This window comes from Poecile atricapillus, chromosome 3 (genome assembly GCF_030490865.1).
Source record: "Poecile atricapillus isolate bPoeAtr1 chromosome 3, bPoeAtr1.hap1, whole genome shotgun sequence".
Lineage (NCBI taxonomy): Eukaryota > Metazoa > Chordata > Aves > Passeriformes > Paridae > Poecile > Poecile atricapillus.
This window is the reverse complement of record NC_081251.1, coordinates 55,779,062-55,917,640: the sequence shown is the minus strand read 5'-3', so window position 1 is coordinate 55,917,640 and position 138,579 is coordinate 55,779,062. Positions and strand designations below refer to the sequence as shown.

General features: G+C 38.9%; 1 protein-coding gene across 1 annotated transcript; it reads left to right on the top strand.

The window, feature by feature from the left end:
* The first annotated feature begins 67,673 nt into the window (after nt 1-67,673).
* Nucleotides 67,674-128,130, top strand: LOC131577667 (uncharacterized). The gene is made up of 4 exons (XM_058835708.1): nt 67,674-67,831; nt 74,961-75,024; nt 82,926-83,091; nt 127,814-128,130. Exons 1-4 carry the CDS (start codon nt 67,731-67,733, stop codon nt 128,128-128,130), a joined length of 648 nt encoding a protein of 215 aa, XP_058691691.1. The 5' UTR covers nt 67,674-67,730.
* Nucleotides 128,131-138,579: the final 10,449 nt, after the last annotated feature.

The following is a 138,579-nucleotide window of genomic DNA, read 5'->3' as shown; positions in this document are numbered from 1 at the left end:
GGGCATTGCATCAAGAGTAAAATTGAGCTCATGACATCAGAGGATCCGAGGAACAAAATCCCTATTCAGGGTGAAAAACAGGGGCAATGTGTAGCGTTGACTTCCACACAGAGCCCAGCTGAGAACTATTTTAACCAAATACAATAAAGCTAGTAGAGATTCATGCTACAGCTGTCAGTGGTGAAAACACTCCTTTCTCCTTCCCACAGCAGACCTCTGGTAGTATTTGGGGATCACCAGTCAGCACTTATCTAACTCACTCTCCTCTTGTAGGACTTTTTCAGCAGAGTTTTAATAGTCCTGCTCAGAGCATTAGAATGAAAAATTCAAACCAGAAAATGCAAGTAATTTGGTGCAGTGGCAGAGGATTAGACAGCAGACAGACTAAGCAGGCAATCATTTTACTCACTGTTTAGCTCTCTGCTGCTCAAGATTTTGGTAAGTGTGAGCGACCCAGAGTCACTGCAGATGAGAAGCATCATTAGGGCAGGAAGGGGCTGCCAGGATGCTCAATTCCCTGCAACAACTCCCCCAGGTACCTGTATCAGTGACTGACATTCATCCTTTCTGTAGCTGTGGCTTCGATGCAAGACATCCTTGCATCTTTAAAATAAAAGCAAAACTGACATGTGTGGCAAAAATTATGTTCAAAGGAATTTATTGAACTGGCTTTGGATGCTTACTGAATATTTATACATGAGCTCTCAGACCATGTATTTCCCAGGCAATTAATCACCATCCCTGAAGATAACTATGCCCTTTTAGCTGTAATATTTTCCCTTCTTTAAATTCACTTTCTTTCCTTTCTTTGGGCAAGACGTGAAATGTCATTTTCCCTTGGAAGCAGTGAATTAATTAAGCTTGTGTCTGTTAATTCACGCTTTTGTCGGTCAACCTGGAAAAGGTTGTTTCCTCGGAGCTGTAATGGTGCACGGGGCTTGTTTTGGAGCCTTGTGTTTTAACTCCTCACACTTTCTGACTGCATCCTTCTCCAGAGCCCTGTGAAGATAGTCACTCTCCAAATCAACAGCACCTCACGAGTACAGAGTTTGTCAGGAAAAGTAGCTGAGTAAGGGACACTGGCTGCTGCTGATCCGCTGTGTTTATCTAGAATGAGTTAATAAATGGGACTGAGTCAAGATGGTGAGCCTACTGTCTGTGGCAGCTGGCCAGGAGTTCCTGGGCAAAGAGGGGAGCTCAGTGACACAGGAAGGCAACAGGCAAATGTTTGCTGTTGGTACACAACTGTTAAAACAACTTACGCAGATCGCAGTGGGCTGAACAATCACCAAGGTTGATATGTTGACCTAAGAAAAGGCTGGCATCCTGGTATGATATCTGGACAAACAGATGGTTTCTTTCTTCCTGTTTTCTTCAGGCTACAGTTTGGGAAAAAACCCCAAAGCAGTCTGATGGGGAAAATATTTTCTCACTACAGAGGCCATCCTCATAGCAAATATTAATCAATAGCAAACATTTTCTTTCCTTTATGTTTCTTTTTGTCTTTTTCTCTCTTTTCATATCACCTACAGTCCATTTTTCTCTTTGTACACACACATACATACATTGTTGAAGAACCAATAATGTTCATTATCTGCAGGATGCAGTTTGTCTCACCACATACATTGTGATAATATTACAATAATAATACATTGTGATGTATTAGTGGGTGGCTGCAGGCAGGACAGCAGCATACAGGTTGAGTTGCCAGCTGAGGATCTGGGCTGGAAGCTGAGAGATGGAGAAAAGAGAGGACTGGATATCTGACAGCCTGAATCACTCATTACCTCCTTGACGTTTCTTGGCCCTGTGAACAAGGATGCAGACTGAGCCAAGATGTTCTCTCTGCATCTGAGCTTACCCAGATGGTCTGTAATCTTCAAGTTGGTTTACACCTATTTTAAATTAGAGCTTTAGCCACTCTTCATCTAAATGAGTTTCGCTTTTAATAACAAGTGTTGAAGGACAATTTATTTTAAAGCGTGTAAAATTGCACTTCATTTAATCTCACTTTAATTAATTTATGACCACATAAATAGAAGACTGCAGACTGTAGAAGTCATAGAAGAAAAGTGCAATCTTAAATCAATACAAGAAACATCTTATACTACATCTCAGGGGGGCATTTTAAAAGTGAATTTTGATCCTCTTCAAGACTCTGCATCTTCATGACCTGCTGAATCCACAATTAATGACAGTAATAAAAAAAACAACAAACCAACAATTAAAAACGACAGGGATGTCATCTCAAAGTTTTAGCTTCCTGAAGTTTCACAAGACGGTTTCAGGTGATCTTTCTATTGATTGTTTGATGAAATGAGTCACTGATCATTTATTAATTTAATTAATTTGAAGGGAATTTTGATGCTCTGGACTCCTGACAGGCACCCAAACTGGGTGCTCAAAAGCACTGGCAAGGAGAACCTAAAACAATTTTTGAAAGATTCCACATACCTTCCCATATATTCATAAGCAACAATTCTGATTCAGCCTCATGATGACTACTGACTCATGCAACCTTTAAAAATCAGCCTACAGACTCTAAATATAATTTCTTATTCAAATGCATTGCACTGTTCATGATTTCTAAATCTCTATCCTTTTCTCACTCCACCTATCTAAGGAGTGACACATACTTTTAGGATACTATTGGTGATAATCTCATGACAGAGGGGTATAACTGCTGGGATGAGCCAAAGCTGTGTACTTAGATTTAGCATCTCTGCAGGTCTAAAAGGGTTATAATACCAAGAGAGAAGTGCCGGCTTTTCACAACAGAAGATGTCATCCATTGTGTTCCGCAAGAATCTGCGCTCAGAGTCTCCAGAAATGCTCTAGAAAGTGTCTGGGAAGCAAAGTGCCATAATTTGCCAATAATAAGTTAATTAAAGTGGGAAAGTTGAGAGTGAACACTGAAGGGCTGCAGCAGCCTATCAGGTTAACTCTATACTCAAAGGGAAAAGGTATCCAAAAAGTTACTCACATCTCAGATAATGTTGGATATTTTCATAAGATTACTGCTTCCCTTAATCTCTGAGAGGCTTAAGGAGCCAGTTCCTGACTCATCCTTATATTAATGGGTATTAATCCAAGTTTCAGTACTGGTACCTCATAAAAGATTTCATCTCATCATGCCATTTCTCTCATCAAGGAACAACATGGGATTATTTTTATTCTCTTAATTTTCAGGGTCCTTGGAGCATAAGAAATCAGTAGGAGTTTCATTAGTTCCTTCTTTGGGCTTTCAGCACAATCAGGGGCATAGAGAAACAGGTTCTGGTCCTCAGTGATGTGTCTCTTAGCATGCATGCATAAACACCAACAGCCTTCAATTTCCCCCAAATATTACCTTGGGGTATTTCTCACATGCATTATAAAGTTAGCACAATTGGTCTTTTAGTGCCTTACTCTAACTCTCCTGAGGTCCAAGACATGCAAGTGAAAAAGGGTGGCTTGTTCCTGGACAATTCTAGGTAATAGAAAGGTCTAGTATCATGGATGGGAGACTGCACATTAGAGCAGCTCATGAATCTGCCCTAATTTGTGCTGTGGGTACCACAACTGCAGCCAAGAATCAAAATGGTTGACAAATAGGACTGAACCAGAGATAGAGAGCTGGTGAGCTGGGGCAGACTGAAAAACTACAACATTTATTCATGTCTGGTTCAGAAAAGGTGAGAGGAACTTGGTCTGTAGGAAACAAAATCACAAACAGTTCCTCTGTTATGTTGTATCATAATACAAAGAGAGATTTGTAGCTATCCCTGTGCAATCAGTTGAGAACAAAAATTGCAAATTTTTTGAAGTCGGTTTATGCAATTCATGTCACACATTTTTGAAGATTCCAATGCGCCCATGGGTTTAAAGTCAGTTGGATAACATTTTTCTAATACTGAGGGATATTTTGTTTCAACTCATAAAATAGATACTTCTTGTGGTCAGAGCGAATATTCTTCAGTTATCTGATACATAGTCATATTCTTAGAATATTACTTCATATAGAATATTACTTCGGTCATGTTCAAAGTGTGTCTTGTGGGTAGAGAAGTATTGCCTCTAATTATTCTATTATTCTAACTACTGAGGAAATGAAAAAGAGTAAATTTGCAGTAGTTTGGCATTAGATCTGATTCATTCCAATGAATCTCAAATGCTTTTAAAAATCACACTTAACCTCCTCCCCCACTGTGAAAATATGTGTGATACACACGAGACAAAGGACCCTTCATGTCTGCCAGATGAGACTTCCAAGTGGGATTTCAGATATGAGACTTCTCAGTGGAGAAAGTAGTGTGTCTCTTACCAAGGCTTCTGTCTTTCCTTCCATGAAAAGCATGTGCATACCTCTCTTCCTTCTGCTGACAGCTTACTCCTGACCAGGAGTTACCTCGTCCCAGCAGCAGAGACCTGTCCAATTTCCCTTCATTCATGAGTACCCATGAATGAGCCTTTCCTGTCTCAGATGTGGAAAAACACCCACTCCTTGGCCAAGGGCACCCAGCTCTCTTGGAGAGTCCCGACAGGGCAGGCTCCAGGGCTGGCTGTGAATGTGAGGAAAGGACCATGAACAGCACAATACCGATGGCCTGGCCCACAATCAGGGCACTCGGGGCTCTCCAGCACGCTCCCAGGGGACAGACCTATACTTGCATCTGGAGAATCATTGAAATACACAGCCTTATTATTCCTTGTCTACCCTGGATCTCAGTACAAAGTGCACTCTAGCTGATTGATTTCTGAGAAATGTAACATTGGATCCGTGATAATAAGCTACAGGCAACATACAAAATGTTTATGTTCCACCACAGAGTCCAAATTTGTGAAATAAATATTTGTGCTCTCGTATGTCTGTGGGATCCTGCCATAGAGAACACTATGTGCTATAATGTGTTTAAGAAACGCCCATGGCAGGACTTGGGCAGACCTTTCCCTGGTTGTTCAGTGCAGGATTTTCTTCAGACTCTCTTCTCATTTTCTCTGCTTCTTTGTAAAAAAGCCTTTAGAATATATTTCTGCTAATGTGACACCTACTACATAAATTGCAAATTGTATATTGAATAAGGTATAATGTATCTCTTTGGAAGGCTGGAACCTTACTGTGCTGAAATGTACTCAGACACCTCAAACAGGATTTCAGCCCAGAAACAATAAAATTCAGCAATATTTAGGAACTGAAATGATGGGGAAAAAAAGAGATTAGAATACAGGTAAGAATGTACCACACAGTACTGCCTATTTAGCAAGTTCTGCCTAATTAAGAAAATTTATCGTTAGTGTTTGGTTACTTATGCAATCTCTACTGCATGTCATTAAAAGACATCAAAGAAGTAAATGTTCGCAAATCACCTCATGTCAAATGATCAGGTAAGTTCCCTAAGAGCACTTTATAAGTGAGAGAGCAAGTGTTCTTTCCAAGAATTCTTTGTGTTCTTGTTTAAGAGTAACATATGTTTTATTTTTAAATTCCTTGGCGTGAAATTTTGCTAGGGGAACTTATTAAGAAGCAGTTGTGATCATAAGAAATGTACAGAGAGGAAAATCATAGCACTAGGAAATATTGGTCCCAGCTTGAATTTTGTATGTACCTCCTCCCCTGAAAATGGCATTTTCCCTTTTGACCTTTAGACAGCTTTACCTTTTCTTTCTGCAATGTATGAAAACATCTTAGTAAATTTTTTTTACCTAGCATAAATATTTTATCACACAATTCTTCAGACTGTTGACATAAATCTAGCCTTTCCTATTATTCCTTGTTTAAAACTTATAATTTGCCATTTGGAATGGTAAGCAATAATAGTAAATTTTTTTTTTTTTTAGGAGTGAGCAATATATTATGGTTTGATGATTAATTAATGTTTAATCCTTTTTTCTATTTTTTTTCATTTTATTAGACTGGTTTGTTCCTGAATTCAGTCCATGTATCTGTAAAATAATGACATTTTGGTACGTTGAGCCTTTTGAATGTTATGACTGTACAGTGAAAGACTAGGAGATAGATCTTCAGATCTAGATAAGAATTTTTCTTCAGATAAGAAGTTTAAACATGGCATCCTTTAGATTTGACTTATTTCTTTTCCAAGGACTTTGATCTATCACAGGAAGAGGCAAGGGGAAATGTGACAGACAATAACATCATCAGACCAAAGACTTTAGAAAAGAGATAGTAAGAAATCCAGCATCTAGTTCACTACATGCTTAACATTCATCCTGGAGAGATGGACTTGTGAGGAGGCCTGATTTGCGTCCCCAGTGGTGTAGTCTTGGATCATCTGACAGAGAATCACAGTATGGATCAATCAGAAGGCAGATCTGCTCTTTTGCCAAGAGGAAATAAGCATTCCTAGGAGGGTAAGGGAAGAGGAACATCTCCCAGGCTTGCATACACTACTGTAAGGTGGCCCTTGTGTTGAGTACCAGGGAAAGCTCAAATAGTGAACCATTTCAGGTGCCTCTCACCAGGCTTGGCTGGCTCACTGACAGCCTTCCCCAGGATCCTAGCCTCCGTGAGCTGCAAGTACTAAGGAACAGGGAATGAAGCTTTCATCTGTCTTCTGGCAAACAGAAGCTGAAAAGTTTGATTCCCAGTGTGTTTCAGATAATCAGACTCCGTCTCCAAAACTGCTGCATTCTTCAATTGTGTTGATGCTGCCTTGAGTGTGCTGTTTGCTGTCTGCTGAGGGCTGGGGAAGGAGGAAAAACTGATTTATACTCCACCATTGGCACCAAAATTACTTTCTTTGGCTCTGCTTGTAATGTTTTTTTCTTTTCTCTCTCTGCTTTTGCACATTTAGATTTTAAGATGTGACGATGTTCGAGTATCTCATGGATGACAACTCTTTGCTAGACTAACTAGCTGGAGTAACACTTCAGTCTCATTGACAGTGATAATGACCAGGACTTGCAGTTCTCAGAGCTGCTTCTGAAAATTTATCTTGCCAAATTAGATTTTGTGACTAAATTACCCCTCAAATTTTATTCCATGTCTTTATATATGCATATATACACAAACGCTAAAAACATAATTTTAATCCCTGAAATTAGCTGCAAATTCTGTGAGCATTGTCTTTGAATTTATTTGTATAAACTGCATACACTTGAACACTTAATATTTGTTTTACCAGTTTGCTGACTAAATTGCTGCTAGCCAGGAGCAGAATAGGATATCAAAACAATGGATGCAAGAAAATTCACAGCTATTAACAAGGAAGTTTTGGAGTCCAATAGCACAGCCTTTGCTTCCTCATGCTGCCTGACAGTGCTGCATGCTGAGCTGTGACAACCAGTAGCTCTGCCACACTGAGCTGTTCCACAGCTATGCTGTCAAACCTCTCTTTTAGCACCTCTTGAGTGAGCTATGATGGCTTTATTATTTGTGAAAATTCTGGAAAATGCCTGTCTTCCTCAGCATGAGTTTCTGACTAAGCCAGTACAAGCAATGAAAATAGCCATTTACATAGTTTCCACATGAAATCCAGATCAGAAAAGCATGGAAATTCTTGCAACTTCTACCGGGAAACAGTGAAACCACAGCAAGACCCGACCTTGACTTGTGCGATCTGTGTTCTCAGCTGAGCTACATTCATATTTTCCATGTTTTCAGTAAAAGACACATGCTTTGAGTGAGTGTTTCTGCCTTGGCCCACCCCCTCTTCACACCCTGAAATGAAAGGTCTTGTAAAGGGCCGGGACTGCCATATGAATTCTTCTCCCTGAGGGCAGTGCCCAGGAGAGGCGACTGCCCCGCCACCACCAGCTAAATGCAACTGGCCAGTTGCCTTCATCCAAATGTTGGAAAGAGACATCCAGCCACTCTTGAGCATGGAAGAAAGACAATGAGAGCTTTCTCAGGTTTGATATTTTGTTACATTAATGGGAGCACAGACACTACATTAGGTGGTGTTTCAGCTCAGCACTTGTCCGACCTTGTGTAGGTGCTGCCTTCCTCTGGGACCTCTGTGGGAAAGACATGGACAAACTGGAGCAAGCTCAGCACGGGCCTCTGGAGTGTTGGAAAAAGCATTCTTCCTGCACAGGGACATGGAGAAACAGGGCTGGTTTAGCCTGGAGAAGGAATCCACACCCATGAACAGGTGTTTGAGAAGAGGCAGCCAGGGAAGGCCAAGGGACAAGGGACCTGAGGTGAAATGAGAGGTCTAGGCTGGGTGTAAGGAAAAGCTTTCTCATGCTGAGGACAATGGGACCCTTTGGGAATTTGCCACACCTCAGTGGACACAGTCCTGAGCATCCTGGTCTGAGGATACAGCTGGCTCTGCTGTGGGCAGGTGTTTGGAATACAAATTCCTGCTCAGCCTCTGATTCAATCCTGTGATTCTATAATATATAAATAAATACATAGTAAATGAGAATAATTTTTTTAAGTGACTGCATGTTCTAAAGGACATTTGACTTTTAAAGTCATCAATCTTTCCCTCTACTCATCAGACTAGAAAAAAACTCTAAATAATGGGTACTGTAATATCTTTTAATTTTTTTTTCATTCTGCAAAAGAAATTACCAAACTTTACCATTGGAGGGAGATAGTGATGAATCTTTTGCTCTTAGATGAAGCGTAACAGTACATGCAGAGGGGAAAGGCAGAAGGAACAAATGCTTCCAGGCTGGCTGGTGTACTTCATATATCTAAATTGATAGTAAGTTGCTGACTGCCACTGCATTTGCTATTACTGTAAACCCTGTGAATAGATATTGCTCTGCAGATAGATGAAATGGCTGGTCCCTGCCCTGGAGAGCCTGGTACCTAAGGCTGTAGAGATAAACTTTTAAAAAGCACCCAGACTGATGTGGATCAGTGGGAATGAAACTAAAAATATGCTGCTCAGGATGGAATTTTCAATGTTATAATGCAGCTTTAGTCTTTTAGATGTCTTAAACAACTTCACTGCCTGAAAAGTAAGAATCCTACCCTCCTTTCACAACATGTAGACAGCTCTAAACCCTCATCAGCTGGATAAAAAAAAATGAAGCAGTGTGGTTATAAATAAAACAGAGGGAATATTATCTGAAATTTTACTTCTTCACCATCTTCAAACTGCAGGAAATTGGAAGTTTTTTTTAATCAGAATTCACTATCTTCAGCTCTCTTCTATCGCTATCTGCCTGTGCTATGCTAAATTCACACAGATTATGGACATTTTGAGCTTTCTCCAATAGTATGAGATCTAAGAGAAACAGGGCCAGAGGAGAGAAGAATGTGAAATTTAATTCCTTTCCATTGCCTTTAAAAACTGGATGCAGAATTTCTGGATAACCATTAAACCAGTATTAGATGTTCCAAGGTGTTCCTTTGTTTATGGCAAAAAGCAGCATTTTTACACTGCCTTGAAGAGCAGTGAACCAAGGAAGAGCGGCTCTTCCCCAAGAGGTAAAACCTCCAGCAACATAGTCAAGCAGTCAAAAACTATGGCATGTGAGATGCTTTCCTGGCCATGGGAATATCAGACCCAAGAGTCTGTAAAATTGTTCATTCTCTTTCTCTGATCTAATGAACATGTGATTATTCACTGTAGTTTATTACTCAAATCACCAAGGAGGATCTCAGAGCAGTCTGTTGCCTGGAATTTATGGTGTTCACCTCTAAATGTTTGGGACGTGAAGAGGCCTTTCAGAAGAGGGTGGAATTGAGACTGAACTTCTCACACTGGAGTTCAGAGCTTTTCTTGCAGTTCAGTGGGAAGAGGAGGATGGAGCTGAATATTATCTGAGGCAGAGACGGAAGCACTTCTACTGTGGTGATACTTCATGAGTAGAAGTAAGAACACCTGCCAAATCAGATGGGTGAAGCAGACCAGTACTAGCCTGAGTAAAGTTACATAAAGATTTAGAAATCTGACAGAATGGAAGTGCTTGCAATGGCTGAAAGCAGATGAGTAAATTCCAGGAGGAGCTGGAAATTAGACACTTTTAAAGCAATTAGGCTGGAGTTATTTGCAGTGACCTGCTGCGACCTGTGACCTGCTGCACCTGTGAGCCCAGCTTAATGCTCACAGAGTCAGAAACTGAATGATAATGTAAGATGATGCCAGGAGTCTGCTGAGATACAGTCACTAGCCAGAAATGCATGCCTAGTTTATCCAAATATGAAGCAAAATTGGATATTTTGTCTCACCCTTCAAATAGCAGCTTTTTGGCACATTAGATTGGGACCTATCATGACCAATGAATGTGTCTCATCTGAGGAGATCACTTACTGAATCAAGGTCTTAGACTTCAGCCTAGTAAGTCCTAATACATGTATTTAACTTAATTTATGCTAATCACAATAGTTCTTGAATCAGTTCAAACACGTATATAAATATTTTCCGCATAGAGTCAAACCATAATACATGTTGTGTTAAATTTATCCATAACTGACTTTTCATTCAGGACCTTAATTGTCTGATTCATTAATGTTGAATTGATTTGAGCATTTGTACTGAAAAAGAAAACTCTTAAAAGTGGGAAAGCTTTTCATTCCTCAATCTCCATCTGAACTTCAAGGATTCATCAAAGTCTGAGTGTTTGATTTTCAAACACAGACAACGGCAGGTAGAAAGGTCACTGTTCTCCTATTCATGTTAGAACACCATCTTTCCTAGCATGGGAAAACACTACCAAATGCATGGTCAGATTCCTCAGCTAGCAAGAGCTCACTTAATGCTGCTCCAAAGGTGTCCACTTTAAATACGGTCTGCATGGACCTGAGCAGTATCCCAGCACAGCATGAATGCGCTGAAACGGGATAGCAGTGGTCAGTCAAGGTATGAGATAGAGATCAGGAGGAAGGGTGGCAAGAACCTCATGCTGGTCTTGTATATTTGCAGTGGCAAGCAGTCCCTGACATGACATGCTCCTGGTAACAGACACCCCTTTGCTTGGATCTATCAAGTCAGTGACTGATTGTTACATTTATATGTGTGTTAAGGTTAAATTATTTTGTGTATTTTGGGTTGAACATGCTTTCAAGGCGGGGCTTGATTGCCTGATGACATCATATGGCAAGAAAGAATTAAAGATTTGGGCACGGGGACCAGTGCTGGCCTGTGCCAGGACAGCCCTGTTTGTCTGGGCAATGCACACAGCATTGTAATTCCTTCCAGATTTCAGCCAGCACAGATTCCCCCTGCTTCTGCAGGCAGCATAAAGGGGGAAAGACAAGTTACTGCTCACTCATCTGTCCAGACACTTTGAGAATGACAAAGGAAGTTCAGAGCTGCCTTTCCCACCTATTATATTCAGATGCCTGATACATGAACTTTGTCTACAGCAGATCTGATTCTTTACAATGGCATCCCTAAAATACAGAAAAGAGATTATGAAAGGAGGGTTGGAAAACAATATACTGCAATATCTATAACTTTGCCTGTAAAAATGAGTGTGCTCTGGTTTACTGCACATAGTTTTGATGCAATGGAAAAGACTAAGTACATGCAGTACATGTGGAGACTTTACCTGGGTTTTTTTTTTTATATCTCCTACTACTCAGAGTTTCATCCTCCCAATTCCCTGTCTCTTTTCCTGTCTGTTCCACCCAAGGTCAAGAGCCCCCTCTACACCAGAGCACACTCTGGTTACACCATGCTCACGACACAGTGCTCCACAGCCTTTGGCAGCTGCCACAGCGACTGCACACTGAGCTTGGACAAGGTGACCACTAAACACAGCTGGGTCTCCATTACCAAGCACACTTGAATCTAGAATAATGCATCAAGTTTCAAGAATAATTTCTTTGCCTCACTCTCATGAAACTTGTGTGTCTAGAGCACAAAACCATTGTAATTCTTTCCACTCCTGGCATTGGGGCAGTTTCATTTCTAAATACACTGTGAAAGATACAGTAAAATCAGTGAGGAGGCAAAATGTCATTGCATTGTTCAGAGATTGCTATTGGCTATTTATGTATTTTCTTTTATGACTAAACATAGAAGCTGTAAGAAGCTTTACTTACATGTAAAGATAACAGCTTCTGAAGTAATTGACACACTTTTTAGGTTTGGAAATTAGAGACTGATCTGTATTTGATGGGAGTAAGCGGTTTATGTTCTGTAGAAAAGAAATTATGTACCTAGAAGTAATTTAACCGTGATGATACTAAACTAAGATTTTACCACCTTCATCTAAAACACTGTAATTGTGCTGTTCTAGTCTATATGAATATTTTTACAGATTTTGTAGTATTTTGAAGTAAGTGAGGCATCATTTAAAATTTGCCTTTCCGAAAAGGCTTTATTTCCTTGAGTTCAATTTCACAGTCTGAATGATTGACACAAATACACTTAAAAGTAGGTTCCATGGCCATATAAATGGATTTGTTTTCCCAAAATGTGGGTACCTAACAGTTGCCCTTGGAATGACTAAGTCAACAGGAGACGCCTGGATTCCCAGTGCTTATGAAATTCAATCTATTTCTTTAGGTGCATAAGTAAGAATTCAGGGCTCAGACACATGATCTAATTATGTGGTTTAGCAAGTTGACACTCATCTTATGATGTGTGATAAACAGTCCTTTCACTTAATGCAGTTCAAGTCGTCCTCAGAACTCAGAATTACTTCTGCCACAGACGTAAATGGCAGAGCTCCCGCTGCCTGGAGTGGAATAAGTTCACTGCAAGCCCAAGATGTTTTGCCTCAAGCTGCATGCACGTTGACATGCCCATATGGCATTTCTTCTGGCTCTGTCTCCTCCCTTGCAGCTGGTGTTTGCGCAAGGCTATGGATGCATGCCCTGTTCCAGCTGCGGCTGTGCCAACAAAAAGATGAGTGCCACAGCCTCCTCCCCACTCTGCTACTGGAAGTTACCAACCCCTCTGAACTGCTGGCCAGGCTCTACATGTGACTTCCCATAACTTGTTTCAGTCAAAATAACAGGGGCGGTCATCTCTAAATTCTTAACATTGTCTCTTTTTTGGATGGATGTTGGGTAGGGGCCACAGAGAGAAGCTGATGAACACATGGGGCTGAGGTGTTGCTTCAGTGACCTGTTCAGCTGGGGCAGCCACAGCCAAGAGGGTGCATGTCCACAGCCTATGTGCAATTGATAATTGAGTCTTGACTGTTGTCAAGAACCCCTACATCCTGGCAACAAAATTGTTTATAAGGCCCAAGGAATTCCTGCAGTCAATATTAATGCAGACTGATGAATATGCTAACACTGGTTAATTTAGATTTCTAAAAATTAAGTAAAGGAAAGACATTAAATAAATGGTTTGTATTAAATTAAATAAAATTAAATGAAAACAAGCCAGGATTCCATTTGGGATGGTAAAGCAAATAGAAAAGAAGAGGGTTGCTGTAAAGTGAGAGGTGACTACCAGACAAACAGATGTGTTTATCTTTGAGGTATTTTTTAATTTTTTATGCTGTTTCATTTACACTTCAACCAAGTCAGTATCTGTCATATTTCTCTTGGTTTCCAATGACTATTATTTTTAAACTGTGTGCATTGTTGGGAAATACAAGGAGAACTTAGTGCAGACGGCTATACCAAGCCAATGACTAATTTTACTTCTGAATCCTTTCCGGATGACTTTTTGTGATGAGTTTCAATCAAACCTCAATTTATACCTACCGTAGTCAACAGAATGTTTTTCATTTCATGTGCAGTTTCTTCCTACAGTCCCCCTTAGCATGTGAGGCAAACTTCTTGGAAATGTAAACTTGGTGAAATGCATTGTATCAATAAATCCCAGCATGTGCAAGAAAGCTGTGCTAATCTGGAATTCAGAGCAAGGCATGAAGCAGAAAGTCAACAGGCTACTTTGCACACTGAAGCTTGGGAAGAATAAGATTGAAATAAATACAGAAAGCATCATTCAAAATGAAATATCTTTCCCAGGAAGGAGGTGAGGCCCAAAACATCGGGTTCTACAGAAGGAGAGAGTGAAGATTTGATCTCTCATGGAATCAGCAGGCAGAAGAGTGTCCAGGGGTAAATCTGTTTTCTATCATTCTTTCTCACCTAATGTAATCTTCAACGGGGGCAACTTGGCTGTTATGGTGCAAAAGAGGGTACAAAGAAAACTTGAGATCAGGCATTCTGTGTTATTGCCCAGGATTATCAAGATGGGTTAGCATGGAGTGGAGCTGACAAATCAAAACACCGAGGCAGTTTTTGTTATTGTTCAGACTGAGTCATAGCTATGTATGGTACAGTTTCCAGTAAGAGGTTATCTTCCAGACAGCTTACACATGGATTGCCATTCATCAAGGAATTTGGGGTTACTGTAAGCAAAGATAAACCAAAAGGCAATACACCAAAATAATTTATGGCGTGGGCTCAGTGAGGAAAACAATGACTGCCCACTGAAGGGAGTCAGTCCCAATAAATTCAAAGAAATGTATCAAAATGAATTTTGGACGTAATTTCTGAGTCAAAGGCTATAATGTCATTTCTGAAACTGATGTAAAAAATATAATCCACTTAGTTCCTATTCACCAGCTAAAGCAGGGCTAACAGTGCTGTTTCCCAGCAGGCAAAAGTACACAGCACCTGGCTCAAGATACTGACCATTTTTGCCTAAATTGTGTCATTTTCTCAAATCCAATTGCCACAACAGGATAAAGAGGTAGCTACCTCTGTGGGCCACTGTGCCTGAACTCTGTGTCAACAGATGGTTGTCGTGGTGGGAGAAAAATTTGACACTGAGAGTTTTGGGTTATGAGCATTTATTTTACTCCAAAAATAGCTCATAGTCCTGGTTTCTTTTTTTCTACAGTATGCCATTTTTGGTTTTGTCATGGACTTATTAAGTTAAATTTTCTTTATCTGAGAAGTTTAAACTGAAGCTAACTTAGCCTAAATGAAGCAGCGTCTTTGATCTCACTAGAGAGCGACCAGGAGGAGACAGAATCCCTATGACTTGCTCTGCAGAAGCCATCGTGGAAAGATTAACTTTTCTAAATTAAAAAATGCACAAAAATATCTATTAGATTGGTGGCACCTCAGGGAAAATTTCTCCTTTCCCATTCCCTATGGTGTCTATTTTGGACCTAATTTGCCTTGAATTTTGTCTAATCCTGTTTTGAACTGGAGGCTTGCTCTGATTCCTCAGTGTGACTCCCGTGGCATACTGTTTCAGAAGTGCATTGCCTCCTCTGCAAAGTGACTTTTACCTGTTTAAAACTGAGTCCTGTTCTAGTGGTGGAGAATTTGGGTGAACACCTTGTCCCTCACCTTCTCCACTTCATCATCTTACAAACCTTACCCATACTGTTCCCTCCAGGTGAGCCATCTCAGCCTGCTGCACCTCATAGCCATCTCATTCCCTAAAATGACCTGCAAATACCCTCTTCCAATCTTTTAAGTGTTAAATGAATGAAGTACAAAGACCTTATGCAGTGTAAAGCAGAGTTTTTGGAGAAAAACCATTATTCTACATTAATATCCAGGACACCAATTGTTACCTAAGACCACTGTGTCTGGTTTGTAACACTGAGCTAGCTGAAAGTCCCCATAAAAAAACACTCCACAGCCTCCCACAGCAGTGTACAAACACACACCTTGTTGCCCACTGGAAGATTTGAGGTATTTTGTTTTGGAAGAATTTAGATCTGGTGGTGAAATCAGACAGCTCAACTCCACGATTTTTCATGGTATTACTGTGCTTCCCCTTTTTCAGGAAAAAATGGTTATTCTACCCAGACAGCTGAAAACAGCCTCCCTCTGCACAGCTAAGTAAACCATCATTGTCAGGAATGTGGGCACACGCCGGTTTGTGCCAGGCTGTGTGTGCGCTCCCTGCGAAAGCATTTCCTTTAGCAAAACAAGCAAGAGCCACAACGACAAATATTACAACAGTCAGTCAATTGAAGGGCTCAAACACTCCTTTGCCACCAAGAAGTGAATCTCTGCACAGAAAACACAGGGCCTGGAGAATTGCTTTTCCTGTGTTTTATATCAGCTTTTTGTTTTCCTCCCCATGATCCAGATCTGACACGCATTGCTTCTTAAAATTCAGAGACCTGAGAGATTATTATGGTAACTCAGTGTAATACAATGTTTAAATGTATTCTCACTCTCTTTTGCATGACATGAGTCAAACATATCATTGGTTTGTCTTGGTAGAAGTATGGACCTATATGAAGAAGGCAAACAGGATATGTGCTCTGATGGTCCTTCTAACACTTTGCAGAATAACAGCACCTCAAACAGAGATGGCTGTCTGGGAATAAAGCAGATTTTTCAAACCATGAACCATTGTCACATAGTTCCTATCACTTACTTTGAATTCACACTGAAAAGTATCACAAGGAGCAAGGATATTTTGGATCTCCTAAAAATAATACATATAGTAATAGTACATTTCCTAAGATAGTTTGGAAACTCAAGAAAAAGTTCATTTTTCTCTTTTTCCCCCTCTAAATTAGCAGCAGTGGCTGTGTGGTCATTTGGTCTTCTTCTGTTTAAAAAATACAGTACATTCCTTACTCCCAGCCACCTTGACCACTAGCTGTTGTGTTTTCTACGTCAGAGGAGATGAGATCATTAATACCACCAGTAATGATGCCTGCAGAAGCTCTTAGAATGGGTCTGGATGAACTATGGAAAGGATCTACGACCCATTTAAACTCCTCACTGTTTAAATTGGCTATTAGAGTTATGCCATCACTGTCATTTCTTGGCTTCCTATGAAAGAACAGGACTTTGCTGAGATATCTTGGTTGAGGAAAAAATGCATGAAAGCAGAATTTTGAAAAAATCATTGAGGAGGGAGGCAAGGACAGAACTTTTAATTGAGACAAATTGGAAAATAAAATAGGAATTTGAGGGAACAGGAAGAAAACAATAAACTTTCAAGCGTAATCCAGTGAAACAAATTTGTGGTCAGATTATGTCTCATCATGTCCTCAAGGTATTCAAGACAAAGGCCTAACTGTGTCCAAATATTAGTCTAATTAAAGGAGTGGTGATAAAGTTATTGTGTGATTTAATGTTGAAAACTGGTTTTGCAACAAAGCTGTACAGCAATAAATTTTTTTTTTCATATTTTACTGACCTTTATTCATAGAAAATAAGGAAACCAGAAAACAGAGAAAAAACCACCAATTTGTAGATAGAAAAAGAAACACCTAGCTCATTCTCTGTGTAGTGCAAGAGTTGTTTACTTTAAAATGAGTAATGACAAGGCTGTCTTTGAAAAGCAGCATTCAGGGCTGATATTAACTCTTGTCCCCATGAAAGAGGCAATTCAGACTGTGGAACAAGAGAACTGGCAGAATCTTGAGAGGATGTCTTCTTGGGGGTGGTCTGCTGGAGGCTGTGGGCATGATTCTTCAGATGACCCAGTGTCTCCTGAAAAGAGCTTCTGCATCCTTGTGAGGTAAAAAATAATACAGAACATAAAGGATGTATTCTTTCACTTGCTGATGCCAGAGAGGATAGTGTCACAGACAACAAGCCTCTAAAAAGAAGAGTGCATAATGGGACATACTACGATATTTTAATAATCCCTGACCTCAGACCTCCAGCTCAAAGAAAGATAAATGCATTTAAGAATAGCTGACAAGACTTTTGCTGCTGTGTATATCTGCAAGAAAGCTGCCTGGCAGAGTGAGTGCCTGGTCCTACCCATGTCCAACAGACATGAAGAAGTTTGAAGGACTTGTTTGAAGCAGACTGCAATATGGATTAGTTTCTGTTCCTTTTTTTATTAAGGTGCTTCTCCATTTCCTGGTCAGTTGGAACACAGGCACATCCCTGAGGAGACAGAGAGATGCTGTAGGAGCTGATACCGGCACTACTAATACAGTGCCCTGTGATTCAGAACAATGCCCTGGAAAGACACATAAAAAAGTGGGCAACAAAAGGGCATTTTCTGAACTTGGCCTTCCCCCTTCTGCATTCACCCATGCTTAAGAGGTTGGTGAAGGCTGGCTGTAATCTATTCAGAAACCAAGTGCTTTAACAGATGTAGTTCAAGACATTACTATACAAACACATGGGTTGTTTGAAATTTTATTTTCCTTACACACTTTCTATAAAATAAAATGTACAGCAGCAATAATTAATTGGATATTCTTACTAACCTTATTCTTTTCTTGTTTCTGAAATGCACTGACTTCTGATACTAATGTAACTTCTTTAAAGGAACATATCACACAACTTCCCCACTTCTGAAGCATTGTGTGTTTTGAGGTCCCATTAACTGAAATCTCAAAATTTAGGAGATTGTATAATGTGCAGCTTTACTTCTGTGGGTGAATCACCCATTCGGAGTCCAAAACACCACTCAAAATCTCATTCATAATGAAAAATGTGGGTTAGGGTTTTTTGTAACTGGATAGTTTTTAAATTATGATTATGAGCTGTATCTTGGGCAGATTTTAACACATCAAAGTGCATAAAAATACAACTTTCTTGTGCTTTTTTCTTTTTTTTTTCCTTATATTTACCAACAGCATCTGACTGGGGGAGTCTAGAAAAAAAAGCACAAGTGATAGTGGAATGATATTGATGAGGACAAACACCACTAATACAGAGAACCTGGTACTGCACAGATGTCAGCCTATGTACAACTAATAATCTGACATGCAGGCACTCAGTACTTTGTGGGCTGCTTTGTCTTTTCCCAGCACAGACAGAGTGAATCACTGGGAATTATACACCAGTCATGTGCTCCTACCAATAATTTCCAAAGTATATGAATGCAGGTAAAATTTGGTATGTGTGTATATGTATATAGTAAAAGATGAAATATACCAAACCAGTGATGTTTCTAGAGTATTTACTCTAACCATTGTGTTTTGATTTGCAGATGTGAGTTTTTTGTGAGATGCCTGCAGAGGTACCTGTGAGAGAGTTTTCTGGCTCCACAGAAAGCTATAAACCCTAGCAGATTACCAAATGGAAGTGCTTCACAGTCTGCGACTGAGTTGATAGTGATAAGCAGAACTTTATTGAACAGTAAAAGTTCATTACTCCCCAAAGCTCAGTCAAAACAATTTCTTGACAGAAAATTATTCTTCAGACAATTGGAAGCTGTATTTGAGGTAACCAGCACAAAAGCACATTGCCCTTCTTCTCGTAGCCATCAAATGTTTCATTTTCTTAACTTGAAAATAAACAAACCTCAAGGAATCTGTGGTTTTATACATCTCACATAGTCTTTTGGGTGGGCTTTTTTTTTTCAAACCTGGATGAATTTGCAAATATTTAAAAGTTGTGAAGTAACTTTCCACTCTGGTAAAGAAGAATGAAAAGAAAATTCCTTTTTTTCAAAGACTTTAAACAGTCTGCCCTCAATCCATATTAAATACTTGGATGCAAAGAACTGCCGCTGCTGCTTTGGAGGGACAAAGCACTTTACAAACAGATTTTGTTGCCTTCAGAATGTGACAGTAGGAATCTAATTTCAAAGCCTACATAGGTTGTTTAAAGTCCTTATTTTCCCATCTTTAATCTGACCTAGATTATCTAATTGCTGTTTTGCAATTTGTAATCTATGATTCAGTTTTGCCATACAAGACTACTCAGCTTCCCTTGTGTGTCTGGGGGGTGGGCCCAGCTCTCTTTTAAGGATGGGGCTTGTGTGACAAGGTGTTACTGCAGTGATAATTGTTCATTTAAATGCAGAGTCCCTGGAGTGGATATTTTTCCCAAGAGCAGAAAAAGTCAGCCTCTTCCCTTGGCTTTTGCCATACAAGGGTTACATGGAAGCCCAGTGGTGAAGTCTCATCACCATTAATGGGACTTAATGGTGATGCAGGCAGGCTGTAGATATACAAAGATTATCCATGTACTAGAGGAATGCTTTAAAATGACAGGCTTTAAATTCTACCTCTGTGGAGACAAATGCATGTGACCAACCATGTGGTGAGAAGTGTGCTGAAACCTGCAGGGACATGCCTTGAAATGTCCTGATCATTTGGGAGGTGTGTCTCAGCATCTTCAATAAGATTACAAAACAAAATATGAAGATACACTTAGCCCAGTTTTAAGGGTCGTTCTTCTTTGCAATGATTTTCTGAACATGTTTGGTAATGGGCTGTGGATGGGTTTTAGAGCTCACCAGCTAAACACATTTCGAACTTCTCCAAATACAAGGAAATTCCACTGAAAAACTCAGCTGAAATCTTAAGATGTCAATATTTGTATCTCTATCATTAAAAAAAAAAAAAAAAAGGTTAATCTCAGCCTGCCAACCTTGGGAACATCATGTGAGGGTAGTCTGGGAGGTTTTTGGTCTAAAGGCTGGACAGATATGCATGAGCAGCTATGGGAGAGTACCAGTGTAGGTAAGAGTAAAATCCAGGATTGAATAAATGTGCTATTGCACTCTAGCAGGAATTGTGCACATTCATATTATGGTCTGGTTTGCTCCCACTCCTGGCTGTATCTTTGACTTCTTCTGCCACACTCAGATGAGTTATTTTACATACATGAGATCTGGTATCCACTCTGTAAATTGGCCACTGTACAGGAAATTCACCCACAAAAGGCTCAGATCCCAGCTTAATTAAAGGTTGCAGAGGAAATTTTGTTCCTTAGAGACTGGGGTTTATTATTCTGATAATTATCATTTACTGTAGCTACTAGGGTCCATTTGCTTCCCCTAGTTTTATGCCAGTGTAAATAATGTAACATCCATGAAGCTTTTCGTCATTTAAAGAAAAGCTGTTGGATACATATCAGCCTTTAAGTGTCCTGGACAAGATGCCACTCAGGCACTTCTCAGCTTTTGAGGGGTGTTGTCAGCCTAGACCAATACTAATTTTATTTCTACTCAGTTTGCCCAAGCTCCTTGTGTCCTTTTAGAGAGGCATAAGAGTGATCTTGATAGCAATTGGGAGGAATAGCAAATATGTGGGCCTCTCAATGAGCACTTATGGGAAACAGAGGACTTGCAACTGGGAAAAGTGACATTTTTCACTGTGCAGGAATGTGAGCCTCTGCATTTTACCTTCCTGCTGGGGTTAAACATCATGTCCCCTCAGTAAAGGATATCAAAGGCAGCTGAAGGATATCTTATTAGAACTCAATTGCCAGGGAAGGTGGGCAGAAGTGACCAGAGAAAGCTGTGGGTTTGCATTCCTGTGGAATAACAAACTCCTGACTTCCTGTGCTGCTCTTTCTCTTGGGGATGTGTTGGTAACCTGCCAGCCGGTCTGGTAGTAGCTTAAAGGAGGGTGGCCAAGTGAATAGCCCTGGTGGTATGAATAATGATTAAAAGGTTAAAAAACCCCCATATGACTAGCTGGAATCACAGGAGCTCGAGTAGACCTGGTACTCTAATAAGCAAACAGTGGCACGTTTACTTCTGTAATTGGATATAATCACCATGTGTGGACATTTTTCCTGTTTACTTCTTCAGTAGGCTTATCCCTAGCTGCTGGAGCATTCTTTCATCTACATCAGTAAAAACATCATTTGCTTGAACTGTGTAAAATAAAATGAAACCCTATCCCAGACTAGGAAGTTTTTCTCCAGATCGTTTCCACCTTTCTTTGCACCTTTGATGTGTGACCCTCGCCACCCACCAGCCAGCCCTCCCTGGAATAGCCTCCCAATGAAACGATGGTCCCCAGGACCAAAGAGGAGGCTGTGGTTTCCACGGATGACTGCCCACTGCAGGCACTGCTTACTTGTGGTGTTTATTTCAGTCCCTCCTAGCTATGGTGCCTGGAGTTGGAAGGGTCAATCCGCAGTTTGGATTGGCATATTTTTAAGGTCCTTTCTATTATGAAATATTTATGAGAGGAAACAAGGTTGGACATTCCTGCAGCCAGTCCAGTGTAAGAACGCTATGTGCCTTCCTCCCCCAAACATGTAAATGCAGTCAGTTATTTAATGGAAGACTCACATACCTTGTTCCTTTACATTTCAAGTGAGTTGTCAGAGGAATGTAAACATTTATTTGGAGCAAGCCCTCAGGTAAAGGATTACCATATGCCACAGAAGGAAATTCCAACATGCCCACCCAAATTTATGCTGTGGAGAGAGAGCTATGAATAGAAAGTTTGTACACTGTTATGAATATGGATAAAATACATCACTCACAGCCGGGCCATGAAAAATTGAAAAACACATATTTTGGATCACACAATATTTTCAAAAATATATTTAAAAGAAAATAAACATGGGATCTTGTGTGTCCATTTACTGTTTGAAGTGCCTTCGGGGAAGACAGACATCAACACATTTTCTTCCAAACCACTCACTTCCCTTGATAACAGAAGGTTTTTTGGGAGAAGGGCAACAGTCTCATGCCTGGGATCTCTTTGTTTCCTTAGCCAGTGCCCATTTATTGGGAGTTTATGTTGTATTCAGGATTAGGAAAAGCAGACTCATTTAGAGGGCTACATTCAGCCTTAAAGGTCAGAATTCTTCATACTCGGCCACCTTACAAGGTGACCTTTTCATGAGTGTTTCATGATCCTTGTTCACATTGCAAATGTGTTTAATTAGCATTTTTTAATTGTTATTATATTATTGTTATTGTTAATGTAATTGTTATTGTTAATGTCAATGTCATTGTCATTGTCATTGTCACTGTCATTATTATTTTACAGCCAGACAGTAATCATTAAGGTTTTGGTGTGGTCAACATCAGTTTCTTTTGAAGTGAAAGGATTTCTGCTAAATATTTTTTTAAAAAATGCTAAAATTCTCTTCTGGGAGAAGAACAGCCCCACCACGCAAATCAATGGCCTCTGGACCCCTCAGGAACATTGGGTTGGGCAATATAAAGGTCCTGTCCATCCTCTAGAGCTTGCTACTATGACCCAGATCTATATGTATAGAGCTTCTACAGTCCTACATGTCAGCCCACTCTAACAGCAATATTGCACATGCCCCTTGAAATACAAGGGACTCATGAAGGGTGATCTGCACTTCCTCTAGGTTTATGTTTGGGTCAACTCATGAATTTCCCCTCAGGTACCTTCTGCTGCCTTTTCCTTTCTGCTTTCTCCCTGCAGCATTTCTTTCCATTGCAAAGAGTTGTTGTTTTTTTTTGCATGGGTGGAAGTGACAGAACAATATTATGGTTACATGAGAACACGTAAAACAACCTTATTATTAGGGAAAGAGGAGTGTAAGATGGTGAAAGAAAACAGTATTTAACAACAGGAACACTTAGAATGGTATCAGACCCAAGCCAGAGAATGTTAACACAGAGGAAGGGAGGAATTTGATGTGGGAAAGTGAGCTGCCTTGATTATCTTTCTCTATTATCTCAAAGCCAAGTTTATTTTAACTGGAAATTGCACATTAGGTTGAATGAGAAACATACGGAAAGACAAAGTTACTGATTTAAAGACTTAAAATGTGTCCTGTCTAAGGAATGACAGACCAAACCTCACTTAGGTTAGGCAGCTGTGACATGTGATATCAGTGTTCAAGCCAAATACATTCAAGGCAAATATCCATAAGCTCCCCAGGAACAGACACTCCCCTGCACCTTTTCCTCTGGGCTGTTCATACCCAAGAGAACTGGAACTGTAAATTTCCTACACTCACCTGTCCCTGCCCTCTGTGCTTATTGCCGGGTGTGGTGCAGCACTGCTTTGCAGGAGGTTCTGAGTGCAGAGCAGTACCTGAAGTCATTGGCACTGAGAGACAGGGAGGATGTGTGTCTTGTGATGAAACAAAAAGGTACAGCTGAAGAGATGCAACTTCTCCCTCCCTTCCTCCTGGTGAGACAAAAATGGTAGCTTATTTAGTTAATCTAAAATCTAATATCAACACTTGATAATTAGAGAAAGAGCCATCGAATAAGAGCTTTACTACAATGTAGGTTGTCTTTTTGCCCCCACTTGTGTCTTTAAGACCAGGGAAGGATATAAATTTTCAAATTTTGGTGATGGAGTAATTATCAAGATTAAGTATTTGGAAGTTGGAGAGTGAAGACAATGACCTTTATGATTTTTGCACTAATATATTGTTTCCTTTGAGCATCGGGTGCCTTAGCAGTTAATTCTTAATCTGATGGGAAGATATGCACTCCCTGACCTTGCTGTGAAAGGAAACAAGGTACCATTCACTCTACACTACTAACACTCAATAAAAAAAAGTTCTGTTCTGTAGGTGAAACCTGGTTCCTGAGGCAGCAGAGGGAATTGTTGAAATGAAATATAGCATCATAACAAAAAAATGGCTTCAGACTGTTCAGCACCACGATGCTGTGCATGGCACATTTGATACAGTGGATGATTAAGTTGTTATTGCCTTTTTTCTGGCTAAGGAAACTTTAACAAGAAGATTTCATTGGTGGTGGCATAGGAAGAAATGAAACTCTAATGTGCTCACTTACAGACTCCTCGAGATGTAGATAATTTGAAGCCACTTTGAACTTTTAACATCTGATGAATTTTTAAACATGAGGCTCTACACAAAATATCTCAGTCTGGAAAACAGGCTACACAGTTCAATCTTAAAGTGCATCAGTCACGTCACTGTAGGTGCTGAAAAGTGCCATCAGAATCCAGCACCCACATTTGAAAGCTGAGTGTGGGAGCAGATGAGGGCAGGAAACAAAGAGACTTTTTATCCTTGTGCCCACTCACACAAATATTGCAGATGGTCTGAACCTCTGCACTCACACTATGCGCCTCTGTGAGTTCAAATCACATCAAAGAGATTCCTGGAAACACTGAAAGGCTGCAGCCTGCTCATGGTGGTGGGACCCTGGGCTAGACACAACCCTTTTAATTATGTCCTGTTAGGATCCTCAGGGTGGACCCAAATTTAAATACCACAGTTTTCATGGAAAACACACTGAAATGCAACTGAAGTGGCACACTCACTCTGTGGACTAAGGGCTGTAATTTGATAGGAGACTCAGTTCATGGTATGACAGCCTGTAAACATCTGTGTCTCACTGCAGACAATCTGCTTTAAAAAGGAGAAACAGAACAGATTGTCCCAAAGCATTCCTGACCTGCTGACCAAATGATGACCAGCAGACTTTTCAGCCCAGATCTGGACAGAATTTGGGCCCATTTTTATTGTGAAAATTGTTTCTACAAGAAAGATGTGTCATATAGTAATTTACTGGCAAGGCAGATTCCCCCAGACCATGGCTATTTTACCTGCAGGAACTTTTATTGGGCACAGTCTGAACTTTGCGGAAGTAGTCTGAACTAGAAAGTCTAGTGTTGTTGAAGTTGACTAAGAATAACAAGTACCTGTGAGTTTGACTGTGATCCTCTGTCTCACTGCCAGCTCTGTTGGTACAGGGAGTCAAGTTCCCAACAGATAAGTAATGTCACTAGAAGACAGACAACACTCTGAAAGAGTCATGGAAATGATATCTGGGTGGTGTGGTTTGCTGTGGGGTGCTTGCAGATACGATCCACATGCATCCTGTCAATTGCTCCCTGATTGCACCTCTACATGAGCAGTTTGCCTTGAAAATTAAAGCCCTCAGGGAATTTTCCATCAGTGGCTATCCAAACTGTGGGCTGAGAACAACCTGAGCTCTTTTGAGGTCCATTAGAACAACTGCTGTCATAAGAAAATGTGTATTTGATTAGCAACAAAAAACTGGCAGTTCTGATTTGCAGAGTGGAAGCTGGAAGCTGATCAACATCCTTGGGGAGCCGGCAGAGGTACATGGCTGGGCACGGAGTATGCTGAGGAGAGGCTGCCATGTTAGCTGAGGGCACAAAACTCAGGAAAAATATCTAAAACTCTCTTGATTAAATACTTCAACTCCCTGAGGATTTTATTAAAAGAAAATATCTTGATTCTTCAATCAATTTTGCCATGTGGTGGCAGGAATGAAGTTATTCAGTAACTTTACAATATCATGTTTACTGTTATTATATGTATTTGTTTTAACCCCCTAATCTGACAGTTGTCAATGCAAAAAATTGCAGGTACACCTGTTAATCATATGGTGATGTTTCTTCTTATATACATAAACGTAGCTGTTCTTTCAAACTGGAAAAAAAGGAGCTCAGAAGCAACTTACAAAACAAACATATGAACTAAACATTATACATGGATTTTTCAAAGATCATGGAAACAGGTGCTAATTAAGAAGTACCATAATTTGATACAGAAAAAAAATATTTAATAGTAGAGTAATAGCTCAGGGGATCTACTTGTTCTGCTGTTGGTATTGATCACTTTTAATTTTTATGTGACTCTAGTTAGGAGTAATGAACACAATGGTTAAAGACTGGTTAGTTTAACATTACCTGATGGTTCAAAGAGTGAAAACACGAGAAAGATATATTAAAGTAAACAATTTATAAGAAAATACAATCCATTTCTTCTATGTGAATATCGGTTCCATTGTAAATGTATGAAATTCAGATGTTTTTGTTAGAGAGATAGGATAATAATTCAGATTTCACAGTTTTTCGTAACATTTGATGTATTTAAATCTTGATGTTATTACTGTGAATATCCGTGTTGATTATCAGAGGATGTGCAAGAGACAGATTTGGACATATGGCTCTTTTAATACTGAATCAAAGGCTTGACATAAATTTATGACTAATGAGATCATAAATGCCATATGCTTTTGTCAAAAAACTGAATTGTTTCCAAGTAACATCTTTATTGTGAGTATGATGCTGTTATCAGTATCACTATTATGACTGCCACTTCTCTGGGTTGTATGTTCAAATGTCAGATACCCATGTAAATGTAAAATACACATATTTGTTTTGGTCATGGGTGTTTTTCCTCGTAAGAGAAGGAACATTTTTATTTCTTTTGCTAGTATCAGTGCTGCACTGATTTCAAGGAACTGAGTTTGAATCATATAATCAAATTTTAATGTCTATGACCATATACATAATTTACGTGCACAAAAGTCAGTCAATTGCAATGAGCAAAAGACAATTCTTTAAACATGCATGAGAGTGTTTTGTTTTCATATGCTGCCATGCTGATAATGCAGGTATTTTGTGGTGCAATTCTACCAGACCTGGTGTGTGAGCCTGATGTGCCGTAAATGAAAAAGTGACCTTCCCCTCTTGTTTGCAGCCACTACATTTTGAATGGGCAGGTGAAAAATAAATTATAGATTGACACATGCCAAGATACAGAGAGGATATTCCATTACACAGGCATCTTGCTCTTCTCTGAATCTTGGCAACTTCTAAAGGAGATAAAGATCTCAGGTATCTTTGCACTTCCCACTGACAGTCTCCTTAACTTGGGCTGGTCTCTGTGTGCCAGGAAGGGATTTGGTTTTGGCTTAGGGCCCTGGCCGGTTAGTGTGTGCCTGTCCTCCCTGCTCTGCATGCAGTGTGGGTAAAAGGTCATGCAGGTGCCCATAACATGCCAGCCAAAAAGCACTGCTACCCATCTCATGGGTACAGTTTCATAAAAGAGCAGAAATTTCACAGGAAACCTGACAATCTGCTCATTTTACTACAGAGGATAAAGCCCTAATTGTTAGTTAACTCAGCAGTTTCAGTTAATGAAAGAGCCAAGATAATTGCTTGTGGTTCTGCTGATCTCTTTGATTTCCAGACTCTTCTGATTTTGACAACTGAAGTAGACTGTTCCAAACATTAAAAGATTCATTTCGTATAAGGCACATCATAAATTTCCTGGCAGAGCTGGTCTAGAGTTTCTCAAAGTGTTTGCGGAATACGATTGTGGTCACAGGAACCAGCAGAAATTTTACAGAGGGTAGTAGTGTAAGGAGGAGTCTGGAATAAGCTCCCTGGATGATCACAGATCACTTACCACCTGACACACCAAACACAAAATATTGTCCTCCAGCAGTACTCCTTGCAATTCTCCTTCCTGCAAGGAGAATTGGTCTCTTCCCCTGAAGTCATTGAGGAGATGACAGCTTCAAGGAGAAGAGCTGAAAAGCTATTCCGGATTTCTGTAGGTGTTCCACACTTACTCAGTGGTTCAGAATACTGTTCATTAGCAAGACAATTCTGACAAAACCAAAATTTACTGTTTTTTCCAAATAATTAAATTAAAAATTAAAAATTCAATTATTTGGAAATAAAGAAGGAAATGCTTAAATTTAGCTTCACAGGTCTTTGTCACCTAAGAGGAAGGAACCAATGACTGAAATCCACTTTTGCCTTTGCTGTAGAGAATGACATTGTTGGTGTCCTAAAAAAATTCTATGTAAGAGTGATCAGCATGCTTAAAACAAAATTACATCCTGCAGAAAGAGTAGCATGGTGTTTTTCCTGATCTAAGAAATTAGTTAATCTTTGAACAGGTAGTCTGCAAGATTGTGGAGTATGATATTTGTTGTTATTTTTGCTGCTATTTCTGGGTTTAGTCTCACGCAGTCATCACTGATGCAGCTTCTCCCTGAAATGTAGCAAAATTTCTAGTCTATGAGAATGCTTGATAGGCCAGAAGTAATATCCCTAAGTAAAAGATGTCATGATAAAATATGGTTAAAAGCCGACTGAATTTGACACAGTTTTGCATAACTAGTTCCTTTTCCTATCATATCAGGTGATTAATGCTGAGCTAGATCATAATTCAGTCCTACAGCTCATTCCTCATGCAGCTTCCAGAGACAGAAATTATAAATTTTCTTACTTGGACTCTATTTACATAAATTTACTCTCACTTTATTCATCGGCACTGGAATGATATACTCTATTTTCCTGTTAAATGTTTCCATGATCATCCTTCCTGTTAAAAGGATTCTCCAACTCTGTGTGACATTTCTCCTTGGTGGATCTACCTTTACAAGGATCAGACTAGAAGGATACCAGCAAAGCAAATGTGGACAGCAGAGAGAGGTAAACAATGCAAAGATGTTCTTTGACATAGGTACAAATTTTCTTCTACAATTTTGTTCTGAACACCATAAACTGCCCAAATATTTTAAACTATCATTTTCTGAAGCATTGCAGCACACCAAAATTGTTTGTTACACAGAACAGAGAGTTAGCTTAAGTATTCTGCAAGATTACAATTTGTTCCATTTAGTCCACATTAAATTATAACCTTGCCCACACTACTTTCTATGCATTTGCAAAACATGTTTGCATGTGTGTTCCCATAGCTTTAAAAATAATTATGTCCTGTGTGTGATAAAAAAATTCCAGGGACAGCACCAGTATTATTATTGGAAAAAAAATTGGAAAGTATTAAGAATTAATTAATTAGGTCTAATTAAAAAATATTTGCTTGTATTTTTATAATCTCTGTGGACTCATAGGGAGTATGCTAGGCATGTCTGGTACTGCAAATACAGAGTGCTTTCACTGTATTATTTTTGCCACTTAATGGTGAGAAGTCACATTAAAATGATTTAGTGAAATTTAGAACTTGCAGAATCTCAGTTAATGAGATCTCTGTTCATTATTCTTGGCCCAAACTCAGTTCACTATGTGATGTGCTTCATATCATAAGACTATGATCTAATCATTGAAGTCACTGGGCATCAATTTCAGTTTGGCCTGATCTCTTGTTTTTTCAGGAAAATGGACTCTGGATTAATAGATCTTTGCTTAATCTCTTTTCTAGCCTAACCTCTACATGTATAGCACAAGACCAATGCTGTACCTAGCCTAGAATTCTAGTGAGCATTTCCTCTGCAAGAGACCTCAGTCCTTTTTTGTTTTGTACTTACAAATGTAATTATTAATTACTATCAATAATTACTAATTTTACATATCCTGCAGTAAGCCTTTCAAAAGCTCTACCAGCCTTTTCCTTTTCCCCTTGAAGTCATACCACAACTTCAAAGGGAGAAGAAAACAGGATTTCATGCATTTGGGATATCTAATGCCACAGCACTGGATCAGCACAGAAACCAGTGCAGATAACTGAAATATATGAAGGGAGCCTCTTCCTATGAATATGCATTAGATCACTGACCTCCTAGCTATTAATTTCTAATTCTATCAAATGTATTACACCTTTACTTTCTATTTCTCTCCTTCTTGAGATTATCCATCCAGTAGTCTTCTGTGGCGAGAAATGAGCAAGGGTAAAAAAAGCCAACTGGGTATTAAGCACTATGCTCTACTTTAAAAGATGTGGAGATGGTGCTGTGCATTGCAAAACTTGCAGGTCCAGCTGTTTTATGAAAAACCAGATCCTCCCAAATATTTTTAATTCTGTAATATTTTCACAAACTGTTTAATTTATTACCAAAGGAAGGAATGTGATATTTTATTAGCATTTGCTTCATGTAGCTTGATTTTTTTTATGACAGCAGCTGGAATATAGTAAGTAACAGCCTTCTATCATGCTTTTCAACAGCCCAGTGCTGGCTTTGCACCAAAGAGTTTTGAAAGTGCACTGTGTATATCATACTTATGTGTCTAGCTTTGGTTCTTCCATCCATGTTATGCTGCACAGGTTCAAGGGGAGGTGAGGTATGAGAGCCGACACTGAGACCAAAGGAAGGTAAGACAGCTTCCTTAGAACAGTGTCCGTGGTTAATTTATATCCAGATTCTAAGAAGAATGGACCTCTTGATTTTACCCAAATGCAGAGATATTACTGAACACACAGCTCTGGGGAGTGAAAGGAATTAGAATAGCATGTCATAAAATGGCGCAGCATGGCATGGTCAGTACAATGTAGAGTTTTGCCATTCTCTAGGGTTTAAACTCACTATAAAACCTTCTGCATGTTGAACTCTGTCATATGTAACCAGAGCTGGGTGTTGAAGATAAATAAAAAACATCAACATGGTTCAGTAAAAATCTGCTCAACTGAGCAAAATGTTAGTTTTAATTTAAATCAGCTCAAATTAATCTTCAGTGACTACACTGAGCAGATGAAAAGTGTCTAATCAGGCAGCAAAGAGACACTGGAGAAATATTCTCTAGTACCTAATGAAAAGGAATAGACAACAAAGGAATGTGATTTTCCTCCTTATTCTAGACAGTTAGAAGGTGAGGAGCAAGGGTTATATTTTTATCACCACCACCACCCCAAAAAGCATGATTTCTTAAAATGGGATATCTGAAATAAGTTTAGCAAAAAGTGAGAAGAAGGCTCACTGAAGTTTTTTGTTTTGTTTATATATCCCATGACAGGAAGATGATTGGTGCACCTGGCAAATTGCCACAGCATCTGTCTACTTCTTGTGAGTCTGTAGCATACAGATCTGTACTGCACTGAGCTGCATGTGTCACTATGCTTGTGCATATCTCTAGAGCTCTTCTGAGAAAACTGCTGTCTTTCAAGTAAAATAATCTAAACCTCATATGCTTTTTCGATTTATTCTCCAAGAATAGGATATTTTTTTGATTTTTCTCTTCTTGCTTTTTTCAGGATCCCAGAAAATCATAAGCTGTTCCCAGCAATGATCAATATATAGACATTCAACTGACAGGAACTCAAAACAGATCTCCCTGACAAAAATCCAAATGAAAACACTCATATAAATCTCAAGCAAACTGTATCACTGATGCAACAAAACACATCAAGACCTCATTAATATCTTGTGAAAACCATAAAAACCACATCAAGCATGGGTACACAGCAGGAGAGATGTCAGACAAGGGGCAGGGTGGTTTTGAGCCACAGTTATATGGTATCAACGTCGCCATCCAGAGCCCCATAGTTAAACAGAGAAGCTTAGTCATGCAAAGTATACACTTATGAATTCCTTTAGGGCAATGTTTTAAAACTCCCTGCCATACACACTTATCTTAATGTTTGGGAAAGCTTTTATTAACTCCTGATAAGAAGAGTATGGATTTTCTGAGCAAAACACAACAGAAAGAATGATTAATTTTTAAGCACTTTTGCTACTGGGAGATAATCTAGGAAAGAACTTAAATGGATTACCCACATGAATGCTTGTTATCTGCAAGATAGTATTATCTGTGCTTCAGCTGCTGAGGGATGTCACAGTAAGTTAACACCATAAAACCTATGAAACACTTGAGACTAGAGCCTAAAGCCCTTTTAGTAGAGAAAAGAGCAGTATTAGTGCAACATTAGGTATGATTCTCACTTTAGGGAGCTAACAGTGCTTTCTGTGCTTCTAACACAAATACCATTAACTGTCCCTGCCCTACTGAAATCTAGTAGAGTGGCAGCAATTGTGATACAGCAGGATTTGCCTTGGAATTTCTAATGTAATATTCAGAGAAAAACATAATAATAGTCTATGTGTTGTAAACCCTGCTTCAGATTTTGCTGTCTTGTTTCCTCATGTGCTATTACCTGCCCATTTCTTTAGGATATAAACAGAAGCACGAACACTGTTTTCACTCTCTATTTGCATTGCAATTACCACAGGGACACAGTGCTCCAGGCAAGTAAACATTTTTATTATTTCTTATTTTTTTTCATTTTTCTTGTTGGTGCATATTAAAATAACTATTATAAAGTAGAAATGGCTACATTTTGACTTGCCCTATGCAGAAAAGTCTGGAAGACAAATCTCCCATCTTTTCCATTGAGAGAGCCCTTTATCAGCTAGAGAAATGTTAGCTCTATCTGTTAAATACTGAAAGGTTTCTCTAATGCTGGACTTCACAGTTTGATTAGTGACCTACCAAACTTCTTAGTTCTTCCATTAAATTTTTTATTCATATTCTCTTAGGGAATGACTTGGCTGGGAAGCTCTAGTTACATTCACATGTGGCTGCATTTGCTATCTTCTTCCTCCTATTTAAAAAAATAGAAGCATTATAAGTGTCATATCTAATATAAACATTGCCTAAATTTATGAGCAGCTGGCCATTCATGTGGGGAATAATAACATCTAACCATGTGGGCTCAGTTTTGCAAGGAGAGGAACCCTGGAGGCTGCTTGCCTGGCAAATCATAAGGGTGATTTGCTATTCTAGTGCTCCTAGAATAGGGTTATTCTTGTGCTCCTCAGCACCTGGGCAACATTGCTCTGACACAGTACTGTGGCATCATATGGGCACTTTGTCAATGCTGAACAGGAACAATGGGGAGCTGAGAGGGCAGCTGAAGAGCTGGCCATCTACTTTGCTGTGGGCAAGTGAAGATGGAATCCAGGGCAAGCACAGCTACAGCAGGAAGGGAAGGTGTGTGTGAGGGAAAGAATTGCTCCTTCTCACTGGGCTTAAAATTCCAGCTTGGTTTTAGCAACCACAGGGATTTACTGCCCTTTCAGTTGGTGGGATGAAACCCAGTTGGGTGTCCTCTGGTGACCCACTTTTGGGTCATGCCCCAATGCTTGTAAGCTGTTAGTCTGACAGATCTCAGCAATAGGAAGTTTATTCTGATGTGGTTCTTGTACGGGTTTAGGAGATGTTTGGGAGGGTGGTTTGATGTAGGTCATGGAGCACTGATGTGGTCTGTCTGTATTTTTCCATCTGTTTTTGTTCAGGGAGGGACCTAGTTTGAGTTCCTTTCACCACATAGCAAGTTCCTCATTGCACAGATATTTTCATGATCCCCCTGCATTTTAGGAATGCCTAAAAGCCAGACTTGACAAAGTGTAGGAAGTGTCTGATCCTGAAGAGCTGCTGGAAAAAATCTCACCCAAGATTGCATGCCACCACTACCAGCATTGGCACACCAGAGGCTTGATTTCAGAAGGTGTTGTGTAACCGATTTTCCTCGGGTTTTCCGAAATACTTAAGCACTTGACCTGTTTCATTATGTTTGAAATCTCTATTGATTGCTTTTTGGGAGCCTCTGAATTGAGATTCAGCACATCAAAGCCAGGATCCTGTGCCATGATCTTGGAGTAGTCATAGCTGGAAAACTGGATGTCAAGTGCTCAGAAGAAACTACCATTTTCCTTTAGAAGTGGTAGACATTTTCTGGAAGCAGACTGGTTGGCTTAACAGGGGACAGGGGGAGCACTGAAAGCAGTCTGTGTAGGTCCTCCTAATACCTGTAAAGGCATCTGTCTTGTTCCAGCAACTGAGTATAGAGAATGAGATTCACAGCTCAATTTCCCCAGATCCTTTTGAAATCAGATCTTAGTTAATTAAGGGAAAACTGAATTTTCTATTTCCTTCAGTATAAGTTTCACTGATGTCGCAAAACAGACATTTTTAAAGGATTTATTGTTATTTTTTCTCCTAGTTTTTCCTCTTCTGTGTTCCTGAATGGAAAAACACTGTCTACCCTAACCTCAAAAATTTCACATAAAAATCTTTGTGTTGTGTAAAATACAAAAAAAAAAAAGCCATTTCTGACAATGTCATACTGACAAAAGCCCTACTGGCAAGAAATCCATTCATCAGATTCCCTTTAGTGATAAAGTCTGCAAAATTCTGTGTCCCATACTAACAAACAGGAGACAAAAGTAAAGTTACAAAGTAGAGATGTTAAGTCTTAACATCTTGGACAGCTGTGGCTCAGCTGTCCTCAGAGAGAGTCTGTGAAATTGGGAGCTGAGGTAGATAGAGTAGTAAGTGGTAGCAGAAGAAAAGGATGATGTAACTAACATAATTATGATATCCCATTTCCTTGGTGAATGACTCAAGAACACATGACTCCTGCTTTCTGCCATGAACAAGACAGAATATACTGGCTTTTCCTAAGAAGCACTGCCTACTGCTCCGTGGGTCATAACTGACCTCTGGTCAACACTGGCTGAAGGATTGCCTGCTAGCAGAGTAAAGAACTGGAAAGGAAAGACAAAGTAACTAACAACAGCTTGCTAACCAGATCAGAAATTCTCATCATAATTCAGTCCCTTCCTTGTAGCACATAAGTGACATTTTGGTAGCAAGTAGAAGTGATTGTACAAAAAAAAAATATTAGCAGATAGGCAGGGACTTTCTTTTTCAAGGTCTGAACACTAAAATCATGCTGGAGTTTTGCTGCAGCTCAGTGTGTTTGGGGATGGAGGGCTGGGCAGATAACTTGAGCTCTTCAATCTGTGTGGATAAAAAGCATCATATCCTGTGGCAGCCTAAACATATCTTGATACAACTGTGTAAGTTTTAGACTAATATTAGTGTTTCTGTATTCTGCATCACCATTTCTCTGCTAAAAATGACTGTGTTCATGCAGTACAAACAAACAAACAAATAAATCAATCCCTAAATGCTGAGATAATCCAAGAAAATTTTGGGCATTCCACCACGATTGTGTAGAAGGCTCTTGGCCTGTTTGTGGTGTCATCAGTCTTAAAGACCACATGGACTTGGAACCAAAAGGAAAAGATTTAAAATGAGAACATTGAGGTTTTTCAGGTAAATGCTGTTTTAGAGCACCAAAGGGACAATGGTGCTTGCTGAGTCTGAATGAATTGTGCTAAACTATTCTTATGTGGATTTTGTTGTTTTACACTGGCACAATAACAGTAAACAGAAGATGGAACTCAGCAGCCCACCTGCAGAATCAATAAAATGCGTGACAGAGAAGAGCATCTTGGCTACCAGACTTGAGCCATGTTTCAAAAGCAAAACTGAGACAAATTATGTTTCCAAATGATTGCTGTATAGACACTTTCTTAAAAAATAAAGAATATGTATTACAAATGATTTTCTGCTGATGCCTCTTTATGCAACATGATGTTTAAAATTGAGCTATAAAAACCAAAAGCACATTCACAACAACAAGCTGAGAAAAAAAGTGCTTGCAATTTTGTTAACCACTATTTGGAATGGTACTTGTCATGATACATGGTGTAATATCTACTATAGGTAATAGTAACAAGGTCAAAAATTCCACAAACTATTTTTGAGAGAGGTAGGGTATTAGATTTAACAGAACTTTCTCCTTCCCAATTCAGATGTTTTCTGCACTGGTCTGGGAGAAAAACCCATCAAGAGATGAATTACATACAAAGGTAGCATTTTTTATTCAAGAGGTGCCTCACCACAAACTGCCATAGAAAGGCAGATTTTTCTTGGAAAATAATTCTTTTTTCTTCATCTGTGTTTATACTTTTCTCTATTTTTCCACATTGACCACTCCTGGAGAAAGGCACTGGCTATGGGGACTTTTGGTTGGATTCATACAAGTTCTGTCCTAGGTCACATGAACTGCAGTAGTATTGCATGATGCAGAACATTGCTGTTGTAGTTTATTAACCTCAGAGAAATGCAAAATGTCTATCATAGCCATGGAAAACAGAGCCAAAATAAAATTGATAAGGTGGAAGAAATGGTCAAATGATATCTCTTTAACAGCAGATGTTCATTTCTGGCCAGAGCAATGGGTCTCTGCATTCATAAAGCTGATCAAAATGAGATAATGCTATTAGTTACCCAGCAATCTTTTGAAGTAGGTGCTATTTCTTGCCAACATCTGGCAGTAGAAGGGGCATGCACAATCACTGTATATTTTGGATTTGGGAAGGAAGCATGTAGAAACAAAGTTTAACATTATGTATCGTGAAATTTTCATTTTAGTCATGATGTAATCGTTATGTAGTTTATGGGCATCCCACCTGTGGAAGAAGAGCAAAAACATCAAAACTGTCCTTCCTTGAAAAATTATGTCCATTTTTCATGGAGTTCTCTCAAACAAAAGGAGGGAGAAATGCAAGCCAGGTACAGCACGTGTGTATGGTGAACAATTTTATGATCATGAATGTATGCTGCATTAATGTGTCTAAGCCTCAAATCTTGAAAAATGTGCATTTGAAGTGATTGCAACTTCCCTGTTGACACTATCTTTTCAAAAGGGTTTTTGCCAAATTTTCTCCTTCTTAAAACCATAGGTAGCTTTTTTTTATTTCCCTATATATTATTTCTTAAATCTTGGGCAACAAGTATTGATAGAACATTGCAGACAAGGTTAAAATGGGGAAGGAACAAGTGGAGTATAGGATAAAATGATGAAAGAACTGTTGAGAAGTGGGGAAATAAGCTAAGTATTATCTGAGAACTTCAGAAAAAATTCTTCCTATCCACAGTAGGAGGTCTCAGAGAGGGTTGTGAACTTTGCATGTTTGATGGAGATTGCAGGGAAGCATATTTTCACTTCAAAAAGAGATATCGAATCCTGTAGGTTGAAAAAATATTGAACTGCACATACCAGCAGGCTACCTAAATCTCAGAGTGGTGGAAAAGCCAAGAGAAATATCAGGGAGTCTGTACCTTTTTAGAGAAAAGCCTTAGAATTTAATGAAGTACTACAAGAATGATGTAGGGATTTCCATAATTTAGAGTTAAATCCTGGAAGGATAGTTTGAATATCTGGCAGAGATTATATTATTTTCAGCTACAGTCTGAAGTCTTTAAGCCTAGAAGCAGGGAGGATCAGGCAAACTCCCCATGACAGAAATTCAACCCTATAGGCATATTGTATCTGCCACTCTGTGCTACAATTTTATGTGTTTCCATCCGTTTGATTAGGTTGCTAACAGAAAATATATAGTATCTTGAACAAGTTTCTGCCTTCTCCATCAGCACTTAATGGGTAAACCAAAGTTAGGCTCATAGGAATACAATTAACAACATCTGAGGTACTATTCCAGCTAGGATTTGATTATGACTGATTATGTCGCACACGTCAACATCACTGCTAATCTTTGGCATGAGGAACCGATTAAAAGGGATTTTTTTCCTTTTTTACAAAAGTTATATTTTTCTTTACAAACTTCCTACAAACAATCTGTTGGCATCACAAAACGTGCTCTAATCATTGGTGGAGATTGGGCTGAAGCAAATATTTTGAGTGAAAGGATGCCAGAAGTTTTCCTAAGGATGATGACATCCAGATAATTATATGCAATCTTCTTTTCCAGTTTGTATGTAATATCAAAACACTCATCCATATGCTCTTTTCACTTTTCTGGAAAGATGATCATACTCAAACTTGCTCTCACGATTCCAAAGATAGTGAATTTATTTCAATGGAAAAAAACCCAACAAAACAACAACAAAACCCAGAAAATTTGGCAACTTCTCTGGTATGGGGTTTTTTTTCCAAGTGGATTGTCAGAGCAGATCCACAATTGTTACAAGGCAACCTTGTAAAAAAGCTACAATATTATACAGTTCACAGGTGGAGCCAAGTCCAAGAATCAGGGATAGTTTTGCAAGACACGGTACCATTCACTCTATGTAGATTTATGTATGTAGTTAAAACCTACTTGACATTTGGGGATAGGCTGTTGTACCACTTTTGCATAGGGAGAAGATCATCAACGATCTGAACCTCATGGCAAGAAAGGGAAAGAATTAAAACAGTGGCAACTTGTTGCTGTAAGAGCACAGTGGTGTACCAAGGGTTTAGGCACAGCTCCAGATAGGTCCTATCATTTTTGGTAGATTCTTGACACTAAAAAGGAAGCAAAATGAGGTGGAATTTGTTGGCTTTCCTCCTATTTTTGAGGGGTTTTAGCACCTTTTTTAGCCTTCTTCTCTCCTCTTTAAATCCCTGCTAGGTAGACAGAATAAATTGCTGGCAAGTCTGTTGGCTTGGGAGATTGCATGCCACAGCATGTGCTAAGTCCAATGCTTCTTTTAGGGCAAGTGTTTTTTTCAGTGCATCAAATGATTCTCACTGAGTTACAGGGTTCACCTGAATATTCATTTGAACATTGTATTACGTATGCGCATTCATTTCAAATTTCATTTTTTAGGGACAACTTACGTTTTTCAGTTTCTCCAGCTCCAGTATGCTAGAGCTGATTGAACTTCTTCTCTTTGGAAAAAAATGTTGATTTGATGCCACAGCTCAGTTGTTTTGCACAACTAACATTTTTTTGCCAAGTTTTACTTGCCAAGAAAACAAAGGACTTCCTGAAAAAGTTTATTTGAAAAAAAAAAAATCATTAAGAAGTTAAGCAAGTCTTAAAAGTACTCAAATACTTAAATAAAGGGCATTCTTTTCCTTTTCAAAACATTTTAAATACTGAATTTGAAAAAATTGAAAAATTGAAAATTGAAAAAAGTACATTTATACTTTTTATTTATTAAGTATTTGACATTGACACTTTGCCATCTTGGTTTTAGTGAAAATATTATTTTTGTTTGTATTTAATTCCAATGAAAAATCAATTGTGCTTGACAGATTGGAAACAATTCAGACGATCTGCTTAGTTCCTTCACTGCTAAAATAAACACAGCTAATTAGAAATAGATGATAACAGCAACTCTTCTAAAGCTAAGTAATAATTCATGAAAAAGGATGGCTTTGTGATATCAGCACTTGGGGAGGGTTTGGGAAGTCTGATTCCCAGTTTCTCTAGTCACATCATCTCATATAAGTCATTTCATCCCATTTAAGTTCATCATCCTGGCACAAACTGACACCTTCAAAGCTGAGTCAACTTTCTTATGCCAGATGCCTGTAAAGGATAAGATTCTGGGGAGTGGCTATTTCTCTGTATTGACTACAAAACTGCTGAGATGAATTCCCCTTTTTTTACTGGCACAAGCAGTTATTTTATATTTAAGAGAAAAGACTCTTTGGACAAAGACCTATGTTTATTCATCACCTTGCAAAGCTGGCTAAGGCAGCTGTCCGAAAGCATAGCAGAGTCTTCAGAAAGTCAATGGCTTGGGTTAGTGCCAAGGAGTATGACTGTCATGGCTGAATGGCTTGTCCAGCTGAAGAGTGAAGATACAAGTCTCTCAAAACATTTGTCTAGTGGAGATATACAACACTATTCTTAATACGTTCCTTGCTGTTCCCCTCCCATGATCCAAATAATGGGGCTGCTTTGGCCAGAACCATGCCTGCCTAGACCGTAGGACCCAACTTCTTTGTCCAAGTTACTCAGATGTTTTGGTTAAATCCTTGTATGGCTTAGTCAGTTAGCATAAATAATTTTAATTGGTAGGAAAATCTGCACCTAAGGTACGGACGAGGACAGGGCTCTTTGGGAAATATATGCACAGTGACAATGAAATTGGAAAAAAAATATTTTGTACATAGTTCTCACAGTGTCAATTATGGGGGTCCCAGCACTGATAAACTTTATTGATGTTTTGTGAGGTTCATTCCATGGGGATATTGTGGAGGAGACTAAAGACCTGTGGTCTCTCATGAGGAGGCAGGCTGGAAGAGACCACACCATCATTTGATGGATACAGCCTACCTGTTCACCACCTCACCTCCTCAGCCCTTCATAGGGCCAAGGGCCAAATACCAGCAAGGAGCAAGTCTGTACTACTGGATTACAACCACCAGAGCCACAGCATGCAAGAGTTAGTATCCTCTCCTGGAAGATGGAAAAGGAGACTTTGTCTCTCCTAATTTTATTTAAGATGCTTGCAAGATAATTATCCTGTCTAATTCAGTTTTCTAGGTGGTATTGAGTGGGGAACAATTGACACTTACAAAGACCCATTACCCTAAAATAGGTGTCACCAAGAAGTCTTTCATATGGACTAAACATAGACTTGTCTCTTTCTGCTGCTGACAGAGGAAACATAAATGACCAGTTTAGATTAAATATGTTCCTTGAGGACATCTGAAGTTAGGTGAGATGCATCCTGATTCCAACAGTCTCAACCCACACACAGTCTCCACTTTATTCTCCACAGTTACAAAATGCAGTTTCAAGACATTCTTCTAAAATGTCCTCCCTCAAAAATGCTCTTGGTTTCAACATTTCAAACTGTTTCTGCCCAAGGCTCATTAGTCTGGGAAAAGTGATCCTAGCAGTTCTCATAGATCTGGGCAGAATTCCCACAGATCATTGTTTTTTCCAGTCATTATTTCATGAGCTGGTCTCAAGTCAGTCTCCCTTCTTATATCACACATAAGCTTATTCAGGGCCTCATGCCTACATTACAGGGCAGAAGAGTTACCATAAAAGTATTAAAAGCCATATGTGACATTCTTAAGTACTCAAGAGATTAGTGATTTGTGGCATCAACAGTGATAAAGAAAAGTCTGGGATTTGTGGAGAGGTTTGTAATTTGGTATTTCCCTACTAAAGTCCTAAAATCCTAGTTAACACATGGCAGCTATATGGTACCCCTACTACTCAAGCAATTGGAACTTCATTTAATTCAAAACAGAAGCTAAAGATTGTCTGCATAAATTGGTGCATCAAATTGGTACACTGAATGTTGATGGAACCGAGGGAAGGATCATTGTGAGATTCCCAGTACACAAAGTGCTCAAAACCAACTTCAACCTTTGTTACCATCTTCGCCATTATCATTGTTTACATCCAAAACCACATCAGGAAAACTTTGCAGCTTCAGCAAAGAAACTGAGAGTGGAATTGCCACAGAAACTGGACCAAGTCACAGCTAAGGATGTTTACACAAGAAAAGATGGGAGTTATGTGTCCATGGTACGAGACAGCAGTGCCTCTACAAGTGTTTTTACTATCTTACAATTACGTTTACTATCATGCTATTCATGGGAATAACATGATTAAGTCCAATGAAGGACTTAATGTCTGTTCCTGAGCACTACATTCACTTTAAATTTTATAAATACCCACAAATATGTATTTACCTAGTCAACAGAACTATTGTTACTGTTTACAAAGGTTCAATGTAGTTCAGAAAAAGCCCCAAAATTGTTCCAGAGCTCAAGCATTTTGAAATGTGGAAGACATATATAAACACACAACTAACACCAGCTGTAATAGTAGTACTAATAATGATTAGTATTAGATAGTAAAAAAAATACATCATATGTTATATCTGTCCATTGCCAACAAGTTATATGACCATAGAAACATTCCAGTGATAGTTTCTGTACCATTTCTGAGCTGTCTGAAACAGAAGATCCCTGGAATATGCTCAGGAAATCCAAATCTGATGAAAATGTTTGCCCATTTCCAAACCAGTGAGGCTTCTAAATGCATCCAAGCTTTTGGATGCTTAAAATTTGTGTACGCCTGTTTGTGATTGATACCATGTGAAATTGTCCTTGTGGAATTCAGAAGTATGAAAACTCATCTGGTTTTATTATAAAGTTTAAGCTCAGCCCTTGTACATTTTAAAACTCATGTTTATATTATTCTTCTTTAACACCTAGGAGAAACTATACCTCCTGACATCCATAATGCTAACTAGGGAAGTTCAAAATGAAAGTGATCCAGCAAAATCTGTTTCAAAATCTAAGCAAAAAGTACATATTTTTTAAGCCTGAGGAATGGCAAGGTAGATGGGAAGAGTTGAATACAAAAATAAAATTTACACCAAATGCTGAATGTTGCCATGCTGGTGCCTCTCTTCTTACAGAGAGCTTTAACCTGTTTTCACTCACTGGCACTTCCAACATCAGCATGGCTAGCAGTATTTTCATAGGTGGTCTTTGCCTTGTTCTTTCTCAACTGGAGATCAGCAAGAACTCAGTGCTGGAGATTATAATTCAGATGATTCTTCAGAATAAGGGAGGAATCATCAAGAAGTAGAGAAGAGAGAATGAACAAGAAAGACCCAGTTCTCAAAAAAAACAGGGATTGTGAAATTGTAAGGTTTCCTGGAGTCTCACATTGTTGCTGGAGTTGGAGTCTCTTGTCTTCCCACACCTCTTCCAGGAGCATCCTGTGTGACACTTCCCTCTATCTTGGCACTTCAAGAACTCCCTGTAGGTCTAATAGGTCCCCACATACCAGACAATCTGTTCATCTTAAATTCCTTCTTCATTTAAGTCCTCTATGTTTTCTCCTTCTCTGGTCCCTTCCACAGAAGGCAGTAGATCCCTCACACTTTTACTGCCCTCAGCATTCTCTGACTGTCAGAGGGTAAATATGTTTTGGGAAGACTTTCGGATGTGAGAGAGGAAAACTGGGATGTGTGAATGTGTTAACAGTTGCTGTAAATCTGTTTTGTCCCAAGACAGTACTAAGGCATTGGAAGCTGGTACCAGTACTAACTGCATGATGGACCTCCATGATTTCCTGCCTCTCTTGGCTTTCATCAGAACCATTTGGGTTCATCCCACTGCCATTTTGATTATTCTCTGAGATTTTGGAATTGGTTCCACTTACTGAATCTGGAAGTGTTAAGAAATGGAGCTAAGGCTTAGTTGCCTTCAGCTAGTGCTTATAGACTAACAAAGATCTCACAAAGAGTGACTGACACAGACCATGGCTCCCACAAAGGCTCTTAATACAATCCACTACATATTGAGCTTGCAGAATCTATCTTCTACCTCTCATTTTAAAATGAAGAATTTGTGTTTGTACCCATCCTGGGTTTCTCAGGATATTGTCCCTGTGGCTGACAGCTCAGTGCTAGCTGTTCAATAGTGATTCCAGGCTGGGTCCCTTTCTAGCTAGACAGTCTGAAGGACTCTAAAAATATTTTGAAAGGACTCACTCTCTTCCCAAAAGTGCCTCTGTGGCCCACCACTCTCTTCAGGTTCAACTTCTACCAGCACAAAATTGTTGTCTGGTAATTTGTACACAGGTGTGTCCTCTTCTTATAAGTAATTGGGCAAGATATTAATCAAAAAGCTGGGCCTCTGGACCCTAGGGTTGTCTTGGTAGAAGTCTGTCTCTGGTTTCACTTCAAATGCCCTTAAACTACACAGATCTGGGGGGAAAATGATCTTGATTTCACAACCCACAAAGGGTGTGACATCTCTCTTCTTCACATTGTGAGACAAATTGAGTAACTATTACCCAGTACTTTGGGAATGACAATGGAAAGTATTCATATAATTCATAAAAAAGTATTTCCATGATATTTTTCCTTAATTAAACATTTTACTTCTCATTCTAAGAAATTCCCTCAACATTAATCAATAGAAAGAGTCTGAATGTAACTTTGGTCATGGGTAGAGGAATACTGTGAAAAAAAATATTTTTCAAGCATTTTTTGTCACTTCATAGTCTTTTAGGGCAACACAGAGGTGAGTCCTGAATGCCCTAGGAGCTCACAAGCAAGTTTCTATGTGATCTTCTACCTCTGACTGTGAAAACCATGTCATTTTGACTTCTCATGTGTAAGAGGGTGACACTTTAGTGAGCATTTCCCCTTCTCAGTTTGCAGTTTTCACCATGGGGCAGCTGAGTTACAAATGCAGAGGGGTGAACACTAGATGGAGACAGATGCTCCTGCCATTGGGTGTAGAAGATTTCCTGTGGCGAGCTGACATTTCCTATCAAACAAAGGGCTAAGGCTAATGAGGTGCTGACTGTTCTGAAGCAGCAGGAGGATTTAAGCATTAGAGAGGTTTTACTCCCCCCACGTCATCTCAGACCTCAGCAAGCAGCTTTTGAAGGGCTAAATTTGAGCTTTTCTGTCATGTGAATGTCGTATTAATTCATAGCAAAGGTGCGGGTTATATGAGATATTGCATAAGTCATGCAGCTTCAAAAGGGTGAATCCAAGGAAAGAGTAATTTCTATTAATCTCTTTCTATTTTGCCTATGCTTGTGATCAAAGGTCTTTGCTAAAACCAGAATTGTATTTGACTTTTCTGACCTACCTTCACTTTTTCATAATATATCCTGAAGACTGATACTCACTGCAACACTGGAAACAAACTATACAGAAGAAGAGGTGAGTGAAAGGTTTGGAGCTGGGATGAGATAAATATCTGGAAGTCTAGAGTTTTTTTCAGTGTATCAAACCATATTCCTACCTGAAGTATTCAGCAATCTTGTGATAAAACCCCCATGTATAAACAAGGCATGATAGATAGAGATACGTTAATAATTGTGGATTAGATATGTACTTATGCTCCAGATGAACATCCATGAACTTTCTGTTTCGAAATTCAAATCTAACTTTGAATAAAATAGTTAGTACGTGATCAAACAAACAAACAAACCCCCATAGACCCCCCAAAAAAGCAAATATGAAAACCCCATAAATTTACTACTAAAAAGTAACAACAAAGCACCCTAGTCCCAAGGGAACATTGGAAAATTCTGTTCTCAGAGGAGTCTCAAAGGCTATTCTTGTACATTATTAAAACAAAACCCTTACTTCTGATTTTAATAATTGAAAAGAACCTGTGAAAGTGAAACAGAATTGCACAAGAACTGGCCTGTGGGAGGCAGCAGAGCCTGGGAAGGGAGAGCAGGGATGTTGAAGGAGGTGAGTCTCAAGCTGATTGAATTTGAGTGATTCACCACCACTTGCAGTTCTTCACACTGAGGTCACTGGGAAGTACCTAGAAGACCTACATGAGAAAGGGTGTGCAAGGATGTCAAGTGTATGGGTGTAGCCTGCCAGCTGACACCCTCCCTCACACCCAAGAGGGTCTGTGTGCCCATATCTGAGACTAAGCTCCAAGCTCTGCTCTGGCCTTGACCAACAGTGGCAGGAACTTTGAGGAAATCCTTTCATCAAGGTGGACCTTCACTTGCCCAGAACAAGTAAAAAAAAATCAATTCTGCATGAAGCAAAGTTAATTAAAAACAGTGTGTGGATTTTTCCTGAGGAAAATGAAATGTGACAGACAATCATGTACCTCATGATGACGGATAAGGAAAGGTCATGCAACAGGGGGAACAGTTCACAAAGTTGAAGCCTTCTTTTCTAAATTATTCATTTTTCCAGTAACATGTCATTTGATTTTTTAATTTATTTTTTTTTTTTAAGAGGGAGGGGCAATGAAATGAGTATGCATTTGTGCAAGTACACCTGAGCAAAAAGATTTGGAAGACTGTCACAAACAGGCAGACATACAATAATTGCCAATTCAAAAGAAAATGGGACAGTGGGAAACAGCTAAACATATGATTAAATCAGTACATTTCATGGAAATAAGACCAATGAAGAAAAACAGCCTGGTGAAAAAATGCATTAGCCAGATATATTTGGGTTAAAGTCCATTCTTTGTCTGACCCAGAAGTATTTGGGATGCAAAACTAAACTAATTCAAAGAAAATCAAAGACTGGAACAACTCAGTTTTGTCAGAAATAGGGGGAAGATTTGTTATCTTTCTACTGCAGAATGAAAAGCACTATCTGCTATATAATTAGACATGGTACTTTGTGAACAGCTCTGCATGGTTTTGACGCCTTACCTCCCCCATTCCTTGGCTTTACAAGCAAAGCAAACATGGGGAAACTGTCAAGAAAACACATTTATTCTTTGGAGGGGGCACTCCAGTCCACATAAACAGCTTCATCACAGCTCTGAATTTCATTCATGCCCTGAGTAAATGACTTCTTTAACACTTTTTTAGTGAGGTAAGTTGCCCTGACAAAGAAGCAAAATAAGGGACCTTTGATGAACATAGAAGTGAACATAAAGTCAGAGTCTCTGAGGAGAAATCCTTCACCATCAATTAGCACCAGCAGAAAAAAAGTAAATGGATCACTGACATTTTCAGAATACTGATATGATCACTTCCTTTTGGTTCCTTAGGCAGTGAGAAAAATGGGATTTCTTCTGAGGAACAGCTCCAAGAGAAAGCAGAAAACCATTATTTTTGCCAGTGTTGTATAACTTTAGATAAGGTGCACTGAGAGCTGGGACCTGCACTTCTGATTTCAGAAAGGTCAGGTTCACTTATGGACAATTATCTGCTAGGCTAATACTTAAGTCTATAGAATAGAGTATTTGTTATGACGATAACTTCAAAATCCGGGACTTATTTCTTAAGTAAGGCATCCTATCTTTTTTCTTAAAAATTTATTGATTTATTTCATTTTTAATGTAATAATTCTCTTCCTTGGAAAACTGAATAAACCCAGCTGCACTGGCTTTAGCTCAAAGGATTAATTAGTTCCAATAGAGGGAGTTGAAAGTTTTCCGAAGTTTGTCTTAGATAAGTATTCAGAAGGCTGATGCTTATTCAAAAGTTGTCCAAACTATGTGAACCTGTTTGGCACAGAAACACTGAAAGATTAAACCTGAGAGCCTTTTACTACATGCTGGAATGACTGCCCTTCTTGTAGTGAGAGATGCCTGATTGCGGCAAACACAGACTTGGAGAATATTTGTTCACATTCCAGCATTCAATTTGTCTGTAATTCTCTCCCTTGACCATATTCACACAGAGAATCTTTATTTTTAATGTCTCTATTTAAAAAAAGTAATTTCTTCACTTACACCTATAACTGAAAAAGGGCATTGAGCACAAATAATTAATTTCTTTAGAAACTTCTAGAAACTTTTAGAAACTTTCAACAGTCCAGTCAGAGACCAAAATGCAGAGAGCAGACCCTACCCCCTGAACAGTGAATGCCAAACAGGCAAAATTAGTATTCCTGAAAATCCAAATAATACAGGAAAGACTACCAGCATTTGGTATGCAGAAAGAAAGCTTGATACAACAGATTTCTGGTCCAAAAGTTTCAATATGTAGATAAGTTTTCTTAAGTTTTTGTAGTTTTTGGTAATTGAGACTCACTATATTGCTTCTCAGACTGAGAGCACAAAGTGTTACTGATGATGGAATTTTAAATGGTGACTGTCCTTAAGCCATAGTTTCCTGAGCTTTTAGATCATATTGCAGAGTCCCATTCTTTGCCCTTCCACTTTATTTTTGGTTTTCACAGTAAACTATCTTTTAAAAACTGGTTATCTCTTCCAGTTTTCCTGTATGCCAGGAAAGGCATTCTCTGATATCATCATATCCTTAGATATCACCAAATCCTTAGAGAAGCATCAGGAAAAAAATGCTAAGCCACACCTTCTCAGCTGTGATTCTCAGCTCGTTTCTATGCACCAGCATAGAAAGACAGGGACCAGATTTAATCTTTACATTTCAAAAGCAAAATAAGCCAATGACTGTGGTGAAAATAATGAAATTTCCATGAATTGGACTTATATTAGAAATTTGGACCACTTCATGGAGCAGTTGTTGGAGTCTCGAGGAAGCCTCATTCAATATTGCTGCTGTTTGGGAAAGAAGGTGGTGTTAGGGAAATACCAATTCTCAAAAGACCAAGCCCTCCATGGGCCAGGCTCATGGTGCTGTCAGGGAAGATACAACACTTGAGGATCCTGCCACCTTGACACTCTTCTTCAGGGAAGGACTGAGGCCACCACTGCCTCCCTGAGTAGCACTGCCTTTTAGGACCAGTCTTGGGGTAATACACACACTCGTCTACCTGGGGCAGTGGCTAAAAGTGCCAGTAGGACAGAAAAAAGAAAAATAAAGGGGCTGTGTAAGCTACAATCAACACTTATGAATAAGTTTGGTTTTTGCTTACAGCTCACCCCCTCTTTAAGGTGCCATTAGACACTGTAGTTATGTGGCAGAGAAGAAGGGGAGCATGGTTTGTACATCAGAGAACCTGCTTCCTCTCTCCAGCCATGCGTCATTGCCTTGGGGGACTGTTACCAAAAGCAAGCTCTGAGCGAGTCAGCCCTGCTGTCTCGCCACAAAAGCTTTTAAATACAAACACTGGAGCTGAACACTGCTCCTGAGCACGGCAGATGTCTGCAATCAGCTATTGACTGACTACTGCGTTTGTCTCATGGGCTGGCCAGTGCTTCTGGTCGACAATAGATATCTAGGCTATGAAGTAATGCTGCTGAGAAGGGGCATATAGACATGGAGATTGGTTCTGTCTCAAAGGAGTTTACTAATCCTTTTGCAGCACAGTCAGAGACAGCAGACATGAAATCAACAGTACAAGCAAGCTCTGAAATATTTGCTAATGATTAATCTTTCATGAAGGATAAGTATCTTCCTGTAGCTCCTTTTCCTCTGTGTAGTTTTGATATAACCTTCATAGACATGTAGTGTTCCCTAACACCCTGATAGGCTATTTTCAGCTGTAATAGCTTTAAGCAGTTTACCAGGCACCTTATCCGGTTTCAAACTTCCTTTGGAGCCAGGAGGAGTTTGAATGAGAACAAAGAATCTGAGCATCTTGCTGTACTTATCTGAGGGCTGTCACCACTGACACTTGTGACTGACTGTAATGGCAGTGATGGCAGGCAGCTTAGGTTTAAAACCCTTCTCCCCTTCCAACTCAACTGCTTTTCCCATTAGCCCCTGTTGTCATTAACCTACTGAGCTCTGTATTGCAAAGACCTCCTCCAAACAGTGGCAGATCAAATACATGTCTCTCCAGGGGCAGGTGCAGTGATTTTTGTAGCACCCAACTTACATCAGAAGTCCTCAGGCAGACATCACTTACTGCTTCTGCACTATCACTCATTAGTACTAAGCCAGATTTCTCTGTATTCTCTGGGTCTGGCATGTATTTTGGTAGCTTCTGAAGGTCTCAGATGGGCCCAGCTGTGATGCAGCAAAGCACGTGGCCCCAGTCTACACTGCAGAAATTGATTTGTGATTACTATCCATGTTTCCACTCACCAGATTTTTTTCTGTGACTGACTGAATAGCATAGTGCCTTTTCTTTGTGTTGGAGTTGTTCAAGTGGTATAAACCTTGCCTGATGAAAACAATCACCACTCCACTAAAGGTATACTTCTATAACTTTTTATAGAGAATGAAAGCCTTGTGACTAAGGTATAGTTCCATGCAAAGGAAATAGTGCTTCAGCTTGTGAAGACTTTAAAGCTCTCTGACTTATTCCAGTTCCATCTTGTTTCTAAAGGTAAGTTACTCAGTGCAACAACTGAAGTAATGCCACAGAATTCAGCTAACCAGGAGGATGTTTATGAATAGCAAACACTTGAAAGCAGTGCACTCCAAGGAAATATATTCTGTAACCTATGTCCTGTAATTTCAGTAGTGGGCTTGCTGATGAAATGGAAACCTGTCTTAGGCAACTTATGAACAGGCAACAGTGTTGGAAACAAATAAATCAGTAATTTGCCTAGCCACTGCAGAAAATTACTAGACACATAGGAAATGGACCATGCTATGCTTTCAGGTGATCATAATTGTCTAACTCAGTCATTTGACAATTATACTACCACTACACTTTTTTAGACAAATATTATGCAATTATACTACTATACCACTATTAGACTTTAAATAAAACAGAGTGTGTTTTTCTGGTTCCATCTTACTAGTGAGGCAAGCATAATCCTGACTTTTTTGTGCATCCAGCAGACAATGGAAGCTGAGACAGTGCAGACCCTCTTGCTCCAAATGCAGGCTGTCCCTTAAATATGCTCACTGATGCAAATCCACAGGTCACAGTTGACTACAGTATTTGCATCCCATGACAGGGATCCCACAAAGATAGTGAGTGTTGAGAACAAGGTGTAAGGTTACTGATACAACTGCACATATGAAGATCTTGTAGCTCTCCTTTGCAACAGTTTGCTTTCCAAAAAATGGACAAAATGTGGAATCATTCATTAGAAAGTCTAATGCTGACATTGGGAATCAAATAAAAATCATATTTGGATATGATATGATATGAAGGATATTTGTTTGACACAGATTTCCAAATCACCACATCGCTCTATTACAATCAACCTCACCTTCCTAAAGCCTACTCCTTTTAATATTTCATTTGTCACCTTTTGATTAATGTAGAACTATACAGATACCACCACAGTGCTGTACAAATATCTTGTTTGTTGTATTGAGGATGCAGAAACAAGAAGTCCTTTCCCACCAGACAAAAGATTAAATTATTGAATAGTCTCACAGATTAAACACTGAAATATGTATTCAGCTGCTCCTTCTGGGTCTTGTAATTTGCATATCATGTATGATATGCAAATAGATAGAAGAGGGTAAAACAGAGGAAGAAAACTATAAAGGTGATCAAATACATGTAGAGTGGAGTAGCAAAATGAGTAACATTAAGACAGAAGAAAATTTAGAAGAAAAGGAAAGGAAGTTCATTTTCAAGCAAAATGCTTTTGGGAAAGAAGCTTTTGAACAGTGAGAAAACACTGTTTCCTTCTTTGCCCATCTCCACAACAAATTTTTCCTTCCTCTAGGATCCACCTGCAAGTTAGGAGGAATGTCTGAGTTAGGTTAACTTTTCGTGTCAGGAGAGGTAGTGGTATGCTCTCAGCACACTGCATTCTTTTTTCTGCCTTTTGCTTCATCAGCAACCAAATCTGTCAGAGAGCACCACTTTAGAGACCTTTTAATTTCTTACTGTATCCATTGCCTTTCATGCAGATGTTTTGCATGCTGAAAGCATGCCAGAGAGATTTCTGAGAAATCTCCATCTGTTGTATGACATCCTGAATGCCATGAAGTAGCTAAATCCCTTATCCAGTCTGACTTGCCAGTGAGATGACTCTGCAGACAAGATGTGAAACTGTGTGGGCTGGATTTCTTCTGCAGGCACATTTCCACTGAATGCAGCTGCTTTTAGATGAACACAGGTCCATGGGATGGCAGAGAGCCTGCTCTTCCTTGAATCCTTATTTTTTCAGTTCTGAGGACCTGACTCCACAGTGGGCAGCCTGGTAGCAGATGGCTTTTTGCCCCCAGGTTTTACAGGATGAACAAGAACACTTAAAAGGGATGAGGCAGATTTCCCTGAACAGAAATCATTAATTTTCCTCAGAAGAAAACTGTTCCTCGATAGTTGCTTGCCCATCATGCTGGCAAAAGAGGATGCTGAGCCAGATCAAGGACTTTGGAGGCTATTACTAGTAATCACTAAATACATAATCTCCTGACTAAAAAGACAATGAAATAGAGCTGCCCTAACTTTGAAAGGTGGTACCAAGCAGCTGTTAACAGGAATCAATCAGACGACTTGCTCTCTTAAAAATCACAGTACAGATACAATTTAAAACAGCTTTTTGCTTGCCTAACTACAGGTAGACAGATTTGAAAATGTTGTCTTGAAAATTGTCAAATTATGCCTATTAAAGACTATGTTAAATACAAAAAACATTAAAGATGTGCTGCTATTGTACAGATGATTTCCAGGAAATCCAAGCAAAAAAAACCAAGAAACAAGAAATCACTTGTATCACACATTTTAATATGTCTTATTCTTTCCTTCTGCAGCTGTGTGGTTGTCTGACACAAATGCCAAGAAATGAATTACAGTATGTACTGTACCTGTAGCTTATGCGTCTATTATATGTTCAGATTTTTTCCAGGAGTAGATCATTTTGGGCAGGAATTGGTTGCCAGCTAAGAAAGGAGAGAAGGAAAAACAAAATAATGTCCCTTAGGGTGGGTGGTACTAGTAAGCAGAACATTACTGGTCTGGGCAGGCAGTGGGATCTGGATTTGATGGTGTCACTGACATCTTCTCTGAACACGGCAGTGGAGAACTATTAGAGGAACCACAAATTCAGCATGCACTTAGGGTTAGGTAAAGGGATTGAGTAATCCTACAATGGTTGTTGTTATATAACTTGTAAAACTGTGCCCAGGGAACAGAGATGTAATTTAATACTACAGCAGTAATTCTTAACACTGTGACTGCCAAGGGTCAGTTGCTATTCCCATTAAAACCTTCTTTTTGTAGCTAATTTAGAACCCAGACACTTTAATTCACAGCAGGCTAAAGCTTGGCATAGACACTATGTGTTTTTCCACTTCCGAAGCTTAAATTAATTAGATAACAATAAAAATGTGATATAATTCTAGCTATTGTTATCATTAATTTAGACCAAGGTAATTCAAAACAGTGAAAAGAGTTTGATGGTTTTAGGCTTGTATTTTCCTGTCATCACATGGGTTCAGTTTTTATCTCATATATCATTAGGTCAGTGGCTGTACTGGAAGCCTTTTCTTTTGCAGTCCATCTACTGCTCTGCTTAATATACATTAAATTTACATCCCATTAATCTATATTTAATCTGAAACATAAGTTCTTGTTCTCGATACCTAATGGTGGAAAATTTGAAAGAAGCATGAAGTTAATTAGGTTCATAAGACCAATTCATTTCTTTCTTGTTTCTTCAACATATTTTCCACACAGGTTATTTGGTTAGCAGTGTTAACGATTACTTTGCAGCAAGATTTTCCACTTGTAATTGTGATCTGCCTAGAGGTTTTTGCTGTATGTAGTGCCACTCAGTCGTAAAAATTCTCAAATTCATGGAAAGGTTTCATTTGAGGATGAACTCAATTTCTGTTTATAATGCATTCTTATAAATTACTTTCTATTTCATCGTTTACATCATTGACATTGACAGTAAAAACATGAACATGGCAATCTGCTGTAAAGCAGCACATAAGAGAAGACTTGTTTAATTAAGATCACATAGCTAGATATATTAGACAATGACTCAAATCAGGCAGATTATGCCTGGCCTGTGGTCCTGAGCAAAGCTGAGGTTGCAGAGTAATCAGTGGGGTGGGGCTCCACAGCTCATCCCCAGGTGAAGTTTGCAAATTCTTGTGGGCACACAACACGCATTTGGTGGTAGCAGGTGTGTCACAGTGTAACACTGTGGGAAATAGTGCAATGGGGGCAGGGATAGGTTGAAAATTCGGCTTCTATTTCAGAAGACCAGATGTAGCCAAGGTATAGGCTAAAGGGTGCTTTGTGCTGCTCTTCTCAAAAGAGCCGTGAACCTGGACAAAGAAAGACAAGACCAAAGATATAGCTCATTGATCCTGGTTTTTTGCTAATCTATGGAACTGCATGGAAAACACCCATAAAACATGGAAATGCAAAAATCATCAGTCTGACAAAGGAAGTTGGGACTTTTTCCCCTTTGTCAGACAGCTTCATTTAGTTGTACTTTTTCCAGGATGATTTTGTAAAATAGAGTTTAGAATTCTGCATACATGTTTCAGATGAGCTGGGATGGCTAATTCTGTGTTCAGTTTTAGCTCTTGTCTTTGAGAATTATTAAAAACAAAATGAGCTTTACAAACATGACTACTGATCATTGTGGGGGGAGATTATGTGATGCTGGAGGGTTATCCAAAATCAGATTATGGATGTTTCACGTTTATATGAGTTGAATAAATTTATAACCATTATCTTAACCAAAAAACATGTAAAGGATTACATTATGTAAATGTACTTCTGTAATAGTGTTGTATTATATCCTTCCATGCCTTTGCAAAATGTTTTATTAATAAGTTTATTCTTATTGTAACTATCTAACTGATGTGCATGTTTACACTTAATGTTTTCTGAATTTACAAAACAGGCACTCATAACATGAGAAACAGACTTTGAGTTCTAGGTGGCAAACAGCATGGGGAGGTAAAATGAAGAAAATTAGTCAAAAGCTGTTGCAATCATTTGGCCCCAGGAGACGTCTAATTTGTTTTTTGTTCCTGTTTCAATGTATTATAATATTATTGGAGTTGACTTCATAGAGCAAGTGTCACTAAGAAAGTCAAGTGTCACTAAGAAACTGCACATTTTATTTAGCACTGTAGGTTTCAAACCTGACAGAGAGTCAATGTTTATCAGACACACTACATTTAATATTTTTTCCAAACAGCCTAATCCATGTTCTAAAACTGAGAACATAATCAATGATCTGCTCAGTCTACTTTATCTGTAACTCTGTGTACGGGTTCAAACTGCTGACTGCCAAAAACAAGTCAGAACTAGAGTCTTGTTAACTTACTACTAAATGTTGCTGGTTGCACCTATTGAGCTACCCATTACCAAATTCAAGTTTGGTGGTGGTTTTGGTGCTTTTTTGTGACTTTCAGTCTTAGAAATGAGAAATTTTCAGGTGTTTTTAAACCTATGTTTTTGACAAAATGATCTGAGCCTATTCCATCTGCTTCATGCCCTTAATCAGGCACACTATTTCTTTGCTCAGCCACAGAAATAGCAACAGCATCAATATCTAGGATAATTTTGAAATTATCTATTTTTTGAGGGGTAGAAAAAAATCTTTTTTTAGAAGGATCAAGACTCTAAATTCATCAGCATCCCGAATTGCCTTCCTTTTGGTTTTCATCAGCTGTTCAATTTCCTGGATTTAAGCTGCATTTAAAATGCCAGAAAAAGTCCAAGCTAGAACGTAGTTCTGAGATTTCCAAGTGACCAGATGGAAGACCTAGAAATCTCACCGAAGTGTCTGTCCATTGCCCAACCAATTTTGCAGACTACCTCTTGCCAATACTTACCCAAACTCAGCTGAAATTCCATCTGAAATCTTTGAAGTCCTTCTGGAAAAGTAATTAAAAAGAGTGACTTTTTAATCACTCATTAACTCAAAAGTGTGTAACTATATTGTCACTTTTTGGAACCTTCAATAAGGCTGTTTCTATTTTCTTTGGCATTAGTGTTTTGACATTTGGAATTCTCAGAACCCAACATCAAGATCTAAATATGAATTAATGTTTTTTTCTCCTAGAAAAACAGTCACCTATTTTTTCCAGAATTGATTTTACTGTGTTTAGACTTAAAACATTTTCAGTTCAGCCACCTTATGTCAGAGCTATCTTTGATTTTGCAGTAGCAGAAGAGCTACAGAAGGACTTTTAGGAGATGGACCCAGAACAGAAGAAGAAGATGTAAAGCCTGTATAGAATTGCCCTGGTCCAACTCCTTCTGACAAGTTACCTCGAGAGTGAAAGCCATTGTTATGAAGAGCAGCTATGCTCAAAGTATGTTTTGAGAGCCCTTTCTTTGGCCTTGTTTTTAATAGATGTTATCTGATATCACCCGAATATAAGAGGCAAGGGCAGGAAAAGAGGGTACAAGGATGAGTCATCAAGCAAACATTCCAGTCTTCCTGCCCATCAGAATTTGTCTGAGGTCAGCCACAGAAATCTCCATCTGTATCAACAGCCCAAGAAAGAGCCAAGAGCACTTAGAAGGGACCTGTAAATTGCGAATTGTTCCTTCTATAAATTGCAAGCTTGTTCCTTTGGAGACGTGTCAGTTCCTTCTCACAGAAAGCACCTCAGCAGTTCTGGGAAAGGGGAAAGACAAAAACATGGAAAGGAGTCCACAACTGGTGACAACAGTTGTTAGAGCCAGCATCTTTTGTATGAAAAAGTGAAAGACCATGTGACAGCTGCTTCCAAAAATATGTGAAGTTACAGAGAAAGCATGTGGACTGTTATATTTAACCTTTTTTCATAATACAAGAAATACAGTGTACTGATGAAATTGAAAGGTAGCAGATGTGAAAGAAATGGAAATGTTCTCAGAGATCCAGATTAACTTGAAGAACTCAGTGACACCAGGCATCACTGAGCTCAACAGCTTAAACCAAGGCAAGTAAGGGAAAATGTGAAAACCCTGGCAGCTACTCTCATGTCTAGCTCTAGGGATTCCCCATTCTGGAGAGTGCATCTGTTTCACTTGGTATTTGAGAACAAACACATTAAGAATTTTCTCTTAATATAAGTAAAACAAAGTAATGTTTGCAGAATGGAGTCTTTAATTAGGATTAAAAACTCACGTTAAAATTGTTATAAAAATTGAAAAACTCTCTGCAACAACTGTTTCCAGCACTTTGTAATCAGAGACCCATTGGAAATAGCTGTAATAAATTTTATTCTGATTTCCTAGGCGTAGCCTTTATCTTAATGCTGCTATATTCAGGTACAAGAGAAATGCTTCTGTTTTCCCTTACATTAGTCTAGATTAACAGGCTTACTAACTGCACAGATATTTGCTAAAATTTTAAGAAAAACAAGAGCTGAAACCTATGTATAATGTTCCAGCTGTCTGCAGATTGAGGAAAAAAGTAAAAATTTAAATGAGCTCATCAAAAATAATGAAATCTGGCTGAAAACCAGCTGGGCAAAAATAGAATTTAAAATCTGGAGTTACTTTGAGTACTGAATCTGATTCCAGTAAAGCTTTAGTATGATTCCAGCAAAAATCCAATTTCCCTGCTGTTGTTTTCTCTGGGAACTGCTTTTTAAAACCAGTTGTACTCATGCCATCCCTTCCAGAAAATGGTTTGAACTTGATATAAATAAGGAAAAGATATTGACCACCATTTTCCCTTTTGAATGTCCTGATAATTGGCACATATAGTTCTGTCAAATAAATCCCTTAAGATCTGTTCACTTGAGGTACAGATTGGATTCAAGAAAGTCTCATTAATATGATAAAGAACTAATTTTTGATGTTCACAGTACATGAAAGTGCAATGAAATACCCTCAAATATCTGCAAATCATTATATTGTTAGGTAGAAATGACAGGGTGATATGAAATCTTCCAATAAATTGTGAAAAGATAAGCAAACATGAAAGTGCCTTAGACAGAAAATCAAGAAAAGATTAAGGGAAAAGTCTTTTTAATGGTATGATCTCATAGCCAAAAGAGCAGTGTAATGAAGCTTTCAGTAATAATAATCAAAAACATGTTTGTGAAAAATCATTTGACAAGTTGTAGGTCAAATGACAAAGCCAACAAAGAGTACAGGAAAAGAAATGCCCAACTTGTGAAAATAGAAAAATGTTGTTATAGTTTGTAAAGCAAGGATAAATGAGGACTGGAATAAGTAAGGAAAGTGAGGAAAGAAAACCCTATACAGCAAATTCCTTTGAAATATGGAAATATTGTGATTGCCACCAAGTCAAAGAAACAGGGATATGGAGTTGTTGCACAGCCAGTGCAACAGACCTAGCTGTCCTTCCAAAAGCACACTCAGATATGAGATAAAGAATTAATTTTATTCCAGTCTAAATGAATGCCTAGCACAACATAAAATACTGCAGAAAATAAGTCCTTTTGATAGATCACCATTACATGTTGTTTGTAGATTAAACCATATGTTCACACGAAGGAAAAACATTGCCCAGAGCTATTTCTAAATTGCTACCATTACATCAGCCCCCAGTTACAAAAATAATAGAGAACCTTTTTCAGATAAAGTCATTCTTAATTCAGCAGAAAGAAATGGATTGCACAAAACCATTATTGCAGCAGAAAACAGGCTTTTATTGCCCCCACAAGGTCTCAGGATATTAGCAGGGACTTAGTGAATGCAATCACAGGACAAAAATGTAAGCAATATATTTGCCAGGAAGCATCCCATTGACTTTGCTACCAAATTTGGAGACAACCTTGGAACATGAGCTGGAAAACTGAAAATAAATAAATATAAAGCAAAGATCATTACTGAAAGGAAAAAATATGAAAACTTGCAACTTATTAGAGACATTGAAAAAACTCAAGAGATCAAAAAATAGTCACAAAGCCTGAGAATGAGAAAGTTGCTCTTGACAAATATATTTCAACATTTTAAAGAAAAATATACTATTTTAGAGAAAGAAGCAGCGATGAAACAAAAAAAAAATGATGATTTGATTATACTAAAGAGAAATTTACAATTTGATTGTTGGCACATTTTCTACAGAAAAATGAAACCCTTTACAAATGAAGATCTACAAAGATTGTGTTATGTCTTTGAGAAAGATGGGAAAGGAATTGACAAGTTTTTAAGCTACATTGATGGACATTATGGGCTATGGGTTACAGCCTGTAATGAAAAGACCAACAATGGCTTATTTTCAAGAAAACTAGTTTTCATACCCACTTTTCATTTCTTTGTTTCATAAAAATCATGGTACTTTAAACATTATTTATATTTTTCCTTTAATAATTTTAATAATTTTTAGAACATTAGACTATTTACTGGAAAGGTACTTTTCATATTTTTTTCATAATTTTTGGCCTCAAAAAAAATTGCAAAAGAATTTTGGAGGTGATTTTGGGAGCTATGTAGACAAATATTTCATACAATGTTACAGGAAAGTAAAATGGGTCATTTAAGCAGTAGGAAACTGGAGACAACTTTAAAACTGCTAGGCAGACAAACAAGAGGTGCATTCTGTTCCCAAAATAATACTTTGTTCCCAAAGTTCAATAAGTCACATCATCATTCCATGATTACTTCTTCTCTCACCTCTTTTCTGCATTCTCAATATGGATTATATGGTCTGAGACAGGATTTGATCCTTATGAATTTATGTGGCATGTCACACAAAACCCCCAAAATTAAGTGCAATCTAAAAGCAGCAGATCAATTGAGAGGGATAAAAACACATTTTAATATATTTAGATATGCTAAATATCACATGTTCAATGACAAATATTGAAATAATATATTTTCTTTGGGTAGCATTGTCTGCTGCAGTTGTCCTCATAACAAATATCTGGAATCCCTGTGGAATATGTAGAATACAGCCAGTAAGGAGCTCAGTGTAAACACTCATTCATTTGTGAAAAGCAGATGTGCTTCTCGGAACTGGCATTGCAGAAGAGTAACACCACACACCTAGCCATGAAGAGGAAGTTCTTCAGGATGTATCAAGGCAGTGGGAAGAAGTAGCTTTTAGAGTAGAATGAGCTTCTGGATAGCAAGAGGCAAGAAGCCAGCTACTGCTGTGTTCATTGACAGTGACAGAATAGAAAATAACCAAAAGCTATTGAAAATACTTATGTTAATACACAGGAAACTTTTTTTTTTGTGTTCTAATACTTGTCTGAGGCATAATCCCATTTGCTTTGCCATTTCACTTCTCAGCCAAGTTTTTCTGAAGCCAGTCCAGAAAAGACAGGCTCACATGTAGTACTTCTATCTGTACTTCTTGAACATGAAAGATCAAAAAAAGAGCAAAGTTCTATCATCAATATAGGCTTTCTTTCTATAGAAATCCTTTTTTGTTCCACAGGTACCACTTACCCATCATCAGGAAAAAAGAAAAAAAAGCAAAAAAGGACTCCTACTGAAAGAAAATAATATTTTTTTCCCTCTCAGGAGGTGATTTTCTCTGAGGTCAGCCAGGTATGTGGGACTTTTTTTCCCACAGTATTGTGATTTGTTTCCTGTTGATAGGAAATGTTAACTTTTGTGGTAGGAATATAATTTGCTTTGGATATTATAGTATAATTAGTGCCCTAAAGCCTCTTTTTTTGAATTGGTGAAAATTTGGAATATCCCAGAAACAAAAGGCTGAAAAAAAATTATGGAGAAAAACATTTTGTACAATTTGGAATTCTCACCTCATTCTCTGTTAATTGTGTGCAGTGGTTATGTCATTTGCAGTAACCTGAGATAGGTCTAAGAGCCAATAGTACTTTTTCAAGAGGAAATAATACTTTGAAAACCTTGCATAGAGTCTTAATTTAGTAATCTTGATGATAGAGAAGCTCTAAAATGCTCACCATCTCTATAAACCAAATGCATATTTAAAACACAGAAACTACAAATATCAATAAACAATCATTTTTAAATAAAAGGAACAACATTCTATCAATGGATATATCAGGACTTAACAATTTCTCGTGTAGAAAGACAATCCAGAGCCAGCCATCAAGTGTGCCCTTGATGTTTGTGTGACCACCAACATTTATAAGAAAAGCTGCAGTCACATCTTAAAGCCTTTTATTGGGAATGGGTCAAGAAAATTTCTCAGGTGTTCCAGCAACACAGCAATCTGAGAAGATCATTTCTGACAGTCTGGAAACACAAACAGGAAGGTATTTATGAGATAATGGGATAGCTGCTGGGTTTTGTGGCTTGTTAGGGGTTTTTTAATTCTCTTTGCTGTACATGCTAGTTTGCACTGTGCAAAGTGAGCAGCAGAGCAGAGGAACAATTTTATTCCACAGAAACAAAAAACAAAAACACACCAGGTACTAAAATAGGTACAATGGAAATCGGAAACATTATTTGTCTACCAGAGGTGGCATCTCCACCAGAGCAAACAGATCAATCGTAAAAAACAGGCCACTCTTTAGGTTGCTGCACCTGGTGATCATATGTTTTCTTCCACTCACTGTGCTGGTCATTATTTTCATTCTACACAGTCATAATTTTCATTACACACTGCTTTTCCAAGGTGGCTAGGCAAGATGTTGTTTGGAACATATTATCATGCATTTTAGACTAATATGTTTGATATATTTTCGGTTAGACATTGGAAGACATCAGGAAAGATCAGTACTTTGGAAGGCATGTTTTCACAGTGAAAATAACTGATATCCCATGTGTTGGAAAAGCACATTCAAAACTTTGCCTTGGACTTCCTACACCTCCCTCTCAGATGTTTTTACCATTCCCTGAACCTCCTTAGAGGCCCCTCTTTGTCTTTCTGGTAAGCAAGGTAGCTTTTCTCCTGAAGTTCACAGCAGATGACTTATTTTTTGGCACAATTCCTGCCACTGATTTCACTCAACAGCTGCACTCTGGCTGCAGACATAGTGGGCATGCCTCAAGTGAACTTAAACTTGTAATGGTTCCTGAAGCACCTGGGTCTTAATCAGTTTCCTATTTGAAGCCCTCAAGAGGACAGAGCACATTAATTAATTACCTCTAGATGTCAATTGCTCTGATCCTCAGCCTAGGACCAGATAAACTGTGTGTGGTGAGCCTTCCTGAAAGGAGAATGACAGTTTTCTGTGCAAGGCAAAACACAAAACCATAGGAACATATCACCACAGCCACTGATTTCTCCAGGGTATAAGAAACACTCTTCTCATGTTTCTTCCATGGTTTTGGGTAGGCAGGTCTCAAAATCCAGCTATCTGTATGAGACTTTTTTTTTTTCTTTTTGGTAGACTGCACTACAGAGAAAATGTAATAGAATGCTTTCAGATTTGGGTGTTGTTTTTTTTCTGTTAATGAAAACAAAATACCAGTGCAGCCTTTCCTCACTCAAAGTTTTTTTTTTGTATTTAAGTGCCAAGGTGGATATCTCTGAGATCAGACTATTTTATTGTTGTTGTTGCTCTTGTCATTAGTTATCACTTCATTTTGTCCATAACCCCTGTTCGATTTGCTTCAGTCTCAACTGTGCTCACCAGTCAGATGCTTGTGTTAGCAGAGTCTTCTCAGCCAAACATAATCAGAGGTGTGCAAGGTCATGTGTAGTAAGCTGGTCTGTCCTCATTACCCAGAAAAAGGAGTTCAGGATGACTGACCCCCTTAGTCAACCCAAAAAGAGCTGCCTACATATTTCTGCTTCAACTCATGATCTTAATTCCACCATGTTAAATATATTGTGCTCATAGTCTTTGCCAAGGCACATTAAGTTGCTCTCCAAGGTTTCAAGCTACTGTTGTATTACATTGTTCAAATCAATATAACGCTCATCTTTCCAGATAAATTTGGGGTTTATATATATTTAATACAAACAGAACCAAGAAAAAGAGTGGGAATACACCTATGGAGAATTTAGAGCAGTTACACTGGAGATAAATTTGAGCCCGATTTCTCCAGAGAAAACTGTTGAGCAGCAGAGTATTCTCTCTCCACGAGTCCTTGAATGTTTCACCACGCAGTCTGGTTGTATGGTCCAGAATGCAATTCCTATTTAAAGTCCACCACAAAATCCTACTCTGCTCTATGAAACAGCTGATCCTTTTTTGCAGAAAGATTCCTCCAATTTAAAGACATCAGTGGAAAACATGAGCATTTTAAGCATTTAAGTGACAGTCATGCATATGCAGTATGTATACACAAAATACTACACATATATTCTGAGAGAGACAGACAACACTTTCTGCTTTAAAGTAATCCCTCTGGCACTTTTAAAATTCCAGAATATTACAAAGAATTGGTTTTTTTTGGTGAGCAAGGGAAAGTAGTATGCAGATACAATGCCCTTCTCCTAACTGTTGATCCCATTTATTTTGTGCACAAGGTAGAAGGAAACCTGTTTTCAGAAAATGATAACAGCTTTGAAATAGAGTTCAGCTGCAAGCAGTGCTTACTGTCTGAAAAGAGTTTTCAGTCAATTTGGTACAACAATAATAGTCAAGGTTAGGGAACCATTTTTCTCTCTTCTAAATATGTCATAGCACCAGCATGATTTTAACAAGACAGCTCTTCGTTTTTATTTCTTTCACTCATTCCTTGGGGTTGTTGCCAAGAGCAACACAAAGAATGCACCAGGGTGTCATAATAATCCTCCATTAAATCCCTAGTATTTGAATTTTAATGCTATAATTCAACAGCTGACAAAAGCCCATTGAGCAGGTCTAAGGAGAGGAAAAGAGCTGGTCCCATTTTCTCAGGGGGTGATGCTATAGCAACATGGAATGAATTTAGGGTCAGGGAACAAGCTGTCTCCAAGCTTTGTTTGCATTTCCTGGCTAAAAGTAGAATCTGGTGTTATAAATTTTACCAAAATAAGTGGTTGTTTGGAGTTGCATGAAGATCGTTCACTCTGTAAAAATGTGTGCCTTGTAAAAAAGAGAGTGGAGACAACAAAATCTGTAGCCAGCAAGACAACAAGTGAACAGACTACTTTAGAAAGTGCCAGTCTAAGAATTTTTTCACAGTCCCTCTTCCTCCTCCCGTTTCCCTACCTTCCAGTGCAAACCCTGCCCCAGAACTTGAAATGATGCAACACACTAAGTCCATTCTAAAGGAGTAACACAAAGACAGCAAAGTCAATAACGGTGGAACAGAGACCTCTTATAATCATCAAAGACCTCAGAAAAGTCTGGTATGTCATTTGTTATGCTTAGCTGTCCCCACACTGAAGGCTTTTGTGCTCTGGGGAATGTTGTTTGGTGGAGACAAATGAATACACCTGGAAGACAATTGTCCATTGTGCCAAGCACTGCTCATTGGGTGCAGCACAAGCCCCTGCCCCAAGCCCTCCCTTCCCTGAGCACTCCTCTTCCCTCAGGGCCAGTCACTGTGCAGCTGTTCTCAGAGCTGAGTTTAGTGGGGATTAGAGCTCAGGGTAGGTAATAGGATACACTAGCAATTTCTGTGTCTTCCACTGTATTGTGAGGCATGTTTTAAAGAAGAGGGCGGATTCATTCCTCTTTGCATATATAATAATCGGGAATTTCATTAGATAGTAGTGATATAATGACATATAAAATATTATAAATAATATGATATGTAGTTCTCTGTGTAGACATACAGATTTTGTCATGGAAGAAAACTATCAATGTTTTATTGAATTGAGATCATGGAAACCTTTTCTCTATTTTTCCACTTTGAAATCCATTGCTGATCACCCGCAGCCAGCCAGCTTCCCAGCTCCTCTACTGCTGGAGACTGCAGCAAGGATGTCTCCATTCTGACAGTGCTTGCTCAGGCTGTGAGATCAGGGACACATCAATATTGGCTGTTAACACTGGTGTAAGGTGGGTGCAGCGTGTCTGCTAGTGAAGTGATGTAGGCAGGATGGATGGAGGAAGCACTGCTGTGACTGTAGGGTGAAGAAGTGAGACATGGTTTTGAGGCCTTTGAGGCCTTTTGCGGACAGAGGAGGCTGAGTGGGAACATACCAGCTGGTATACCTCTTGCAGCTGGTATGTTTAATGGCTGCTTGGTCCTGCAGGTGCTGTAGTACAAGGCTCCTGAAGCAGAGGTTGTCTTGAACTGCAGTGCCTGCACATCTTACCGATGGGGTGTCATTTTCTGTCTTTCACACAGATCCCTCTGACAAGGGTTTGGTGTGCAGCAAGAGGTTTAGGAAGCCTTCCTCCTTCCACCCTTATCCTCTAGAGCTCAGCAGCAAAAACTTTCTACATGAAAAACACAACTATGTAGTGTCTTAGTCTGTAGCTCTCAGTCTTTCCTCCCACTTACCTCTGGGTGAGCAAAGCCTCTGGGCACTTGACAATATTATTTAATAATAATATTTAATAGCCACTCCTCTCTTCAGCATACCTCTGTGACGGAACAGGAGCTCCTTCAGTTTTTTTGTCAACAAATACTTTACATCAAATTATTGTTTTCCCAAATCTGCATCTCAAATTTATCTGGGCCAAACTTGCATTAGAGCTGCTACATGAAATGCATGTGATTGTGGCTAGGCTGTCCACAGGCTGGTTTTTGGAAGTTGTACATCCATTTCTGATCTGCATAGTGCATGCACCCATTTCTGTCTGCTATTATACCAGTATCAGTAAACTGCTTACTCACAGTCCCTTAAAAACAGAGCACCTTGTATGTACATTTTCTTTCCCATGTTTGTGAATTGCTTTTTAGTTCAGTTTTGCTTTATCTAAGATGAACAGATTTTATGAAAATTCCGTTCTTTCACCCTATAGAGAGACATTTTTCAATAGAAAAGCTGCAAGCACTGGAGCCCCACTCCAAAAGAGTTCAGCTCACTTGACTTCAGGGTCTTTAGAGCAGGAATGATTCCTGTCAGCCTGCTAGATCTAAAAGGGAAGCAGTTCATGTGCAAACAGCTTTCCATCATTATCCTGGGAAGAATCCCACTGGGAGAATAAAGAGTAGCCATAGCAGAAAATTTCTGCAGTAATGGCATGTCATTCCCTTGACCCTCTGTTGAAGTGCTCATTTTTGTTTATAGATCAGGCAAGAAATATGACATTTTATTGTGTGAGATTTCCAGGCAAGCATTCCTCAATGGGGTGCAGTTCTCATTGGGTAATAATCTACAGGACTATTCTAGAGAAAACAAGAAACTTCTTTGTCATAATTTTAAGCCTGGAAAGCTATAAATTGTGAAGATCCTTTGTTAGACATTTTTTTATTTAGTGCCCTTTGTGTGACTGAACTGATTTACATACAGAGCTTATTTGATTTATGCATTAACCACATTGATTCTGATTATTCCAAGAAATTAAGAACAGAGGCAGAGTTTGAAAGGTTTCCCAAGGTTTTGGAACACCTTTTCTGTTCTGGAATTTGGGATCCTGTGGATGAAATGAAAATCTCATAGCTTGAATGAGGGATCTCCTGACTTTTTCTGTAAGTACCCTTTCATGGTGCCAATATGGCCACAGTGTTACTGAATTCATGCCTACCCTGGCAGCAAAGTTTATAGGTATGCACGAAGGGCACTTCTTGGGATTTGCAATTCTTCCCTGAACAGCATTTCACTGTGTTAGTGTAGGTGCTGCTCTGCTGGTCTTGGTGCACTTTGGGTTGCTTGGAGGAGTGGTGTGCTCAAGTCTCCAGTAAGCCAAACAAATTTACTGAGAATGCACATGCACATATTTACTGAGAATGACAGTAATCAACCCTTAGAAGTTGCTTGAAGACTTCTCTAGTTACAGCAGTGCTATTGGCAATTGGTCTTAGTATGAGCAAAATAAGTGGCTTCAGTATAAATGGGGCTTGCTGGAGAAGGAGAGCTGAAACTGAAACAGAAGGGACCAAGATGAGCAAACACTGAAAGAGCTCACTGCATTTGTGGTGCTGGGTATGTCTGTGCTGGCTTTGCACTCTCTGCTATGGGTTTGTTGTGTTCAGACATGCATCAATCTAAAGGCACCCAATTCAGGCTGATACTGACCCACAGATGCCTATCTGAGCTCTGAAGTATCTAAGCACTGCAGTGGCTGTATTTCGACTACCCCTACTTCCAATATGTGCAGAGTACAAATACTTTTTCAGAAGGTAAGTCTGCTTGTTACTGTCCGTGGAAGTCCATTTCCATCCCTTGCTACCTTGGTGCAAACCCTGTGCATCAATCTTAGGATCTGGTTAATTTTGTTTGATCCTGGTTGGAATCCTTTATATTCTTTGAAAGGCAACAAGTGATACTCCAGGCAGATTTGGCTAGCCAGTCTTTGACTACCCCTATGATGTGCTAGCTCTAAGACTATCTCTTCCCTCATGCTCAAAGGCATTCCTGTCAACATTACTGATTTCTCTTTTTGAGTATCTTTAGGATAATACAAGCCTTAGGAAAGACAGCAGATGATGTACATATCAATAATCTGATGCTCAGAATGAAATCGGCATTGAAGTTCACAGTAAAGGGCTCTCAGAACCTACTTAAGTGTCTCTCTGCAAGTTTTCCATGGTCCACTACACAGGGTTTCCAGAGAAAGGAATCCTTTTGCTAGCAAATGCCATCCAGAATCAAATCTGTGATCACAAGTACATCCTTGTGCTTTCTTCTCTTTATTTTCTATTTCCATGACAAGCTGACATACTTCTCTGAACAGAGAAGAGGGAAAATCTAGCAGGGAAAGCAGAAAGAGATGTCCTCCCACAGAAAGTGCTGCTGAAGCATGCAGATATTTCCAAAGAACGACTATTCCCTTGTAAATTCGTGTGAAAGGCTCCGTGACTTGACACTGCCTAGATTCCCATGAAGAAATATCACCTAATTTAATTAATGCAGAGCAGAAGAAACAATAACACTTTTCTGAATTAGTGAAATCAAGGGAATTGACAAGATTAGAGGCAGTACATTTCGCTGGTTGCATATGATCAATAAACCTGTGGAGTTAACTTGCTCAGGAAGTCTGAGCTACTCTTTAACTAGTAGGTGAGCAAAGTCCATAGTGAAATACCTATATATTTCATATTTTGTACTAGAGATGAATGATGGCAAAGGATACCCAATAAGATACAAGATATCTCCACGAGAACAAGAAACATATTATTTCCTTTTTTTTTTACAACTTGTTTGGAATTTGTTGGTGGCAACTGTGGCCAGTTGAACAGTAGTTTCCTGATGTTATTTATCTGTCAAAGGAAAGGAAAGTTATTTCCCATGGTGAAAATAACAGATGTGAGTCGTACCCTGGAAACTGAACCTCAGGTCAAACAAGTACTTCTTGAGACTGAATAGTACAAAAATTAAATTAAGAGCAACTTAAATGACATTTCTGGTTTAAAAAAGTTGAGGTTTTTTTACCCTCTTCTCATAACCAATACATTTCTTTGCTGTCAGTAAGTTTCTGTAAAGAAGATAGGAAGCTACTGCAAAGTTGAAATAATTCAAAATTTTGCTCTGTGTTTGGATGAGGATCCATGTGAATGAAACCTGATTTGGTGCCCTGTCTGTGTGCTGAGAAGTGCAGACAGGGATTGAAGTCATGCCTAACGATGGCTACCCCAGTGTGTGCACAGTAAGTGCTCCTGTGTTTCCGTCTGGGAAACCCTGGACTGGAATATATGTATGCATGCACTGCACAGATGGCTAACATATGTGATCAGGAATGTTTTTGGGTGCACCAGACAAGATGCAAAGATTAACTCCTGTGAGCCCACGGTCTCTGGAGAGTCAGCTCGCACCGGTGCTCTGGGCACAGCTCCAAGGCGTCTGGACACGCAGCAGCCCATCGATAGCTACTGCTGCTGTCTGCTCTGGCAACAGGACACCCCCTCCACCCTCTGGGCAAACCACATCTCTGTTTGCCAACTGAATTACATTTTGGGCTGGGTTAAGGAGAGGGGACATCACACAGGAAGAAAGATAAGTTGCTGCCATAAACACAGAAAAAACTCACAAAAAGCCCCTATGTTCACATAATTGCATAAATGTCCAGATGTAATGGGTCTAGCTGAGATGGAGTTCATTTTTCCCACAAAAAGAAAATTTTTCCTAGTAAAAGAAAAATATGACAAGAAGGAGGAAGGATGGGCATTTGTTTTTTACAACGTTGGCCTTCTGGAGCAACTGCTACAGATTCTGGAGCTCTGCTTCCCAGAAAGTGGCCAGGTATCATTTGTCGATGGGAACTGGAGAATAAAACCTCCAGTTTTTGGTTTCTTTCTTTGCTTATGCATGCACAACTTTTCACTTTTGCTTTACTAAACTGCCTTTAGTTGTTTTTCATTTTTCAAATGCGCTGTTTTTCATTTTATTTTCTCTTTGTCCAGCTGAGAAGGGGATGTGAGAGAATGTCTTGGTGGGCACCTGGCATCTAGCCAAGCAATCTACCACAACAGATAAATCATTTATTCTTAAGTTTTCTTTAGATTATCATTTTAGATATAAATTAACTCTTTTTAAAGAAAACTGCTCAGAATAAATGTTCTCACCTTAAATATTTTTGCAGCTATGTTTTTGCAACTCTAGATTGGCATGGAATAATATAGCATAGTCAGAGTAAAAAGACCACCTTTACCTTCTTGATTTCTAAGAGCAGTTCCCATTCTCTGCATCTTGTCCAGATGCAGAAATAGAAGTGGGGTCTTGCTCTTCATGTGCAGCTTATCTGCATTTGTAGAAGTATTGCAGGAGCATATATACCGCTTAAATTCAGTAGTAAAAGTAGTTTTGTTTGCTTTATATTGAGAAAGTCATTGTGAGACTACAAACAAACAAACTTGCCAGAAATCTAGGACAGTCTGTTGCTGTGACATTGGAGTCTTTAAAGCCAAATGATATAATTTCCCCCAGCTAGGTCAGTCCAAACATCAGATTTTAGGAAGTCTTTGAATTTTATTTTTCCTGCTGCTGTCCAAGAATGCAAGTTTATCCTTACACAGAGACACTTGGGCCAATCATCTTCTGAAATAAAATTATGAAAGAAATATTCATTCCATGACAGATTCCAAGGTTTGAAGTTTCTGTGGGATTTTTCTTCATTTTGTTTTATTTTTTTAAGTTATTTTCACACACAAGAAAATCAGCCTCACACAAGAGCTACACTCCACAGCTGGATCTGCTTCCAAGTCTCAGTCTGAAGGTGGGGTATGGACTTTGGGTATTTTTAGCCACAAAATATGTGAACTACAAAAGTATGTAAACTACACATATATTTGCCTGTTCTTTCAAAGGAATTCTCTTCATTGCAGTAAAAAAATATTGCCCACAGAAAGTTGGCAGAGTAGTAGTCCATGTCCCAGCAGATGCCTATGGAATGTTTCTGACTGCTCTGCATGCTAAAATGTGTGGCTTTATAAATAGTGTTAAAATATTCAACTCCAGTTAAAAAAAAAAAAAAAAAAAAAAGAGTTAAAAAAACATTCATTTCTTTCCCCCAAGGCACATGTAGTATGGACTATAAACAATACACTAATAAACCAGTCATTAACCAAATGCTTTTCTCATCAACTGTTTTAAAAATGTGACCAGAATGGTCTCAGGTCAAACAGGACCATTTGCTAATTAAAGCAGTATTTGGGAGGGTTCAATATGGTAATTAATCACCAATTTAATATCTATTTATGAGCACAAATTTCCTAGATTTAGGAAAGCACTTAGATGAACACATAAGCAAGTGTGTCTTCAATACAGGGTATAAATACAGTACTGTATTTTAGCTAAGTATCTGCACTTATTTTTTCTTATTAGCTAATTTTAACTGCTATTTTGCTTAACATATAAGCTTTTTGAATGGTTCTTGAAAACATGCTTAATTCTCTTAGACATGGAAAGCTCAAGGACAATTGAGATGGTTTGAGTATAGCCCAAAATGACCAATTTTGAGAGGTATTTTAATCAAATAGAATTTTAAGGTATGCTTAAAGCTAATAATGTTCTTATTTTTCTTTCCTAAGAAAAAGTTATTGTTCTATTAAAATGATTACACATACAGCTAATAAATTTTTTTCATTACTTTTGCATCTTTCAATTGATGATCTAAAAATATGTTTTAAAGGTGTGCCCATAAAGCAATCAAATATTCCTCTAACATGAATAACTACTTACCCTGAATTCTCAATTTTCTTAACAAGATGTACATTAAATTACCCTTTTCGTTGAAGATTTGTAGTGATTGAATCTGCATTTTCTCAAAATAGTTATTTGAAAGTAATCTACCTTTGCTCTTACTGCATGAACTTGCTTCATCACACCTCTTGATAGTCTAGGTCTGAAATCCAACCACTTCCTAAATTAAATGGTTTGCTGCAGTCGTACAGTATTTCTGTGCCTCGGTGGAATTTTTGTCCATCACATGCAATGGCCAGCTGTGAATGCCCATCCTCCAAGGCTTTTGTAGCTCATCTCTTCTTCCCCGCCACTCACCTCCTGTATGTCACCACTGGTACACATTTAGCTATTAACTCTGAGTCAAAAACCCTGCTTCAAAAAATGTTTCCTTTTTCCTTTCTCCAGCTTATTTCTCCTTAAGGTTTTTTTGTTTGTTTGTTTTTTTTTTCTCCCCACAACTTTGCATCCTGAATGGCTTAAGGTCAGCTTAAAGATTTCTAGTCTACTAAAACCAATACTTTTTAATCTTACTTCCAAAACCCTTTCCATTCAGACTTTCTGTGGCTGCTAAAACGATCCTTTTCCTTATAATCCAAACAATCTTTGATTCTTCTTTTGATATCTCTCCTCAGAATCTAACTATAAGTAAACAATCAGACACACATAAACCATTTTGTCCATCTTTCAAAGGGTACAAGTATCATTTATTGAAATTCAAAATTTTGCATAGCTCTGTCATGCTTATATTTTGAAAGTGTCTCCTTTAGTCTTGTGATTAATTTAATAGCTTACTTTTAAGTAAAATTATTCATAAAGTTTTTTTATGTCATCTTTAAAAAGATTTTACTACAACAGCAATTGTAATAATGCTATCATTATATAGCATTATATAGCCATCATTATTATTGTATTTATTATAATGTCATCACCCAAAAACATATAGCATTTCTAAACCCTTCCTCATAATTCCTTTTCTTCCTCACACATTTCCCATTATTATTACAATTATTATTATTATCATCTTTATCATCATTATCCTTAGCAGCAGCAGCAGCAGCATCTTTCACACAGTAAGTATTTCAAAATAAAAATTGCTGAAAGTTCAGTCATGTGCACCATTTTTCTTGTTTTTCAGCAAAGTTCTGGCAATATGTGCACACAAGAAAATACAAAAAATATATGAAACTCTTTGGCAGCCAGGTTTCAGTGGCTAGCATCTTTCTTTGGAGCTGTTTCCATGCCAAGAGGATCTGTGCTTGATGTGGGAACAGTTTTGTTGATTTCATAATGCTTCTTTGTTTTGGAGGGAAAATAAACACCTTTTGAACCAGCTTTAAAACATGTGTTGCAAGGACTTATGAAAGAAATAGATTTTTTTTATTGTCAGATTGAACAGGTCAAAAGGTGAAACTGCATCTGTGTTAGGCTCTGATTGATAGACTTTGCTGTAGAGTATCTGCCCGCTTGATTCCCCAGGGCTGTTCAGCTGAGAAAGTGTTGTATGATCAAACTTGCTCTCAGTGGCTTGGGTAACAGCAAGGGGAGTCAGGGCATGGACGGTAGCTCACTGCAATTTCATTTTTCATAGTTCATCTGGGGTTTTTTGGCTTTTTCCTAAGTCCCCATTTCCTGAGAGGAAAAATCCACAACTCAGTTTGGACCTAACCTTTCTTGAAATGAAAGCAAACTAAGTTTCATGTTACTTTTTGAGGGCACTTTTTCTATCTAAGGATATCAAAACAAAGTCAAGGGAGCTATTGCTACTTCTCTTATAATGGAAGTTGTTCTGAACTGAATGGGAGATTCACATTACTAGAGCTTCAGCATTCACTCTTCTGCAGTCCTAGTCCCACACATATAAAAGAAACCTTAACCAAGAGGTGATGCTTGTGATACAAAACTAAGTACAAACTTTACTGATGCTTGTGCCAGAAACAGAGCTTTCATCAGGTCCCCCTTCTGTGATTTTTTTTGCATGATTTTTAGCTCACCACAGTCACCCTATAGTGAGCATTCATCTATGTCATCTCTCTTTTCAAGTCTACTGAGTTTGATTTAAATTCACTGATGAGTTTAAATGTACATTTACTGAAATATCTGACAGAGATACACACAAGAAGATCTCCAAATCATTAGTGTGTCAGAGAAGAAACTGGACTAAGATATTAAGAAATTAAATATCCACCTCTCCCCTGCCCTAAAAATTGGGGCATAAACTGAGCAATCTTCCTCAAGAAGTCTTTCTTCTGAAAAAAATGCTCTGGTAAGTCCTGGATGCACAATTTGGGTTCTGGCACTGCTCATGGTTTGATGTCCCTTCAATCCAATTATGATAGTTATTAGTACCCAGTGTAGAATAACTCTAGGCAGATAAAATATGATCTTCAACAAATTACTTAAGACAATCACCAAATAAATTTATAGAGCATGATTGTCCCATACATATTTTTGCCATCATTTGGTGTCAAATATCAACATAAATAAATATAAACAGAGTGGTAGAAATATAATCACTTTTTAGAGATCATTAGCTGTTTTTAACCTCTACTTTGTATCTAGAGCAACAGATAAAAGGAATTCATTTACTATCTGAAAATGCTCAACCAGTTTAAATTCTGAGAAATTAAATTCTGAGAATTAACTTCTATGACCTGCATTTTTCTTTGACCTTTATTTCTCTTTGAGCGCTTGCTCTACCTCCATGTTCATCTTCTTTAGACTTGTGTTTTTTGTACAGGTATGAAAAAGTGGTATGCAGTTTAACCATAAGACTCTTGAAAAACAAGTCTGTAGGACATTGTTTGTTTGCCTCTGAAAGGTTCTCTTATTTTCCTCCATTATATAAATACTGAATAAAAAAATGAAAGTCTTGAAACACAGGCCCTGTCATAAAAGTTTAACCAGACAGGTGAAAGCTTGTAATAGTAGATCTCTTCAAAGAAGTTTCAGGTTTGGTTTGTCCAGGTTGTATAAACTGTAGAAAATAAAAATCTGCCTTTCCACAGTTTACGGGGTTGACAATATAAATTAATGTTTTACATTAGCAATTAAATGCATAAATTATCAAGATCAAAGTTAAACATGAAGCTTTGGCCTTTTGATGGCTTGATTTATTGGTCTGTTACTAGCTCTGCTTGAGCATCATTGTTTCCCTCATCTGTGAGCTTGCATTAACTGCTTATTGCAAAAACAGTGACTATATTTACTTTACATGTGGCCAGTGCAGTATGACCTGCTCACTGACTCTTGAATTTTGTTGTCCTAAAGGCAGGAAGAGAAAGAAGCATCCTTAACTCATAGTTAGTTCCACTTGGTACTCTATAAGCTGAATTTTGCCATTTCTCTGTTTTCTATTATCCATGCAGATGACTTGATATTATGATGGTTGCAACCTATGTATGCATCTGAATTAATATGGATTGCAGGTCAACAGAAGACAATTTGCAGAGCTATCTAATTGATGCTGAGGATCTGCCATCCCAAATCACACACATGCCAGGGATTTTCAGGCTTCAGTCTAACTATTGCCTGGCACCAGGTCTGACTTGTGCTGAAGAGTGCTAGCTGTCATCCCATTGTTCAGCTGTGGGAAAAAACAAGTTCATTAATCCTAAACCAGTTCCATTATGCAAACCAAAGCACAGGAAGCGAGTCGGACTCTCATACTCACCTCCAAAGTGCAGTCCTGTTTCAGTGGAATTCTAAAGTGGAGTGACAGGCTGCCTCAGAAAAAAGATCTGCCTAGACCAGTATCCTCTCCAGTAGAAGGTAGTAGCTATGGGGAAGGATGCAAGGAGCAGGATGAGCATGTGGTGATTCTTAATGAATATTAATGTCCACAAACCCAGATTCACTGAAATGATAAATCCTGAGTCAAGATTATGGAAAGGCCTCTCTGTGAGGGTTCACAGTTCCCAAGACTGATTTGATTTTCCACAATTTTTCTTATAACTGTGCAGTTATAAGAAAACTAACGGCAGCTCTGATAATACGTAAACACTCCAGATGTGCCCATTTGTAGAACATTAAAGCTTTCACTTTCACTTTTTTTCCTTTACATCAGTGTCTTCAAGCATTTCCAATGGTGCAGCCAAAGTGTCTCACACTGGATCTCTAGAAGGAAGCAGACCCAGGACTTACTGGTCATGTTGCTCCACTGTGTTAACAGAATAATATTTGGACCGGAATGTGCTGGAATGATGACTGTGGTCTTCAAGTCAGGCATGCCTCATCTCTTCCAAACAACATTCTTGTACAGATTAGAGGATAATCTGACAGGCAGGCCCAGCCAATTAAAACAGTAATTGAAATAGCTGAGAGTGTTTTATTTGGCAGAAACTGATTGTTCTGATTCATTTTTTAATGAACAAACAATCAGGGTCAATCATAATAGTTTGATTAATATAAGAAAACACTTTTCTGTTAAGATAGTTCCCCATCTTGTGTTTCTAAAATAAAAAATAGAAAAGACAGACAGAAAGAAAAGATTCCTTGGGCCCTTGGTGGGACATTATAAACATCAGTCAATGAATAAAATCCTGAAATGTTGATGAAACCACAAAAAGCAAAACAGTTCCCCTTTTGGCTAGAGGTAGGCAAAGGTATTTCAGATGCAAGGAAGGGGGAAACCTCAGGAAGCCCAGACTCATTAAAGGATTGAGGTTCATTTTCCTGAGTCTCAGAAACATTTAGGAAAACAACATTAAACAAAAAGCAAACTAAAACTTCCCCTGCAAATTCTATAACCTTATTGAGTCTTCTGCAGAAAGCCAAGGACTTTCTTTCATTCCACTTGCTTTTGACCAACCCCGTACTATAAAGAAAAAAACCAAGAAAAAGGAACCTAGTCCAAAAGTAAAATTTCAGTGAGGAAAGTAAATGTATTTTAAATAACTGGCACACATCACTAATTGACAGCTGCCTAGTGATTTACAGGAGGCAGCCTGTTAGCACTGGTACAGGGCCAAGTGGTACCCACATCACCGAGAACATCTCAGCAGCTGCTTGGGCATGGAGAGCTCAGACTCTCCTCCCTACTGTCACCAATTTAGGAAAGCACTGGTATTCATCAAAGTACTTAGGCCACATTCTTCATTTTAAGCATGTGCTTTCCTCAAAAGAGATGCATGTGAATGTGTGGTAGGGACTTAATCGTGTGCTAGAGTTTTTATGGAATTTCTCCTTCCAGGAATGGCATACATCTGAAGGCAATATGGGAAGTATTGACTGCCAAGACTGTGTCTTTTCTGTGGGTGAGTTGTGGATTTGAGTTCTCAGACCAGCCAATTTGGCACCTTGCAGGAGGAATTTAAAGATGTCAACTGTTTCCTGAAGATAACGTTTGAATAACAATACATGGTACTCAGTCAAGGGCTGAAATGATGCATTCAGGAATTCTGACAAGGAATACAAACACTGATCTGTGTAGTTTAGTCTGAGGTGAGGGTGGCTGAGGGAACCACCTTGTGTGTTGAATCCAGTAATTAAGTAACTTCAAGTATTTTCATTTTCATTAAGTATGTGTTAGGTTTACCAGTACTACACGAATGAGGGGGTAAATTGGGTTAGTCAGAGATGTCACTCCCAAATAGTGGAAATGTCTTTCTTCCCCTTACATTAATTAATAAAATTTGATGCACATTAAAGCCTGTCTTCTGGGGACTTACATTCCATGTTGTGAAAAGCCTTGTAGACTTTTCCCAGTGGTCCTGTCTGATTTCCTGATAGCAAGAATAAAACATACCTTGAAGTCCAAGTAGCAAGACTGCTTTTACAGTCCCACTGTTATAAAGGAGTTTTTGCAATTTAGCTGTAAAAAGGATTAATCACAGGGGTACTGAAAATGCTTATGATCTGATTCTGTCAGTGAGCTGGAGTGGCTGGTCTGGACCATGTTACATGCAGTGAAATGTTAGGTAACATGTCTGGCCAGCTATGAATCCTCTTCTCTTCTTCCTCACCAGTCATATTGTAGAATTTGTGGGAAAGTGTGAAATACATCTGCACCAACTTCCCATTCCACAGGGACAGTATATTCAGTATCGGTGAATCTGTCCAGTTAAGGATTTTGTTCAAATTAAGTCCAAGATTCTGGTGAGTTCCTCTTTAGAATAATTTGATGAGATTTGATAATGATAATGATTTTCACTTGCAGAAACTGCTGCTCCCACAGCCTTCATACAGTCCTGGTAAACCTAACAGGTACTTAACAAAAATGAAAATATTTGAAGGTACTTAATTTCTTCATCGCTTGTTGAGTCAAGAGTTCTCACAGCTGGAACACTCCAAGGCCATGTCACCATCTGCTCTAGGATTAATTCTCCACACTTGTCCCCTTCTGCGCCTTTGCTTCAGCTTATTCCAAAGCCTATTGCTATCTTTTCAAGATGACCAAAGGTCAAAAGTTCAAACACTGACAAATTATAGTGTATTGCAGAAAAGCTGTAAGAGGAGTGCAACCAAATGTCTTGACACCTTTATTTCCGTCTGTTTTCCTGGTGTAATAAACACAACAAGGATTATTAATATTCTAATTACTACTTAAAGACCACAAATACATGCTCTGACCGAATTAACACTGAGGTTTTGGATGTGAGAACCTTATTCTCTTTATGTAAACAAGGATGTATCATTGCGCAATCATTTTGTTGATATCTTATTATGATACAGAGACTGTTTTTCTGTGCTCAGGATGGCTTAATAGGATTACCTTATTATGAAAGAAATATTTATCCTCAAGTTCAAGAGGTGTTTATTAAAGACTCATGTGCTACACCACAGAATGACCTTTACCTCAGGATGTGTGTGCCCTGTGTCAGATATAGTTTGTACTGAAAATATCATCAGATTTGCCTCCATTTGAGAAAAAAGGCTTTTCTGGAGACAACGAAACATACAGCTTTCCCAGCTAGCTGTGCTTCTTAGATTGTACTTGAGAGAGCTGTATCATCTTTGAGATTTTTGTAGTAATATGATAAATACATTTTAAGATATAGCAAATTAGAAGTAATTTTATTAGCTTAAACCAGAATTGTTGCATATCGTATGATTTGAATCTGGCACGTGGAAAATAAACCTCATTAAAGAATTGTATTATGAAAGAATACTTTGTAATTTTTTAATACCTTTCATTTGAAGATCCAAACACACTTTCTAAACTTGTATTACCTTTCATAGCATGTTTGTGAATATCTAAAGCCTTTTTAATTCAAATAAAAAATGAGAAAAAAATGAGAGAGAGGGATGATAGATAGATAGATAGATAGATAGATAGATAGATAGATAGATAGATACATACATACATACATACATACATACATATGTAGACAGATGAAACAGCCTAGCTAGGGATCTTCTGCAATCTGTGAATGTGAGAATATTCAGTCTGAAAAAAAATCAAACTGTGGTCCCTATTTACCTGCTCTAAACAAAATTTAGTTATTATTTTCCTCATTGAATGATCACAAGCAACATGGGAAAACAGACTGATTGAATTTAGATTATGTCCAAAAGGAGAGATAAAAATCTAGATTTTATCATCATCACCATATGCTCTTGCAGTATTTTAAAACTATGAAGACAATTGAATTTCTAATAATACTCAGGAGCATGTGGTAGCATCATTGTGTAGAAAATTTTTAAACCAAAACTTTGTGGTAGGTTTCCAGTCTCTGAACCAATAACTGAATGCATATAAAGATTTTCTGCTGATTCAAAAATGCTGTTGTGAAGTGTAAGTTAAGCGTAAGTTGAGCCAGTGTAATATAATGGGACTGGGAACTCAAATTCTTCAGGCTACCTCTGCTGTCTGTAAACTACTCCTGTAAATATAAACATGTTTCTGCCCTCCCCCCATGTGTTTTTTGTAGATAATAATCAAGGAAACAGAAAACCAATTAAAAAGTCTTTTCAGCCTGCTATGTTTCCTGTTGCCCAATATCCTTCTTAAGGCTAGTAGTTAATTAACCATGAACTGATGCTGCACTATTTGTCTTTTTGGTAACATCTGATAAGATCTGAACAGCTTTCCCAGCAACTTAAATTTTTGCTGTCAGGAATCAGAGTGAGAGCTAAACTCTCCAAATAATGCTCTTTGTTTAAATTCTGCAAACACAAAAAGATGCTTCAGTAGGTTTGGTAAAAATTTTATGAAAGCCGGTTGTATATTTTTACAGTGAAAACAGTCATTCTGGCTGCTGAGCATATTATTACTGTCCTAGTGACTACTGGGTGCTAGGGAATCAGACAGAAATAATTCCCAGCTACTTCCAAGTATATTGCTCATCACTTTAATTGAGGAGCTTACAATGTCTCTCCATTGCTGTGTATATCTGAATTTTTGATCCATGTTTGCAGAAGTATGACAGTATGTCTAACAGAAGAGGGACTGTGTACACTCCTGCTAAAGCACCACATATTTTAGCAGACAACACAGCAGAGATACCTGAGATTTCTACGTGGTATTATTGACAGTTATGATGCTAGATTATAAACCCAGCTTCAATTTCACATATAGAAACTTCTAGAAAGAATTCTAGAAAGAACTCAAAGCATCAGATAAAGGTCTGCCACAAGTTAGGTGGCTTCTCCCAAATTTACTTAATGGAAAGTTGCAAAGAGATGATTCACAGTTATACTGCATCCCTGAGACTGCTGCCTGCACAGCTTGCTTTCACAGGGAAGCTGTCTTGCACGTACTTACAGCCAAAAGGAGAATTATTATTCTCCAATTTACTTGCTTTGTGTGTGTTGCCCATCTTTTAACTCATCATGTCCTATCATGAAGAGACCATTTGTTACACAGTGTATTTCATGAGAGCTATTTCTGTCACCCTACACAAAGAAGGTACCATGGCTGTGGTTCCCAGAGTCCATCTGTCTTTCCCAGGAGCAAGAAATAACTTCACTTGTAAGTTGCATTTTAAAAGCAGGTGCAGAGTACTAAAGGAAACAAACTGAAGGAAGGGAAAAAATGGAATGAAAAATGTTGGTCTAGGGAGTGGGGGCCAGAGGCAAGGAGGCAGCAGGGAAGGCACAGAGGCTGTCTTTGTCTGATAAAAGTTGTAAAGGCCAGCTTATTCCAGTTGTTGAACCCACCGTTGCCAAGCTGTGAAATGAATGTATAAAAACCTTCAAAACTTCTTCATTAAACTAAACAAATACCAGATACCAGGAGAGAATCTCTTCTGTTTGGTTTTCAGCTGCTGCCTGGTGTCCCCATATTATCTTATGATGCTATATGGTATCCAGATACTTGACGCATTACTCAAGTAGACTCCCAGGCTCATGTGCTATTGTCTCCCACAGCTTCAATCAGACAGATGGTTTGACCCAGATGGCTTACTTCTAAAAAGAAGTCATAATTCAATGATTCAATCTATTTTCTAGTGACTAGGAAAGTCCACATTAGGATGCATCATTTGATGGCAAGCTCTACTTATGTCTATGTGTACTAAGATAAAATTGAGTAAGCCATATGTATAAATGAACTAATGGGAAGGTTTACTCCACAGCTCCCCACCATCCTGCTCCTCCCTCAGCTGAATTCGGAGCCTGGCCAGTGACTCTCATCTGGAGATGAGAGCCTCAATTTCCTCCCTGCAGGGGGTGTAGGGCTTACAGTAGGAAACAATATGTTTCTCATCCTCATACTGGCACGAAAACATGAATGGAGCACTCACTAGATACTGGTCTTGTTTTCACAGTTTCTGATGCAGTCTCAGGAAATGTATGTGTCATAAGGACTCTGAAAAGCTGTGCTTTAATAATGCTTGTAATCATTAACCAGTTTCATGGATGCAGTCCTATCAATTGCTCCACTGTGGCATCGACTGGTTGCTCCTAAAGAATGCCCATATCTCCCATTCACTAATATTTTAAGGAAGATCGTCCTGGATCCTTGTTCATCCTTGGATCTTGAGGAAAAAAATCACTGAACTCTTTGTTCTTTTAGCTTGTATCTCTTCTGCACTTCCTTCAAACATGGATTTCCCTCTTCTCTTTGGGGAAATCCCTGAACTACATCTCTCTTCATTTCATATAAGTCATTTAACTTCACTATAGAAGTTAAATGACATGCCTAAAATTTCACAGGTTTCTAAGTAAAAAAAATCCATACTGAAATTTAATGAATGCATGTTTACAGAAGTATATTAACTATTTATGCCTTTTATGAGATATATGACTTGACAAGTCTTCTGAAGTTCCCTTAATTAATGCAGTGCTCAACAAAGCATGCGCAACCAATATGTGCAATATCCCATGTGCGTTATAAATCTGATTATTTGTCCCTACTTGTGCTTGCTGACTCTTACTCTGTTGCTCTGTGTGTCCAGCTTTGCTCCATCTTCTCTCCAACCACCCTTTAAGTAATTGTAGATGTCAGTCAGACACTTCTGAACCCTTTGTCTTTTAGGCTGAGCAAATGCATCTCCTTCAGCCTCTCTTTGCGCATTAAGTGGTCCAGGCCACTGACTACTTTGGTAAACCTCTGCTGGCCTCTCCAGCATGTTCATGTCTTGTACTGTGGAGACCAAAACTAGACTCTGTACTCCAGATACAGTCACACAAATGTCATGGGCAAATAATCACTTCTCTTAACTTGCTGCTCTGACCTTAAACAGCCACCAAAAGACCAGGTTCTGTTGATCCCTCACCCTTTCTTTTCACTTGACTTCTTCCTGTGCTGCTGTTAGTATGTGGGTGCATGTGAACAAGATCACATCCTACTCTTTGGTTTATTTTCTGTAGACATCATTAATAGATATCAAGTGGTTTTCACCCCTCTAATTGCTGACTGGTCTCCCTTTCTTCAGGGGATCAGCTTGCCTGAAAAACACAGCATGAAGTGTGACAGAGCATGAGATGCAAAGCAGAAGAGTACAGATGTGTAACACAATGATTCATGAAGAAGCAAAGTGAAAAGTACCAATATTTATTCCCACCGGACTAATTCCCTTTTATAAAAGTATCACTGTTTTGGGCACATTTAGCCACAAAGAGGAATAGGGGCTGGTCCAGACTTCTCACCTCAGAAAGAAAGGAGAATTGTCTCTGACTTCAACATTAATAAGTCCACAGATCCTTTGCCAAACCATACAGTGAATAGGGAGTAAAATGTGTCGCAGCCACTGCTGTGTAATGCACAGCTGACATTAACATCCCTTAGTGTAATGATCATAAACCATCCTCTGCATGGATTAAAAAGTCCTTTTGCAACTTCAAGACATAAAAAAGAAAAAGAGCTATATACTCTGCTTCTCCTAGGGAGAAAAATTAATACAGGTAGGAAATAAGGTAGGCTTTAAGCTCTAGAAAACCTGCCAGATTTTTGGAACAACCAAAGAGTTTCAGCTGCTCCCCAAACTCTGGAATCTGTCTTGGAGAAAGGAATTTGCAGAGCCTGAAAGAAGAGGCAATGCCACACTGCCTGCCCCTAGCAAGGAGTGCTGGAGGGGCTCCACAAAATAACTTTTATGTTGGGGAACAATTATTTTGTACTCAGACAGAAATTGTCTCATTTAAATAACATTTTTCTTACATTACTTTCTCAAGGCCTAAGGCTTGCTCTTCCAAAAAATGAGATTTTTGGCAGCCCCAGAGCTTTTCTCGTATTTCTGTCTGTCCTACTCATACTATAAACAGTATTCTTACAAAATAATTTCTAGACTACAGTTTCTTCATCAGTGCAGTGGAGAAGGAAGGAAAAAAACCACTATATTTTATGTAACTTAGCAGCTGCAGACAGTTACTTGGTTGTGCTGTACAAGTCTACCTTTTGTTAGTCAAATAATCCAGTTCTGTGGGATGGGATTGTACAGATGTCAGATGAGATGTTTGAATAGCCACTTTTGGCTATAAAACAATTATTATTTCAGTAACATTAACAATACTATTAAATGCAAATTCAAAGTGTCTGTATGCACCCTTTAAAGTTTTTCTATTGTATTGGAGTCACTCATCATGGTGTACATATTTTATTGTTTTGGGAAAAATTCAGTCTTCTTAGAGGCTGGAAGAGACTGTAGATGATAACATATACTAATAAGAATCCACTAGCAACAAAACTACATTGTATGTAACTGTGGGAAAAAAACTTTATAATTCTGCATTTAACTTCAAAAGTAAATACCAGTCTCTGTTCACTACTATATTCTGTTTGCATCTCACAGACAAAAAAAAAAAAAAAATATTGGTTAGGTCAACAATATTCCCTTTACTTTTATACCTGTACATTTGTGAGTAGCTGACCTGCCTAAACAGGGATTTTGGTTGAATCTGTGAGGGGTTTTGGCAACAGTGATTTTATTAATTCATTTAGAACATTTGAATATTTTTGCCCTGCACAGATTTCCAGGGATATATTGGATAGGTACTGAATGCAGGGAATGTAAACTGCCCCTCCTTCTGGCCAGGGATGGTGACTGACGATTTAGCAGTCCTGTGATGCGTTAAAGCATCTCGAGCAGTAGTAACCCTCCAGGAGACTTCAAAACAGAACACAGTCATTCCACCTCCTGTCTTGAGCCACAGCTCCAGCAGAACCATGAATCAGACCAATGCCCTAAGCACCATAGCAAGTCCTCAGTCATTTCCAATTAAAATAAAATAAAATAAAGAGAGGTCTGCCAAGGTCCTTTGAACTTTCTGGGGAAAAAGAAAAATGGTCATGCAAGCTGAAGCAATTAGAGGAGTTGTGAATGGCTCCATCAAACAGATGACTAGAGGAACATAGTCTTTCCCTATAGGTACTATAAATAATATTTTCATCTTTTATATGTTCTATAAACAATTTCAAATGCAGTAGAGTTAGTAGGGATGAAGGGAAATACAAGAAGTGAGCAGGGTGGGAGAGCAGGGTGAGGGAGGATATGAAAGACGAGCTGTCTGAAATATGAAGATCATAAGTACTAGCATGTCTGGTTATTTGAGTGTCCCTAGCAGTCAAATAATGAGCCTTCTTCATGTTTTGCCTTTCTGGACTTGGCTTGCTTAGACAAATTTGTAGGCATTAGGGTCTGTCTGGAGTTAGTTCCAAGATCTCTTTTTTTTTCCTTAACATTTTGCAGCTGAGACAGCCTTGTGAAAAAGACGCTTTGAAGAGAAACATTACCAAATATGTCTTTTCTCCTGCCCATATCTTCTGTTTCCACAGGAAAAGGACGCAGGCACAGGCAGCCCAATGGAAACACAGGAACATTCACCGTCACTGGGGGAGGAGGGCAAGTCCTGCCTGCAGCCCTGCTCAGAGAGGAAGCAGCTGAAAGTCAACGTCTTAAACATCAGTAAAGGGGATGCTGACAACTCGACTTTTCTGCCAGGTCTGTAAAGGTTTTACTCAGCGCTTCCACCACCTCCAGCCGCCCTTGGCCACTCCTGACTGACCACCATAGATGATTGTTTTGCTTTCCTCAGCTGCTCTTTGCAAAGTGCAGACAGCAGGGTCTGTCTATTTTTGTCAGGGACACCACTCACACAGGCAGGATAACTGAACCCTGTGCTATGAAATGCTTCCTGCCAGAACTTCAGCTGCAAAAGCAGCTACATAACCTGCTCACTTCTCTGTTTCCAAAGACTTTAGGTAATCACAGAATGAGAGTGGAAGAGAGCTGCTTGTTCCTTTCTACTGTTACTTCTTTTCTGATACAAAATGTTATTAATAGCACCTGCATTGTGAAAGCTTTAAGGAGGCTGGTCACTGTGCTAGGATTGTAAAAAACAAAACCAGTTTCTCACCCCAGATGTTTTTCTGTTATATTCATTGATGTCCCTTCTACTATTATCTCAATTTATTTTCCCCCAAAAAGTCCTAGCCTCTGCAGTCACAATTACTCAAAAGTCCTGTTACATGTACTGAAACTCCTCTCCCTTTTCCCCAAAATATTACTGTGAGCTTTAACACAAGCAAAATCAAACTACTTAAGTAACCATTGTTATTCCTCCACCATTCTTCCCTGCTACTCTCCAACCACTTTTATTCTGCAAGCTGTGACAGTCATACCAGACTTCAGACCATACAGACTACATTTCATCTAGACATACATAAAGGACAGTTTCTTGTCTGAATCTCCCTTTTCTGAATGAATAGGCAACTGCTGCCAGGGAAAATCTCCTAAGGCTTATCACTGCTTCCTTCTCCTTCTGGGAGGAACTCATTCTGCTTCCTTGCTTCTAACCAGCTTTCACAGAACTTAAATACTTAAACTTTGTGGCAAGTCAGGTTGAAATTTGTGAATGCATTCAAAAGATGCCAGATTTGGTCAAATAAATAGACCATGTCAAAATTCTGATATGCTATTTTCATTAGGAAAACAAACAAAAATATTTCTAGACTGTTCTTGCAGGTAGAGAGAAAATATTCAAGCTCTGGCTACTCAATTTCAGACTAGGAACAAACCCAAATTATTACAGTAGCAGGTTTCTCTAAACATTCTTATTTCAAATTTCATTTTGAGCAGAAATTTTTGCTCAGCTTTGTGTACCGCCTTCTTGTGGATTTGTATTAAAATATAATTCAAATCAAGTAACACTTGTGAAATCTTGTTCTCCATGAGGAGCTGGAATGACATTACATTTTGACAAGCCAAAAAGTTGAGTCAGGATGGAATATGGAATCAGCAGATGGCAACTTTATTTTGTAGTTAACAGGTGAAGCTGCAGATAGGATTGGGACCAATAAAGAGCAAAGAATTCGGAATATAGTTATGTATAACAATAACCTTGGCCTTGCTTTTGAAGGCAGTAGGCAGTCTCTGTGCAAATTTTCTGGCAGTAGCAGTATGTGGCTAAGATTTATGATGTTTCTCATTTAGTGATGGCAGACTAGCAAAGAGATAAATCACAGGTGACCTACTGGTAAGCCATTAGATCTTAGGTTATGACTTGTATGAAAGCTAAGATTAGATGTAAGGCAGTTTTTAAATTGTAGGGAGTTATCACGATAGTTTTGATTTGTTTTAATAAATGCCTGCTGCCCACAACTATCTTAGGTTAGGTAAGAACTAGAAGGAAGCAAAGAGCTGAGAGTCACTTTATAGCTAGTGAAGTAGCTGGGCTAGATCCTAAACCATGCCAGACTTGGTTCAGGATTTTGGCCACTGGATTACTTTGGGATGGGACAGAGGATGAATACAATGCACAGTGTACAGTCCAGGTTTGGTAAATTAAGGAGTTACAGCTGTGATTGAGTCAATTCAGTGTTTTGGGTGGAACAGGGAAGCAACCTTTCTTTGGCATGAGAGGAGAGGCCATTAGGAAGTCTTGCACTAAAAAGAAGCTTGGAGACAACAGACTGTACCTGATTTTTCTCAGATCTATCTGGCAGGGTTGAAAGTGCAGCTTGTGGCTGGACCCAGCCCAGCATCTGCTTTCAGGCCAAGGGGTGACCACAGGCAAGCAAAAGTAAGGTGAGATAGCATTGCCACAGGCACAGGCTGGTGTGGAGGATTCCAGGCAAGGCAATAGCTGGAGCTGGCAGGCAGTGCTGTCAGAGGGCAGCTCAGGGCTGTCAGGTCAGCAAAGAGCTTAGTGCCAGAGCCACCATCAAAGCTGACTTGTGCAGGCCAAGGAGAACTCCGAAGGGCAGAGATCCTGGAGCCTGACTGGGACCTGGCGTGGCAGGTGCTTCACACAAGGTATAAGGCTGCAGTGGAAGGCCACAGCAAATAATATAAGGCTCAAGGCTGAGTGGAAGATTTTCTCTCAACTACAGGCACTGGGTGGATTACAATTATATTGGCATGTGGTTTTGTTTTGTTTCCTAAAATAACATGAGGCAGTAGGTGTCTGTGAGCAAGGGTGCATTAGGAGTCAGTCAGTGTCTCAGTGATAGTGTTCAGGCAGTCTGGAGCTAGGCTTAAGACTAAGTAAATCAGTAAATCAATCTGTGAACTACACCCCTCCAAATATTCAGCTCTATCTTTTATGTTATTGTTTACCAATCCTCAATGCAAACTCAAGCCACATTTATACCGATACCTTAAACTATTTATCTTCCTGAACTCCAACTCATTCAAATTTGTTCAGAGGAAATAATCAGAATTTCATTCAGTGTTATCTTTTGGCTTCAGTCCTACTTCAATTCACAGGTTCCAGCTTATATGAAGAGCTCTGAAAAGCTAGTGTCCAGTGTGCATGAGTACTAGTTACCATCTGAAGCTAAGTCTGAAGAATATGTTGTTAAGGTCTTCATGCCAAACAGTGCCATGGGTAAGTTTCATGCCAGACAGCCTGGCCAATATCATTAAAACAAAGATAGAAATTATATTTCTCCACTGAACACCTGCAATTACTTTATTGAATTCCTGTAGCTGCACATTATTCTTCAGCATAACAGAGAAAAGCACAGAGACTCGATTGCACCAGCCCATATGAGGTGCAACAAGAGGTGCCTCACAGAGACTCTCGGGGACTGTCCTGAGGAGAGAGATCATGTCTGCACCTCAGGAAACACTGAGGTTGCTGCATGGCTTCACCTGAACAGCAGCTCATGAAATGCCACAAGCTTCTGTGATGTTTTCATTAACAGCAATAAATAAAATGACTAAAATAGCGGAAAATAAAATTAGGAGTGGAAAGAGATATGCTTTTTCAACAAAAAAAAAAACCATAGGGGCAAAAAGAGGAGAGACACATTTGGACTTTCAGATTTAATATTCCCTTTGGCCTTTCAGCTAAAGCATATGGGGGAAATGACTTGTTGGTTTTGTGCTAACTTTAATCATGAAATAACTCTTCATAATTTCTAACCAATATTCTTTCCCTTTGGAGTAACAATCAAATAATGCATAATACTCCCTGTTTACTTCCTGAGGAGACGAATAACAACTCCCTCCTGTTATGACTGAGTACAGATCCAACCCCTCCTGCGAGTCCCCTGTGTCAGTCACCCCCCTCTTCCCACAAAGCCCTTGTGCCTACAGGGGTAATTACAACCATTCTGAATTTTTGATCTCTTGGCTTTTTTTTTGTTTGTTTGTTTTTTTGCTTCTTTCCTGCTCCCATTCCACTCCCCAGCCTTGTAATTCTCTGCAGGCTCTGAACAATGGATTAGCTGTTCCCTCCAGTAAAGTTTTCCAGAAATAGTTTTTAGAGTTTTGCCATATGTTTATCTTTCTTAATACTCTAGTGAGTAGCCCCCTCATGACTCACGGGCAAACAAAGGTCTTGAATGGTTTGTTTATTCTTCTCAGCTAGATGGCATTGCCTGGAGCTTGCCATGAGGGCAGCAGAGGAGATCTAAGGAGGTGCATACTGTTGCACATATTTCATTACAAGCAGCATCATATTTGCCCTGGCCCAGACTGCTATGAATCAGAATGAAGGCTGGAAAATCTGGCTGCCCTCAGGTAGTCCCACTCTGACATTGTCCAATGTGCCAGTGTGCTTCTACATGTACACCCATTCCCAAATGGACCTACTGGGGGGAGAAGCAGAGGAGGGGTGGAGAGGAAGTCACTCTAAATAACCCAGATTCTGACCTTCTCCCACTAGGCTGTCTCCCATTTCCGACACAATCATTGAATAACCCTTGCCTGTCAGTGGTAATGTGTATTTTGGCTCACAAAAACTAAGTCAAGAACAGTACTGGAGCCCAAGAATTCAGTGTTAGATAAATAAACAAGTTTACTACTCCTGACAAAGACAAAAACACAACAGCCAGTCACAGAATGAAATGCCCTGCAAAAACAAATGTGCCCAGAAGACCTGAGCTACAGAGATAAGCAATACTCTTCTGAGTGCTGAATGTAAGACTAGGTCTCATGGCCAGAGATGGGTGTGCAAAACCATGCAAAAAATTCAGATATAAAACCTTAAATCACTGCAGAGATTGGAGAAGAATTGATGAAGTTATTACTCAGCTGCCCATCCCCTCAAGGAAAAGGTTCAAGGTGAAAAAAGCTAAATGTGATCCAAGTAGATACCTAAGCAATCCGCTTTCTTGCACTTTTAAACACTCTGTGGTCTCTAAGTTGACTGTGCTGGTCTGGCAGCTCTAATTAGGAACATCTGCAAGCTCTTGCTTTTATAGAGAAGGTGTTGGAGGTTGGGCATAGGATGCTATTTAGAGGTCTTCTTTTAGGGTTCAGAAACTTGAGACCCATACATCTAGTTCAGGCACACCATGGCATGGATTAGGGTCATCAGTTAGGATGGAAAAGTGACAGGCATTGTGTGATATTTTTGACAGTCTCCTCATAAGTAGATCTGGGAAGCTATGCTGGGTGAGAGGCTGATTGTATTCAGCTATTGTTTTACATTTAAAGATGTAAAATAAAACTGCTAGAGGTAAATATCTGAAGTGTGAACCTACATAGCAAAGGTCCCAAAGTGTCTATGGTCCTCACTTAGAGAGGGCTGAACACCAAATCTTGGAGCTAAACACAAGGGTGACCAAGTGGCTTGACATCTCAGAAGCATGGTGAAGAGGTAAAAAATTATCAGATCACCAAAGGAAGATTAATCAAAATTACTGCATTCTGAAAAGGAGAAGTCTTTGCGACTTAGAGGAACCTCAATATCTAAAATGCAGGTTGGTACCAAGGTGTCCTACTTGGTACCACATCTTGGTTCAGAATAACATGGGTCTCCTAAAAATATGAGCTGTGACATATATCAGGTACCACAGAGCACTTAAAATGTCACAAGTGGCTTGAGCAGTCACTTGAGTGGGTCCCAAACTGCCTGTCACTCATGTGAGCACTTAACAATCAAAGCAGGTAAACAAGGATGTCTGACCTTTCTGGAATACAGTGAAATGATAAAAGTTCAGTCCCTAAAGAGTGACTACATTTCTGTACTTCAGAAGATCACAAACTGTCTCCAAATTCTTAAACACCAAGATGTGCTACCCCTGGAAGGTCAGCAGATTAAAGGTTTGGGAACCCAGGAAATCAGTGAATTCTGGCAGGCTGCTGTAGTCAGCACCATTCCCTTACAGACAGGGACCTTCTGTTCAAAAGACTCTGCTGATCACAGCTGCACAAATAGCAGGAGAAGGGAAGATTTATGTCCTTTTTGGAAGGGAGGACTTATGTCTTTCATAGGTCAAGCTTCATCTGAAATTGAGAGGAAGGCCAGGGCAGGTAGTGAAGCATGAATATAATATATACACTTCAAGGTAGTATTTAGTGTATGAGATCTTTTCTAAAGATTGAAAAGGGATTGCTAGTATATTGAGTTTTCAGCATACCTTGGAAATATTGCCAGATTTCCAAGTTTTCAGCACCAACACTAAATGAAAGGTGAAGTCCTTTTCTTAAAGGGTAGAAAAGGAAGGTGAAGGAAGAAAGATATAATGTTGGCAAGTATTTTATTGCTTTCTCTGAGCAACCCTAATCGTCACAAGTCAAAATATTTTGCAACAGGAAGGAAAGGATAACTTGTACACTGAGGCCTTTTATAAGAAAGGAAGTTCAGTCAGAGTGTGTGTTTCCTAAGCATCAGAGAAACAAATACATTCAGCACCAAAAACTGGAAAAACAGAAGAAGTTTTCCAGGCACAGCTCACCTCTTCTCACAAGGCAGGTAGAAGTCCAACAGGAAGAGGATGAGACACAGTTTCAGATGTTGGAGACCTAACACAGTATCTTGCTGTACCATCATGTAAAATTCCACCAATACTCCAAAATGAACGCAAAAGGTCTGAATCTTTCTGTTGACAAGCTTTTGAGCATGTATTTCTATATTTTTATTTATATATTTATCTTCTACCACATACTACCATCATGTACTGCATTGTTTCATCTTATATGAGTGGGCATGGGCTGTATTACCTTGGGAGCACCCTAACTGGTACACTGAAAAGAGAACAGGTCCCTGCCTATCTATTTGTAGGCTGTGATTTACTTCTGGAGCAATGGGTTTGCCAAAAAAAAAGCATAATTTTTTACCTGTTTTGGACATGTACAGATAAGAATTTTTTTTTTAAACATAAATATCTGGCAAAATTTTAAGGTTACAAAATCAAGTGCTCTGTCTGAATCTTCTTTAATAGCTATAATATTATGCAATGTAATTTAGAGACAGATAATCCACTGCAGTGTGATTCCTCTGGCCTTTTTTTCAGCAGTGCTAAACAAAAGGGAGTAAAAATATTATTTTATAAACTATTACTCTATATCAATACCCATATCACTATAAATCATGATGGAGATTGCATGAAGGTGCATGAGATGTGTTTTACTTCATAGGTATTGGCTATTTGTGTAGGTCTTGAAAATCAGAGAGCATTCTGTTCTGTATTTAGTAAATACAAAACAATCTATTGTTTTGTGGAAGTATTCACCATTTCTGCTGATTTTTTGTCCAGGCCTGTTTTTTGTAAACCTCACCATTGCATGTGACATCTTAAGTACACATCACAAGAGTTGATGGCTTCAGCTATGTAGCTGGATACATTGAATAATTCATGCCTACACTCACACATTTCCCAGAGTTTACAGACAGGTTGATTCAATAGAAAAAATCTGAAGTCCACATAGGTACGTATCTACCCACAAATGGAAGCAATCATGACAATTAATTCGCTTCTTATTTTACTGGCAACAATAACCTTTGCCTTGACATCATATGAATTAAAAGAAAGGTTTTGTGAAGGTAATGTTGGTGCCTTGAGAGGCTATCTAGAGCAGAGGTTAGACAGAGTTAAAGGAATAGAGTAGGTATTTATTGAAAAGGCTTTCAAAGGACACACCTTGGGCAGAACAGGAGCCTTGCCGAGGCTACACCCAGGATGGACACTGGGTCATGAATTTTCACACTTTTATAAGTTTTGGTCCATTAACACATTGGGGTTAACTGTCCAATTACAGCTTCAGGTTATGAAGTCACATCCTCCCGGATGCTCTCCTCAATTTGCTGTTTATATCTTTTGGGGCTTTTTTTGTGTCCTTGGTTCTCAGGCTGGAAAAGGATTGTTTTGTCTAACTACACTGTGAAGAGAATTTACTAACACTCTGTATGAAGTTCAGAGTTATATACTAATGCAGTACAGAACCTGAAAAATATGAGAGCTAAAGTGTGGAGATTTGTCTGTTCTGGTTTTCTGGTCATTCCTTTACCAGCTGCCTTAACCATCTAGAAACTTCACTGGGTTTTCTTAATGCAAGTGCTTAAACTTCAAAAATAAATTGTTTGCAAACTGCACAGGATTCACTATTCTTTCAGTGACTGGTTCTGCTTCTGTTGAAGCAAGTGTAACTCTGACCATCAGTTCCTATAAGCTCCTTTATTTTTTATGTAAATCAGCTTTCTTTTCTTTATGAAATAAAATGATAACCATAGAAGCAATAAATCATCAGTACAGTTCTCTGTCATGTGCATCAGAAATATTGAAAAGCACTGCATGGGATAAATGTAATTTCAGCTCCTTACACAGCCTTGTCTTTTGCTGATTGCCAGTTTTGACTTGCCAATTTCCTCTCATACCTGGATGTGTAGGCACCTTGACTAGTTTGAGAGGATGAGCCTGCACAGATGTCAGTTGCTTATTATATTTAGAAATTGCTGCTTGAATTGTAGCTTACATCTGTCATGATGTTAAAACAGCATCATGATCACCTGGATTAATTTCCTAGCATCAGGTTATAAAGTGTCACAGAGAGATTCCTCCATCAGAAAGAAAGGCTGAGATTGTCCAAAACAGCCTTTCAAAAAAGAGATATTTTCTTCCCCAGAGTCTGCTGTACTTCTCAGTACCAGATTATCCATACCTGATGTATATTAATCATACTGTATTCTTATTGTGCTATGCTACAACAAAATGTTGTATTATATGCTATACAAAAAGCATTATATATATGTTGCATATAGTTATTAATTATATACAATATATTAATGTCCTAATACTCCTCTGCTAATTATTGCTGTATTAATGACATACATTGGTATGTTATTATAGAGGATATATACTAATTTATACATACACACATGGTTGTGTGGATACACATATACATGTATCTATATATACACCTGTGTATACACACATTCACACAAATACCCAGGCTGCAGAAGTATTTGCAGTATTTAGAACAGTGAATGGAATGGGTGTGTAGAATAACAACCTAGACATGTCCACATGCCCAGGCTCCTCTCCCTCACAGCTGCTGCCATAAAATTAACTCTGTCCTGGCTGAAAACCAGGAGACAAGTGATAGTCTATTACTATTTTGGATTATTACCCATGGCACTACACCAAGGTGTGACATATTTTAGAGTCTGTCCAGCCTTAAATCCCACTGTAGTGCTGAGAGATTAACCACCAGTTAACTCCTGAATGCCAAGGGCCACGAGCATTCCCAGGGGGTGGCTGAAAGATGCGAAATGGTGAAGCAGAAGAGGGAAAGAGGATGGTGAGCATGCTGGCACCTTCCCCTAGTGTTACAATGAGGACTGTCAGTGCCAGAGGCTGGGAGTCTATAGTCTAGCCCTGGTATTTTGAGGGACAGGCTGCTCACCCAGCTCAGGGCCCTGGGGGTCAGTACATCACCTTCCTGTCCCTCCAGGTCTTCTCCTTTGCAGAAGCTTCCTTCAAGGCCTTGGAATCTCCCTTCCCTTTCTGGGACTTTGGTCTCACTCATGACCCTAGGGCATCATGCAGTATTATTATTTTTTTCCTTCAAATTTTTTATCACTGACAGAGGTGGGATGTTTTCAGTCAGCAAAAGGTAACACCCATGTTATGATGGCAGCAGAGACAATTCCTTCCTGGCTTTTGGTCTGATATACCAACAAAATAATAAGTGTCTTCCTCTTGCTGTCTTTCAAGTTGCCTCCTGAAAGCAAGTGGCTGATTAGCATCTGAGCTCAAATAATGAGTCTTTTTCCCTGTCACCACAGAAACCGTGCCTCCCTTTCCTAGTCTTGTATCTCATAAGGAGATAAATTTTGAATTGTCCCTTCCCTTGAATTTTCATCTGACAAATACCAGAGAGATATTTTCCTGCTGTTTGAACAGAATATTTTCTAAAAGCCATGTTTAGTTCCTAAATCAGTGCAGATTTGCATAGTGTGGAAAATACCATCATCTCTTGCTTTTCTTCCAAAAGTCTCCCCTACACAAACTGTGAGGGAAAGTGATATCTAGGAAAGGGGAGGGCATTGCTATTTTCTGGGAAAAAGGCTCTCTAAGTATTTTTCAACATGTTTCTTAATAAGTGTATATTATGCAATGAATTAGGCCTCCAGTGACATTTTTTAAGGCAGCTGTAAGGCTTCACAGAATCATAAAAGTCATGGACTGATTAAATGATCTAAGACAATACATTTTTCCATTCCTCTCCTGGTAAACGATTGTTCTCTGAGCGATGTTTTTCCAGTGCTCTTTCTCAGTTTTGTTTAAAGGAATTAGACAATAGGGGACTCTCATTGTTTTCTCAGTAGGTTATTTCCAGAGCCAGAAAATTCTCTATAGATATAATCAGCACATGTTTCATGCTATTATTGTATTTTCTTGTAGCTTGTGTTGTTAATTTTACTCATGCTCAAATCATATCTTTGTGCTGCTTATATTCTCTAAAGCCTTAGTAAAAAGATAGTTTCTGTGCTGTATATATGTTCTCCCAGTTATGTGCTGGTCTTAAATGAGATCTACATCCTTTGCTTTCCTAACATTACCTTGGATTTAATAAATTGGTTCCAAAATAGGGATTTACAAATTCCGATCCCTCAAAATAAATTTTTCCTTGCTTTAATTTTTTTTTCTACTGGCCCCCTTTTAATTCCTTCCAATTTGCTGTTTTTTCCCTTCATTTTCTATAAATTGAATGTGATACTACAAGTTTAATATCTTTGTTTCAGAATAGATGCTAATGTACCAGCTCCTCCCAGTAAAGCAGATATTTTCAGCTACTTTGAGCTAAGAATACATAGAATGAAACTTCCTTATCTCACAGATAAGCACCATATTTTTTAAAGGGCTCCAGCACACAGCCATTCACATTTATAACTTGTAAAAGTCACAGGCAAAATACAGAAAACCTGTTTATATTCAAGCCAAAACTTAGACAACTTCTGCCTCTTGTCAACAGGTGTGGTATTTAGTATGACCCACAAGCCACAAAAGCCTTGCAGATGATATGGCTTGGTTTGCAATACAAAACAAATGCCTTTCTATTTACTTAATTTGACTGTGGGAAAGCAAACCTGTGGAAAACACATTCTTACAGAGGTAAAATGTGGCTATAAAAAGTATTCCTCTATTCTTAATTCTAAGTTACTGACTTAGTAGTCTTTCATTCCCATGCTAATGTGATGAATGTCTAGAAAAACCCAAGTTAATTATTGCTAAAACTTCATTGATTCAGAATGCACTGGAGATTTTTTCAGAGCACTGTGCAGAAGTGTTGTCTGACTACAGCACTTAGAAGTGTTGGATGTTACAAGTACCTAATGAGTACGGTATGCTAAAAGTACCTCAGTTCCATTACACTTGAGATAGTACTCAAAGTAATTTCCATTTGGCTGGCTCTCAAGCATTTGCTGTCATCCCTTTCTGAACTACAGCTAAACAAAAACGTAAGAAAGGCTCTTTTCAACATTGCATTCCACATTTCTCAGCTCAGATTTTCTCTTTCAAGATCCATATAATTCATTAGACTGGAATGGTAAAATGAAAGGAAGAAAAAAGCTTTTCAAGATAATGTAGCCTGCGTTGCAGAGTAGGTCAGTCAGGGCAGTAGTCACAGCCAGAGTGAAAAGGAAATTGGGTGGCTCTCTTGTGCAAGGGCAGGGAGGAAGAAACGAGGTACTCTACAGCATGGATATCTCAGCATTGGTATTACCTATGGCCATCAAGTCATAAAATCACTGGTACAACATATTCCCTCTGTACAAGTGGAGAGAAGAGCCTGTAGACAAAAAAGACATGTTCAGGGGAAAGATAGAGTTGCGTGATTCCAGCTTTGTGAGACGTCATGCCTTCTAATGCTGGTTTCAGCCAGGGTAGAGTTCATTTTCTTCATAGTAGTTCCCTATGGGGCTATATTTTGTATTTCTGCTGAAAATTATGTTGATAATATAGAAACGCTTTTGCTATTGCCAAGCAGCACTTCCAGAGCTTCATGGGCTTTTCTACTTCTTCCACTATCCCACCAGCAAGGAGTCTGGGGATGCACAAGAAGTTGAGAGGGGACAGAGTTGGGACACATGACCCAGACTGAGCAGAGGGATATTCCAGACCATATGGCATCATGCTCCATATAAACTGGGGAAAGAAGAATGAAGGGATGGGATATTGAGAGTGATGGTGTTTGTCTTCCCAAGTCACTCTTCCACGTGATGCAGCCCTGCTTTCCTGGAGATGGCTGAACACCTGCCTGCCCATGAGAAATTGTGAATGAATGCTTTGTTTTGCTTTGTTTGTGTGCACAGCTTTTGCTTTACCTGTTGAACTATCTTTATCTCAGACCATGAGTTTTCTCACTTTTACAGTTTTCTTCCTCATCCCACCTTCTGGAGTGTGTTCCAGGAGGTAATTTCTCTGATCCTCCCTAGAGCCAGCAAACAGGACATGACTTGATCTTTGAAATTATCTATACCCTTCTGCGTGTATGAGAAGGTATTTGCAGAGCCTTTCTTCCTGCATTTGTCAACACAGATTCTTAGACCAGCAGACACCTCGCAGAGAAGGGGAGCTGTGACAGAGTGTATAGGAGTAGGCACTGGGCAGCCAGATCAGCTGTATTCTCCTGTTCCACATTGAAAAAGTCCAACTTGAAATATAAATTCATAGATATAGCTGAATTTAACTAGAGAAAGTTTATTATGCTTATATGTTTTTCTGGCAAAGCAGACTAAGTAATGGAGCTTACTGAAATTACTGTTGCATGAATCAAGTCTTTTAAATGTTTCTAAATGTCTGTTTAAAAGACTCTTGTGCCTTCATGGACAAGTATAACTATCTTTAAATACAATAATGTCTTTAAATACAATATTGCATTGTGTCATGAAGAAGTAGAAGAGTTTCTGTTTATTATTTTGAAGGGGAAGATGCTTATGCATGTTGCAAAAGGCTGGTATTTTGATTTGAGCTGTGCAACAGGATGTCAGACATATTGTGAATGATGATTATATGAGTATTACAAATTTATCAGGATTTTTTAATCTCTCTCATCTGTCTGCCAGTTGTTAACATGCATAGGTGTAAATTTTAGTTACACCTACACAGAAACAAGAAATCTCTATTTGCCAGCAGGGTTTACCACCATCTTACTGCTCAGGAAAAAAGTGTGAATGGCATGCAGAGATGAAGTGCATATCCCAATGAGGCTTTCAGGAGACTTTCCTTCATTCGAGTTCCTTGAGGAGAACAGGAAGATAAAACCAGAGTATTTGGTACTAGACCCACTATCAATGTGCTCCCCCCACACAGGGATACAACACTAACCTGATCTGTTTGTGTTGGGCCAGATGTCACACCAGAAATTCATGATTTACAAACACTTTCATTTTTCCCTGCCCAGTCCATATATTATAATAATACTAATAGTAAAAGGTATCTATCAGGTACATCATAATGCCATTTTCCACTTTTAGGAATTAGTTGCTTTCTACAAAGAGCTGGGAAAGAGGAACAAACTCCCCCAGAAGGCTCTAATCCAGTAAGCATGAAGTCAGTAATCATTTATGCTTAGATTAGATTCTAACATCCAAACTACAAGGCTACCAAAACCCCAGGGATCTTCATATGTCAGATGAATCATGCCTCCACTTATCATTCAGGAATGAAAAGAGCAAGTAATGACTTCATTCAAGCATTAAATCCAAAACAAGTGCTCCCAGCCTTTGAACCCTGAGCAATGCCAGCAAGGCCCAGACAGTATATCTGGCCTTCAGAGTTTGGGCATGTGTGTCTGTAAGTGCAGTCATCCTCTTCTATTTCACGAAGCAGGATTGTCTTGCCTGCAAGTCCAGAGCCAGGTGACCTGAGGGGAACTGTAGACCAAGTTATTTACACAGTATCCACATTTTGCTTGCTGAGCTGTACTGGTTTTCAATCCCTCTAGTAAGAAGTACACTGTGTTCTCTGCTGTCTAAATGTGCTGGAAAACATACTGCATGTGTTGTTTTACCAGGTTTTGGTGATGTGAGCTCCGTGCCGTCCTCCTGCAGGTGAATAACATGTAAGGCTCTTTTAGAATAGTCCAGGCATGAGGTGGAAATCCCAGACTTGAAATCCTATGGCAGACATGCAGTGTAGTCATTACTGGGAAGTTGAGAGGCAAATCTGGTGTAGTTTCATTACCTAAGCAGATACTCAAATATTTGCTCTGGAGATCTCACCTTATTCATTGATGTTTTACATGGTTGGTAAGGGAAATAGTCATAAATGCTTTGATACTCCATGGAAAATTGTATCATTCCACAGAGATGTAAATTGTTCCTGTCTCCAGATCTTTAAAGGATATACAAAAATGGAAAATAAGAACAGAACTTTATTTGTTGTGAGATTCACTAAAAGAAATTTTAGTAGGAATTTTACCATTACTACAGTGAGGCAAAGTTTTCTTTGAATATGAAATCTTTCTTACCACAGTGTGTTTTTCATTTTTCACCTCTCTTACCAGCTAGTAGACACATGATCAAAGTACATTGTGTTCTATTACTGAACTTCAGTTGCAACAAGTTACCTATATCACTATGTTAAAGGATTTCCAAAAGCTTTTATTTGAAGGCTTCCCCTTTCATTAAAATTGCATAAGAAGTCCTGGTTCAGCAGAGTTTACCCACAGGGTTTTTAAAATGACCAAATTCACAAAAAACCATTGTGGTATATGGAACTGCAGAACAATTCTCAAGAGTGGTCTTCTTCAATACACAAACCTCTTCATTGACTGTACCAAATTATTTTTAAAAAAAAATTTTAAAGATATTGTCTATGAAAACATCTGTAATCAGGAAGCAGAATGAGGTCAGAGGAAAAGCTGTGACGAAAGTGGACATATTATTATCCAATCCAGACAGCATGCTGGTGCTACAAAATAAATACCACCTTCAGGTAAGAAATCCTTCCCCAAATGTCTCAGGTCAACACCTGAGCTCAATTCAAACTTTCCTGGAGGTCCAAGAGAAACATTGCATTCTTCTTAGGTGTTTTCCTGTTTGTCTGCCTCTGTCCTCCTGAGGTGCAGCCTGAACTGAGTCACCCAGCCTTAGAATTCATAGAGGAAATTGCAGAACGTCAGAATGACATCATCACCGTTGCAGGCTACCACCTTCATTTACAAACCTCAGAGGGTCCAACAGCAACTTTACATAGCCTGGCCCTTCTAACACGGTCAGTGTTCATCCTAATGCACGGGTTCTCAGGAAACCAAGCAAACTGGCATTAAGAGTGAGGCTAGGCAGAGATGAGAGGCTTTGAGCTGCTTCTAAGCTAAAGCAGAGGCTCCTTGCTGACACTGAGGTTGCCTGCAGCTGAACCTGATACATAGAGGAGTTTGTACCAAGAGGAGAGTAGCTGAAGTTGTAGGCTGGGAAAATAACATAAAAGAGGAAACCTGTGAGCAAAGAGAAGTTCAGATGGAAGAGATCAAAGTGCAACCAGCTTTAAGCCAATTTTAGACTGCAAGGGCTTTAGCTTCTCCTGAGTTTCAGCCATGATTAAGGACTGAAGAGGCTGAGCACTCCTTTTAACTATAGAGGAGAATCACAAGTGACTCAAATCCATGACATTTATGTCCACTGACATTTATGACTCTAAATAAATGAGCTGGACCAAGTATTTGAATTGTCCACCTCACCTGACTACTCAGGGTGGCTTTCCTGTAGTGTACCCTCTTCTGATAAACCCTTGCCATGAGAATAATCTGTGGTCAGACACCCACTCAGCTGGCTTTGCATAGGCAGGCTTAGACCACCTCAGGTATGAAAGCTTAATTGTCCCAAAGACTTGCCCAATCTGGAAGTGACACACAATTCCAGTACAGTCACAGGGGTCCATTCAAAGCCTCAGAAGTCATTTGGACTGTGTAATTCATCTCTCACTGGGGTTTCAGTGGTTCCTAGGTTTAGTCATCAACCTATTTGCTGTACAAAGGCCCAAAGAAAATGGGATTCACAAGAGGTCCTCAGCACTCCCCTAAACCTACCTCTATTCAAAGAAATGCCAGCAGCGTTCAAGAAAGTGCAGGGCATTTCCAAAGATCCTTCTTCAATCCCACTTTTGTGACATTGGGATAAGGTTTTTCTTTCTTAAACTTGAACTTTCCCACACTGTTTTGTCAATGGTGAACAATATTAAGAAGGTTTCTTACCTCAAACTTTTAGGACACTCTTAACCTAGTTACCTAAAGGAAATTAGTAATATATGTTTTTCACTCTGAGAAAAATTGTACCTAATGATAACCTGAAAATCCTGCAAGGACTAAAAATCAGGTTTACAAGCAATTCTAAATAAGTGTCACTTCAATATATTTTTATTCCTTTAATGAGCTCATTTTTCAGTGACTTTTCTTATCTAATATTCCTGAAGGGTCCTTGGCATTCCTTACATTTTTTTCCCTTTTGCTTTCAGCTGCTTCGTAGTGCCCTTTCTACTTCAATCTTTCATTGAGATGCTAAATTGAGTGACATACTTTAATTAGGTGACATTTGTTGCTAAGGAGACATGCTTATTTAGACTAAATAAGAGGAGGTTACTTTAAAATCCAAATGCACTATAAATGGTAGCTTTATGTGTGGAAGGGGACAAGAGTTTTATAGGAGAGGTCATTAGCATATTTCTCCTTTTATTTTGGAAAGAAACTTACAACAACATTCATTTTTTTTGCTGCTCAACATAGCTCAAGTCTTGCCAGTCTGCCAGCTAATGAAATGTTTTTCATAATTAAGCAGTGAAAGCTGGTAGTACCTGGCAAGTGCTTTGATTTAAACCCTCTTGGAGTCAATGTTGCATTGGTATACAGACATCTGCTTATTTTGGCTTTTTGTTAGTTCTAATTCAAGTAATGGTAACTAAAATAAGTACAGAGTACATTTTCAGAGTACCCAGTGTGATAAGGTCTTGTCTGAAATCTCCCACTGATAAAAGGACTAACAGATGGAGGACATGCAATATTATGGGAACATGTTGGAGTTGCTAGCTGGAGTAAGATTAAACCATCAAAGTAGGTTTCATGTGTTAGCACAAAGTCCACAGGGATACTATCTGTTTCAAACTGAGCCATTAAGAATCTCCTTGAATTAAATAAAAAATAAAAAAAAAATTGGATAACATAGTCAAGTGTAAGGGGCAAAGATTCATATAACAGATATTAATACTAGTATATAAAATAATGTATTCAATCAATATGTAACTGCACAGTTATAGAATCCTCCTGCAGAGATTAATGGATTATATACCAAATTCCAGAGAGTTCTGAACCATTCCATAGCTATTCTTCCTGAAGTGGAACCTTATGCATTTTAGAATAGTGCTTCTTATTAAATCTTGGTTCAATTTATGTATGTAAAAGTCCCATAAATCCTTGAAGACCTTTCCAACCTCCAAGAAAAAGAAGGCTAAAAATTTGTTTTGAAGTGAGTAACATTGAATTTTCACTAAGATAAGAGAGAAAAATAACTTGCTATCTCACTCAAATAAGCATTATCAGGACAGGAAATAAACTTTTGTTGTTGTTGTTGTAGTAATAGCAAAGAAAATAGAGATCATTACAGCCATCTTATGCTGCAGATTTTTGTCTTTGGCCTTGCCTTTTTCCTGGACAGCATGCTTTTCCCAGTCTGGACAAAACTGATTGCAACAAAACAGGAGGAAGAATGAAACTTTTCCAGTCTGAGTTACAAGTGCCTTAAGGAGCTGGTGGTGCCATTGAACTAATCCAGCCAAAGATTTTGGTGTAGATGCACACTTACGATAGCAGAATCCATGCAACACATTTACAATTTTTTCCTTGCTGCCATGGTGACTACATTTTAAACTATTTGTTAACTATTCCATTCTAAATATATAAAATTTCAGTTCAAAACTGCCCATGAGCATCTCAATGGCAGTCAGGATATACTTTATAATAAAGATAAATTTTTAAGTGTTTTGCTGATCTAGGTAAGAATGTAGTTTTACTCACATTTTTTCCATGTGACAGCAGTGTGAATAAACCCAATAACAAGGATTACTTGTGTGCAGGGATCTGGAGACCAGACATTTAACCTTTAAAATATGTTTATTTTCATGGAACCATATAGGAAAAAGTGAGTTTAAAATAGCAATCATATTTTATAATCTTCTTAAGGTTGGTATTTTATGTTTTGGTTCTTTTTTCAAAATGATGCACTGGTAGATTTACACATTCTCCCTCAGTCAACCTGAATCTTTAATTGTCTGCCTTGTGATCAGCCACAGACATGAGCCTGGTGAAATCTTCAGCCTGTAGAAATGAGGTTAAGTATCCTATCCACTGAGATGATGCCTTCTAGCTGAAGGCATTTCTTGGGGAATTTACAAAAGAACAGATTTTTTCTTTGCAGGTGGACAGCCATGGAAATCCCAGAGGTTTTGGTTTGAGTAAGATAAAAATGTCAGCCAACGTAAAGCAAGGATGACAGACACTTTATATTATTGACTGAACATGCACTTTTAGATCTGTTTCTACCTGTCCAGATGGCAAAGCTTCTAGATGGATGCCCAACTTCAGCAGCATGTGAATGAGGTGTGGGTGAGGGGGGCAGCTGGAGCCCAGGGCTGGTACTTGGGCCAACTCTGTCACCATTGGTGGCTATTACTGCAATATTTCATCAAAACAGGATATTGTACAAGAGAAAAATGGGGTGTCCCTTCCTTTAGCTAAGTTTCACAACAGCTAGGACTATTAATCATGAAATCTCGGAAATGGGAGTGGAGATTTCTCCAAGAAGATGAAGGAAATTATCCTGGTTTCCCACATCCTGACAAATATCTGAGAGAACTGCTCACTCAGAGAAAGAGAGGGTAAAAAGTGCATCTATTCTTAATGGCAAATTATATGAACTCTTTCGTAGCAAATTTGAAATGTCATTGAACTCTAGGAGAATGAGCAAAAGAATTTTGTCTTAATAAAGGATTAAGGCATCTAGATAAAACTGATAAAACTGTGTCTTGATCCCCCTCAGACATTTCAGTGTGTACCCTTTTGTTTGAAAAGGTTTGCAGAAATTGTTAGACTATCAACCCAAACCCAGTGCTAATGAAGTCAATTGGATAAGATTATAATAAAGAACAAGATAGAACAATATAGAACTCAAAAAAAAAAAAAAAAGGCATTATAAAACTAGGTTCTTGCTGAGACTAAAATAACTTGTGTTTGCACAGCACCAAAGAAAATGAACTCTTACTGATATTGGATGCTTCAAATACATCAATAAAACATTTATGCACAATTTAATGCTCTCCTGAATATAAATTCTTGTCCACATGTCTTACTGCTGTTGCCTTCTCTACACCTTCTTAAGGTCTATTAGAGCAATGGTAAGAGACAGGGAAAATGAAGCTGCCACCACTCCTGTGCCTTCTCTCACCTCTGTTTCTCTTTCCCTAAAAGAGAAGACTTCAGTCTACCTATCTACATATTTACCTTACTATTTCTCTTAGTACACAAAATTATATCACAAAATTTAATTTGATAACACAGTTGCATGACTGTACATGTCTATAGTCTAACTTAATTTAAAACTACTATAGAAAAATACTCATTTTTGAATAAAACTCAGGATTTTGCCCCATCCTTCTTCCCACATCCAAACCCACCATACCAGAGTGAAGTTAAAATAATAACATAGCAATTCCCTGATGTGGCCTTAAGGTCAGCAGATTCAGGTTTCTTCTAAGATCAAATACAAATCTTATCGTTAAAGGCTCTGATTGAAGCTGTACACTTCTGTTTAAAATTCTGAGGTGTACATTCAAGCCCCTGAGCAGATTTTAGTGCTGTGGTTACAGGCAAACAGGGAGATTTCAGACATCCACTGCTACTCTAGTTCTCTTAGTGGGAAACATGAGTGCATCCAGAGTCCTCACTCCCACATGTGTTGACTCTATTGACTTCACTCAGACAATTCCTGCTCTACTCTGGCATCGGTAAGGTCAGTAGTGAGCTCAGGAATCTGTAGAAGCAGAAATTTGGTAGCAGTCTTGTCCAGAACCACAGCAAAAGTTACTATTTGTTATACAGGTGTCTCTCAGCTAGATATCCGTGCCTAGAGTGCACTACACAGAACACTTTCTGGAGGGCCTAACTGTCCTCCTGTCCCTCTCTATACACACAACTATGTAAAGGCACCAAATGTGTGGGAAGGGAGTAATTTGCACCTGCTTCTAATACTTCCCTGTGTTATTCACCCCTCTACCATTAGTACTGGTACAAGGGGATGGCTACAGTACTAATTATTCCTGTAGAGGCCTTTCTTTTTAATCGGTTTTTAACTGCTGACTTTAGAACCCAAAGCTTTTGAAAGTCCAGCTATGAGTGGGATTCAGGTGCTGAATCATATGTGGAGATGGGAATGAATATGAGTATGCCTAAAAATTTTACTTGGGTGTCAAAATGGACAGCATGCCCTGAAGAGAGCAGATGAGGTTTTAGGACAGCTAGATTGCTTCCAGCCTGTCACTGACTCACTTAGTGTGAGTGTCAATATCTCTCAGCTGAAGGCAGTGCAGAAAAGCCATGTAAATACACAGCTCATCTCTTGGATCCAGGCTGGAGATTTATTTATCCGTAATGCTGATTCCTTTTTCATTCTTACTAGTAATTGCCACCCACTCTGAATTGTAATATGGTAAAACTTGAAGATGAGACACAGAAATTAACATTAGGCCTTATTTTCCCATTGAGAAAGAGTATAGGCTGTCAGAGAAAGGGCTGTGACTGTGATAAGATTGGTTCAAAATAGTGTCCACAGTTTGTCCTTTCTTCCATGAAAAAATTGTCCCTGAATAATGCTTGGCTGGAAAAAGCCATTAACTGCTGGTAATCGCACGGTTCTGTTTGGCCACAGCTCTACTGGAGCTCCCAAAGGCAGCTGGTTTAATGTGTTTCCTCACCCCTGTGAGCACATTTACAGTACATGGATCTCAATACCCCAGAGTCAAGTGTCTTTTCTGTGAGGTGAAGCGAACACAAAGGGTTTGGAGCACACACTTAGGATTGCTTTGGGGGTTATTTTGCTTGGATAGGATAAAAGCACAAGAAGAAAGCTTTCCCAGGGATCACTGCCCTTTGCTCAGGTAGTGTGTTTAGTTATGTGCTGTCATGCATTTTCAAGTTGTCCTGGAAGAGTCTGGCCAGCTACAATTCAATTATACTTTTGCAGGGTACTTTTTTGCATATTGCATATTATTACTATGTAGAATATGTGGGTATATTAGCATTTCTCCATTAAAATTTGATTAAATTATGTGTTATTTAAACTAAAGGCCATGTCTTGTAATGATGGGACCTGTCAGATCAAACAGACAGAATTTCAAAGGAAAGTCACGTATCAAACCTGTAAGTCCATTTCTCTCATTCTGTGAAAGTAATCTGGTTTTGAGCTGTATTTTTAGGAAAGCATTCATTTCCCTTGCCTAAGTCAGGCAAAATACTCCACAAATATGACTGTTCTTCTGAACTACTCATTTTCTACCTGTTTTCTGTGCTTTTAGGGTTCTTCATGTCTGCTGTCTGGGTGAAATGACTATCTTGTAGTGCAAGGTTTTCCACAGTTTTGAAAGCCCATATAGTCTTCAGATCTTAAAAATCTTAAGCAAACAGATATTTGCAGCATTAAAATGAATAACTAAAGCTAGCATCCTACAAATTAGTTAGACAATTTGCATCAAAGAGCTGCTGTATCATTCTGTGTTTGTAGTCTGTTTATATTTGCCTGCAAACACATATGAACCCATTAAACAGATAAAATTTGAGGAACCCATTAAAGGGATGAGATTTGAATAAAACAGCATCAGATAAAGCAAGAAGAGTATAAGTCATACATCATTAGTATAATACCAACAAGATGCTAATATTTATTTTTATGACGTTGGAAAACAGAAAATAAAATTACTGTTGCATGTTGAAGTCCCTTGTATCTTTATGATCAGTCCTAGTTCCTACACTTTTGTGCCTGTGAACATGAGGATAAGCAGCACAATTCCCACTAATGGCTACAAGGCAGATCCATGGCTACACGAGTGCCTGACACATTTATGTTTTAGTAGAAAAACATGCCAAACAACTGTTTCTATGGAAACTTGCTATAACATTTTACACGTCACAAGTTTGTCCAAAGTCTGTAGCTTCTTCAGCTGTTACTGCATGTCACCACCTTGACAGAATGAGAGAGAAAGACTACACTGAAGTTTCTAAAGATCAGAACCCGGTTTTGGGAACTCCTGTATCTATCCCCAGTCTAAGAAACCACTCTGGGAAGAAGTAAACTCCTATGGGGATTTTTAGTATCAAAATAATAGAAACATGGTCCTGGAAATCTCATTTTAGCTATCAACCAGCCCTAGCATAAGCTAAATCCTATGTGTACATCTTCTCATAACATGAAAAACTCCAGTGTGTCTATATTTGTTTCTTCACATGCCAGAAGACCCTTGCAACACGAATTAACCTCCAATCCCATGAACCTGATGCCTAACTCACACATGGGTACAGCAAGTATCCACAAAGCAGACTGTCCCTCCCTGAACAATGGGACACACAAAAATCATAGCTAATTCAGTGCTATATTGACAGAAAAAGCAGTGGAAATAAACATTCTCCTTTGAAAAGCTGCACCAGCGCACAGCAGGTCCCTTCTGCGATGACACTGGCAGAGCCCTCCCTGCATGGGAGGGTGCTTGTCCTTGACCCTGGGTGACAGCTGCCATGAAATCCACAGGGAACTTGGATGTTTAAAAGCAAGGTATTACAATACTCACTGCTATAGTCTCCAAAGAATTTTTTTAATATATTTTTTTATTCAGTTTGTTTGCTTTAAATGAAGGCTGAGAGCCTGAAGATAAACTGTGGCCTTTTTTATGTCTTTCCAGAAGTGGGTCTCTTAGGTGCAGTAAAATACTGTCCTATTGGAAGTGCAAGGGAAATTCTAAATGTTATTTCAAAATCTGGCCATTGGATCCCTTAAGCAAAGGATAAAATAGAAGAATGGCAGAGGTACAAATCCTGTAGTTAACTACAGCTCTTCAAACTGTACAACTCTTGTTTCCTTGCCCTGTTCTTTAATTTTAAAGATTAATAAACAATAAAAACATCCAGTAAAATAATCAAGCCATGGGATAGAAGCCTGGTGGGCAAAGATAGCCAGATCTAGTTCCCACCCTTGTCAAAAACAATAGGAAATCCATTTCAGACATGAAAATAAACTTCTGCAGAATAAGTCTGATTCAAGGCCAGAATGAAATATGGTCTCTTTACAAAGGTTTGTGTTTGTCAAGTATCTTTTCAAGCAAAGTCTTCTCAGTAGCTAAAAAAGGAACTAAAAGTGCTGAAATACAGAATAATCCATCTAGGATAGGAAAATATTTTTCTTCATCCTAATATCTGAAAATGGAGTAGAGTTGCATTACCTTTGCTTGTTTGATGACCACTTTCTTTTTTTTAGCCTTGTGCCAAACCAAAGTTCTAGTTTGACAATATGAAAGGTCTGTGACAATACTGACCTAGGGCACTGCTTTCCACAGAGTGACAACCACATTTCAGAGGTTTCAGTGCTTTCATAAACAAAGGAAAATGTGAGGAAAGGAGGAGCTGCTCAAACCTAACACTTCTTTTGTACTGCTCAGCATATCTTTAAAGAGCCTCTGGCATTTCTGTGTATCCTCTATTATGCCTGTGCTTGGGCTTGCCAGGTAGCTGAAGGTAACTATTCTACTGATCATGGACACAAAAGGATAATTTGTCCATTTTCATCAGTAAAATATGGGTTGTAGTACAAAAGCCTGAGGAAAATAATCATATTATCAAAGCTATGTTGATTCTTCTGTCTCACAATCAAACATGAAGTCAGTCTAAACTTTGATTGTAAAGTAAATAGTGTGGTAGTATTGCACTACTATGATTCCTGGAATTTTCCTTTATCATACTCCAATTTCTTCTACAGAGAAATGGGAATTTCCTGTTGGCAGAGGGAAAAGGCTAATTAAAAAAAAAAAAAAAGCCGGGAGGGGGGAAATAGAGTCTTTAAAAAAAAAAAATTAATGTAATTTTTGTCACCAAAAAAAAAAAAAAAAATCTGATTATGATGTACCATGATGGAAAAATTAGAGGTTCATCATATTGTTGAAAAAATACTGTAAGACTGTCTATTTTGCTAGGCACTTATAAAAACGTTTTTTAAAATATGCCAAAATTAAGATTAAGAGTGATTCCCCAGAGATTTAGTGCAGTCTGGAAATGTATCCAAAACAGGGAGTGCTTTGTCTGCACCCTGCAGGTTAGTACAGATAATTACTTTCTGAAATCAGATTTCACTGCGCAGTGAAAGCACAAAGTTCCTTTGGAAAGTCCCTGCAAACCGAATAACATGTCACGCGTGACCAATGTTAATTTTCTTACTCAGTGAAGCAAAAGTCAATCTATTTTATGCCCAAAGACTATCATATTTCTGAGGCACACTTATCTTGTCATCAGTTCCTATTCCATCAATACTGGCATGTGTGTCGGCTTCAATAGTCCATGAGGTGATTGACTATAAGGTGAATCAGTTATTAAAAATATCTCTACATTAGAAAGTTATAGCCTAACTAAATTTCACTAAATTACAAAAATTTAAGTACACCACAAAGAGATATGGAGAAAGAACAGCAATTCTCTCCCACAGTGGACTTTGCCTTTTCCATATCTGAGCATAGTCTCATTAGAAAGTCTTGTGAAACCGAATAATCAGCAGAAGAGCCACCAAAGCACAAGAAGCCAAGCAGGCAGGGGAGCAGGAAAGAGGCCTGCAGGCAGCCTGGCCCGCTTGGCTTCAGCCAGAAACTTTTCCAGATGGCTGACATCTTTTCCATTCTGACTGGTCAACAGATATCAGAGGAACTGATGTTGCAACAGAGTATTTTTCTGCCATCTCTAATCATGACAGAAATTAGTCTTTCTGGACTAAGAAAAATATGAATTAGTTTTAAATGCAGGATGCTGGTCTGAGCAGTCACCTTGGCTACACTTCCAAAGACAGGGCTTTATTCAGACAAATGCTATACATATGCCTATGTCCTCTTTCCATCCACAGTTTAACACATATTTTAAACTGGGTACATTCTTACTGAGTAGCACTAAGATGTGACAGCAGTTCTCATGTTAGCTTTCCCAGACCGCTCCACCACAACTTTAGAAAACTGGTAAGGAAATATTCTAAGCAGAAGCTGCCTATCATCAGTTCTGTCAGCCTGTGGGACAGCAAAAACAAATGTTGGAAGAAGACTTTCAAGTTCCTCATTCAATCCAAGGTCAGAATTCGAGCTGGATTTGCAGACCCTCAGGTGTGACTCCATCCATTGACTCTTTGGATTGTTCTGGCCCTGAAGACCTGCATTAGCAATAATGAAGGAAATGAAAAATTAAATGCTTCTTTCATTAAACGAAAAAACAAATTCTTCTTATACAATATTGCTGCAGTGAGTTACTGCAACACAACAGAAAAACTGAGGGCTACCACCAAGATTTTCTAGACTGGGAGTACCAATTACTGGAGATGATCTCAAGTTTTCACTAGAAAAAGTAGTGCTGTTACCTAAATTAGAGGTCTTTACCTGGGCCAACAAAAGCAACTCAGGGGAAATTTATTTGTCATGCAACTTCACTGTGCACTGCTTTAAATCTCTCCAGACTTTTTTTTTTTTGTTGTTTTCACTAAAGTCTACATTGTATTTAATCTTGAACAACGTATTTCAAGTTTCTGGAGGTAGGGCTGAGATGCACTGTATTTTATTGCCCATATGAATACAAGCAGATATAGGGTGTGTTTTAAGGATGTAATAGTTGTGAATATTTTATCTTGCACTGGAAACAGCATTTATTTTTTCATATGTGCCTTGAAACTTGAATAAAACTGGATTTGAGAAGGATCTTTCTGTAGTGGTCACAGTTGGAGGGTAGTACTCTTACAGAAAGAACATTGTCCCTACCCATGATCTCTCAGAGGTGGAATGTCAGGTGGTTGCAGGCTGTCCAATTTAACAATTTCTAAGAAGGATGCATTATATTTTCATTTAAGTATATGCTTTCTAAACTGTGGAGACATCAGCTATCTGTTACAGCCTGGCCTGCTTCATTAATGTGAGTGGGGAAAAGAAAATTCCACTCTTTTCCTAATGAATTACACAAATAAAATGGGATTCCTTTGTGGGCCACCTCAGAGTATTTTTTTTTTAAATCCCACCCATGGAGTGATTGTATGAACCGCTAGCAGTCAGTACCCGCAGAGTTTAGGCCCTCCTTAAGCCATGTTTAAAATATCGAAATTAATGGATTCAGCATGGGAAAAAGAAAATCCAGAGTCAGGGAAGATTGTGAGGTTAGTGCCTTTTGAATATTTTTATTCTGGAAAATTTGTTCACAACTGCAGCATCTTAAGGCCAAGTTATCTGGTTTGCTTCATTCATCTTGCACTATACAAAGTAAGTGTATGCCAGGCAGAGGGATTCACTGCTGTGGAACAAGCCTGGGCAGTGTCTGGCCACTTCAGGAGCTGTGGGGAAGAGCTCTGCCATCTGTCCCTCACACCTGTGTCACCTGTGCCTGCTTTCATGGACATTCATTCCCTGCAGTAAAGGAAAACAGAGCACAGATTAGTATTTCCTCTGTGCTTCCCATTTAGACAAATTCAGCAGAAGAAGAGGGTAATTTTATAGGGAGTAAGTAGGAAAAGTGTTTCTCATAGCCAAAGAAACCCCCATTTTACAAGTCAGAGCTGCATGGAGCACTTGTTTGGAAAGACAGTCCCTCAGCATTAGACCTCTCTCACTTCAGCAGGAAAAGGATGTAAAGAGCTGATCTTCCATCAGATGAATGTGCTGCCCAGCCAGGCTCCTTATATATCTGTTTCTTTCCTCTGCCTTTATTCATACAGGGCTATCCTTCTCCTAGCCATCCAGAAAGTTAGTAAAATGATCATTTTCCTAATCTATCTCTTAGACTACTGTCACTAATTTCTTGAAATTAAACTATTTTTCTTCACTCTTTCACATTAGAGGAAAACTTCAGGCTCCTCATTATTTAGTTCCTATATATTTTCCTATTTCACCTATACTGATAGCTGATTTACATCTTTTAGAGTCATTTAACTCCCCATATTTCAGATTTCAGATGCAGTCTCCAAAACAAAGTAATCTGTTGCTGGTCTTCAAATCCCTACTGGAATCTCTCTTTTGACATGATGCCTGAGAAGACCTTGACAAAATTTAGGCTACTGTAGGGTTGACACAGCCAAAACTGTTGAACATACCTGTAACCGGTCTTGTCCAGGTCTGTCATCTTCTTTTAAAGAGACTATGAATTTGTTGAATAGTCACCCCTTTTTGACCTTGCCTGACAGCATTATCCAGATTGTGTTGGTAGTCTAGGACTGTGGCTCCTAGGCACGATGCAGACATCACTTCAAAAAGGCATTTTCAGTAAAAGTACTAAGGCAGGGGGTTTATAGCTCACTTTTCCATTACAGTTGGCCCAGGCATTCAGGAAGTTCCTTTTGTCCATCACATGCTTAAATTTCCAGAGCAGTATTACTCATAACTCAGGATAATAATAAACAAATGACATAAATTAATTAATATATTAAATAAATGGGGCTTTAGTTTCCTCAAATTTTTCTACTTGGAATATTTAGAGGTGCACACAGAGACTGGCTTTCTCTAATCAAATCAGAGAAGGAAAACTTCTTACAATAAAGAGTTTAATTTGACTAAATATTTGGGGAATTAAAAGATCATCCTACCAAGTCTTTAAAAATGGTGTCAGCCACTGATGTAGTCAATATACTTTGAAGTGATTCCAGTAGAACTCTGATATCTTCAGAAAATTATTGGTGTTATTCAAATCATACTTCACAAATCTTTTTTATAAGAGATATTAGCACATCAGACACACCACAAAATGACATCCAAGAAAGACAGCCTGTGTGGGTGAAGTGGTGCCTTGTTTTTCCTTCTGCTTAGTGAAACAATATGGATATAGACCTCACAGAAAGAAAAATGTCATGTTCATTGAAAATTTGTTAAAGCTGTGCTGTCTGCTCCTAACATTCCTTTCCTGATATTGAGCTTTTCCCACCTCTTAGAAAAAGAATAAAATAACAAATCCGTTCCCTACCAGATTACAAAACAAGTACCCTGGACTGCCAGCCTGGCAAAAAGGCATTCCTTGTCAATTCTCACACAACCTCATCTGAACAGGATGTTAAAAAGAAATCTGTCCTGTATGGAGGCTACCTCTGAGCTAATGACATTTCTGATGTCATATATATTCAATGTGAGAGATTTAAACTGAAAGTAAAAGAGTCACAAAATCAACAAGGCTGGAAAATTGCCATCTTCATACCACTGTGGTGAGGACATCTGTAGAAAACAGATCCAAGATGCCTCTTTCTCTCATCCAGCTCAAGGTAACAAACAAGGAGCAGTAAGTGATAACCAGAGTTATTCACTGAAGTTGAATTTTTGCCTCTGGAGCTTTGTTTTATCTTTTACCTAATTCTTAACTGTTTGGAGATAGAAGATGAAAAGTAAATGGTACTTCAGAATGCAAGTGATTGAACTATGACATAATCTTTGGACAGTCACATCATATCCGTTTCCTGTCCTATCTTTTAGTTGTCAAGGTCTCTTCGATCACTGACTTTTAAGGGCAGAGCCTGTCTCTCACCATGTATTTGCACGCAGCCTAGAAATGCAGGGTTCACTTTGGATCAGGTCCTCTAAGTACTACTATCATATAAATAGCCATTCTCAGAGAAACAAAAATCAAACACAAAACTGTGAGGAGATGAAAAGAACACATGGTTTCCCGGTGACTCATTTTGCAGTTCTGAACACGTAGTTTTATTTTGCTCTTAAAGGCCAAGTCACACATGGTGCCCTCCACAGAAGAGTAAGGATGCCAACACAGAGGAGTAACCTACAACAGAATGAACTCAGGGCAAGTGTTTAGGACTGGGCTGCTATTTCTCTCCTTTTTCTTCACCAAGTACTCCATCACTAAACAAACATTTCTCCCTGCAAGTTATAAATAGGCACTAGTGCCTTATCATCTTCTTGCTCACTGGGAAAGAATGTGGATCAGCTAAAGAACGAGACACCCAGGAAAGCTGCTGAACGGCAACAATTTTTCTGTTTAAAAACTCTCTCTCCCAGAATCAGAGGCATACATTCTTTGGGAATGAGTTTCTTGACCTGGTAAATGACATGATGCTTTATATATAAAAATATTAAGAGAGGATTATGTCACTGGTAAAAATGTGCTGAAATGGGGCCTTTCCCTTTCGCAAGCCTTTAAAGGAGCTTTCCAAGCTTACCAAAACTGTACAGTCATGCTGCAGACAGGCAGCCAAGTTCACATTGGAACTTTGAAGGGCACCTTCAAAGCCAGCACCCTGATGGACCTCTCATATAAACTGTGAAGTGTGTCAGACTTTACATTACCAACATGGGATCTCAAAGTCCAGAAATAATTATCATCCTTCACCCTTGTTTCACAAGGTGGATCTCGAAATAGCTATAAATCAGGACTCCAGGAAACAGGGAGATGATTAGAGAAAGACAAGCCACCAAGACAAGGCACTGGACGAGGATCAACAAGATACAGGCCAAGATCTACATAGGTATTTAGGTTCCTATCATTCATCTGTTTCATGGTGAGCATTGGTGCCTAAAAAAGAGTCACAGTCTTAAATTCTTTTCTAGATTTTTTTCCCTCTGTTTTATTCCCAGGCTTATTCAGCTGACAAAACAATTCACCTCTCAGTGGAGAGTTCACATTTCCTAACTTGCAAAACATGTGCATAGCACATATGTATCAAAAGTGCATTTTCACAGACTCAGTGTCATGACAAGAAGGATGACAGAATATCCCTAGGCAAAAAAAAAACATTTTGGCCCAATAATTGAACACTTGTTTTGCTCATTCTGCAGGAAGTATTTATGTTTCATCAGGTTCTTCCAATGAAGTAAGGTACCAGATTTTTCAGTTCTACTGCAGCTATAAGTGATAGATGAGACAGGGAACTTTACATAAGACAAGGATAAATTTATTTGAATATGATCTCTTTGGAGACACATTCCTTTCATCCTCTATACAGTAAGCACCTAATTAAAATTGATTCTGCTTTATTCAGAGTTTCTGGGTAGAATCTTTATCATCTGAGATCTTAGGACCACAACAAAAAAAACTGAACAAACAAAACCAACAATTTTTTAAAAAAAAGCAACCCACCCAAACCATTGTATATTAAAAAAACATAGCTTGGATTTGACCTTGAAAGGAGCAAAGAAAGACAAATAAAAAATACAAATAATTATTATCCTCTTCAGTTTTGCAGTTTGTTTTTGCAGTGTAATTTTTAAAACATTTATCAATTATTTTAAGCTTTAGGAATGTCTTACCTAAAGCATGTACAGAGACAAAATACAGTGCTATTTTTAGAGTGATATTTCTCAGCTTGTTTTGGCAGGGTAAAACCAATGTATCTGAAAGACTTGCATCCTCCAAGATTACAAACTTTGAGAGCACACAGGTCAGACCCTGTCTTCAGGCAAGTTTGACAGACATCTACACACAAGACAAAGCTTTCCAGAAGAGACTTACTACAATAACATATTTGCTATGAATGGAGTATCTAGGACAAAGTGATACTCACCATTGCTCAGAGTTCTGTAAAACAGGCCATTAGTATAGTATTTTCTAGATTACTCCATCCTTTTCAGTGCTTCCTGAGTCAGTGGCTAGAGCAATCCATCCCCTTAGACATTAAAACAAATAAGGTTGGAGATCTATTTTCTTCCTCTAATACCACAGAACTCTTTCTGGATCTCAACAGCAACTGTAAAAAACTGCTCCATTTTCAAGTTCAGTACAACTGTAGAGGAAAGGATTATTGAATGAAAAATGATCTCTCAATCATAAGGTAACTGTCCCACATACAAACAAGATCGATGGCAAGAAGAAATGTTCTTCACATATATGGTGAAATTGCTTCTAGCAGATCTCCTAGTAAGAGCCCTGGGACTGTGTATCAGCCTCAGCATGAAGATTAGAAGCACCCATTGGGACAGAATTCCCACCTTCTTTTGTAATCAAAAATCACCTAATCACCCTAGAAGCCAGCCTGCCTTCTATAGTGTCTTTCCTTTCACACACTGCTTTGTGGTAGTAGGTAAAACTCTGAGTCCACTTAGGAGTTCAGAGAGTAACAAGGGATGAAGTAGCTTAGTCAGTGTGGCAGCTAGCAGACCTTTGTTTTTAAGAAGCAGAATTCTAATCCTGATTTTACTGCGAACTGTGCTGGAACAACGAAATTTTTGTTTTGATTTTTTTTTTTTTTCTATACTAGAAGAGACATTTTCTAAAATAAACATAGCTGCAGACAGGAATCTGGACAAGGTATGGTAGAATTACACAAGCAGACTGACTTACATCAGACTTACAGAACTGCTCCCAAAATGTGTACACACCCATTATGCTTGAAAGTGCTGGACATTGATCTCCATTTCAATTTAAACCACAGCCAGGGTCCAATTTCCCTTTCTTCACATTTTACGTTTTCAAAACCAACTCAGCAAGTTCTCATCCACCCTCGCACCTGGGGAGAAAAAAGGCAAAAAGGCAAGAGAACCAGCCAAAGGGAAACAGGGGTGTTCCTGGGCTGCTAAACGACTTCGCTCCAATAGGCGAAAAAAAGGTTGGCCTACCCCTAGAAGGTGTTGCCAGTCCAGTTCCCACTTACTTTCATATGTTTAGGATGATAAGCAGAGAATTAATACTCTCTGACATGCTGATGAGGACATGCTATCTAGTCCTTTATTAGTGAGGATCCGACAGAATACTCTAATCTGGATGTCTTCACATGCATCTCTTCTTGGGTGCATTGTAGAGGGTCCTCTGACTAACCATGCCCTTTTCGAGTTCTTAAGCTTGTTATGAACCTCATAAAATAAGTTTTTGAAACATCATATTAGAAGAAAGACACTGTTTCTTTGCTTCTGTTGCTGTTTATTCAATTTCAGAATTTGCATTTTTTTAAACATACAAAGAAGTGGAAATAGCTAGAGATGGGTGCAGCCTTTTGTGTGTCTGTTCCATGGCTCCAAAACAGATATAAACCAGATGTAGTTTGGAAGCTGGGCAATTACAGAAGTACAGGAGTAAATTCAAACCAGCATATCAGCTGGTTACATTTATTATCTTTAGGTCAGCCTAGTATTAATGTAGTCAAAGTTTCCTTTAGTTTTGTATATGGTAGAGAAGAGTTCAGCTGGCTTTGCCATAATACATAGCAGAACCCTCTTCTGAGAGAGGACATGATAAAGAGTCTTAATCTGAGTTTACCTGTAGTTTCCAAAGATTTTAATGCATCCCCACTTTATCAAAGCAGAATATACTAAAGGGTGTTCATGAAATTAAGATTTAGCTATTGCGCTTGTCAGCACCAAAGGCAAAAACTGGGCAACTTTTACTTAATTTAATTAATTACCAATTAACAGAAATTTTCAATCACTGATCCAGGTATCAGGAAAAAAAAAAAAAAGAGATAATATAAGAAGTTAAACACTCAGTAAACATCTTTTCCTCTCCTCTCTCAGGCTCACCTTAAGTCAAACACCCATCCTCCTTAATTCTTAGTCTCAATTTCCCTTATTCTTGCTGCAGGATACACTCAGTCCACCCCAATTCCTGCAGTGAAGCAGTGGGTGGTCCTGGAAGTTGGACTGTGTTCATAACAGCTGCTGCCTGTTGCTCTGTGCTCATTGGCTTCTTTCTTCTCCATGGTGCTTCCCACTGGTTTTCTTCAACTGTGCTCCTGCTTCGAACTGGTTTTCCAGGATCACCTCCTCCAATTTCAAGAACTGTCCATTCTGAAATGAAAGAAATCATGAAATGTGACAGGAGGCCTGAATGGATGAACAAGCATATCCTGATCAGCCTCAAATATAAAAAGGGAGCATGAAAGAAGACAGGGCAGGGACAGGTGACACAGAGGGAACACAAACATTGCTGTATTGTTCAGAGATGGGATTTATAAAGCCAAAGACCACCTGGAGTTGATTCTGGTGAGAGACATGAAGTCAACAAAAAAAGGCTATGGAGAATGTGGGTCTGCTGCTGAATAGGACAGCTGCCCTTTGCCAAAAGACACAGAACAGTACATGTTGTTCAGGTCTTCTTCACTTTGGTCTTTACTGGTAAAAGCAGTCTTCAGGAATCCTGGGCTCCTGAAATTAGTGGGAAAGTCTACCACAAGGAAGACTTACCCTTGGAGGGTAAGAATCAAATCAGGGAACTTCTAAACAGACTGGACAAGCATAACTCCACAGCACCTAATTGGATGCACCCATGAATGCTGAGAGAGCTATGCAGAGTCACTGCAAGGGCACTTGCCCTTCACAGATCTTGGTGATTAGGAAATGTTTCTCATGACTGGAAGAAAGGACATTTCAATTCTCTCATCTCTCTATGTGATATATTCCTCCAGGGGAGTCCTCTCTGGCCTGGGTCTGGAAGAGCTTCCTTTATTGATTTTATTTTTAAGAAAGTATATATATATATAGATAGATAGATATAGATATAGATATAGATATAGATATAGATATAGATATAGATATAGATATAGATATAGATATAGATATAGATATAGATATAGATATAGATATAGATATAGATATAGATATAGATATAGATGTATATATAGATATATAGATATATATAGAGATATATAGATATATCAATATAGAGATATAGATATAGATATAGATATAGATATAGATATAGATATAGATATAGATATAGATATAGATATAGATATAGATATAGATATAGATATAGATATAGATAGATATAGATATAGATATAGATATAGATTTAGGTATAGATACAGATATAGATATGGATTATATAGATATAGATAGATAGATATAGGTAGATATAGATATAGATATAGATATAGATATAGATATAGATATAGATATAGATATAGATATAGATAGATATAGATATAGATATAGATATAGATATAGATATAGATATAGATATAGATATAGATATAGATATAGATATAGATATAGATATAGATATAGATATAGATATAGATATAGATAAAGCTGATTGGCCGCAGTCCCAGAGATCAGACTCCAATCAGGACCTGAGCTTCAATGCAGTTGTGGATTGTTGGAAGACTAAGAGTATTGCCTGATCGCTCTTGCATAATTGAACTGTGTGAACAACAATCTTGCACTCTCTACAAAGAATTGAGTATGAATTGTCTTTTCTCTCTCCAAAATAAATCTGGTTTAAAAAGTCAGTAAATTGCACAAGGTAGGCACCAGGATCTGTCACTCTTTAGTCCCTTTTGTAATCCTTATGAAGTTTCCACCTGAATTATAGATTGAGGGAAAGGAATAAGCATTTACTTGGAAATTTGTGTAAACTTTTCAGTGAAAACAGGTCAATTGACCATGAAAAGAATACATGGAATTAAAATAGTTAAGAGCTGAGGAAAATCACATTTGTTTCACATAAAATAAATGAGTAAATGGGGCAGGAAGACACTGCTTAACACTATAAGAATGCTATTATGACAGACTACCCACATTTAGAAGTGGTAAACACTGTAGAGTGAGAAGAATCACATATAACTGCAAGCGATGTTATGACATTGAGCAATGCACAATCTTGGCTACATATCTGGAAAACAACCCTCTTCATCAGAAAATCTGCTGTAGAGCAGCAGACCTAACTCCACCTTAGTTTTCTGTAAGTGTTCCAGTGTCAGGCTAAGGAGAGTTTTGGGTGAAGTACAACACCCAGGATACACTACTGGCAGAAGGGTAATCGTATTCTTCTTGTTCCTGAGGACTAGGAATGTCACCTGTTTAAATGTCTGTATAGATGATCCCTGTCTCCTGATCCTGCAAACATCTTCCTATACAATTCCATTCAGAAAGCTGTGTCTTAAAACCAGTTTGGTTCCTTGCTCCAGACTCATCATACTCTGCTCAGTACTGCCAGTTCTTTCAGTTTCTAACCCAGGGTGATTCATAGTCATATTAAAAGAAAAAAATCAGTGCAACATGGTCTTTAAGCTCAGAGAGTTCATTCCCCTGATTTCCTTTACTCACCAATGTACTTAGGGAGGGCAACCCATGCTTTCTTTCACTGTTCTTCTCAGTCTCTACCTTGGAAGACAGAACTCTCATTCCCTGGCCATTCCAACCATCCTCTCTGCATGCTTTGTTTAAATTTGCTTTGCTGAAGAAAATGTAATAGCAAATGCATTAACCAGAGGTTAAATTCCCAGTGATGCTTTGGACTCATCTCCAGACTATGCTGAAAATATATCTTAGGATATATCTTAGGACACGTGACTTGTTCAGGACTGGTCCTGTCTGTGTTTCACAGTCATCCTCTGACTTGCTAATACCCTAATCTGCTGTAGCATACACTCTGTCTTGATTTCCAACAAATGAACCCCCAGTTTCCAATGGAAAATGTTACTATATACTTCTAGGTGTGTAACTCCTGCACCTTGATGATTTAAATACAGGATAGAAATCTAAATCACTTAATAAACAGAACCCTGCTGATGCTATATTTCTCTCTGCCTTGAGAATGGTTAGATTTTCCCTTTTTATGGAGAAAAAGAATGACCTAAACAGAAATACAAAGCATTGCATGTTTGCATGACCTCACCCTAGTCTTGTCTCTTTGGAAAGTACCCTACACTTGACATGCATTCCAAGTATACACTGCTTTGCAAATGGTTTTTTATTCCCTCTTCCCAGAACTTATTTTAAGCCACTAGTTAATAAACAAAGGTCACAACCTTACTTTTATGCACAAGCTTGCCAGTGTAATTGAAAGTGGGATCATGACCCCAGAAGTGGGTCTTGACAGACAGATGTTCTGAGATTCAAAACCCCTTCTGACCTCTTTTAACACCATTAAAGTCTCCAGTAGTGTGAAGCACATCATGAATGCAATGGGAGAAGATGAACCTCCACTTACCATCACTTGAGCAGCTCCAATGCACTCTGAAGCTCTCAGCCTGAGCAGTAGTCACATTGCTGGACTCAAGACATAACTCCTAAGTGTTTGCCCAATCTGCAATTAATAATAAAATTTTCTTTGCTTCCATACAGGGTGTTTTTAGGTGAGTACAATGAAAATAATATAGGAAATCTTTTAGTAATATACATGCACCTCATGAGTCTATTCTAGGCCTGTCTACTAAAGCTGTGAAATTATTCTAACATGCTGATAAAGTCTTTCCAGGCTTCCACTGGGATCATATGCATCATTCCTCCCAGATAAATTGCACTCAGTTATTCCTGTGGGCTGAAATAATTTGGTTTAATTACAGAACAATTCATGCCCATTCAGATAGTGTTCTGGAAGGAATTCAGGGACAAACATAGACATTTTCCATAGAAAAGGGTTAGAAAAAAATAGATTCAGACAAAGACCTGCTGTCACAAACAATAAGTAGGTCTAGGTCTGTCACAAAATGAAGAAATACCTTATAAGAGTGACTGTGACCAATGATGAAATGTGTGCCAGAGCACTCTGGTCCCACAGTTGCCTGGATAGTCAATCACCCTTCTCACTTGTGTATCCAAGTCTCCTTCCCAAGAGCATGAGATTGCCTTTCTCTCACTTCAGAACATGGCTGGGAGGCAAGGGAACATATATCCAGATCCTGGAGTTGAGAAGCTCCCTGGAGTAAACCCCTTTAGACAATGAGGCTGTGTTAGTAAATTATACAGTGCCCAGAACAGTCCTATGCACTGGAATGCAATAGTCTCCACAGTTCCTGTTAGAGGGCTCCCAGGTATGCCTTAGGTCTCTGCCAGCCAGCACCCCCAAATAACTCCTAGGTATGATCTGCAGTCTGAACATTCCCAGGATTGTTCTCAATGGGGACTTGATCTGCTTTCAGTGGACCTGAAGGAGGCAGAAGTATTCACTTTGTTCTTTCTGTTGTTGTGTATCTGCTCCCCATCAATCCTGTGTGCTCCAGAGCACAGAGACACAGACAACAGTGGTGCTTGGAGAAGGATATGCCAGCCAAAAGCATAAACTCTTGCTGGTGGTGGATCCTCTGTGACAAATGGCACCCACAGTACAGCTTAGCCCTTTCTCTATTCTGACTGGCAAAGGCAGTAGCCATCATTTTCACTGGACTTAGCCAGAAGTTTAGCAGACTAATACTTAACGAACACTACCCTAATAAGAAAATTTCCATCAATGTGACTAAAGTCTTCACTTGAATTATCAATATATCCTTTCATTCTATCATTTATTTTATTTCTTTCTTGAAGAGTAGCTTATGCCCAATAGATACTTTCTTCTGTCATGATGATAATATGTGGTTTTCCTTCTCCTCCTTATGATCCACTGACAGCCTTTCTTTCTTTTGATGCTGTACTCTTCTCTTTTAGTTTAGGCCTATGTTTTATCTCAGCAGTCCTTCTGAATCTTAAGTTGTTTTGCCACAGCTCCTAATTATTGTCCCAAATTTACCAAAAGGAAACTAACATGCCTCCAGAGGAATAGTACTTAACATCTCTAAATGCCTGCGTTTAGCACTTAACAAAAATTAGTCATCCTCTGCTCTGATACCACCAATTCGAGGTCTGTGGCTCTGAGCCCAGGTGTTTTGTTGGTATCAAGCCCCAGAAGACAGCAGGCAGGACTGTGCATCAGCAGCCAAGCTGTTGCCATTGCTGTTTTTAAACTGCTCTAGACACTGGGACCTTTGTTAGTATTTTTTCCACTGTGCTTCAGCACATATGTTCAGCTATAGAACAGCTCTTAACAAGGGGAGTCTTTTGTATTTGTCTCTGAATTTATTAGGCACTAGATAACAGTGCATAGTGTGAACTGCAACAGGCTTTTTCAGTCAAAGTGACTGAAAAAATACCTTCCCAGATGACACAAGTTTTCACTACAACTTTTATCCCCTAAAAATGAAAAAAATTAAAAATAAATTTAAAAAAAGCTGATCATGAATATTCATGACCACTGGAGTACACAGGTCTGGTGGCAATAGGTGCACTTGTAACCATACGGAGAGCTCAAACAGTGGGTGACAAAGACAGCACACACCTCTGAGAAGGCCTGAATATAGAATACAGAGGCCTGAATATGCAGTGGAATATAGACATTGGGTCATATGAGGATTAGAATTCCAGGATCCTCCCTAGTGTATTTTACAAGGGAAAGCAGACTCCTAGGGAGATCTGTCACCTCTGCAAGCCTCCCCAACCTGCTCCCTGCTTCTGGTCATACCTGCCTCCCAGAGGCAGCTCTGCTGTAGCTTTGCATGTGCACTCACTCCCCAGCCCAGACCTTCAGGATCCAAAGCTTTGTACAAAGGTCCCAAATATTGGAGTCACTGCAATGGCAACAGACCAAAAAGTCGGCTTTGTAAGGAGGAAAAAGTTTAGCAAAGTTCTTTTTCCCTAGCCAGCCTGGAGACCCCATGAACTTTTCCCCAATGCCCACAGAGATGCCTGCACCACTAGCAAGGAGCAGCCAACCCAATTAGTCCCTTCTTTTTCAAAAAGGACACAGGCCCTTGAGCCATGCCAGATGCGAGACACTGGGCCCTGTAAGAGCTGGAGCATAGACAGGTCCAAGATGGCTTGCTTCCTTTTAATTACTTACAGTTATAAATCTGAGAGCATAAACTCTGCAAGGCTAAACAATATCTTCTCCCATGACTTATTAAAGTTGAATGGCATGCAGCCTTGTTCTTTTGCCATGCTGTTTCACAGAGCTGTCTCAGACTGGTTGGCGAAAACTCACTTTAAGATGAAAAGCTTTTGGAAAGAGAACAGCACATTCTGAGCACATAACAAGTACTGTGAGGCAAGAAAGGCTTTCTCTTATTTTTAAAGATAAGCTCATTAAGGATTGGGCTTGTGTTTTGTAAGTGATGTTGCAATGGCAACAAACTGGTTCCTTAATAGTCCTAGGTGGAACAGACTCACCTTTTCACATCTGCTGTATGCTTCTCTCCCTGCCCAGATACTCTGTTCCTCTTACTGTCCAACCCACTGAAAACACTGCAGGTTGTGCATTCTCCCTTACTCTGCCTAGGAGTTTGGCTGATTGGCTGTTCTAGTCTCTCTCACTGAGTGTAAGGTGTTTTTCTGCTGAAGCAAAGGAGCAAAGAAAACATGTTCTAGAAGCTGTTTGCAGCTGTGCCTTATATATCTGTAGCTGTGCTTCTAATAATCCCTTCTTCCACTGCTTTCTAGTACTGTAGCATTCTGGTTCACAAAAAGCAAAACCACTAACAAAAATTCTGACCATATTTTGTTATCTGTCTACTGGATTTCCATCTTTTCCTGCAGTAGGATAACAGTTCTTGTCCTTTTACCCAAGGCCATCTCTCTTGTATCACAAGCCACAGCTTTACTGTTTTCCCACTTCAGATTAATCACTCTCCCTTCCCCAAACCAGTTCTTAAAATCCACCGTTCCCATCTTCTTCAGACTTGTCAAGTCTACCATTGGTATCAAACCATAGGAGAGAACAAGATCATGACAACTTCACAAGGATGTTTATAGCCAAATCAAATAATCTTGGGCCCCCATTAGAGAAATAGGTACAAATGACCATTGTGTGAAAGCTTGTCACTCCTTGTTTTCCTGCTCTGCCTCAAAGGTGCACAGTTTTGAGAGCTTGTCTGTTCCAGCATTTCCAGGTAGATTCCAACATGGACACGGGAAGCTTTTCTCCAGCAGTAGTGAATTCTGTGAATTATTTTGCCTTGTTCTGCTGTTTCCATGCAGAATGACAACAGTAACACTGTTATGGTCTGCATTATAATTGTACTTACTTAATTGCTACTTCTATATTTTCCACTGAACAAATGATGGGGGAGGGGGGGTCACCCCCTTTTAACTGGTAAATAAAAAAGAAATTACATGGTAATTTCACTACTTTGTCTTCTCTCAGACAGAGGACTAGCTTTCATTTTACAAAAACTCAGGTTGTTTTGGTCATTAAACACACAAAGTATATGAGGAGCCAATTGCTTTTCTTGACCTTGGTGTCTGAGATGCAGCTTTTCGAAACTCTTTTTTGGCTGCGTCATCACAACTTTTACAGGGCTGTGAAAAATGATGACAAAAATATAGTGTATTATTAGGGGAAAATACTGACTGAGGTGTCAAAAGGAATATTAACTTTGGACCCAAAAGGGACATTGACTGTGACATCATAAGAAAAACATTCTTAAACATTGTGTTCCAAACAGGAAAAATTAAGAAGTCTTGGCTTGAACTGATGGCAAATGTTGCCTTGCTGAAGCAATTTGCTTTTATCCATGCTACTGTTAATTATGTGTATATATACATGTCGATATAAGTGTTCCCATGAGAAAAAAAATCTTTTTATTTCCTAATCACAAAGTGGTAGCATCATATTTCACTCCAGATTAAAATATTTTACATTATCCAGATCAAAGTAAAAATTTCAATAACAACTGACAAATTATTTCCTTCAGTTGGGCAGATGAGAATGAGAAGAAAAACAAAAAAAGGGAAGAAAAAAGCCACAGAGACAATTAAAAGTAGAAGAGGAGAAGGAGGCAGCCAAAACAGAGCACAGATTTTATCAGATGGGCATACAGAGAAGCTGGCTGGCATGACAGTGCATTAGGGGCTGGAGAACAAAAACGATGCTGTGAACACTCTGCTTTGCTTTGATGCAGTGACTAGCCTCATACCTAAGAGGAGAAAAGACACTGTGTACAAGTGCCACACCATTTTATGAGCACTTGACATACGACATTAATCATTTCTCCTCACTAGAAGCAGCTTGCCAAGTATTGTTCTCTGTTCTGGGAGTGCATTCAATGAGCACTGCACCTACCTAATAGAGACTGAAAGCTGGCCTAAAGTTTCACTTTGAAGGTATTTTTCAGAAGCTTTCCTGTCATAATGCATTCATTTCTATAGGATTCAAAATATTTTGCTTTTTAAGAGCTACATGGGGACACAGGTATGTGGGGGTCAGTCCCTGCAGTTCGAATGTCCTGCTGCCAACAGGCTCCATTTACCATCAATCTGGGAAAAGATGGAAACCACCCAGACAACTGCATAAAGCTCTCATGGTGGGAAATGCCTTCCTGGTTCCTGTGGAGATCAGCGTGTGCCCTGAAGCATGAGATTTGATTACCTTGCTCCAGATCATAAAACTTTTAATGCTATTAGAAAGCCTTTAGGCTCTTAGGCATTTTCTTGAAATACAGCTACCATGTCTAGCTTGATGATCCCCTATAGAACAGGCCATGTGCCTGGTATTTCCTTCTCCTAATCATCAATCATTAATATCATCACATGAGCCCTGTACATAACCATATGCCCCTTTTCAAGAAGCAAAAGGCCACCTGGTCTTAGATTTCACCAGAAATTGAAAGGTCAGTCTCAAATTCAGAGCTAATAGGGCAACTTGCTTACAAGAAAGGTCTATTCCTTTGCTTCCTATGAGCAGCTGTACTCACACACCACTTGGAGAGCCCAGACCTTCCCTGTAGCAGGGACAGCCTCAGAGGGAGCACTCATATATTAGCTGTGCAAAGCAGGTCACCAGTCATTAGCATTTTGCCCAGAGGCTTACTCTCTGCCTTGTGCTACACCTGCTGCTCAGCCCAGGGGCTTGGATAAAAGCATGCCCTGTGAAGTAACCATGGTTTGGAGAACCTCAGGTCTAAGCTGTTCTGGGAGGAAAGGAAAAAAGAAAGAAAGGCAAAGTGAGGTAGTTTACTGTAGGCTAAGCCTGTGATCGTCTGTAGTAAAACTGATGGTCAAATAATGTTATATAATTTTCTTGATCTCCAGCATAACCACAGACAACTGCAGATAGTCTAGGGGAAAGTTTATTGTGGTTTTTTTGTTTGTTGTTTTTTCTCTAGCCCCACCTCCTTCAGATCACTTAGCTGTGAAGAGTTATTACCTTCCCCTAGATGAGAAAAAATGTTCTTCTTTAGACATGTTGGTACCCAAAGGTTTGCTGGAAGTAAGGACCCTGCATCTCACCTGAACAGATACACCTGGTGACATCTCCAGCAAAATCCTTGCTGCCTTAAATAAAACCAGGATTTCATTCCCTGGCTTGTTAAAAGCCTTCTGCAACTTCTCTACAATAATACCTGAGAAAGCTTAGCTCTAGGGTTACCCCCAAGGCACTTTTCTACCACTATCTTAACAGATTTTACAGGCAGTATAGTCAGATGGATTATACCAAACCCTGTTGGGGCAACTCATACATTGCCCTGTAAGCTGACTCTTTTCTACCTTCATGCAGCTTTTTAACAGTACATTGGTGTGCAGAATGCTGTGGTCTTCCCCTCCTACAGGGATCAGGGGACATACAAACAAAAATATTTGTATATCTAAAGTCACCAAAAGGTATGAAAATGAAAACAAAAATAATTATTCCCATATTGAACACCTGTGTAGATGGCACAGAAGAGATAAGACAAGCAATGAGCTCTCCCATACAGCAATAATTTCCTCCCTCTCTGTTTTGACATATAGCTGAGTAGGGACTGAAAGTCTTAGCAATTGCCAGGAAGAATATGCCATATCTATAAAGTTGTGCTGGAAGGTGTCAATATATAAATATATTGAAAATAATAAAAGTACAGCCAACTATATATTGGTCTACCTAAATATCTCACATTTTCAGAAAAAGTATAAATAATTGAGATTCAAATGACCAGCATTGCACGGGTGATACACTGGTATCAGAATGAGAGCGGGGGGAAAACTCCATCTCACAAAATGACTGGAATTAAAATGAGGGAAGGATAGTTGTTCTTCTAAGGGTTTTGTTGACTAAATTCTTTATGTTATCAAATCTTAATTTGATTTGAATTTTGTGTTAAAATAAAGACAAGAACTCAAAATTAAATTAAGCTAGAATAACAAATTTTGCCCAATTTTAAGATGACATCACCTGTTTTTATAGGGTTTCTAACTGAAAGCACTTTTCACCCATGACTTAGGTAATGGAGAGGGTTGACTGAGCTACAAAATTGAGATCTGGATTTTTTAATCTCCTTTTGTCTTCAAATTTTAAGAACATTTGTGGCAAGACTTGTTTTGACAGAACCAATTTAAATGGCTGCAGTTGTTTGTGAGTCCTTGAATGAATCTGCACTAGAACACTTTCCCTGACATGACACTAGACAAATTTTAATCTTCCTCCAGTCTTTGGAAAGGCCACTCTGAACCCTTTAGGCCTCAATCAGTTGTCACTAGTCTCAAGGTAGAATTATATCTTTCAGAAAACGTGTATCTGTTCAATGCAGTTTTTCTCTGTAGGAATCAAAGAGGTGCACTTTTTCTTTATGACAAACTTTTAATTTTTTTTTCTGACATCTTATTTATTCAGTTTCTGTATTAAACTGGGGCAATCTGTGAGAAAGTAATATCTGCTAAGAGGAGATCTGGAAAAAGCCAAATTAGAAACATTTTTTATGCCTATGTAATAATCGGTTTTCCTTTGAATTAGAGAAGAAAGCACAGGATAAGCAGGGAAATTATGGTACTTTAAAATAAGCATCTTATGAGGATTCTGTAACTTTAATTCCTTCCTATACATATAGAGTGAACCAACTGATTGTTGAAGGCATGTTTACTGAGGATTAATCTTCATGTAAAGGATGCATACTTCTTAAGCTTCAGAAAATCTGTTGTTAATGTTTGACTGGCATAAAACAAACCAAGAATAATGAACCCTTAAAATCTATATTGAAAGTGTATTGGAGACATTTGTTTCAAACTGTCACTGAAGTATTTCTTAGCTAATGGCATCAACATTTTATTTCAAAAATATAGAAATAATCACAGGCTCACATTTTTATTGCTTTTCACTGAAGAAGGCATGATTTGGGTAATTAGGTATGCCATTTTAGGTTAATCCCTTCTGTTTCTTAGAAGATGAAAGAGAGTTCCTCCCCATATTTGCATTCATTAAAACCTGTAACTATTGTCTACTGTTCATGCCAGCATCCTAATGACTTCTTAAAGCTAACAACAGTAAGGCTTGAGAAGAAAATCATTGATTAAAATAACTCTCATAAGTTTTCTTACTGCAGTAGGTCAGTAAAAACTTTGCAGGCGGCGTTGGTGGGTGGGAAACAGGCATCACTCTGAAGCTGTCACTACTGCAGAAGAGTTCATTGGTGCACAGCACTAACTGGGAATTACTTCTTTAAGGCAAGCAACAGAAGATTAACTTGTCCTCTTGAAATATTATTTCTCTTTCCAGAGGTTGTTGCAGAGCTTGGGTCAAGCAATGGGAAATGTTGTGTGGGTTCTGTTGTGCTGTTCACACTCTGTTGGTGCTGGCTTCTATAGCACTTACCTTCAGCCCTAGATCACAGACAACACATCCCACAGCAGCAATGCACTTACATTACATAATTGCAAGATGATCCTTGCGCTGGTTCACTCAAAAAGACCCCTGACCTCAGTGCTTGGGTACGTTTTGTTATGTGTAAAAGCCCACTGTCTTAACTCTGACTAGAGGCAATCATTTTCTTTCCTGCCTCAGTGGACCCAGGACTGACACTTTTATTTATCAGTTTCTTAATAGATTTGGAGAGGTTCTTGGCAAGAAGAAAGTAAAATAATTATTTAAATAAAATAAACTGTTTCTCATCCACATGTATTTTAAATTATATCTCATATCAATAAACCCTTAATCACACAAAACAAACAAATCCAGTCAGAAAACTATCACTGGGGAATTCTTGGGGCAATAAACATACTTCCAGAGGCATGTCATGTAATGTTAATAGTTACTTTATTAGTCTGTGCTAACTAGTGTGTTGATTTTTTTTATTTTTTTTTTTTAGATTCTGCAGCTCTCTGCTTCCTGAAAAACAATAAAGGCTTGGATTACTCAACAGGAAACAGTACTTTTTTCAGAAGAATTTATTATTTCAACCATTCTCTTACACTTATTCTTCTGGAAAACTCAACAGAAGAGCAGTTTTCTCCCAAAAAGGTTGCTAGAGTTTGTTCATCTGTTCCTGATGAAGAGATCCTCTTCTGCAGTTCCACAGCACTTATTTTTGTGTTCAGACTGAGCTTCCTCAAGATGAGAACAAATAAATATGTAAAAGCAAGTCCTCTTGTTGTGTATCTTAATGATCCCTTTCGAAAGCCTTAATTTAAAAAGTAATGTTGCTCTCATGACAGCAAATATCCAGAAACTTCACAATCAGAATCTTCATAAACTCGTGCTACAGAAATCCTATGCTTCATATTTGACAGATGTGAAATTGAAGCACAGAGTTTGAGAAAAACTAAGTCTGTTGTGTCTCTGTGGCTCAGTGATTTGTCAAAGATAGCACAGGAAGTATGTGACAGATTTTAATTTAGGTTTCCTAAATTTATGGCTATCATCCTGACCATCCTCCTACCTTTTCTCTCTCATCAGTAATATCACCACAGTGATCTTTACCAAGCATCAAACACACATTTTGAGAGGAAGTGGGAGGTAGTTGCTAAGGCTAAAAAGAAAGTCTATGTTTTAGAAAGAAAACAAGCCCCGTACTTGCCAGCTGGCATCCACAGTTAGAAAATGAGCTTTGCTTTCTGTTCTGGGTCCAATTATAAATGCTCTTCCTTGTGGACATGTGCAAAATATGCATACAGGAGAACTGCCACAAACTGGGCAAAAATGTAACCAAGCAGCCAGCACCACTGACACTTAAATACCCTGAGAACTGCATTCTCTGGGAAAATGTCTGAGGAAGTTTGAGAACATTTCCACTGCTGTCAATTCTCTCATTTTTGTCTGTGCAAAAAGGAGGCTTACCCTTGCTTTGCTCCTGGTCTTGTGACTTAACTGAGAGAGAAACCCTCCTCTCCTGTGTGGCATCATGGCAGATCTTCAGAACATAAAGCTTTCTGCATAAAACATCCATATTAACTTTATAACACAGAATTGCTGTGGGGAAACATCCTGAGATTAGAAATTGTGCTTATGAAGTAACCACACATTCCTGTGCATCTCTGGCATGCCATACCCCTACAAAGTCTGCTGCCTCCAGCAAAAGAGAGCTTTTTTTCAAAGAAAAGGCCCCTAGCCATGACTGCAATTGAGGGCCTGTTGTTTTGGAGTGACCTTAAGCATGGGCCACATCAATCCACAGGACACAGGAGAGTATGTCCTCTTTATTAGCTCCACCAGAGAGAAGCAAAGCATATGAGAAGGTTGTTAGTCACCACTAACAAATATGCAGTCAAGGGACAAGTCTGCCGTAAAACCAAATTTCTTCTCATCAGTGGAATCAAACATTGAGATAAGTCTGAGAAAAGTAATTCTCTGAAACTTTTTAGGAAGTGATTGTTGGGTTTTTTGTTGTCAGACAGATGACTTTGCCAGCAGCGTGAGAATTCAAGTGAACTCCGTGTCCCCATTTGGGCTGAAAATGGCCATAACAAACAACTGGAGGGTGCTGATAGCATATTATCCTACATGAATTCTTCACAATATCCTAGCACTGTTCATTTTAAAAGAAGAAAAACATTTCCTCCCTGGATACATTACAGCAGAGGGCAAATGTTCTGGAATGACCTGAGACAAAGGCAGGGTTTTTGTTTTGTTTTCTTTTGTTTTAATGAGACTCAGAGAATAATAATGGCTCAGGATACCAACAAATAGCCCAGTTGGGCTTTTGCTCTAATTCTCAGAAGGAAGAAAAACAACCTTCCTGGGCTGCAGACATTTTTTCCTTATATTTGTCTTACACCTCTACCAGGAAGGTCTGCTAATAATGGGAGGCTGGTATTGCTTGTGTTAGACTGTACATTAAAAGGCTTTCAAGTATTCAGATTTCTTCCTTATATTAAGGGTGATGCAGCTGCTTTTTCTCAAGATGTTTCTCTTCCATATTATATGTGATTATAATGACTGTTAGCAGCCAAGCATAGAACTGACTTATTCATCAACACTGAAACAAACACAAAAATGGAAAAATAACCCTTACAATTTTTTTCTAATACTTTTTAATAATTTCTTTAATAATATTTCAAAGAATAAATTAACTGGCACTATTTATCCAACTAAAGTATTTCAAAATATCTTGAATAACATATTAAGTCATTAAAGTCAGAATCAGAGAAAGGCAAGATTTGGAGAATCTGATGCATTTTTCCCATCACAAGCAAGATATCTGGTTTTGAACTTTGACTAGTGTTTTCATTACTTTTGCTCATCTGACTTGCAGAGAGCCCTTAACACCACTGTTTAGTGCAATAGGATCCAGGGCCAATGTTTTGATTGCATTCAAAAATAATTTCTTGTGTAATAGAAGAATATATACAAAGATATTCAACTCCTACTTCTCAGCCCAGCCTTCCGTAAGGTTTAATATCAACACTCGCAAGAAGTTTCCACTTTCCTCAGCTCTTAGTTCAAAGGAGAAGTAAAAGCAAGAGGCAGATGTGGATGATTCTGCTTTCACATCACTGAAAATCAGGACTAGATCCAGAAAGATCAAGTGAGCTGTACTAGCACAACATTACCATAAGCAGGAGCACAAATGATATGCAATACTGCTGTAACTGTTGGCCGACAGAGTTCTGCCCTCTTGTGTATTTGTTCTTGTCATTTTGACTGTCTGCCTAGAACCTTTTCACATGCTGAATTTTATAGTTATGCTAGCCCCTGTTTATTTTTCTTTTTCCCTAGTGACACCCACGCTCAGACATTTTCTTTGAAGTTGTCCTGATAAGGTTAGGAAATCTTCGTAGATCATGAACTTTGAATAGGGTTTTAATGCAGAAAGAAGACTAACGTTAGCTCCTTCTTTAGGCCAAAATTTCAATCTCTGCTATAAATCTCTGAATTATTTAATTTTAAAAGTCTTGATAAACCAATTTGAACTCTAGTAGTAATTTTTATTCCTCTTTTCAACTCTCAAATTCTCAGGAGTCTCTTTGCTCTTCACCTTTTTTTAGCACCACAGAGAGCACTTAGCAAAGTGCTCATTATTAGCAAAAGCTAATATATTGTAACTGGCAGCATTAGGTATCCCCTCCCTTTCTTATAAATGGAATTGGTAATTCTATTTTCTCTTCCCTCAAGCCTTTTTGCATCATCACATCTCCAATATATTTGACTATGAATATACTTGAATATGAATACTTGTTAATATACATGCTAATAATGGAGTAGGACTCATATCACATGACCATCACAAAGTTATGGCATGTGGTCAAGTTGGCTCCTCTGGATCCTTCTGTAGTTAAAGGAGAGAAACCATTATTTCTAAATACCAGTCTTTCCACTTTCAGATCAGTGAACTGAACTGCCTCACTTCAGTTAGAGCAGATAGCATGGACTAGATGTCAGCTTCCAAGTGGCAGTGTGTAAATGAGGTGAATATGAATTCTGGGCACAGGAGATGATGTCCCTAAGCACATGGTGAATGGAAAAGGATAAGACAAGAAATAGTGTTTTCAAGTTGAGAGATGATAAATTTCACTCCAGACTCTTATCATACTGTTTGAAAATGTTAACATGATAAGACTAAGGGGAGCAGAAGTTTCATTAAAGCATCTTTTCCCAATGTGGAGAGGCAAGATTCTGAATTTACTGTGGACAGGTAAAGTCACTTGCATAGGTACTATGACAGGTAGTCAAGTGAAGGTGAAGTATAAGAAAACTTCTCAAAAGATCAGGAGTGCTAAAAAATTTACACAGAAGTGAGACTGGTATAATTGGTTTGGCAAGACAATAAAGAGGGGGTGTTCTTCCCTTTTTACAAATACAATGCAAAACACAAACAAAAAAAAAAACTCACAAGAAAGATTTAAATGAAAGCACAGCCCTGACAGAAGACGAGGTGGGAACACAGGGACTGCAGACACAGGATGGCTGTCAGAATGGAGCAGTGCAGCAGTGTGTCTTTCTGGATGTGTGATTAACTCTTGGCTTTATGTGTGACCCCAGGAGAGAGGCTGAGAGCCCTCCATTCAACAGTAACAGAGAGTGCCAGGTCTTTCAAAAGAGGTAGAGCAGATGCCTCCATTTACACAGGACTCAAGCCCCTCTGTGGTGCTGACACAACACATATCACTGCTAAAAACAGATTTCTTAGAGTAGTTAAAAGGGTGAAGAAAGATACTGCTTGTCCTTCTCCACTCTATGCTTCCTTCTTTTTAAAGTGAACATTTTGCTAACTGCTTCCACATGTCATTTTAATACATGAACAAATGTCTCAGAAAAGTACCTAAAAAATATTAACAGTTATTTTAGTTTTCAATTTCAATCCAATATCGCTCTTCCAAGATAGGAAAAGACACTTTCACAACAACCTTCTGCTCAAACTACTGTTAGGAAGGTTATAACCCCTTGACAAAGACGTGTGAAACTGAAAATTCTGGCAACCATTTCAGCAGAAGATCCCTACTCTACACTGCTATAAGAAGGATTTGGAAAGAATGATACTTACGACATCAGCTATCACTTTCTTCAAGAGCTTAATTTTTTTTTCTATAAAGTTTTTTATCATCTTACCAATGCTGTAAAAAATGTTGTTGCATCCCTAAATGTGGGCCAGATTAGGCAGTCAAAAAGGAATTAAATTACCATTACTTTAAACAGAACTTGCTGGTGCAAGTAAGGATTTTTCGGATGTAGTCAGTGCTGTAGAATCTGACCCAGTATTAATAGACTGTAGTGTAATGGTCTCCAGTTACAACCTTATGCTCAATTTAGAACAAACTGTATTAATGAGGAATGGTTTGAAGTACACAAATGCTGTGGAGAAGTGTTTATTCTGCACCAGTACTTCATTACCAAAACTGCATTTGGTACTAGTAGACATTTTACCCTTCAAGTGACCACTGAAGGGGAAGAGATATTAGAGAGAACTACAAATTTTTGTAGCAAAAGGAAAAGGGATTTTGATATAGAACTCAGCCCAGTCAAAAAATATTTGCTTGCTAAAGGCTGTAGGTCTAAATAAAAATAATCCTGTAAGGGGGCAGGAGTCAAAAGGTTGGAGATAAAGAAATACATACAGGCTTAGGACACATGCAAGGTGTATGGATTAGAGTGGACATTAGATACAAAAGCAAAACTAAGCTTTTGAAGTACAGGTGTTGTTGCAACACTAGATTTTTCTGGCTGTGCTCAAAAGCTTAGATCTCCAGTTTCGTTTTACTAGGTCTCAGCAGAGCCAGGCACCTGAGAATTGAACACCAAACCATGTGTACTCCATCATTTACAGCTGCCTAGAGCAAGTCAGATGGCACAGGTGGCACTTGCTTTCCCCAAGATTTTGGTTGATGCCCAAAGAAGAGTGAGTCACTTTACACAAACATTGGGTAAAATACAGAAACTTCCCTGCAGCCTTCTAACCCTTAAGTGTTGTGCTCCCTCTCCCTCTCTTTCTGGCCCAGTGAGTGTTGGATTCCTCATTGCATAATTCTCTAACAGAAGCTGTGGAAAACAAGTTTTCCAAACGCCAGATGATTAAGAAATTCTTCAAGGATATCTGAGAGCAGACTTCCCATGAACTGGGCAATTCTATTAGGATGAAGTAACTTGTTGAGAACTAGGGCAAGATAAATCTTACCCTAAATGTCCATGACAGTATAAGCTATGATTTAAAATCAGAACTGGACATCACACTCCTGATACAGAACTAGTTGTTGTCCAGTCTTCTGAAACTCAAAGACAACTAGATTTGAAATGCTTTAAATTAGCTTCTTGTTTATTTGTTTTTATGAACAGTGATCTCTACTGAGGGATCAGGAAAAGCAACAGCACAGCACTTTGAGCCTGCTCACGCCCATTCACCACAGGAACAGGTCAATATTTTGTTCTTTTTATAACACACTTTTTATATTATGTCTTCTTGTATCTGGAGCCCAGAAACAGAGATACCACTTCATGCCATGGAGTGTGTATTACCACTGAACAGCTTGCATCTGCAGAGAGGCCAAAAGCAAACAAGCAACAGACCCTCACAGCCAACCTGGCCTCAGTGCTGGGGCCCAACCTGCTGGAAAGCAGCAGTGGTGGGGGACCTGGGGCTGTCCATGAGCCAGCAGTGTGCCCTTGTGGCCAAGAAGGCCAACAGAACCTTGGGGTGTGTTAGGAAAAACATTGCCAGCAGAACAAGGGAGGTGATCCCTACACTCAACTCTGTTGAGGCCACATCTGGAGTGTCCAGTTCTAGGCTCCTCAGTACAAGAATGATGAGGAGTCCCTGGAGCAGGTCCAGCAGAGGGATAGTGAAGGCACTGGAACATCTCTCTTGTGGGTGGAATCTCCCCCACTGGAGATATTAAAAAATTTCCTGGACACAATCCTTTGTCATGTGCTTTAGCATGACTGTGACTGAGCAAGGAAGTTGGACAAGAAGGACCACTTCTACCTGACCCATTCTGTGATTCTGGAATCTTTCTACAGGCTACCAGTGAACCCTGGGTGTATTTTCCCTGGGCAGGATGAACTCAGCACCTCAGGAAATTGTTCTCACAGCCACATGAGGGGCCTTGAGCACCAGATGCATAAGGGCTGCCCCTTCTCCCTTGGGTATGTCCAAGTTGCAGCCCAAATTTGTTTCTTATGATATCTGTCATGCGCATGATGACTCCAAAAACAAGTGTAAGCTTGACAACTTCCACGTCCTCATGAGCCTCAGGAAGTTAAGTCTCTCAGAACTCAACCCAGCTGTATGTTGGACAACCAGAAGTTTCCCATTGGCCCCAGACAGGACTGAACTGACAGTGATGCATTATGCCAACACAAGCACTTCCCTTAACAGTGGGTGGGTAACCTGGAAGCTTTCAGTCACAGGAAACAACTGGAAGTTGTACTGCTCTAAGTATCCCCAGGAATTTACTTAGAAAAAGGAAGCTGTGCATACAAAAAAATTTCTTTGTTTTAGTCTTCAAGTACCATAACACATGACTTGTAATATTCAATCTCACTTTTCCAGCAAAGTACTTTTATAAATTTGGGGTTTTTAAAAAATATATATAATCTGTCTGTTGCTTCTGCACCTTTTGTCTCACTAAATCCCATTTCCTCCTATTGAAATGAATAAAAAAATATATCCTGTTCTGAGCTATTGACCCATCTCATGGTATGGCACTTCTGTGACCAGGAAAGCATCTCATCCCACTGGTTTTGTGGTGATATCTGGCTCTCATGGAGATGTGGTTTCTACCCACACATCTGCCTTTGGATTGATGCATGCATGTTAAAGGACAATATTACAGAAAAATATTTTAACATCCTGGACTAGAGATCTTAAGCTAGAAGCTTAAGAAAATCCTGTGAAGGATGTAGCCTAACATTGTTCCTGTGGCTCACATTTTCTCAGATGCAGCTTCTGAGAAAATCCATCACTATATGGATCACACTTTTCCATGGCCTACCCCTATCCTGCATGAAGCAAACAAACAAACAGAGTAAGCACCTACAGCTGCCTTGAGAACTGGAGTTGAAGAAGAAAGCAAAAATTTTTGACAGAAAATTTGGAGACAAATTAACAAAAATATTAAATACTAAAATATTCCATACCTCACTGAAAATAGCAGTGGTAACATAATACCAACATGCTTGGGGGTTTATGGTCTTATTCCCCACTTTAGACAGAGTTCTTTGGTTAAAACACATTTTCCAGGACACAACACAGCCTCCTTACCTGAATAAGAGATCTGTTTCATTACAAAAGACAGAGGTCAACACTGGAGTATGCCTTTTCATCAGGAAATTTGAACACAAACTTTGAAGCATACTTTTGCCCTAAAATTCATTTGTTCTGACTACTGGAATTCTACTTTTCCGTAGCTAGCAGTATTTAGAATAGTAGATAAACAGACAGGCACGTAAACAGGCTGACGGATAGGCAGATTTTTTACCAAAGGCAAGCATCTTCTCATGTCCTGTTTTTGAAAAGACAGTTTTCAAAGACCTATTAAAAAGACTGATTCTGACAGAAATAACCAAACATTGAAATAGGTAGCAATTAAAAGTCAAACTGCAATGTACAGAATCATATCCCACCTATAGCTCTGTGGTTCTGGCCACATCTGTCTCTTTATAATGAAATTAGGATGCATTGTAAGCCCAAGTCACAGTTCCTCAAGGCTAAGAGGAAGCTTAGTGCTGTTTTCCACAGAAGTAGCAGACATGCCTGAATTCACAGTCCTCAATTTGATATGGAAAAGTCATGGTATGGAAAAGTTTTTCTGACCCACAGTAACAAATAAGCAATTGGTGTGCCACATGCTGTTCTCCTTGGCTAATTACACTGATAGTTGGGTCCTCTTGTGACATTTTCATAGGATGTTTGAACACTATATGATATTACTGTCATGTCTTTACAGTTTTCAGATCAGAAATGGCTGGACAGCTTGGAGGAGAGAAGCAAGTAGTCATTTAACCTGTACCCATTTAGTAAGTGAAGTCCTTGCAAGATCCAACTTATCATTGTTGAATGTTTTATGCAGGCAACCTCTGAAGTGATGTAGAATCAATTACGTGGAAAGAAAATATAATTTCACTTCAGAGCTCACACTCTCAGCTAATGGGAATAACTCCTTTTTTTCTTGTCTCTTTAATTCTTATTTTGAAAATGTAATTATTGTCTGGGAAATCTGACTCCCATTAGCCACCTGCCAAGTACTGATTCATATTTGTGTACAAGATGTTCCTAGCTCTTGTGCATGTATTATTATCTATTTGGAAAATGTATCACATCAGCCACTTTCTAAATGTGCAGAAAGAAAAGGAAAAGGACCCCCAGCATAACCAAAGGGTCAGGTTCTGGGGGTTCTTTCCCCCTTACTTGCTCCTATTTGCATCTTTCCACTTTTGATGTCTTTTGACAGAACTGCTCCATATGGTTCAGAAGCAATCATGCACTCCAAAGCACCACTAAGACATGGCAAACCTCCAGTCCCTGTTTCTAATAAGATGCTGATGAAATACAGTGAATATACGGTGTCTTGATAAGAAGCAGGCTAAAATGGTTTAGTTCCCATTCCTGAATTACCAGGTTAGAGCATTTCTCTAGTGATGGCGACATTCAAATGTAGTAACAGTCATGGTATCAGCCTTGCGTTGATGCCATTTTCCAGCACACTCAATGAGGTTTGGGCACTCCTGAAATTAATCTGGGCTCTTTTGCATGTGTGTGTGTGTGTGTGTGTGTGTGTGTGTGTGTGTGCACATTCTGACTGAGAACCAGGAAGAAAGAGAGACTTGCTGGTTTACAATGTGTATGGCTCCTCAAAAGGCTTTACTGCTAATAAACACTAAGTATCACTTATAGTCAAACACCTAGACTGGCATTGCACTCGAGTTTGGTTCAATCTCCTACAAGACACTTAACTTTGGAGGGATATCCTAAGGGGAAGAGGAGCAGCACAGGCAGAGGAGCACTGTCAGGTGCAGATGGAGCAGGTCAGTCATTGCACCCAGAATCTTGATATCTACCAGTGGGTAACAGTCAAGCAACCACTCTTTAACGCTATACTAGTGCATCAGTAATTTATGCAGACTAGGAAAGAAATTCATGTAGGAGTTGCAATTTATTTCCTGTTAGTCTGTTGCTGACTTCCTATCGGCTGCTCTTGCAGTACAGCACTCGAGGAAACCTGAAGTCACACTGTCAAGGCTTGCAGCCTTTAATCTAGTGAGATGCAAGACTGGAATTTTTGTATGCTGGAAAGAGCTGGCAACTTGTATTAAGACAGCCTGGGACAGCACCCCTGATCTCCCTGAACTGAATTGGTGCTCATCTGGTTGTTCAGCAGAAATGTCATGGGTCAATATTGACTCGATCTCCTCGAGTGTGGCCCGGCTAGCTCAGTGATGAGGTTTCTCTTCACTCGGGTTTCGAGCCAGCGTATGTTTGTGGGGTTCACTGATTTTCTTCAAGAATCCAAGTCTATAGAGCGAGTAAAGAAATCGGGGGGGACTCTCTCTCTGGTTTGCATTCCACAGTTCATTTCTGTGAAGGGGAATCCAAAGGAAAAGAGACAAAGGATTTGGGGTCTGGGGGGTCTCTTTTAACAGGGTTTCTCGGAGGGAGGAAACATCAGAGAGAGAGAACCAATTATTTTTCTCAGTTAGTACATCTTACAAACTTTCTACAAATCAAGGTTACACACACCAAGATAAGAAATAACAGACACCAACTTCTTCAAATGCCCACAAAGGTGTAGGAGTACTCTCCACAGAGGGGCAGAGGGGGAGAGAGGGGGGGCTTGGTTTCCTGGCAACACAGGGGGGAAAGAAAGGGAAGGTAAGCATGCCCTCCCAGCTTCCATAGCTCAGAGGCATTCTGGGACAGGAAAAACAAAGTTACAAACTTCCGTGTTGGAAAGAAGGGTCTCCTGGGCTAAAGAAACTTCAAGCAGCTGGAAATGCCAGCAGGGTCCTCTCTTTACTCTATCCGGCCTCTCGCCGTGGGGCTGAGGAGAGAAACTTCACTAACCATGGTAAGTTGACGCCAGGTAAACAATTAGGAGAAAGAGAAGCTGGGGGGGAAATCACAACTAAAAGAAGGGGAAAGATACATTTCAAGCTATCAACTACAACAAATATGGTTGTGACTCCGTTGAAAAAGAAATCACTGTGTAA

Bases quoted from the DNA above. Each gene is read 5' to 3' on its own strand.
- LOC131577667 (XM_058835708.1), top strand. From the start codon at position 67,731: ATGACAAGAAGGAGGAAGGATGGGCATTTGTTTTTTACAACGTTGGCC. The intron at 67,832-74,960 runs GTATCATTTGTC...TTCTCCTTCCAG, and splicing joins GCTTCCCAGAAAGTGGCCAG to GAATGGCATACATCTGAAGG. The intron at 83,092-127,813 runs GTCTGTAAAGGT...TTTTTTTTTTAG, and splicing joins CAACTCGACTTTTCTGCCAG to ATTCTGCAGCTCTCTGCTTC.